This window comes from Pelobates fuscus, chromosome 1 (assembly GCF_036172605.1).
Source record: "Pelobates fuscus isolate aPelFus1 chromosome 1, aPelFus1.pri, whole genome shotgun sequence".
Taxonomy (NCBI): Eukaryota; Metazoa; Chordata; class Amphibia; order Anura; family Pelobatidae; genus Pelobates; species Pelobates fuscus.
The window spans coordinates 94,377,198-94,521,376 of NC_086317.1; the positions used below are offsets into that span (position 1 = coordinate 94,377,198).

The 144,179-nt window shown below is 43.0% G+C and overlaps 1 protein-coding gene across 1 annotated transcript; it reads right to left on the reverse strand.

Moving 5' to 3' along the window:
* Window positions 1-40,143: 40,143 nt before the first annotated feature.
* GDPD1 (glycerophosphodiester phosphodiesterase domain containing 1) lies at window positions 40,144-113,580 on the reverse strand. Its single transcript, XM_063450094.1, has 10 exons — window positions 111,995-113,580; window positions 75,891-75,933; window positions 63,891-64,026; window positions 56,121-56,166; window positions 54,830-54,951; window positions 46,681-46,770; window positions 45,239-45,372; window positions 44,042-44,101; window positions 43,738-43,789; window positions 40,144-42,738 (listed from the first exon to the last, which is right to left on the reverse strand). Exons 1-10 carry the CDS (start codon window positions 112,128-112,130, stop codon window positions 42,616-42,618), a joined length of 942 nt encoding a protein of 313 aa, XP_063306164.1. The 5' UTR covers window positions 112,131-113,580; the 3' UTR covers window positions 40,144-42,615.
* Window positions 113,581-144,179: the final 30,599 nt, after the last annotated feature.

Genomic DNA, 144,179 nt, shown 5'->3' on the forward strand with positions numbered 1-144,179 from the left:
CTGTACCTCTTCCAAACCATCCCCATCACGATCCCTCGCACGTTCTTCACCACACTCCGCACAGCTCTGAGTAGATACGTCTGGAATGGGAAACGACCGAGACTTAGACACACACTACTGACACAGCCGAAAGATAGAGGTGGCCTGGCACTGCCAGACTTCACCCTCTATTACAGAGCATGCCACCTCCTTCGGATAATAGAATGGACCAAACCAGGGGTCCAGAAACAATGGAAACAGGCAGAGGAACATGAAGCAGGTGCCCCAGTCTCAATACTACCTTGGCTGCCCCCAGGGATAAGGCGCGAGAACAAGAAATGCTCCCCGTACATAAAGGCTACTCTGCAGGAGTGGCACAGCTCAAAGGGGAAACACGACCTAGCACCGTACCCATCGCCCCTCCTCCCCCTGACACACAACCCGAGCTTCCCCCCTGGACTGGACCCTAGAGCGTTCAAATCCCTTATACCGGACCCACTACCTAGACTCAAACACGTCTACAAGACGAGCGGACTTAAAACACTAAGGGAACTAGGAGGGGAAGGGGAACACAACCTCTTGACGCGCCTCAAGTATAAACAGATCCAGACATACATCGCGACGCTCCCGCAGGGGCCCACCCTGACGAGAGCCCCCACATACTTCGAAGACCATTGTCTGACCCCAGACCCGCTGACCCACGGAGTCTCCCTCATGTACACCTCACTCCTGACACGAACACCGACCGCACAACCCAGCTTTATGGGAAAATGGGAGGCAGCACTGGGACGCACATTCAATAATGCGGAATGGGAAAAAATATGCTACTTGACGCACCACTGCTCCACTTTTAGTAAGACTCAAGAAACAGCGTATAAACTACTAACTCACTGGTACTGCACACCCGCCGCAATGAGCGTGCGTATCCCTGACTGCCCCCCAGAGTGCTGGAGATGCGGCACGGAAAGAGGCACACTCCTGCACATCTGGTGGGACTGTAGCAAGATAACCCCGTACTGGAAGACCATACACAAAATTATAGGACAATTCACAGATGACCCACCACCTTTCGGCCCAGCCGAAATGCTACTACACCACACTAAAACCACCCGGTCCGCATACAAAAGATCAATGACAATTCGTATCCTCAATGTAGCTAAAACAATCATCCCACAACACTGGAAAAAACAGATCACCCCCTCACTGGGGACGTGGTTCACCCAAATGGAGGAACTAAGGTCACTGGAAGAACTCCACGCCACCGCAAACAACACACACCAGACTTACCTCAACACATGGACGCACTGGCTGCTGAGAGCGACAACACCAAATTTCTGGGCGGAACGCGAACCCGGGGACAGGCAGGTACCAAGACGATCTGAGGACCCAGACGCAGACTGACCTAGACCCACCTGACACCCCTTCGCCATAACCCATAACCCTTAGCTAACCCACTAGCCACCCGCAACCTACGACACCCAAGTAGGGGTGAAGCCTAGCTAGGCTTACGAGACTGCTGACGACTGGGGTAGCCCGTACAACGACTCCCCGCCGTGCTGTTGCACACACGCAAGGGACCAGAGCCGTAAGTAGACTGCCTACCGGGACACAGACTAGACGGACCACATGGACGGACGAGACTGGTATAGCCCTGACCGCACACGACCAGGGGGGCGACGACCCTTTGAAGTAACACACAAGGACTAGGAGGGACCGGCGGGTCCACGTAGCACATGGGGCCTGAGAGCCCACACTCACTTAAGACTACGCAAAGTTACTGGCCACGACATCTGCTACTGACACCCTCTATTACGGCCCACACATCTAAAGGAACCAACCGCACAGGGGGCTTCGGAACCCAGATGGCGCTTTCTTACACATGACCCACACCCTATCTCTGTATAATCTCATGTTGCACCCAGGGGTACACACCGAATAGGCTTACGGAGACCTGCGCGTCTCACAGTTCAAAAGTTAACCTGATGTTATGTGCATGTGCATGTCTACACACTGAATATGCCAATGGAGATCTACGCATCTCACAGTTCAAAGCCAACCCGATGTAGTATGCATGTCTACACACTGTATTTGCCAATGGAGACCTGCGCGTCTCACAGATCACAGTTAATTTGATGTTGTATACTTGTAACACGTTAAAGGACCACTCTAGTGCCAGGAAAACATACTCGTTTTCCTGGCACTAGAGTGCCCTGAGGGTGCCCCCACCCTCAGGGACCCCCTCCCGCCGGGCTCTGGGGGGAGGAAGGGGTTAAACTTACCTCTTTCTCCAGCGCCGGGCGGGGAGCTCTACTCCTCCTCCTCTTCTTCCTCGCAACGTCATCGGCTGAATGTGCATGCGCGGCAGGAGCCGCGCTCGCATTCAGCCGGTCGCATAGGAAAGCATTCATAATGCTTTCCTATGGACGCTTGCGTGCTCTCACTGTGATTTTCACAGTGAGAAGCACGCAAGCGCCTCTAGCGGCTGTCAGTGAGACAGCCACTAGAGGCTCTGGAGGCTGGCTTAACCCTCAGAATAAACATAGCAGTTTCTCTGAAACTGCTATGTTTATTAAAAAAAGGGTAAAAGCTAGCTGGACCTGGCACCCAGACCACTTCATTAAGCTGAAGTGGTCTGGGTGCCTAGAGTGGTCCTTTAAGCGTGTCAATGGAGACCTGCGAGTCTACAGTTAATTTACAGTTAATTTGATGTGGTACGCATACCTTTACGAGAAAAATAAAAAAATATATATTTACAAAAAAAATCTTGGTTCCAGGGTGTGTTTCCGCACAAATTTCCTGACCAGGACCCAATCTCCGGGAAGCAGGCTGTGGGTACCCGTATCAGGATCGGGATCTGGAATTGAAGAGAAAACTTGGGCATGTATTTTGTTCAAAGCACTTGCAAGTTCAGTTACATAATCTACCAAAACATCAGTTTGAAGCTGAAGCTGTTGGGGGTAATAACAACCTAGTCTGGGTGCAGTCCCAAATAGAATCTCATATGGGGATAGTGAGTGCTTCCCTCTAGGTGTGTGTCTAACGCTGAATAAAGCTATTGACAAGCTTTCTGGCCAGGGCATCTTGGTTTCTTGTGACATCTTTAACATTCTAGCTTTTAGGGTACCATTCATGCGTTCCACTTTGCCACTGCTTTGTGGGTGGTAGGGGGTGTGGAAAGCTAGGGTCACCCCCAGAGCGGTCCAAATTTCTTTAGTCACTGTTGCTGTAAAAGCTGGGCCCTGGTCACTCTCAATAACTTCTGGGAGCCCAAATCTACATACAATATCTGCAAGTAGACGCTTTGCTGTTGTCTTGGCAGTGATATTGGCTACTGGATAGGCTTCTGGCCATCCTGAAAACATATCCACTATCACTAGTGCATATTCATGGGGACCACTCTTTGGCATTTGTATGTGGTCAATCTGAATTCTCTGGAATGGGTACATAGGCTTAGCCAGGTGTTTCAAGGGCACTTTGGTTGGTTTCCCTGGGTTGCACTTTGTGCAAATAACACAGGCCTTACAAAAGTGTAGTAATTCCAGTGTAGTAATTCCAGGTGCTTCATAATACTTCTGTATGAGGGCAGCCATTAGGTCTTTTGACAGATGTGCAGGTCCATGTGCCCATTGGACGACTGCTGGATATAAATTCTTAGGGAGGCAGAATCTAAGATTGTTGTAGTATACTCCATCTTTTAGGACTGCTCCTTTCTTCTTCCATTTCTGTATTTCCTCAGGGGCAATTGCAGCTTGCTGTTCCCGTAGGATTCTTAGGTCAGTAGGAAGAGTCTGCAAGGTAAAAATAGGAATTTCTTCGTGTCCGGACACTCCTTCATCCACTTCCTGCAATTCTCTTGCTGCTTGCTTAGCAGCCTGATCAGCTAAATGGTTGCCCTTTGCTTCATCTGTATCCAATTTCCCATGTGCCTTTACTTTCAAAATGGCCACTTCTTCTGGGAGTAGGAGGGCATCCATTAGTTCTTTGATTGCAGAACTGTGTTTGACTGGCATACCGGCAGTGGTAAGAAATCCTCTTGTTTTCCAAATTAATCCGAAGTCATGTGCCACGCCCAATGCATATCTTGAATCAGTGTAGATGTTGGCGCGCTTTCCTTCAGAGATCTTGCACGCTGAAGTCAGGGCCTGCAATTCGGCTTCTTGTGCAGACATTGTTGGTGGTAAAGATGATGACTTGATAATTTCATCTGTTGTGGTTACGGCATATCCTGTGTGGTATTTTCCTTCTTCATCAGCATACCTTGAACCGTCCACAAACAGAGTGAGATCAGGATCTACTAGTGGATCCTCATGCACGGTTGGTAGATGTGTTGTCTCCATTTTCATCTGTTCAAAACAGTCATGAGGTGTCTCTGGGTCATAGTCATTTACTATGACCAGATCTTGAAATTAATTTTCCAGGAAGTGGCGTGGCCATGCCTCTAGATGGTCAGTTGCTGGGTATTTGACAACGCCATATTCCTGTAGCTTTGATTCATTCATGGTGGCCCATAATTTTGCCATGGGCCCAAGATCATTCCATGATCTTGTCTTTAACTTGGTGACAGGGACATGTAGAATGGCAATGTCCCAATGACGATACAAATGTTTGAGTTCTGGAGGTAGATGAATCAAGACCATACTGTTGCCTTCAGAGTCACAGTAGAAGTCTTGTGAAGTAAGTTTCACCTCGACCAGATGATAGAGCTCATCTTCATAGCAGGGTTCAGGAGTGATGTTTGGCTTGTACCACATGGTACAGAAGGCATATCCTGCTCCATCACAGAGAGGTGTTTGTCCGTCATAGAAGGATAAATTGGGATGTATCTTCTTGATGGTGCCAGCAAGAAGGAAAATATAGGTTTCATCCATGATAAACCCATAGTATATACCCCCCTCAGGAAGTGGGAGAAGGGTGGACGGATTGAGAACCTGACATCTTTGAAGGGTGATGTTGTCAGGTAACAGGAGATGACATTGAAGACGGAGGTGTCTGGCAGGAGAGACATGCTTGAGTTGTACTTGGTTGATGATGGCAGAAATGTCATGGGGGGCCAAAACAACTAGAGGGTGGCCAAGGACCAGGTCTGCAGTTCTTTCAATTAGTTCTCTGGCTGCAAAAACAGCCCGAAGGCAAGAAGGGGTTCCCCTGGCCACAAGATCCAGTTGGCAGGAGAAAAATCCAATAGGCCTTTGTCGTCCTCTAGATTCATGTGCTTGGGTAAGAACTCCTGTAGCATGGCCCTGTCTTTCAGAGACAAATAACTTGAAGGGTTTGGTATAGTCTGGTAGGCCAAGGGCAGGAGCAGATGCAATAGCACATTTTAGAGTGCAGAAGTTGTCATGGGCTTCTATGGTCAAGCAGAATGGGTCTGATTTGAGGGTATCATAGAGTGGTTGCATGAGCAGAGAAGCTTCTGGGATCCAGGCACGGCAGTAAGAAATGAGGCCTAGAAAGGCATGTAGAGACTTTGAAGTCCTTGGAGGTGGAATATCCAGTACTGCTCTGACTCGGTCACGGGTGAGATGTCTAGTACCCTGAGATAGACAATGGCCAAGGAAGATAACAGTTGGTTGACAGAATTGAAGCTTGAGACGTGAAGCTTTACATCCTTGTTCTGCTAAATAGCAAAGGAGATTAATTGAGCATTCTTCTGTTGTGGGTATGTCATCTCCACAGAGCAGCAAATCATCCACATACTGAAGCAAGACAACCTCTGGATGGTCAGATTGCCATGGATCAAGAATAGAACACATGGCCTTTGCAAATTGACTTGGAGAATTTTGTGCCCCTTGGGGCATGACAGTCCATGTATACTGTTGTTTTTCATGTGTGAAGGCAAACAGGTATTGACAGACTGGATCCAGGGGTACACTGAAGAAGGCATTGGCCAGATCAATGACTGTGAAGTACTTTGCAGAAGGTGGAACTCCAGAGAGCAGAGTGTGTGGGTTTGGCACAATAGGGGTGTCCAGGACTGTTGCTTCATTCACTGCACGGAGATCCTGGACCATTCTGTACTTCTCTGGTTCTCCTTTGGGTGTCTTTTTCTTCACAGGAAACAACGGGGTGTTGCATGGTGATTCACATTTGACAAGAGCACCCTTCTCCAGGAGTGCTTGGATTTGAATTGTGATAGCTGCAGCTTGTGCTGGTTTCAAAGGGTACTGTGATTTCCTTGGTAACTTGCTCCTGGAATGAGTTTTACCATCACAGGTGGGACTTTTAAGTGACCTATGTCCTCTGGGCCTGAGGACCACAGTTTTGCAGGAACATATGTCTTTAGTGAATCAGGGAAATTAGATCTCAGTTCCTTTGCATCCCCACGGGGTTGTTCTAAATGGAGCATCAGAGGCAGGGAGCACAAGGCTGAGGTGTCAGAAACAGATAGAGGGGTAGATAATTCTACTTGTCCATCTGGAGTGAAGATGATAGATGCCTGCAGGCGTGAAAGAACATCAGCGCCTAACAGGTTAATGGGGCATGCGGAGGACACCACAAAACGAGCAAGCAAGCTAGGATAGTTGCCAACCGGTAAGGGAGTTGTTAAAGGACTTTGTCTTGGTAGGCCATCCACTCCTACACAAGAGACATCAATTTTTGACAGAAATGATGGGTCTGGCAGGTCTTGTTCTCGTAGAACACTTCGGGCTGCACCTGTGTCAACAAGAAATGTAGTAGGTTGTCCTTCAATGGGTAGAGTCACAGTGGCAAGTGGCCCCCCCTGACCCCCTGAAGACACTGCCATGATGACACAGGCTTGCCAATTTCCTAATCTTCTGGCTCCTCAACAAGTGGAATGGCTTTTGGGGTCTTGTGGACATGTGCAGACTTTGTCACTTTCTTGGGTTCAGGACATTCACCCCTGAAGTGACCTTTAGCACCACAATTAAAACAATTTCCATCCTTGGGCTTGGTGCCTCTTGGAACAGGTCCGGGGCGGGACACCATGAGAGGAGCTGAATTGGGCTTTCTTGGAGTCTGAGCAGATTCTAGTCCCCTAGCCACCTGGAGTAATGTATCCAGAGGAACAACTCTATATTCAGGGCGTGCAGCAATGATCCCCTTGCGTATAGAGTCTTTGATGCCTAGGACAAAGGCACCGGACAGCATTTGAGAATTAATCTTATTAGTAAGATCAAATCCCAAATCTGAGAACACTTGAAACAGTCTTGCATGGAACCTTTCCACTGATTCTCCTTTTTCCTGTACTATGTCAGTAAGGCCAGCAGCCTGATCTGCAAGTTTGTCCTTAGCCCAGTCCTTTAGCTGGTTGCAGAATGCTATTCCAGAAGAGTAATCAGTATCAGTCTCAAGCAAATTTGTGCTGAGGTGGTGGGCTATGCTAGGCCAGTATGCATCTCCGGCCTTAATGGCACAAATGCTTAGTAAATCACGCCATGCGGCGGAATAGGTCTTTTGAATCTGAACTATCCCTCGGTAAAAAGGCATTGGTTGCTTTTCTGGGCCAGGGAGTGATTTCATCAAAGCACTAGCCTGAGTGGGTTTAAAAGAGACATATTTAGGAGGAGCCTGCTCTCCCCGGCCCATATGTCCGAAAGGATCATCGAGGGAACAGCGAGGCTGAGGCTCTATGGCATCCGGTGAACCATGGTAACCATGAGAGCCAACCTCTTCAAATTCATCTTCGTATGTGACCTGGACCCCTCTGGAAAGCGGAGCCGCTTGAGGTGTCAGGACCGGGGGATATGAGGGGATCCCGGATGCCGGGGTGGCCAGTGGGTTATGAGCTCGGGGTGAGAAATCATTAGGAAGTACCGGCATTAGGGGTGCTGGATTACTGGGGGCCGCCATATTGGGGGCGTGAAAGGAAGCTGCGTTAGGGTCAAGAGAGGTAGTGGCGGCCATGTTGGATGTGGGCACATCCGGGGCAGACTGTATCGGGATGGGCGTGAACGGGGCCTGGGGTGTGGCTAGGGAAGGGAAGTAGGGATTGTTTTGATAGGACAGGGCCACGGGATAGGAGTAGGGGTATGGCCAGGCCATCTGGGCAAGGGCTAAGGCGGAACCTGGGGAGGGCGAGATAGCTGGGTAGGGATTAGGAAGGGAGGTGGGATATCCGGGGTAGGGATGTGAAGGTGGGGAGGCGGGAACTTGGGCTGCGGGAGGAGTAGGCAGAAGGGAGGACGGAGAGAGATTAGCAGAGGCAGGTGTAGTAGGAGGGACCGAAGCGGGTGTAGTAGGATGGGTAAAAGCAAGTGAGGAGGGATTAGTGGACTGGGTGGATGCAAGTGGGAGGGTAGGATTATTGACGGAGAGTGAGCGTAGAGAAGGAATGACGGATGGAATAGCTGGATTAGGCAGGGAAGATAGTGCAGGGATGGATGAGGGTGATGATAGTTGTAGGGATGATGGGGGGGAGAATAGAGATCCATCAGAATTCAGGACTGGGTAAACAGGGGCGATGACGGGATGGGTGATGGGCGGGTTAGGGGTGGGGAACATGGTCAGCTGAATGTCACTCATTGCTGACTGAACCTTGGGAATGGACATCCCCTGGGTGCAATTTTGGGGCGCTGGCTGAGGGAATCCCCCAGCAACATAATTATTATGATATACATACAGTTTCAAACCTTTGTGATCAATTTCTTCCTCAACCCAACCTTCCTGCTGAATAGCTCTTGCTACTCTGTACCAGGCTTCTGCTGTACGAAGCAAATCATTGTCTGTAAGCTTGCCTTTCTTCTCTGTCAGTAATCTGCACCAGCTCTCTGGCTGTAATCTACCACATGAAGGTACAGCAATTCTACACACTTTAGCAATCTTTTCAACTCCCTTAACCATCTCTTCACCCTCTCTGTCTTCAACTAGATCACACGCTAGAAATAAAATGATGGAGAATCTTGGATGATGTCCCCCAGAAGCAGGAAAAATCAGCAAGTGATGATAAAAAAATATTACATTTATTGTAAATAAAAGTTTAAAAGTAACTGTGCAGGTCCCATATGGTGACACTGTGATTTTGTGTGTCACCATATGGGACCTGCACAGTTACTTTTAAACTTTTATTTACAATAAATGTAATATTTTTTTATCATCACTTGCTGCTTTTTCCTGCTTCTGGGGGACATCATCCAAGATTCTCCATATAGCCTTCTAAGGCACCCTTGGGCACTATATACAGAGCCTGGCACGGCTCTGGAATTCGTGAGTGTATTCTATCAATTTCATATATTTCTTTTTGTATATACAGTCTATACTATGTATCTTTTGTCTTTATAGGATTTTACTACATGGAACATCTCCCATATGTACCTGTATATATATAAGTATCATTATTTCTTATTTTATACACAGGGAGTGGTGTGTGTATTTGGCACTTGTTGCTTTCAATACTCTATTTTATTACTTAGATCACACGCTAACCAGCCCTTACTGGGCTTATCTAACCCCTGTCCCATTCCCCCTATAAAAGGCGTCCCAGATATAGAGGAAGAAAATGAAACAGAGTGTCTACAATGCTCGACTGCCACGTAAGGGTGGGTCCCTACGTGCGTCTTCCCAAAACGTAGACTAGTCACTTATTCCGCCTACCCGAGGTAGCCACGGATTAGAGCGAGGTGAGAAGTGTGTGACCAATCACTTCTCTCACAAAGAGAAATAGGAGGGGAAAGTGTAAATAACACAGGAAGTAGAGTAAAAGTAAAAAGTGAAAGTAGAGATAGACACAGGAGTTTGAATGACTCCCAATTAAGACAACATTTCAATTGAAATACAGTGCATGCATCACAGTTCAAATAAATTCAACAGTAATCCCTTTCCTTTACTCATGTGGCCAAAGCCACCTCCCTCAACCTCGTAGTGTCCCCGCTCGGAGAACGACTTTCGTAAGTCTCACTACCAGCGGCCACAGGAAACAGCAACCATCTCCGACTTGAATCCTGTGTAGCCTCCCTTGTTACAGTGGCCCGGTACCCGTGACCACCACTTCCCTCACTCCCGTAGTGCCCCTACGGACCCACCCGTAAGTCCCACTACCACGTGGTGCTGGAGACAGCAATGCCTGCTTGAATCCACCCGCCACAAATAAAATTGGAATGCCACCAGCCTCAGCGCTCGAGGCTGGAGGGTACCACCTCTCTGCAAGCAGAGCAATGTGCACAATGAGGCTAGCTAGGCTATCAAAGTGACACCAAAGGAACCCCCAGGAAGCTATGAGTCTACACAAACCTCCACAGATCCCTCACCCCCCTTTTTCCTTACTGCCGCAGCTACCCGGCACCTAAAAGAGGTAAACAGGCAAAAGAAGACCCCCAGGAAAACTTCCACAGGTCCACCCCCCTTTTTCCTTACAGCCACAGCCACGTGGCTCCTAAAAGGGGTAAATAGGCAACAGAGGACCCCCAGGAAAACTTCCACAGGTCCACCCCCCTTTTCCCTAAAAGGGGTAAACAGGCAAACACTCTACCCGGGCACTTAAGCTAAAGACAGACAAATACAAACACACCCGGACAACAGATAGGCAAAATGCAGGTAAACAGGTGGGTAACAATAAGGCCCCGGGCAAGTTATTCCCTGACTTTGATGTCCTCCCGGCAGCAGTCGCAGACACTGGGACGGGTCAATCAAAGGGGCTGGAACATACCGGCTAGGCTCTGCAGCAGTCTCTACCGTGTACTGGGAGATGATCAGTCTCCTTTCCTTCCCCCAGGATTCCTCCGTCCAGCGTCTTCTAGGACGGCTGACCGGCCAAAGTCCATAACCCGGAGCCCCACGTTGGATGCGCCAAATTGATATAGATTCTTTTAAGCAAACAAATAAGTTTGAATGTCTATCTGTTCCTGTCCAAATTTGAGATGATTAAATTGCATATACGCAGAAGTAAATTCACACTGACACACGGAGTTCAGGTTAAAAGAACTTCGAGAAAATTTAATGGCATCTGGTTAAAAAGCGGGCTCGCAGACCCTTATAAGAGCAATATTACATCATCATAGAATATCAAGATAACAACAAATAAACATAATTAATTGGGTTAGGTGTTAAGTGGCTATGTCAATACCCACCCATCAATATTATTAATTGGCTTAAGTACTAAGTGGCCGGCTAAATGTCCTCCCACCGAGAGGTGGCGTCATCTTGGACACGGGAGTGGACACGATGGCTCAGACGCCATCTTGCTAGCACAAGGCTTCACTCGATGGGAGGGGGGCTTTAGGCGCCATTTTGAGTAGTTAGTGCTGTTAGATTCGAGGTCAGGTTCAAGGCTTTTTAGTGAATGGACATTTCATTAGTACAGTTCTCATGATCTAACTATGGCATACAATGTTTCATATTACAGGAACTTGACAATTCCGGTGTTACTCATATCCTTCTAGAAAATACATGCTCTTCCTAATATTCTAAATGCTGTTAGGAAAATCTGTCATATAATGAAGTTAATGGAGTTAATGGGAAATTTAATAAAGGTTTTAATAATTCTATAACAATACAAAAGGCAGATGTGTACTGGTGTACTGGTAAGGAAGAGGTTTAGCACCATGTAAACCAGAGTTTGAAACCCAGCAGAGTCAGTTCCTCACATTACCCCCACCTCTACAGGCGCAGCCTCTGAATGCTCTATTTCCTGGTTTAGCAGGAAAGACTGAAGAAAATCAGGAGCGTGAATATGGTCCACTGGTTCCCATGATCTATCCTCCTCACCATAGCCTTTCCAATGAACCAAATATTGAAGCTTGTTGCGGAAGATCCTGGAGTCAAGAATTTTTTCCACCTCGTATTCATCTTCACCATCCATGAGGACTGGTGGTGGGGCAGGCAGGGCTTGACCAGGGAAAGTATTTTCATGAAAAGGTTTAAGCAGTGCCATGTGAAACACTTTTATTATCACCATATTGCAAAGTGATAGGCACCACCAAATGAGGATGTTGAGTCATCATACCCTCTTCACCCTGAGCCAGAGAAAACAAGGGTTGTGTGACAGAATCCAGTTGGTCTGAAATCTGGGATTGGTGTTGAATCTGTGCACCCTCAGCAGTCATAGCTATTGTTCTTTTAGACTTGCTAGAGCAATTGATGGCATAATGCCCTGCACTACCACAATACAGGCATAAATTGTAAGTGCGTCGCCACTGTTTTTCTTCATTGGATAATGGTCCTCTTATTAGATCTACCTGCATAGCCTCAGGTTCAGAGTCTGTAGGTGTTTGTGGGGTCGGAGTAGAAATTCTTGAATAGAAAGTAGGAGTAGCACTTGGTTTAAAAGAGCCCTGTCTTTCCAATCTTCTTTCTGAAAGTCTCCGATCAATACGGATAGCCAACCGCACAAATGCATCAAACTCAACAGGGCTAGCTCATCTTTTATAGCTTCTGAGAGACCCCTTCTGAAGTGGAACCTCTGGGCTGATTGGTTCCAAGTAGTATCAGTAACCCACTGTCTGAATTCAGCAGCATATTCAGCCACAGAGCGCCTCCCTTGATGTAAATGAAGGAGAGTGGCTTCTGCTGTAGCACAGCGATTGGGGTCATCAAAAACTAGGCACATGGCCTCAAGAAAGTCTTTTAAATTTCCCAAGACTGGACTGTCCTGTTCCAGAAAAGGGGAGCCCCAGGCCAGGGCTTCATCTTTGAATAGGGAGAAAATAAATCCCACCTTCTCTCTTTCAGATGGAAAACGGTTAGGTAACATCATGTTATGCAAACGGCATTGATTTAGGAAACCCCTACATTTTTTGAGGTCTCCTCCAAATTTTTCTGGTAGAGGCAAGCGGGCATTTTGTGCAGGTGTAACAGTAGTAATAGCAGCAGCCGCAACATCATGTGCCCTGTAGCTGGTAAGCTCACTATGCATTGATCGAGCTACCTGATCCTGCAGCACGTGAATGGTCTGTGCCTGGGTCTGCATAGTTCTCGCATTAAAAGCAACCTGCTGGGCCAATGCAGAATCTGATCCGACGGTCTCCATGAATGGGCCAGATTATTCTGTAATGATATTGATGTTACAAAGTTTTGGAGTCCAGTAGCCAGATCAGCAATGTTTTCTGCCAGAGGTAGCCACTCGTTACCCAGGTGGTTGAGCCCCTGAGCCTTGAGTGGCCTTCTAGTCTTAAGCAGAGATGGGAGACTGGAACAGAAAGATGCTAATCGTAGTTAGGCAAGCCGAGGTCAATGGGAAGGAGAAGCAGCAAAGTCAAAACAGCCCAAATTCAGCAACAGGTAGGAGAAACAGGAACAAGCTTGATTAGAGAGTACAGGAACCACAATAATCTGGCAAAGGTACAGAGACAGGAAGTGGCTTTTATCGGCCAAGAACCAGACACCTGCCAAGACACAGCTGAAGAGAGTTGTCACTGATAACCTTGACTCTACAAGCAATGGTATCAGATCTCAGGTAAATTTGCAAAAGGCAGGCTGGTATACTGGTAAGGAAGAGGTTTAGCACCATGTAAACCAGAGTTCGAAACCCAGCAGAGTCAGTTCTTCACAGATTGTGTTCATGTCAAACAAGAAATCTTCCCACTAATCCTTGAAGTATTCCAGCGTGAGGATTTTGCAGTTTTACAAAGTGTATGACAGAACCAGACCACTGTGACATCACAGTGACTATAGAACAGATAATATTATGACATATACGCTGTTGTCATGGATACCAGTTATGGGTGTGGTCTGATAAGCAGTTATAATAAATAGACAGTGACACAGTGCAATATTACCCATTGTACGGAATTTTGCATATTACCCATTGAACAGAATGTCGCATGTCTAAGTTACTCACTAATGTTACATTTTACTAGTCAGATAGGATTTATAACATTAGTGTATAAATGAAAGCCTTCAATTGCAAGTCGTAGGATTTAATCACTAAACTTTGAATTGTAGAGTTTGAAATCAAAATTGTAAAAGAGAGGCTAAAATAGCCAAACTAGGATTAGAGTTTTTTTTCCCAGCTCAGTTATTTTGTGTTAATTTTGCTAATAAACTATACAAATTATTTCATATTTCATATAATTTCATATTTTTGGAATCAATTTTAAATGACTTTTTCAAAATATTAAAATATAAAAAAATATATAATATATAAAAAAAATCAATATATCAAATATGTCAAATTATTACAATATTAAAATATGCTTAATATATAATTTTATAGGTTTATCTAAAATAAAATTTACATTATTTGAAAAGCTTATCTAACAATATTAAATTTAACCTTAATTAGTTAAAATGTAGAGTTTAATGACTAACCCTGCAAATAATCTCTAGTACAAGAGCATTAAATAAAATTACAAAGATTTGTAACAGGGTTGATGTTCCAGGAGGGATAAGCCAAATGGCAAATGATTTAGGTAAACTAGAAAAACGGTCAGAGTTGTGGCCAGGGCCGGACTGGCCCACCGGGATACCGGGAAATTTCCCGGTGGGCCGCGGCATCTGGGGGCTGCGCAAGTATGTGCCACCGGGTGGCCGGTCCGGTGGCACACTCAGAGGGGGGCCGGCGGCCGCGTTCCACACTGCAGCCTCGCCGGTCCGGCTGCACTCCTACTGCTGAGGGCTGAAGGGGGAGGGAGCATATCTCTACCATGCTCCCTCCCCCTTCAGCACTCAGCAGTAGGAGTGCAGCCGGACCGGCGAGGCTGCAGTGTGGAACGCGGCCGGCCCCCTGACTCCTCGACTCCTCTAAGGTGGGTAGGGGGGAGGTGAATAGAGAGAGATTGGGGGGGGGGTGAATAGAGAGAGATTGCGGGGGGGGTGGGTTAATAGAGAGAGATACAGAGGGGGGGTTAATAGAGAGAGATACAGGGGGGGTTAATAGAGAGAGATACAGAGGGGGGGGTTAATAGAGAGAGATACAGGGGGGGTTAATAGAGAGAAATACAGAGGGGGGGTTAATAGAGAGAGATACAGAGGGGGGTTAATAGAGAGAGAGATACAGAGGGGGGGTTAATAGAGAGAGATACAGGGGGGTTAATAGAGAGAGATACAGAGGGGGGTTAATAGAGAGAGATACAGAGGGGGGGTTAATAGAGAGAGATACAGAGGGGGGGTTAATAGAGAGAGATACAGAGGGGGGGTTAATAGAGAGAGATACAGAGGGGGGTTAATAGAGAGAGATACAGAGGGGGGTTAATAGAGAGAGATACAGAGGGGGTTAATAGAGAGAGATACAGAGGGGGGGTTAATAGAGAGAAATACAGAGGGGGGTTAATAGAGAGAGATACAGAGGGGGGGTTAATAGAGAGAGATACAGAGGGTGGGGGTTAATAGAGAGAGATACAGAGGGGGGTAATAGAGAGAGAGATACAGAGGGGGGGTTAATAGAGAGAGATACAGGGGGGGGTTAATAGAGAGATACAGAGGGGGGGTTAATAGAGAGAGATACAGGGGGGGTTAATAGAGAGAAATACAGAGGGGGGTTAATAGAGAGAAATACAGAGGGGGGTTAATAGAGAGAGATACAGGGGGGTTAATAGAGAGAGATGGGGGGGTTAATAGAGAGAGATACAGAGGGGGGGTTAATAGAGAGAGATACAGAGGGGGGTAAATAGAGAGAGATACAGAGGGGGGTGAATAGAGAGAGAGACAGAGGGAATGGGGGGGTGAATATAGAGAGATACAGAGGGGATACGGGGGGGGTGAATAGAGAGAGAGACAGAGGGGATGGGGGGTGAATAGAGAGAGAGACAGAGGGGATGGGGGGGTAAATAGAGAGAGAGACAGAGGGGTGTGAATAGAGAGAGAGACAGAGGGGGGAGTGCCACAGGGAGAGGGGGGAGAGTGAGACACAAGGGGAGAAAGAGGGGCGAATAGAGAGAGACAGAGGGGGAGGGAGAGTGCCACAGGGAAAGGAGGGAGAAAGAGACAGAGGGGGGAGGGTGAGACACAAGGGGAGAAAGAGGGGCGAATAGAGAGAGACAGAGGGGGAGGGAGAGTGCCACAGGGAAACTAGCCCTGGAGCTACGGGCTAGAGTTCACTCTCACCACTGCGACCACCAGGGATTCCTGGTGTTCCCAGTGGTGAGAGTGAACTCTAGCCCCATACAAACACTGCCCACACTCACACCATACACATTCACACACTGCCCCCCCATACACACACACAGACCCCCATACACACATTGCCCTACACACACACACACAGCCACCCATACACACATTGCCCCACACACCCTACACACTGAACCTTTCACACACATTGCACCCCTCACACATTGCACTACTGCTCCTATACCCTACTACAGCCCCATATCCCAACGGTTTGACTATTTACTCTGGGAGCGGGTCCCGGCACTCCTGGCACCATAACCACTACACAGAGCTGTAGTGGTTATTGTGCATGGATTATTTCTTTAAATAATCTATAAGTGCCCCTCCTGAGATCAGGCTCTGGATCCGCCACTGATTTTATATGTATATATATATATATATATATATATATATATATATATAATTATGCCTATAATATTTACACATATATTAATGTACATTTATATATGCATAATACACTAAGAAATGTCATTAATATGTACCATATGTAATGAGCAGATATTGGCCCAGTCTTGTTTCTAGGTGCATACTCCAGCACAATAACATATTTAAAGTGAAGAGCGCACCCACAGGACTTCAAAATAAACAAGATAACGTAATTTTTTACAGTTGTGCCCTACATGCATTCACTATTTCAGTCCCATTACCAAGCTTTCCTTAATATGTCATGGTAGTTGGACTGAAACATTGGTTATATGCAAAGGCACGTCTGCTTAAAATAAATCTGCACTCTTTTTTTTTAAGCCTATATGTGCTTTTTTTCACGTTGGAGTAATAATTTTAATTTTAAGTTATCTTTTCTAACTCTGTATCTGCACACTATGCTGGCGCGACGCATTCTGGGGCTGGTAAATAATTTTTTTCCAGGGCTGCTTTTAATTCCCAGTCCGGCCCTGGTTGTGGCAACTGACATTTAATGTGGATTAATGCAAGATAATGCATCTTGGGTGTAAAAACTCAAGGGCACAGTACAGAATATTTGATAGAGTCCTAACCTCAACATCTGAGGAGAGGGATTTAGGGGCAGGGCCAGATTAAGAGCCCAGTGGGCCTGGTGCTGACAATTATGATGGGCCTAATTACAGAATCATATTGACCAAAAACACTAAAACACTCCCAAGCGTCATGTATCTGATGGAGATGGGGGAAAGAAAACAGCAGCTATAAGAAAACACATACCCTATGCTAATCTCACTCTAATTTATGTTTTCATCTTTCAAGTAAATCCATAACCCCTAACAGCAGTGTCCAGTCAAGCAGGAAGTTAATGGGCACGGTAAAAGGGTGGTCCACTGACACAAATCACGTAACCTGCCAAAAGGGGCGAACATGCCCAAAAAGAGGACATGTCTGCCCAAAGAATTAAAAGGCCAGCCTGGCATGAATGCATGTCAGGCTGCCTGCCAATCATGCAGCTGGCCAACTAAGGGCATACTATGCAGACAGCAACCTGAGCTTGGCATAAATGCATCTAATGATGCGCTTGCTCAACGCTTTCTAAGGACTGTCCCCTAGCACTCGCTGGTCCACTTGTCTCCTTATCTTCTTACTGGCAGGCAGAAGCTCCTGGTATATAGTCTGGGACAGATAAAAGCTGTATGTAGTGAGTGTAGAAGAAAGTGAACATGCCACAGTGTTAGAGAGACCAAAGTCAGCATTACCTTAAAGGATCACTATAGGGTCAGGAATACAAACATGAATTCATGACCCTATAGTGTTAACACCACCATCTTGCCCCCCTGGGCCCTTCATGCCTCCATAAATATAGCAGAATCTTACTGTATTCAAGCCTGAAGCTGTAACTCTGCATGCTGTTAGACTCAGAAAAACAAGCTGTCTGCTGACATCATCAGAAGTGATACTGTGAGCCAATCACAATGCTTCCCCATAGGATTGGCTGAGACTGACAAAGAGGCAGATCAGTGGCAGAGCCAGCATGATTCAAACACAGCCCTGGCCAATCAGCATCTCCTCATAGAGATGAATTGAATCAATGAATCTCTATGAGGAAAGTTCAGTGTCAATGCAGAGGGAGGAGATACTGAATGTTTGGATACATTTTAGGCAACCATGACCCAGGAAGGATCTCTAACAGCCATCTAAGGAGTGACCAGTGAAGTTATCACTAGGCTGTAATGTAAACACTGCATTTTCTCTGAAAAGACAGTGTTTACAGCAAAAAGCCTGACGGTAATGATTCTACTCACCAGAACAAATTCAATAAGCTGTAGTTGTTCTGGTGACTATAGTGTCCCTTTAACCATATTCATTGTCAGCCAGTCCACACAAGTTTTGTTCCCATACATCCCTCTTAAGTTTCCATACTTAAGTAAGAGTATGTGAAAAGTAGTTAGGGTTGCCACCTTTCTTGGAAAAACATACTGGCCTTACTAATTTGCATCACATGATGTAAATCACAAGGAGTGACATCAGAGAAAATGCTGTAAAATCATCAAAAAAAACTACTTAGTTTGATTCTGCTGTATAGATGGATTCCTGTGTCCCCATGTGTCTGTGTCATAATGTCTCCCAGTGTCTCAGTGTATGTCTCCTTGCAGCCTTTCTCCCCATCCCTCACTTCCCTGAGCTGTAGGCTGTCTCTGCAGGGTGGGAGTTGCTGTCTGGACTCTCTGTAGCTGCTCCCCTGCAGATCAGTGAGTACAGACAGGAAGGGAGGGATATGCTGTAACTTCATATCCCTGCCTCTCTCCACACACAGCAACCCCTACTGGCCAGTGCTGGTATTGCATAGTAATCTCTTGTTTATACTGAGAAAAATACCAACATTTGTATTGCCAGTATCACTGCAATATTGGCACTGGCAAGGGCAGCCTCAAATACTGGCTGGGTCAATAAAATAAAAGCCAGGTGGAATCCCTAAGAGTAGTGTGTGGGGAAAAAAATTTTTAAAAACTTTTTTTTAATTTTTTTTTTTTAAATCAATGGGCCTATTCCATGGGCCTGGGCCTGGATCTGCAGCTCCATCAGCCCCTATGTTAATCAGATGACTTAAAGGTAGACAAACACTGTAATAGAGCAGCAGGACATGCTAGCAGATTGCTAGGTTGTATAGGGAGAGATATTAGCAGCAGAAAAAGGGAAGTGCTCATGCCATTGTACAGAACACTGGTGAGACCTCACTTGGAGTATTGTACGCAGTACTGGAGACCGTATCTCCAGAAGGATATTGATGTTTTAGAGAGAGTTCAGACAGGGGCTACTAGACTGGTTCATGGATTGCAGGATAAAACTTACCAGGAAAAGTTAAAGGATCTTAACATGTATAGCTTGGAGGAAAGACAAGACAGGAAGGATATGATAGAAACATTTAAATACATAAAGGGAATCAACACAATAAAGGAGGAGACCATATTTAAAAGAAGAAAAACTACCACAACAAGAGGACATAGTCTTAAAGGGACACTCCAGGCACCCAGACCACTTCTGCTCATTGGAGTGGTCTGGGTGCCAACTCCCACTACCCTTAACCCTGCAAGTGTAATTATTGCAGTTTTGTTTTAAACTGCAATAATTACCTTGCAGGGTTAAGTCCTCCCCTAGTGGCTGTCTATTAGACAGCCACTAGAGGGAACTTCCTGCTCTATAGCACAGGTTTTCTGTGCTAGAGCGTCGCTGGACGTCCTCACGCTGTGTGAGGACCTCCAGCGTCGCTCTATTCCCCATAGGGAAGCATTTAAATTCATTTTCAATGCTTTCCTATGGGGTGCGCTAATGCGCATGCGCGGCATTGCCGCGCATGCGCATTAGGTCTCCTCGGCCGGTGGGCGGGATCAGTCTCGCCCACCGGCCGACGTAAGCAGAAGGAGGAGCGGCAGGGGAGGAGGAAGCAGCGACGTGGGACATGTCGCTGCCTCTGGTAAGTGACTGAAGGGGTTTTTACCCCTTCAGCAACTGGGGATTGGGGGGGTGGGAGGGAGAGGGACCCTTCAGTGCCAGGAAAACGGATTGTTTTCCTGGCACTGGAGTTTCCCTTTAAATTAGAGGGGCAAAGGTTTAAAAATAATATCAGGAAGTATTACTTTACTGAGAGGGTAGTGGATGCATGGAATAGCCTTCCAGCGGAAGTGGTAGAGGTTAACACAGTAAAGGAGTTTAAGCATGCGTGGGATAGTCATAAGGCTATCCTAATCATAAGATAAGGCCAGGGACTAATGAAAGTATTTAGAAAATTGGGCCGACTAAATCAGTGGCGGATCCAGAGCCTGATCTCGGGAGGGGCACTTGTAGATTATTTAAATAAATAATCCAGACACAATAACCACTACAGCTCTGTGTAGTGGTTATGGTGCCAATAGTGCCGGGACCCCCTCCCAGAGTAAGTAGTCAAACCGTTTAAGAACAGTTTGACAACTTACCTGAGGTCTGCTGGGAATTGGGGCTGTCATAGGACATAGGAGCAATGGTGTGTGTGAGTGGTGCAATGTGTGAGGGGTGCAGTGTGTGTGTGAGGGGGACAGTGTGTGAAGGTTGCAGTGTGTGAGTGAGGGCGGCAGTGTATGTCAGGGGTGCAGTGTGTGTGTTAGGGGGGCAGTGTATGTGTTGGTCAGTATGTGTGTGTGACAGTTGCAGTGTATGTGTGTATAGGGGGGCAGTGTATGTGTAGGGCAATGTGTGTATGGGGGGCAGTGTATGTGTGTCTGGGGCAGTGTGTGTGTCTGGGGGGGCAGTGTGTGTGTATGGGGGGCAATGTATGTGTGTCTGGGGCAGTGTATGTGTGTATTGGGGCAGTGTGTGTGTATGGGGCAGTGTATGTGTGTATGGGGGCAGTGTGTGTGTGTGTATGGGGGCAGTGTATGTGTGTCTGGGGCAGTGTATGTGTGTATGGGGGCAGTGTGTGTGTATGGGGGACAGTGTGTGTGTCTGGGGCAGTGTATGTGTATGGGGGGCAGCAGGGCCGGCGCTACCTGTTAGGCGGACTAGGCAGCCGCCTAGGACGCCCCTTGGGAAGGGGCGCCACCAGGAGCGCCGGCCCCCCTCATGCTGCAGCCGCCTGAGCGCTCATGGACGCACCAGCCCGGGCGCAGCATGAGGAGAGGGGCTGACAGGAGGGAAGCGCTCAGTGCTCCCTTCTGTCACTCCCTCACTGTAGCGTGGCCGAGCGCTGTATGGTCCGCGGGTACAGGGAGCATCTGTCTCCTGTACCCGACCGGACTAACAGGAAGTGCACACTGAGTGTGCACTTCCTTTTAGTCCGGCCGGGTACAGGAAACAAAAGCTCCCTGTACCCGCGGACCATGCAGCGCTCGGCCACGCTACAATAGAGGTGGGGGGGAGAAAGAGAGTGGGGAGGACGGAGGGGGGAGAAAGAGAGTGCGGAGGAGAGAGGGGGGAGAAAGAGAGTGGGAAGGGAGGGGGGAGAAAGAGAGTGGGGAGGGAGGGAGGGGGGAGAAATAGAGTGGGGAGGGAGGGGGAGAATGCGAGTGGGGAGGAGGGAGGGGGGAGAAAGAGAGTGGGGTGAAAGAGAGTGGGGAGGGAGGGAGGGGGAGAAAGAGAGTGGGGAGGGAGGGAGGGAGGGAGGGGGGAAGGAGGGAGGGGGGAGAAAGAGAGTGAGGAGAAAGAGAGTGGGGAGGGGGAGAAAGAGAGTGGGGAGGGAGGGGGGAGAAAGAGAGTGGGGAGGGGGGAGAAAGAGAGTGGGGAGGGAGGGGGAGAAAGAGAGTGGGGAGGGGGCGATAGAGAGTGGGGAGGGGGAGAAAGAGAGTGGGGAGGGAGGGGGAGAAAGAGAGTGGGGAGGGAGGGGGAGAAAGAGGGTGGGGAGGGGGGAGAAAGAGAGTGGGGAGGGAGGGAGGGGGGAGAATGAGAGTGGGGAGGGAGGGAGGGGGAAAAAGGGAGTGACAAGGGAGGGAGGGGGGAAAAAGAGTGACAAGGGAGGGGGGAGAAAGAGAGTGACAAGAGAGGGAGGGGGAGAAAGAGAGTGACAAGGGAGAATGGGGGGCAGTGTGTGTATGCGGGGGCCAGTATATGTGGGGCAGTGTGTGTATGGGGGGGGGGCAGTAGATGTGTATGGGGGGCAGTGTATATGTATGGGGGGCAGTGTATGTGTGTCTGGGGCAGTGTGTGTGTATGGGGGGCAGTGTGTGTATGGGGGGCAGTATATGTGTATGGTGGCAGTATATGTGTATGTGGGGCAGTGTGTGTGTGGGGGGGGCAGTATATGTGGGGCAGTGTATGTGTATGGGGGGCAGTGTATGTGTATGGGGCAGTGTGTGTGTATGGGGCAGTGTGTGTGTATGGGGGGCAGTATATGTGCATGGGGCAGTGTGTGTATGGGGGGCAGTGTGTGTATGGGGGGGCAGTGTGTGTATGGGGGGGCAGTGTGGGTGTATGGGGGCAGTATATGTGTATGGGGGCAGTGTGTGTGTATGGGGGCAGTATATGTGTATGGGGGCAGTGTGTGTGTATGGAGGGCAGTATATGTGTATGGGGGGCAGTGTGTGTGTATGGGGGGGCAGTGTTTGTATGGGGGGCCAGCATATGTGTATGGGGGGCAGTGTATGTGTGTCTGGGGCAGTGTGTGTGTATGGGGGGCAGTATATGTGTATGGGGGGCAGTATATGTGTATGTGGGGCAGTATATGTGTATGGGGGCAGTGTGTGTGTATGGGGGGCAGTATATGTGTGTGAGGGGGGAGGGGCAATGTGTGTGTAGGCACGGCCATCTTTAAAGTGGGGCAAACGTGGCAGCTGCCTGGGGGGCCCAAAGCAGCTACCCAGTGGGCCCCGCTGTCCGCCAATTTTTATTTTTTTATTTGCCCCCTGGGCCTGCCGGTGCTGCGGCTGCACCGGGAGCCCACACACTAAAAGGGCCCGGTCGTGCGCTGTGGCCCTTTAACAGCGCGACCGGGCCCCCTTGTTTTACCGCAGCAGGCTGGGAGGAAGTGACTGCTGTGAGTCACTTCCTCCCAGATAGAACAAAGCCGCGCAGGATGGAAGAGGAGGAGGCCGTCAGGAGGGAGCTGGAGTGCAGGAGCCTCACACTTCCAACAACCTCAGCCTGCCACTGGACCCCAGGGAACCCATAAGGTAGGCTGGGGGGTGGCTTTATAAATGTAAACGTTGCATGTGTGTGTGTGTCTTACTATGTGTGTGAGTATGTCTGTCAGGGTGTCTGTGTGTGTGTCACCATTTCTGTGTGTGTCAGTGTGTCAGTATGTCTGTCAGTATGTCTGTCAGTGTGTCAGGGTGTCTGTGTTTGTCAGTATGTCTGTGTGTCGTAGTATGTGTGTATGTGTGTGAGTATGTCTGTCAGAGTGTCTGTGTGTGTTACCATTTCTGTGTGTGTGTGTGTCAGTATATTTGTGCGTGTCTTAGTATGTGTGTGAGTATGTCTGTCAGGGTGTCTGTATGTGTCAGTATGTGTGTCTTAGTATGTCTGTGTGTGTCAATATGTCTGTCATGGTGTCTGTGTGTGTGTCACTATGTCTGTGTGTCACTATGTCTGTGCGTGTGTCAGTATGTCTGTGCGTGTGTCAGTATGTCTGTCAGGGCCTTTGTGTGTGTCAGTATGTCTCTGTGTGTGTCAGGATGTCTGTCAGTGTGTAAAAATTTAAACCGTGCATGTGTGTCAGTATGTATGTGTTTGTGTGTGAGTATGTCTGTCAGGGTGTCTGTGTGTGTATCAGTATGTCTGTCAGTGTGTATCTCTGTTGTCAGTATGTATATCGGTGTATCTGTATTTAGTATATCTATGTTTCTCTATGTGGTCTGTGTGTATCTGCATGTGTGTCAGGTTGTGTATCTGCGTGTCTGTATGTGTGTCAGTGTGTGTATCTGTACGTTATCATTGTATGTATTTGTATGTTGTCAGTGTGTGTACCTGCGTGTGTATATCTGTGTGTGCATCTGTATATAGTCAGTGTTTTTATCTGTGTATGCATGTGTGTCAGTATATGCATCAGTGTGTCTGAGTATCTGTCACGTTTAAACATTTGGTATGAAGGAACACAACTGCAGATTTCTTATAGTTCGAATATTTATTAGAAAGTAATTGGTATTGACTTTAATTCCAAGTAGCATTAAGTAATAAACGATAACTGAAGTCCACAATTATATGCACTGTAGCTTTAAGGAGTTAACGATAACTGAAGCAGCAAGAGTCCTTTAGTAATATTAATTAATTAGATGATAAGAAGTTATAATAGCTGTTCCATAGACTTTAACTGAAGAAAGATAGATGCAGCTAACTGAGACAAGTATGAGTTGAAGTTAGCTGTAACGGATGGCTTTAACGAAGGACTTTGGAGACAGGAAATAATAGCTTTAGATGCAACGCTTATCAGAGAAGTTTTACTTAGCTTCCGGCTTAAAGAACACTGGTTCCCGAGATTCCTCAGAGGCAGATTATCCTGCATGGATAGAGTTCAGCTTTAGCCGTGGATGAGGAGAGGCGAAGGGAACTTGAAGTCTTCTATTCCGGTCCGGTAACAGCAGGCTTTCACAACGAAGTTGCAGCCGGTTCGTGAGTACAGAACGTAGTTCATTAATCCAGCGTCGATCAGCTGGTGCGGTCAGATTAAATAGGGAGACCGGGTCATGAAGAGGTGTGGCTAAGCTCCGTGGAACCAGGAAGTAAGGGGATATTATAGTTAAGGCATGACAGTATCCCCCCCTTAATGAGCAACCTCTGGGTGCTATTGACTTGGCTTAGAAGGGTAGCGTTTGTGAAACTGGGAAACTAATTTGTCAGCATGAACGTCAGAGGAGTTTTCCCATGTATCTTCATCAACTCCATATCCTTTCCATCTGATGAGATATTGTAAGGAGCCACGATGGAACCTTGAATCCAGTATACTTTGAATCTCGTATTCTTCTTCACCCTGGACCAGTATAGGGTCAGGAGAAGTAGTGACATTCCTTTGGAAAGGGTCAGGATGATGAGGCTTCAGCAAGGACACATGAAAAACAGGATGTAGCTTTAAAGTAGGTGGAAGTTTCAATTTAACAACATTACGGTTGATAATCGATAGTATTGGAAAAGGACCAAGGAAAAGAGAACTTAACTTCTTTGATGGACGGTTTGTAGAAATGTTCTTTGAGGAAAGCCAGACAAGATCACCGATTTGATAAGAAGGTGAAGGTTGTCGTTTTGTATCAAAAAACTTCTTTTGAGTGGATGAGGCCAATTCAAGATTGTCATGCAATTTTTTGAATAAAGAGGACATATGAGAGATTTGATTCGAATCGGAGAGATTAGATGAAGAACTTGTCTGAGCAGGAAATGAGGAAGGATGAAATCCATAATTGGATAGAAATGGAGTCATTTTACTGCTGGTATGAAAAGAGTTATTGTATGCGAATTCTGCCATAGGTAACCAAGTTATCCAATCGTCTTGTAAGTGAGAGCAATAACATCGTAGATATTGTTCTAAGCATTGGTTGACTCTTTCAGTTTGTCCATCTGTTTGAGGATGATATGCAGATGATAGTTTACGTTGGATATGAAGAGTGGCACATAAGGCAGTCCAGAATTTGGAGGTAAATTGAGTTCCTCGGTCTGAAATGATTTCGTCTGGAAGTCCGTGAAGTTTAACTATGTTGTCAAGAAATGTTTTCGAAAGTTCAGAGGACGAAGGTAACTTCTTTAAAGGAATGAAATGAGACATTTTCGTGAAGCGGTCTACCACCACTAAAATGGTAGTGTGATGATGAGAAGGAGGTAATTCTACCAAGAAATCCATAGAGATGGATTGCCAAGGTCGTTCAGGAATTGGTAATTTCAATAATTGACCAAATGGTTGATGATGGACATGTTTTGATCTTTGGCATACAGAACAAGATTTGACATAAGATTCAATAGTTTGGTCTTGACGAGGCCACCAATAGTATCTTTTGGACAATTCAAGGGTCTTCTTTATACCTGGATGACCTGCCAGAGGAGAATCATGAATAAATTCGAGTACTTTAATTCTGAAGGATGGAGGCACGTAAATCCGGTCTTTGAAATAGTAGAGACCGTTTTTCTTAGATAATTTAATTGATTTAGGAAGTTCGAGAGCATCTTCACTGAGATCTTTAATGTCATCAATAAGAGAAGATAAGATTCCAATGACTTTAGGCGAAGGAGGTTCAATTTGAGTGTCTTTATGGATCCTGGAAAGGGCATCAGCCTTTTTGTTTCTAGACCCAGGTCTAAAGACGATTTGGAAGTTGAACCGGGAAAAAAAGAGATTCCATCTTACTTGTCGAGCAGACAGTGTTTTATTGGAGTGAAGATATTCGAGATTTTTATGGTCAGTGTAAATGATTAAAGAGTTCCGAGCGCCTTCAAGAAGGTGTCTCCAGGTTTCTAAAGCCACTTTGATACTTAATAATTCTTTTTCTCCTGTAGGATAATTCTTTTCAGCAGGAGATAATGATCGTGAGAAGAAGGCGACAGGATGAAGAGGGTCTTGAGGAGTTTTGTGTTGAGAGAGGACAGCTCCAATTGCAAATTCCGAAGCATCCGTTTCAAGGACATAAAGATATGAAGGATTTGGAAGTTGAAGAATAGGAGCTGTTGTAAACTTTCTCTTTAATTCGGTGAAGGCAGTTTGAGCCTTCTCGTTCCAATTGAAGGGATAATTTTTTCTGTTAAGTTGATTGAGTGGGTGAACTATCTCAGAGTAGTTTTTAATAAATTTTCTGTAGAAATTGGCGAATCCTAGAAATCGCTGTAATTCTTTAACTGTAGAGGGAACAGGCCAGTTGATGATACAATCGACTTTTGCATTGTCCATACCTATTGAATGAGGGGAGATGACATAACCTAAGAAGGTTATTTCTTTGACATGAAAAAGACATTTTTCAGGTTTAGCGAATAATTTGTGAGTTCTGAGTCTTGATAACACCCATCTGACATGTTTTCTATGTTCCTCAGGAGTGTTGGAGTATATGAGAATATCATCTAAATAAATGATGACACAGACGTCCAATAGGTCTCTAAAGATATCATTTATGAAGTGTTGAAAAGTTGCAGGGGCGTTGCAAAGGCCGAAAGGCATTACCAGATATTCAAAGAGGCCATACCTTGTTCGGAAAGCAGTCTTCCATTCATCATTAGCCTTTATCCTGACGAGATTATATGCCCCGCGAAGGTCAAGCTTTGTATAGATGGTAGCAGTTTTCAATCGTTCAACCAGTTCATTGATGAGAGGAAGAGGATAACGATTTTTAACTGTTATTTTATTTAAAGCTCTGTAGTCAATGATAGGACGAATAGTCTGGTCTTTGTTTCTTACAAAAAACATACTTGAGGCAGCAGGTGAACTAGAGGGTCTAATAAACCCTTTCCGTAGATTTTCATCTAGATATTCCTTGAGAATTTGTAGTTCAGCCTCAGAGAGAGGGTAGATGTGCCCAAATGGTACTGGGGCACCAGGTATGAGGTCTATAGGACAATCGTAGGCACGATGAGGCGGGAGCGTTTCAGCTTCTTTTTTACTGAAGACATCTGAAAATTCTGAATAACAAGAGGGTATGGTTGGTTCTTTAGAGATTTGAAGAATAGGAATTTGTTGTAAACATGTTTCTTTACAATAATGTGAGTTAAAGGTGATAGAGAAAGGAGACCAAGAAATTTGAGGGTTGTGGTTCCTTAACCAGTTGATCCCTATTATAACGGGATAGAGAGGTGACGGAATAACATCGAATACTAGAAATTCAGTATGTATGTGATTTGTGGTTACCTTTAGAGGGATGGTTTCATGAAGAATCGGTCCCGAGGAGATAAAGGAGCCATCAATCACTTTAATAGGAACAGAGTTAGCTTTTTGAACACAAGGAATTCTATTCTTTGTTACGAAGGTTGAATCGATGAATACTCCAAGTGCACCAGAATCGATGAGAGCTTCAGTCACAATTCTCACCTTATCCCACTGTAAGACAAGGGATACAGTTAAGAACGGATTGGTTGATGTTGAAGGGAGTGCACTGAAGATAGCAGAGGTATAAGCTTGTCTACCGGCCTTTGTCCGTTTTAATAAGGGACAATCAGAAACCAGATGATCTTGAGAGGCACAATACATGCATAGGTTTAATTGACGTCTTCGGTTCTTCTCTGCAGGAGTAAGAGGACTTCGTATTACCCCTATTTCCATAGGTTCACTTGGTAAGGAAGTCTTTTCTGGAGCTTTTGAGGGAGTGAAAGGCTTACGGTCTTTAGAATGTAAAAGGGCTTTTTCTGCCTTTCTTTCTCTTAATCTTCTGTCAATGCTGATTGATAATTGAATTAGAGCGTTCAATGTACTAGGGAGTTCTGTTCTAGAGAGTTCATCTTTTACAGCTTCAGATAAACCAATTCGAAACTGGTTGCGCAATGTGATGTCATTCCATTGCGTTTCAACAGCCCATCTTTTGAATTCAGCAATATAATCTTCAACGGGTCTATTTCTTTGCTGTAGTGTTCTGATTGTTAAATCAGCTGTAGCTTGTTTGTTAGGATCTTCATAGAGAAGAGACATAGCTTCAAAAAATTTATCCAGTGAGCCTAAGATGGGGTCATCATTGTCCAAAAAGGTATGGGCCCAGAACATAGGTTCACCTCTTAGAAAGGAAATAACTGAAAAAACCTTAGATCTTTCTGTGGGATAAGCTCTAGGTTTTAAAGCAATCAATAGTTTGCAGGAATAAAAAAACTCCTTATATTTGGAACGATCACCATAGAATTTTTCAGGGTTACATACAGCAGGATCGCTAGCCGAGAGCAGAGTAGTATGAGGAGTACGAGTTTGTAATTCTCTGACATAAGTGAGAAGTCTCTCGTTAGTGACTTGCAGGTCTTGCACACCTTGGGTTAGTGTATCAACTCTTTGATTCAGAGTAGTTATAGTAGAATCGAAATCTGCTGGATCCATTACAATGGCTGGATTAATCTGTCACGTTTAAACATTTGGTATGAAGGAACACAACTGCAGATTTCTTATAGTTCGAATATTTATTAGAAAGTAATTGGTATTGACTTTAATTCCAAGTAGCATTAAGTAATAAACGATAACTGAAGTCCACAATTATATGCACTGTAGCTTTAAGGAGTTAACGATAACTGAAGCAGCAAGAGTCCTTTAGTAATATTAATTAATTAGATGATAAGAAGTTATAATAGCTGTTCCATAGACTTTAACTGAAGAAAGATAGATGCAGCTAACTGAGACAAGTATGAGTTGAAGTTAGCTGTAACGGATGGCTTTAACGAAGGACTTTGGAGACAGGAAATAATAGCTTTAGATGCAACGCTTATCAGAGAAGTTTTACTTAGCTTCCGGCTTAAAGAACACTGGTTCCCGAGATTCCTCAGAGGCAGATTATCCTGCATGGATAGAGTTCAGCTTTAGCCGTGGATGAGGAGAGGCGAAGGGAACTTGAAGTCTTCTATTCCGGTCCGGTAACAGCAGGCTTTCACAACGAAGTTGCAGCCGGTTCGTGAGTACAGAACGTAGTTCATTAATCCAGCGTCGATCAGCTGGTGCGGTCAGATTAAATAGGGAGACCGGGTCATGAAGAGGTGTGGCTAAGCTCCGTGGAACCAGGAAGTAAGGGGATATTATAGTTAAGGCATGACAGTATCCATATGTGTCACTGTTTGTATATATGTCTATGTATGTGTGCCAGGTTGTGTGTCTGTGTGTCTGTATGTGTTAGTGTGTGTATCTGTGTCAGTCTGTATCTGCATGTGTGTTAGTGTGAGTGTCAGTGTTTTTGTCTGTGTATCTGCATGTGTTTCAGTGTGTGGCCATCTCTGTGTACATGTGCATAAATCTCATCATTCAAATCGCCAACACTACACACAAGTGCACCCCTGCATTCAACCTTCAACACTACATACAAACACACTCCTGCATTGAAACGTCAACAATACATAAACACCAAAAATATATATAAACACACCCCAGCATTTAAAAAAACAAGCAAAAAAAACTACACATAGATGCATGCTTGCATTTAAACACCAACACCACATACAAACACACCCCTACATTTACACAAACATACTCCATACACAAACATGCATTCATTCAAACACACAAACACAACTCAGTGCTAAATACGACTCTGCAAGCATGGGAAAATGGTTCCGCTACTGCGTTGGGAAGTGGAGAGCGTGATTGCATGTCAGGGAGTGGGGGTCAAGGGGCCCCATCAAATTCTTGCCCAGGGCCAAATCAATTTTAAAGACGGCCCTGTGTGTAGGGTGTGAGAGTGTGTTATAAGGCATGGGGGTCTTTTTTTGTAATATGCTTTTTTTTTTTTTTTTTACATTTATTTAATTAAAATAAATATTAATTATGTCCCCCCTCCCTTCTTACCTTTACTGGGAGGAGGGGGGACATTTCCCTGGTGGTCCCAGTGGGATTCCCTGGTGGCCCAGTGGTAACAGTGAACTCTAGCCCGCGCTCCTGGGCTAGAGTTCACTCTCGCGAGATTTGGAGCATTGCCGTGGTAACCGCAGCAATGCTCCAAGCTCACGAGAGGAGGACCCGGAGGAGCTGCAGGCTGAGCTCCCGGGTCCTCTTTCCTCCCTCTCCCTCCCCCCGCCGGCTGCCAGCACAGTGCCTGCGGACGGGGAGGGAGATGCATGTGCTGGCAGGGAGAGGAAGAGGGAGACCGTCGGTTTTCATGGGGGGGGGGGGGCAACTAGTTTGACCTTTAATTTGAAGTGTACATGTTTCTTACAATTCTCACTTTCAATAATAACCTTGTGAGAATTTTTCCATTTCAGCGATTTGTGTACACTCTAATCTAAAATCTATCCATAATATAATTACTGTTCTTTTTTTAAAAAGTCAGTGATTCTTTCTTATATCTCCTCTCCATTCTACAAAAATAAACACAGTCTCCAGCCTATTAAGCTATTTCACATCCGACATATGATTGCTGTTTTACAAATAAAGGTTGTTATGCGCAGTTTATTCACTTACAATTTCAGGTCCCATAACTATGAATAAGGAAATATTTGGTTTATATCGACATGATACCTTCTCTTAGCAGTTTTAACACATTTTAAGCATTTTTTGTGACTTTAGAACAGATAATTTAACTGGGCACTGTTGCCATGGATACCAGTTATGGATGTGGTCTGACTATCAGTTGTGATAGGCTGTGAGACAGTGCCAATTTTCAGACATAATTATTCATATTGGCACTTTTAAACTGCTACTTTAGCATGTCTTAGGAACTTATTAATATGATGTCTTACTTCCCTGCAGAGCCTAAGGGACTTCTGACTTGGCAATGTTAACAAAAGTGGCAGAATATTGGCGCAGATTCTTAGGGAGCAACGGAGGGCAATCCAAATTCACCGTAATTAAACTTTCCTCTTTGTAGATCATCCCCCTTTCCAGCAAAAAAGTTTAGGTAAATTTCACAAGTATCATGCAGTTCTCTATATCATTCAGCAAATTGACTTGGCTGCTCTACTTGTAATTAAGATTCACTGATATTTGTGAGATAATGTTTTGAAAACATTGTCAGATGAAGCATGTACCTATCTAGATTTCCCTATATCTTGAAAGGTCCTGGGACCAGATGGCTTCCACCTCAACTATTACAAGAAATTTAGCACATGCTTGTTTCCCTTGCTGGTTTCCACATCAAATTCCTTGATAGATGGTATGGTAGGGCCTTTCACTTGGACTCTCTGCTCACATCACCATTCTCCCAAAGGATGGCAAGGATCCATAACAATGCGCTAGCTAAGGCCTATTCCATTGCTGAATGTGAACTTTAGAAAAATCTTCTTTCTGGTTAAGGTCAAAACCCTGAGAATGTTTAATATCCTACCATTAGCTCCAAGAGATGGTCAATCCTTGCTCTTCCTCTCTACGGATGCTGAATTGAGTGGACTGGTCTTTCATGATGGACATGTATCAATGTATGGGATTCGGGGTATGGATGAGACAGTGGGTAGGTTCATTGTACACCACCTCCAATGTGCGAGTCTCGGTGAACAGCTCTCTATCAGATCAGGAACAGCTAACTCCAATATTTATTTCACAAACTGGAGCCCTCTTGACGTTGATTTGAAGAAATGCCGACATCAGGGGTGTCAAACAGAATCCTGATAAGCATGAAGTGGCTTCATATGCAGAAAACATGCCTTTTATATCATCAAACAACCTTGTATCTTCTTTCCCAGTTTGATTACTGAGTGCAATACTTAGGCCTTTCTTTCAAATTTTAAACTGAACTCTGAAGAGCGATGTTTTAAATGTCACATTTCCTAAACTTGAAAATGAAGGATTAGCTACTCAATTTCCCTTTCAATTGTGTACCAACCAAATAAAGTACTTGAGAATTTGAGTGACCACAGATTTTTCCAAACTCTACCAGAGGAATCATAAGCCACTTTTGTATGCTATACAAACAGATTTTAATAAGTTGAACTATCCACATATATATTGGTTTGGACGTATAAATGTTCTTAAAAGTAACATTCTCCCACATTTACTTTATATTTCTCAAACAATACTCATTAAACTCCCACATGCCTTTTACTCCTCCCTTCCGAGTGTACTGCAGCATGTTTGGAGGTTTGGAGGTGCACTCGCCCTAGTTTGAACCACAAAACTCTTTATTTCCGTAAATTTGGTGAGGTCTTGTGCTCCCCAATTTTTTACACTATTACCATGCTGTGTGTCTGCTATGGGCGTATGAATGGCATGAGGGGACTACTTCTAAATTATGGCTAAAACTAGAAAGACTTGCTCGTGCTGTCACTCTCCGGGTAGTTGCCTTGTCTTGAATCAACTCCATTCCCAAACAAGTTCATCCATAAAGCCTGACTGCGGTGACATTACAAATATGGTTCCGACTCTAAAAGCATACCCAAATAGCACCTATGCATAGTCCTTTGATTCCGCTCACTAATAACTGAGTTAATTTCTTTCCTGGGCCCCAAGACAGTGATCCTGTTCTGGATGGTGTTGACTGGCTCTGGGTTGAGGAGACTGGAGAACTTACAGCCCCCAGATTTCTTACCCCTTTGGAGAGATTCTGAAAAATAAAGTGATTTGCGCACACAGAAAAGACAAGTGTGAGTTTTACCTCTTACACAGGGTATTCTTGTATGTTCACACTACACACAGTATGTATCACCTATGTACAGGTAAATAAAATACACATAGTGTAAACTGTAAAAAACAATTAATGTTTTAAAAGTGATGTATATCATCAAACTCACAATTTTCAGAGCCCATTTAAAGTTGGCTCCAGACTTATAGCGCTTTTCATCTCACTCTTGAGATATCCAGTATTGGAAAAATGTGTACATCCACAGGAACTTGGAACTGGTAGCTTGCAGTGATGCTCCAAAAAGTCCAAGGCAGGTATGTAGTTAAAAAGTGTTTTATTCCAAATATTATTTTAAAATACAAAATATATATATATACACAGTAATATATATATATATGAGCAGCACAACGCGTTTCAACCTTTCAGTAGGTCTTTCTCAAGTGCATCTGGTTTTACAATGGGCTCAAAAGTCCTAATATATACCAAACAATCAATTAATTACCTTAATGATACTACACATCTGTGAATATGTTCCCACCCATGTCCAAACATGGTCACAGCCGGAAGTGTTATGCCACACTCAATATGGCTACATTTCCGTCTGTGTACCTCTATCCCCAGCCCCCCCCAACATGTCCGATATTACATTTAGCTATATCAGTCCGTGTGACTCCAGTTAGTAATCTTTTCGGTCCTCTTTTCGCCGCGTCATTTCCTTTAGTGACGTCGTGATGCGGTCCGATACGTCACTTCCGGTTATAGTTTTTCCGGTCTATCGTGATCTTCCAATCAATTTCGGCGCATAAATGTCCATCATTAAGAAGGGCAAAATGTCAGTAGTTCATATTGCACATAAATAGGAGGACAAACGTTACAAGGAAGGGAAAAACAACATATTAGTGTTGGGAAAAGAAGGGAAGGTATTTATGTTGGACATTAGTGGAGCATTTTAAAAAATAAATAATAAACAATAGGATAAGTAAACATATCCCAAGAAGATTCTTAAAGGACCACTCTAGGCACCCAGACCACTTCAGCTTAATGAGGTGGTCTGGGTGCCAGGTCCTTCTAGGGTTAACCCATTTTTTCATAAACATAGCAGTTTCAGAGAAACTGCTATGTTTATGAATGGGTTAAGCCTTCCCCCTGTGTCCTCTAGTGGCTGTCTCATTGACAGCCGCTAGAGGCGCTTGCGTGCTTCTCACTGTGATTTTCACAGTGAGAGCACACCAGCGTCCATAGGAAAGCATTATGAATGCTTTCCTATGTGACCGGCTGAATGCGCGCGCAGCTCTTGCCGCGCGTGCGCATTCAGCCGACGGGGAGGAGAAGAGGCGGATCGGAGGAGGAGAGCAGGAGGAGATCTCTCCGCCCAGCGCTGGAAAAAGGTAAGATTTAACCCCTTTCCCCTTTCCAGAGCCGGGCGGGAGGGGGTCCCTGAGGGTGGGGGCACCCTCAGGGCACTCTAGTGCCAGGAAAACTAGTATGCTTTCCTGGCACTAGAGTGTTCCTTTAATATTAGGAAATGCCACCATTACAAGGATATTACCCCCTCTATCTAAAAGTGCCATTTTTAAGACAAGATATATATAAGAGATGTATATAAAATATATGTGTACATTTATTCCCTATCATAAAATGCTATTAATCTCAAAATTGATGTTGAGACCCAAAGGAGATAAGGTGCATATTTCAAAGATCCACTTTACTTCTTGGATACTTAATTTTTTAGGGAGATCCCCTCCTCTCCAGTGGGAGTTTATTTTGTCTATAGCAAAAAAGTTTAAAAAGCTAGGGTCTGAACTGTGTTTCTCTAAAAAGTGCTTAGATACGCTGTGGCTTATAAAACCTTTTTTAATATTTCTAACATGTTCACTTATCCGTACTTTTAGTGGCCTCGATGTTTTACCCACGTATTGAAGGCCACATGTGCAGTTTAGTAGATATATTACATTTTTTGAGTGACATGTGATCATAGGTTTAATTTTAAATTCTTTTTTAGTGCTAAAAGATTTAAAAGCCATTACATGTTTTTCTTTTTTATCTGTGCTCTTACACGCATTGCACATCCCACAGTGATAAAAACCTTGTTGCGTTTTTGACCAATTAGTTAAAAAATTACTATCATTTTGAGGTGTAGGTTCTAAAAAGCTTCTGGTTAAAATTTGCTTAAAATTCCTCGCTCCTCTAAAAATAAATCTGGGTTTTGGACCTAAGAAGTCATGTATTTCCTCATCCTGGCATAGGATGTTCCAGTTTTTGTTAATAATCTTTTTAATCATCCCAACATTGCTGGAGTAGTCGAAAATAAAAGGGATCTGTTCTCTCCTATCAGTTGGCACATCACGTTTTTCTTTATACTTCAGAAGGGGGGACCTATTTAATGCAGATATTTCTTGGATCTGAGTATCAAGAACTGTCTTATCATATCCTTTTTGTATAAATTGTCTCTTTAGCAGGCTGGCCTGGTTTGCAAAGTCTTGTTGCTTTGTGCAGTTCCTGCGTAGCCTGAGGAATTGTCCCCTAGGGACATTTGACAGCCAGGGTTTGTGGTGGCAGCTGTCAACCTCAATATAGCTGTTAATATCGACTTGTTTAAAAAAAGTGCGAGTGGCTAAAACACCGTCACAAACATAAATATTAAGATCTAAAAAGTCAATGCTTGTGTCACTCACACTTTTCGTTAAACGAATCCCCCAATCATTTTGATTGAGAGAATTAAAAAAAGTGCTAAAAAGGTCACCAGACCCCTTCCAAATTATAAAAATATCATCAATATATCTTTTGTATAGGACCAGGTTCGCACCAAAGCCATGCTCTTGGTAAATAAAAGTGCGTTCCCAAAAAGCCATAAAAAGGTTGGCATAGCTCATGCGAACCTGGTCCCCATGGCTGTGCCTCTAATTTGTAGAAAGAAATCACCTTTAAACCAAAAAAAAATTGTTGTTTAAAATCATCCGTATGCCATCTAAAATCAAATTGCGTTGGGTGACATTGTATTTTTTGCACTCCTGATGCACTTGAGAAAGACCTACTGAAAGGTTGAAACGCGTTGTGCTGCTCATATATATATATTTTACTGTGTATATATATATATTTTGTATTTTCAAAAAATATTTGGAATAAAACACTTTTTAACTACATACCTGCCTTGGACTTTTTGGAGCATCACTGCAAGCTACCAGTTCAAAGTTCCTGTGGATGTACACATTTTTCCAATACTGGATATCTCAAGAGTGAGATGAAAAGCGCTATAAGTCTGGAGCCAACTTTAAATGGGCTCTGAAAATTGTGAGTTTGATGATATACATCACTTTTAAAACATTAATTGTTTTTTACAGTTTACACTATGTGTATTTTATTTACCTGTACATAGGTGATACATACTGTGTGTAGTGTGAACATACAAGAATACCCTGTGTAAGAGGTAAAACTCACACTTGTCTTTTCTGTGTGCGCAAATCACTTTATTTTTCAGAATTTATCACATTTTAGTGTAAGTGGTGACATTACACTTCGGTGGTTTTGCTGCACCGGATCTTATTAGCTTAGCGCCATTTGTGTCCTTTCTCTGTTTTAGCCTTTGGAGAGATTGCCTTTTGCCCAGATCCAACAGTATTTTAATTATTTGCCAAACAAATCTGAAAGTAATAGAAATTTAGAGGGTTTTAACTAAAGTGCATTTCAAACTTAAGTCCAGAGTACCTGAACTGAATGCATAGTTGAAATACCAAAAAAAACAATGGTCAGAAATATACTAGACGGTTACTCTTCTTTACAATAAAATCTATGGAAATGATAATAGAAAGACATAAAGTGCAGAGCATCTTACTTGAATAAATATAAGTATTGTGTAAAAACATGTGTCTGGGGGTCCCAGAGCTTGCAGGGTCTCCAAGTACACAGTATGTTAATCTTGTACACTTAACAGGGAGAGACAACAGAGACAAGAATCCCAATGGCGCAATATTTATTTATTTATAAAATATTTTACCAGGAAAGATGCATTGAGATTTCTCTCATTTTCAAGTATGTCCTGGGATTATTCAATATGCACCTCTCTCCAGCTCTGATGCATGTCGGATGCTGTGTGGAGGGGCGGAAATCACATTAAATCACTGCTCCCTGTGTAGGACACCGCATGACTGGCACCTTAGTGATTTGGCTAGGCTGCAGGATTGGTACTATATTTTTTAAAGATGGGTTTATGAATGAGAGTCATAGATTCATCAGCTGACCACTCTCAGCCAATCAATGACACCCCTGATGTTGACAGAGTTTCCAGAAGTCGAGCAAGCGGAAGGACAGAGGGTCAGGGAGATCCGGTGCTGTAACACACACTTTGTAGTTAACTGTTCAATTTCTAAAGGTGAGCCAGCGCTAGGGACCTCCTGGCACCAAAACAACTTCATTTTGATGAAAGTGTTCCTTTAATTGTCTGCTTGTCTAAAGACAATACAGGATACAAAGAAAAACTTATGTGATACCTTGTATCACTGACATTATACTTATGTATCCTTTTAGAGCAATACATGCATTCGGACAGCAGATGGTAGTATGGTACCTTCATAACTAAATAGGGAGCTAACTATCAATGTTCTTAAACTCAATCTAGTCTGATACAACTCATTTTGTAAATGATTACTACACATGTTGGCTAATGGTTTTTATTTTGTCTTATTTTTCACATTATTCCTTCTTCTAGTGTTTTATGAGAGTAAAACAATAAAGACTATTTAGTTTGATTCGGGTAAAATCGCATTCAGGGGGAACCTAAACAGTCCCATCTCTATGACAACATTTTATTTACTGTCACTTTCCTGAACTCCACTGTTAAAATGTTTCCATAATCCACTGTTAAAATGTCCCAGTGATAGACTCTTCACTGCAGCCCTATCTGAAGGGACAGCAATTATGCCCCAAAATAACTTTTTTGCTGCTCATTCCCTTTAAATGAGGATGATGCTTGGCTGAGATTCTACAGTTTGGCCACACCTGATTCTAATCCTTGGTGCACATGTATCTTTGAAGTTTTTAAAGAAATCTCAATGTCATTGAGATTGTAAAAGGGTTGATTGAGTCTCTGGGGTGTTTAATGAGGAGTTTCAGGATGGCAACTGCGTTGTACCATTACAGGGCTGGCTCCAACCCGAACCACCTCCTTGGCTGATGCAATCAGAAGTGATGATCTCAGCCAGTCACAATGCTTTCCCATAGAAAAGCATTGTATTGGCTGAGATCATCAATTCTAATGATCTCAGTCAAGGAGGGAGCCAGGGGGGTGGAGCCAAACTCCATCCTGGGCAATGGAAACAACGCATTTCTATGAGTAAAGTTCAGTGTCTTCATGCAGAGGGGGTTAAGATGCTGAACGTCAGTGCGGCACACTGTGCAGCACTGCCCCAGGAGTGACCACTAGAGGTGTTCCTAGGCAGCAATGAAAACACTGCCTTTACATCTATCATGACCTTAAATTTGAAGTTCACATTGAATTCTTACTTACTTAGTCTCCTCTCCTTAATGCTGTAGCATCAAGGGCCAGTATTCCTGGACTGGACATATTGTTAATAAGGATGTGAGCATGTAGTGTGTGTGTGTGTGTGTGTGTGTGTGTGTGTGTGTGCCTGTCAGTGATTGTGTGTTTGTCAGTGTGTGTGCCTGTCAGTGAGTCTGTCTGTTTAGGTGACTGCCCCCCCCTTTCAATCACATGGGAAATGTGTTTTACTCTCCTCTTGGTGCAATGGGCCACTTGTCTGTATTTGCCCCCAGGCCTAAGGCTGCCAGCCCTCCCCTGCAAGTGAGAGATACAATTTTAGACAGCCACAGTACCAGTAACCCTGTTGCTGTGGCCTTTACTACACACATCCATTAAACAGTGCCCTCTCAATAGCCCTTTTATCACACACCCTTTTCTACACACATACAAACAATACATGGAATGGTTTAATACCTTGCACTTCATCAGGTGTACAAATTTGTAAATACAACTCAAAACACAATTTATATACAAATTGATTTTTATTATAGCATTTCTCATATGATTTTTATTACATTGAAATATACAGAGTAAAATGGGTTTGCAGTCCAGGGAAATAGATTGGGCTTGTTTCTGCTGTTTCTGTGTATTTATCATGGCTTATGGATTTCAGCAAACCAACCCTTCTACCCCCTGGTTCTATTTGACAAATAAATTAATTTAAAGATGCAGATTTACTACAGGGAACTAATAATTCTCATTGAATATATTAATTATCTAGCAAATAAAATATATCATGCTACTTATTATCACACTTTGTGAATCTATACTTTAGTAAGAGCTATGTATTGGAATGGACGGTTAAGGCTTATCCCTGTTTAGTGAATATGGGCCCATATCTGTTGTTTGTTTTAAGTTCTTATGTGTACACTGATATCAGAGAGCAGATATATTGTAACACAACATTGTCTTAAAGGACCACTATAGGTACCCAGACCACTTCAGCTTAATGAAGTGGTCTGGGTGCCTGGTCCAGCTAGGGTTAACCCTTTTTTTTTTATAAACATAGCTGTTTCAGAGAAACTGCTATGATTATACTGAGGGTTAATCCAGCCTCCAGAGCCTCTAGTGGCTGTCTCATTGACAGCCGCTAGAGGCACTTGCGTGCTTCTCACTGTGAAAATCACAGTGAGAAGATGCCAGCGTCCATAGGAAAGCATTGTAAATGCTTTCCTATGAGACCGGCTGAATGCGCTCGCGGCTCCTGCCGCGCATGCGCATTCAGCCGATGACGTCGCATGGTAGGAGGAGAGGAGGAGGAAAGCCCCCAGGGCACTATAGTGCCAGGAAAATTAGTATGTTTTCCTGGCACTATAGTGGTCCTTTACTGAGTCAGAGCAAGTTAGTTTTAAAGAGGAAATCAACATTGTCCCACACTTGCCATGTATACATTTTCATATAGGTATATCTTACTGCTGTTTAATACTTAGATTTTGAATATTTGAAACTTTATTGAAGAGAATACATGAGAAGCAGAAGTGTGAAGTAGACTTCATTAGATGTCGAACATCAGGACTACAGTTAGAAAGATGAATGATTATATGCAGTTCTTTACATTAAATTCTAAATTTAAGAAATTAAATAAACACTAGAGCATCTGCTTTTTATTTTATTTTATTTTTTTAAAAACATGATATCTTATTTCTCTGAAAAGTGCCAGGACAAAGGTTTTCTGGTCCTAGAAGTCACCTGTCCATTATATGGTGAATAGAACACAACATTAAAAAAGCAAGTGCAGGGTTTATTTACATTCTGATATTGACAATGGATCAGAGCAGAGCCACATATAACCACACCTGCTGAAGTTATTAACTCTTTAAATGAGACACTTGGACATTTGGTGACAGTCAATATATGGGGGATTCAGCCAAACGTTGTTTTTAACAGGGAGAATATTAAAATGTGTCTAAACATTGTGTTAGCATTATTTTAAAACAAATCTGTAATTCTTAAAGGAATACTATATTGTCAGGAATACAAACATGTATTTATTACACTATAGGGCATGTGTGGCTGTTTAGGTCACCAGCCCTCCTTAAATCGCTCTGAAAAGGTGATTTTGCTCATCTTTTCTTCAATGTCGCACTGAACATGCCACGGCTAGTCCCGCCTTGCTCCGCCTCCATGGCTGAGATCATAAAATTTGATGATCTCAGCCAATCCAATACTTTCTCATAGAAAAACATTGGGAGGCTATTACGCATGCGCGGTAAAATACCACGCTGTGCCAATCAGCATCTCCTTATGGAGATGCATTCACTCTCTATGCAGAACGTGGAGATGCTGAACACCAGTGATGCACACTAGGAAGCACCTCTAGTAGCCATCTTAGTGATTGCACCTATAGGTGTTCCTAGGCAGCCATGTGTAAACTACCATTTCTCTGAAAAGGCAGCACTTACATTGAAAAGCCTGCAGGGACAGACAATAGACACCAGAACCACTACATTAAGCTGTAGTTATTCTGGTGACTATCGTTTCCCTTTAAGATGTTTTTAGTAATATACATTAGCCAACCTGCTACAAAAAGTCTTTTAAAATCTCACCTAAACTAGGCAGGAGGTTGCAACAGTTATAAAATAAATTTCAAAAATGTAAAAAGATGCATAGGTTATTATACAAGGAGGTCCCCCATCACTGTGTCCCTGCACAGTGTCTAAAAGCTGCTTATGACTGCATTATAACTGCAATAACAGCTTCTGCTCTCAGCCCAATTCTTTATTGAGAGAGAGAGAGAGAGATCAAAGGAGAAAGCTTCTGCAAGTACTTGTACGGCCTGGGCTCACAGGGTTGGCTTGTGCTATTATTATTATTATTTATATAGCGCCAACAAATTCTGCAGCGCTGTACAATGCTATACAAGTCCCCACCGCATTGACAGCGTCTTTCACAGCTTATATGTTTGTGTCTACAGCTCCTTTGAGAAAATTTTGCAGCTGCTAACAGGCAACAATCCCATGCCTCCCGTCTGATAATGTAACATGATTCACTACTTCTGAATGCTGAACTGCATATTCAAGGGTAACAATGGGTAGGATAAGAATGGTTGGGGCACTGGGAATTTACATCAAACACAAGGAATTCATTTCTAATTACCTCACTCATTTAAATCTATTATGGGTGTCCACTCCAGCCTGTAGTTGTTTTTTGATTATTTGTTTGTACATTTTTCTCAGTTATCTCAAACAGCTAGTAAGGTCTAGTGAGCATAAAATAATTGTGTGCGGCTCTCCATATCATCAGTATACCAACAGGACGAACTGCCCTTTAGTATGCAATTGAGAGATATCTAATTGAGGGATAACTAAAATAATCAAGACTGATCTTTTGGAGATCTGATAACTCTATAATAAATAAACTGATTTTTTCCTCCCTGCAGTATAAGGATACTACATGCTACAAGGGTGTACTTTTCATTTGTTGCCCATCTTTATGTACAAGGGATACGTGCCAAGGAAAACATACAGCAGCCATATGTATAAAAAATGCATCATAGATTTCCCCCTTCCTTTCTTTCCTTTTCTGTTAACCCGTCAAGCAGTACCATGATTTCTCAGCTACTAGTAACACTAATATTTACTCAGTAACTGCTTTAATTATTATTGTATTAATTGACTGTTTTGATCTCACAAAAGGTAAATCAATATCGATGTTCTTTTTAGATTACCAGTGCAAATTAATTTAAAATGCATTTTTGTGTTCTTTGCAGGAATGAAATTGTTCCATTTAGGCATGATTTCTATACATCATCTCTGGTCACTATGGACCAAATGCAATGCATTATGAGCTATTTTTTTTGCATCTGGCAGAGTGAAGTTTCAGATATGAAAGCCGGCTTCCAGACAGGTACGGCATACAGTACATTCTATGTCAGAGTTCTGACAGTAATTTTACGTTCTTCAACATACAGTTTCTGAGGTTTCTCCTATTCTGCCTAATTTATTTACAAAATGTAAACTATGCAAGTTCCCCTTAAATACATATGTATAAGTAACTAGACAGTTATTACAGTTGTTGCGTATGAGGTATGATGACCCTAGTGTTCAGCAGGACATCAGCCAGATGAGAGGCGTAGCTCTATTCTTGCAGTGTTGAGCTTTAAAGGGAGTGAGTTTCCATGTACTCCTTCAGTCTAGTGGGATAGTCCGTCATTATACCAGTGGCACCCAAATCAAAAGCCCTTTTATATTCCTCTTCATTGTTTAGCACCCAAATGTACACCTGCAGAGAGAAAAATTATACAAGGACAAGCGAAAATCAGTAAACATAGTAAGCATACAGATTCTGAATACCTGTGTAATCTATCTGTTACTCAGAACCTATTTAACCCTTCTGGCTTCCACTAAATGAGTTTATTTTATGGAAGCTTTCTATTGGATTCCAACAGGATGTTTGTATGTAGAATTAATAAATCAATATATAATATTCAGAAACCTAAAAAATGAAGACTATAGAAATGGTCAAATACCTATAGTTTGACATCACAAAAAAGAAATCTTGTAGCGATTTCAATTGCTTTTTTTCAGCACAGTTCAAATCAGGAGGCATTTTCGGAGTTTAAAGTGACACTATAGTCACCTAAACAACTTTAGCTTAATGACGCAGTTTTGGTGTATAGAACATGCCCCTGCAGCCTCACTGCTCAATCCTCTGCCATTTAGGAGTTAAATCCCTTTGTTTATGAACCCTAGTCACACCTCCCTGCATGTCACTTGCACAGCCTTCCATAAACACTTCCTGTAAAGAGAGCCCTATTTAGGCTTTCTTTATTGCAAGTTCTGTTTAATTAAGATTTTCTTATCCCCTGCTATGTTAATAGCTTGCTAGACCCTGCAAGAGCCTCCTGTATGTGATTAAAGTTCAATTTAGAGATTGAGATACAATTATTGAAGGTAAATTACATCTGTTTGAAAGTGAAACCAGTTTTTTTTTCATGCAGGCTCTGTCAATCATAGCCAGGGGAGGTGTGGATAGGGCTGCATAAACAGAAACAACGTGATTTAACTCCTAAATGACAGTGAATTGAGCAGTGAAATTGCAGGGGAATGATCTATACACTAAAACGGCTTTATTTAGCTAAACTAATTTAGGTGACTATAGTGTTCCTTTAATAAATTAGTGTCTTTAATACTGGGATAACTCTGTTAAGAGCAGGTTTCACTATGAAAAAGTGGAGTAGTAATATTTAATATTTTATTCTGTGTCTGAAACATTATTTACCTGAATTCCTCTTGCTTTTAGATGATCAAACAAACATTTTCTCATGATTAATCTGAAACAGAAAAAAAACATGGGAATAATGTACAATTGACACAATGTAATTTACAATTCAAAGTGAATTTCAAATTTTAGGTTAAAAAAAGTAAATTAACAGAATATAAAAATACAACAACCTCAACAAAATTGTGTGGCTTAGACTGGCAGTGTCATAATATCTCCTATTATATATAATAACCCAGAATGCACCATTTAGTTTTACTAAGAAACAATGAAGGACTAAGAAACAATGAAGGAAGCTACTTACGCATCTGCAAGCCACACCACAAATTTGTGACTCCTGCTCATTTTTGAGGGATCTTTCAGCCTGCATGTAAAGGACACAAACAGAGATGGTTCTATTTAATTTCCAAGATGAAGAAAATGACAGAGTTTAATTCTCATGTTAGACACTACTCTACATGTGTATACTACCACTTAAAAGAGCACTGCCCTAAATGTAGTGGGGAAAAAAAAATGATTTTTTTTTTTTTTGCAGCGCCAAGGCACACTCCATGCAACCACCGGTGACGTTATCCCAAACGCAGTCTTTTTTTTGTGCTCTTGTTAAATCTAATACTTCTCATAGAGTACAATTGGGTAAAAGAAACGCATGTGCGGCAAGCATACACTCGTCCAATAAAATGCCTTACATAGGGAAGCAAGGAATCCAATGCTTCTTTATAATCAGCGTTCAAGGACGTTCAACGCCTGAGTCTGTTTTCGTATTGCAGCAGAAGCACCATCGAGTGGCTGTCTTCCTGAGTTGTGTTTAGCCCTGCCATCTATACTACACCGCGGTATCAACAAAACAGAAATGCTTTACATTGCAGGACTAAAACGACAGGACCACTGCACCCAGAACGCTTCATTGAGAAGGTGGTTTAGGTGCCTTTTGTGATCCTTTACCAAGTCTATGACGCCACACTCCTAAATCAGGCTCTTGTGGAGAGTGCAAGAACATCGAGCATATCAAGGACAGTTCACATGGAATCATATATGCTGGATATGGACCTTATTTGTATTTCTAAGGCTCCAGGCATTATCAGAACTCCAAATACTATAGTTTTACTTTATTTTTTATTTTTTTTATGCGGCATAACTGCAAACATCTGCACTCTGAACTACACTCATATAGGAATCAGCCAGTGCCAAACGGTCCAGAACCCAACCTTCAAAACCTCCACAGAGTTTATAGGTCCTCCAATATCCACAGAGGAAACAGAACCTGTAAGTGAAATCTTTATCCCATGTGACTGAATGGTAATGCTTCCGTTCATCATGCACTGACAAGTCCTTGAGCTCCCGGTCCCTCCGTGACTTTTAATACAGCACAAACCCACTAAACGTGTCAAGAAAAATATTCCCACAAAGCGCACCTAACAATCGGGCAACGATGAACTACAGCACACCCTTGTTCTAAGAACATTTAAAGTAGCAAAGGAGCCAGAGTCGTGTTGCTTACTTCATGATGATAGAGGGCATGGGAATCTCCAAGAACTGTTCCCGAATTGGTACAAAGGGTAGAAGTCCTGTATAAAATAAACCAACCAGGAGGAGAACCCGTTGAAAGCAGAAGAGCAGAGGGATGTCATTGTTCTACAAGGGAAAAGACCAATAATGTACTATTATTATTATTATGACATTTTATTAATACACAGGTAGGATATTTCAGGGTAATATAGCAAGTGTATGCAATAAATACTTGCTCATTTCGTACATTATATCAAATGGCGAAAACCTTAAATCCAAATAAGGCATCACTAAGAGGCTTTAACGGGGTTTGAGAAAAAAATAAAATAGTAAAGAAAGGGTTTACTCTTAGCATTAGTCTTATGTTTGCCTCTATGTGATATGATGTAAAATGGCAAATATTTAAATATCTAAAGCATGATCTAAACTACATAATACTTTTGTAACTTTTTATGCAGTATGGTATACTATAAAAAAGGTAGAGTATGTATAGTGAGTGCTCAATTTCAGGAGGTCTAGTGCTCTCTTTGAAACAAAAAATTTCACCCAAATGTCATAGTAAGAAAAACCTAAAGAGGAAATGAATTGTAAATTTGGAAATTATAGTATTCTCTTGAAGTAACAAGGTTCATAGAAGTCACTCTATCCTCTCCTGTTCTTATAATTTCAGTGATATTCGCAGTTCTAATATATCAACAAGCCTCTGCATTCATAATGAAAAAATAATAATACCTTTTTTCTGTATACAAGGAGCCAATCAATTAAAATTACAACAATATGGGGGATAAGGTATTTCGAAACAAATTAAGGGAACTTGGATGCTAACAGTTGATATGTTCTTTATATATGATTTCAGTGTGGATAGTGGAACAGAGATATCCAAAAGAAAATCAGCGGGGAGCTGATATGTCTCTGCTCAATAAATAATTGCGATTGTTTTTACTGGACTCACGGGTTCTCTGATGTTCCTTAGGCTACATCATGAGACAAATCTCTAGTAGCATGGTTGCATCCTGCCTTATTCCCTTATATTATAGGATTTTGGGAGCTCTCAATCATTTTCCTTATAATTTAAATATTTTCAGATAAGGATTTCAAATTATTTAATATTATGAAAAATATTTAACTGTTGTAATATTTAAATTATTTTAATATATTTTTTATATGATATATTTTTGATATTTTAATATTTAAAAATAAATAATTTAAAAGTTTTTTAAAAAAATAATAAATAATTTGAAAAGCTTATCCAACTATTTAAATTGAGCAAACAACAAAACTATCCAGTATCAAATTTGTACCAAATTGCCTTTTATAAACAATATAAATATTTTTCACCCAGTTTGTTTATTTTATAATGAGATCATAGTAAAACAGCCATTTGCAGTAAGTGACTTTAAATTGGTTACCTATGACGGGAAAAGGTGGGCTTACCTCCTTTTGACATTTCTGCACTATCTCGTAGTCTGCATTACCCCACACTGTCAGGTGCTCTCTCTTATATTCTCTTATCAATTCAGAGACCTGCAGAAACAGAAAAATAAGTCATTCAAAAATATATTTGTCCTACAGGATCCCCATATACAGTTGGAATCCCGCACAGTATCAGTATGGCTTTCACCTCAATGGCTATTTCTCCACTTGATCATTGCTAATTTAAAAATGTAATCTAATATTAAAAACAGTGGAGGGGGTTTTGTTGTTTTTTTTACAAGTGTTAATTCAGCATGAATTGAGTTGCTGACATGACTATATATTTACCCTTAGCAAATTTATTTGACCACCTTCGAAATGTGAACACAGAAGAGTCCGACAACATGACAAACAGTAGATGTTATAACATGCGGACACTGGCATACTCGGAGTCATGTACATGTAACATCAGGTGTAATTATGTTGGAATGCACAAGAAAGGATGTCACGCCGCATACCGGAAACAGTTGGAGATGCCAAGAGGAATGCAGGAATAAGGGCACCAACATCAATTTTCCAGACCGGGCATTTATAAGGGAGGAGGCTCAATGGAGCCAGTATGCACCATGAAGAAGACTTTCACACTCGAAACACGTTGTGTTATTGATAAACTTTTAATTTCAGGTTTTTGTGGTTTCTGATTGTGTTTGTCTTTTAACCTTCTTATTAAAGTTGAATTGCTCCCAGGGGTGCTCTGTCTGAGGGGCGCTGTGTGCGTGAGGGGCGCTGTGTGCGTGAGTGGTGCTCTGTCTGTGAGTGAGTGGTGCTCTGTATGTTTGTGAGGGGTGCGGTGTTTGTGTGTGTGAGGGGTGGTGTGTGTCTGAGGGGTGCTCAGTCTAAAGCGGTGCTATGTGTGTGAGGGCTGCTCTGTGTGTGTAGGTGAGGGGTGCTGTGTTTGGGTGTGAGGGGTGCTCTGTATGTGTGCTAGGAGTGCTGTTTGTGAGGGGTGCTCTTTGTGTGTGAGGGGTGCTGTTTTTGTGTGTGAGTGGTGCTGTCTGTGTGAGGGGTGCTCTGTATGTGTGTAGGAGTGATGTTTGTGTGGGGTTCTGTGTGTGTGTGTGTATGTGTGTGAGGGTGCTCTGCATGTGTTAGTGGTGCTGTGTTTGGAAGGGTGCTCTGTCTGTGTGTGTGATAGGGGTCGTGTATAAAATAAACCAACCAGGAGGAGAACTCGTTGAAAGCAGAAGAGCAGAGGGATGTCATTGTTCTACAAGTGAAAAGACCAATAATGTATTATTATTACATTTTATTAATGCTCTGTGTATGAGGGGTGCAGTGTTTGTGTATAAGGGGTGCAGTGTGTGTGTGAGGGGTGCTGTCTGTATGAAGGATGCTCTGTGTGTGTGTGAGGGGTGCTGTCTGTATGAAGGATGCTCTGTGTGTGTGTGTGAGGGGTGCTCTTGTGTGTGTGAGGGGTGCTCTGTGTATGTGTGTGAGGGGTGCTTTGTGTGTGTGTGAGGGTTGGTGTCTGTGTGAGGGTTGGTGCTCTTTGTGAAGGTTGGTGCTCTTTGTGCGGGGTGCTCTGTGTTTGTGAAGGGTGCTGTGTGTGTGTGTGAGTGAGGGGTGTTATGTGTGTTTGTGACGGGTGCAGTGTGTGGGTGAAGGGTAGTGTGTGTCTGTGTGGGCCTACATATGGGGGGGTCAGTAGGCCACACACCTATCACTCACACACTGCACCCCTCACAAACACACAGAGCACCCCTCACTCACACACACACAGCACCCTTCAAAAACACACAGAGCACCCTTCACTCACAAACACAGTACCCTTCACACAGACACACACACACACACACACACAGTACCCTTCACAAACACATTGCACCCCTTTAGAAAGAGCACCCCTCAGACACACACCACCCCTCACACACAAACACAGCAGAGCAGTAGTAAAAAAAACACATTTTTAAAAATTATTATTAAAAAAAAAAACACAAATAACCTGAGTCTGTGTGATTAGTCTTTTATTATTACTGTGTTTTCTAACATTCATGAAGCGGAGAGTGATAATCATGGCAGAGAGCCATTGGAGTTGTAGATTCCATTAATAAATAGTTACAACTACAAAAAATGTTCTGGTGACTGTAGGGGATCAATGTATAAGTTGGGAATTGGGAATAAATAAATGATTGCCTGGTAGCAGTAGGGTTCATTGACAGTTCATTTACATATACAGTGATGTTACTGATAGTAGTGCTTCCTATCACTGTCAGCCAGACCATTACATTACAGTAGATGATTCACTGTCTCACTTCCCTGTCTTCTGCCGAACTCCACATGTGGGAACTCATACAATGGGCCCATGTGAGGTCACGACATGGCGCTTTAGTGGCTGCCGACAAGAGTTTCCAGATGCAGAAGACAGCGTGTGGGGACTGGCAGAGGTGCGTACATTTCGATAATGTAGGCAAATTACAAGGTGGACACCGATACCTAAAGTATACTACGAATGCTGATAGAGAAGAAATAAATGCAAAATGGAGACAATGGGCAGGACATCGTCCTTGAAGTTACAACCATTGAGAGTCTCATAACAATGCTGCATGTTTAAAAGAAAATTGCAAGGGGGGCGTGGCCGGCAGAGCATTGAACCAGACATCTTTCTGTGGAGCTCCGGCAGAGACCCACAAAAAAGAGCGAAAAGCCACTAAAAATAGAGACAAAGAACCGCACAAGAACCACCAACCTCCAGATAACGAAATGGGGCGCAAAAACAAACAAAGACAGCGTCCTGAGCTCCCTCGCATGCAAGAATCAGGCTCTCCTTCAGCAGGCCTGCACCGCGGCCACAGTCTAAGATGGCGCCCAAGACTCATAGGGACCCCGAGGACTCCGAAGACTCTCAGGAGGGAGAGGAATCGATTCCCTCCTCCACACCTCGGAGTCGGAAGAAGACTCATCCCCATCCACTAAAGGGGATATCAAGAGGCTTCTAACGGACCTAAGGAGGGTCTGGAAGGCAGACCTGGCAGAGGGCAAAATTAAATGGGGGTTATACACCAAAAGGTGAGAGAGGTGGAGGCGAGATAAACCGCTAGAGACAGCCACATGCAAGAAAACAGTAGCCTCATAGAGGGTCTCACAGCACAAGTCCGCCAGCTGTGTAGGGCAGTGACCCTACTCGAAACAATGCACAGACAAAGGAACATCCGAATCAGGGGCAGGGCCGCCATCAGGGGGTGACAACCATGACGGTTGTCACGGGCCCGGCGGCCCTGGGGGGCCCGGACTGCTCTGGCAGTCCTGGGCCCCACTTTCCCTCCCTGCACACATAGATAGCGAATATCGCTATCTATGTGTGCAGCCACGGGCCCCCCGGCTTCCCGGTTACCGCAGAGGGGGCCCAGGCAGCACACTGCCTCTTCTCTTCGCTCTCCTCTAATAACTCTCGCGAGACCCGGTTGCCATGGCAACACTCCGCGGGTCTCGCGAGAGTTATTAGAGGAGAGCGAAGAGAAGAGGCAGTGTGCTGCCTGGGCCCCCTCTGCGGTAACCGGGAACCCGGGGGGCCCCACCATGCCACCGGACCACCAGGGATGGAATCTCCCCCCTCCCTAGACACAGGTAAGCAGGGAGGGGGGAGAAACAATTTAATTAAATGTATTTTTTTTTTATTATGTTAAAATGCCCCCCCTCCCCCTCACCCCAGATTGCACATTTACACACATACACTGACACAACACACACACTGCATACACTGACACAACACACACACTGCATACACTGACACAACACACACACACTATATACACTAACACAACACACACTATATACACTAACACAACACACACACACACTACATACACTGACACAACACACACACTACATACACTGACACAACACACACACTGCATACACTGACACAACACACACACACTACATACACTAACAACACACACACTACATACACTGACACAACACACACACACTATATACACTAACACAACACACACACTACATACACTGACACAACACACACACTGCATACACTGACACAACACACACACACTATATACACTAACACAACACACACACTACATACACTGACACAACACACACACTACATACACTGACACAACACACACACTGCATACACTAACACAACACACACACACACACACTACATACACTAACAACACACACACTACATACACTGACACAACACACACACTGCATACACTGACACAACACACACACACTATATACACTAACACAACACACACACTACATACACTGACACAACACACACACTACATACACTGACACAACACACACACTGCATACACTAACACAACACACACACACACACACTACATACACTAACAACACACACACTACATACACTGACACAACACACACACTACATACACTGACACAACACACATATTACATACACTGACACAACACAACACACTGCATACACTAACACCACACACACACTGCATACACTAACACAACACACACTCTGCATACACTGACACAACACACACTCTGCATACACTGACACAACACACACTCTGCAAACACTGACACAACACACACACTCTGCATACACTGACACAACACACACTGCATATACTAACACAACACACACTCTGCATACACTGACACAACACACACTCTGCATACACTGACACAACACACACTCTGCATACACTGACACAACACACACACTACATACACTGACACAACACACACTACATACACTGACACAACACACACTACATACACTGACACAACACACACTACATACACTGACACTACATACACTGACACAACACACACACTATATACACTAACACAACACACACACACACACACACACACTACATACACTAACACAACACACATATTACATACACTGACACAACACACACACGGCATACACTAACACAACACACACTCTGCATACACCAACACAACACACACTCTGCATACACCAACACAACACACACTCTGCATACACCAACACAACACACACTGCATACACTAACACCACACACACACTGCATACACTAACACAACACACACTCTGCATACACTGACACAACACACACACTCTGCATACACTGACACAACACACACTGCATATACTAACACAACACACACTGCATATACTAACACAACACACACTGCATATACTAACAACACACACTCTGCATACACTGACAACACACTCTGCATACACTGACACAACACACACTGCATACACTAATACAACACACACTGCATACACTACACACTAACCCACTCACTGCATCCACTATACTGACACACACTCTGCATTCACTACACTAGCACACACTCTGCATCCGCTACACACTAACACACTCTCTGCATTCACTACACATTAACACTCTGCATTCACTACACTAGCACACACTCTGCATCCGCTACACACTAACACACTCTCTGCATTCACTACACATTAACACACTCTCTGCGTTCACTACACTAACACACTCTCTGCGTTCACTACACTAACACACTTTCTGCATTCACTACACTAACACACTTTCTGCATTCACTACACTAACACACTTTCTGCATTCACTACACTAACACACTTTCTGCATTCACTACACTAACACACTCTCTGCATTCACTACACTAACACACTCTCTGCATTCACTACACATTAACACACTCTCTGCATTCACTACACATTAACACACTCTCTGCATTCACTACAAATTTACACACACACTACATTCATTACACTGACAAACTCTGCATTCACTACACCCTAATACACACTCTGCATTTATTACACACTAACACACACTCTGCATTCACTAAACTATGCACACACTCTGCATTCACTATACTAACATACACTCTGCATCAACTGTACACACAGCATCCACTACACAAACATCTTGTATTCACAGTACACACACTACATCCACCACACATTAAAACACTCTGCATTCACTATACACAGACACTGCGTCTAATACACACACTACATCCACTACAGACACTGCATCCACTAAACACATTTCATCTAGTACATACAAACACTACATCCACTACATAAATACACACTACATCACTGTACACACACTACATCCACTACTCAAACACTCTCTGCATTCACTACAAATTAACACTCTGCATTCACTACACTAACACACACTCTGCATCCGCTACACACTAACACACCCTCTGCATTCACTACACATTAACACACTGCATTCACTACACTAACACACACTCTGCATCCGCTACACACTAACACACCCTCTGCATTCACTACACATTAACACACTGCATCCGCTACACACTAACACACACTCTGCATCCGCTACACACTAACACACACTTTGCATTCACTACACATTTTCACACACTCTGCATTCACTGCACTAACACACACACACTACATTCATTACATTGACACACTCTGCATTCACTACACACTAACACACACTCTGCATTCATTACACACTAACACACACTCATCCACTACACAAACATCCTGTATTCACAGTACACACACTACATCCACCACAAATTGAAACACTCTGCATTCACTATACACAGACACTGCGTCTAATACACACACTGCATCCACTACAGACACTGCATCCACTAAACACATTTCATCTAGTACATACAAACATCACATCCACTACACAAACACACACTACATCACTGTACACACACTACATGCACTACTCAAACACTCTTTGCGTTCACTATACACACTGCATCCGCTACACAAACACACACTCTGCATTCACTGCACAAACAGTATCTAATACACACAAACACTACATCCATTACACACATTCTAATTCACTTCCACTATACACACCACATTCAGTCCCGCATCATTGTCAGCGGACTAGGTAGGGCGTGGGCTGGCCCGGGAGGGGGCAGAGGGGGGGGGGGGCCCAGACCTTGTGCTTTATCAGGGGCCCCACAATTTCTGATGGCAGCCCTGATCAGGGGCATCCCAGAGTTTGTAGAGGGGGAGCAGCTGTTGGAATTCACAAGAAATATGATCGCAGCCTTGGGAATTAAAAGTTGTGCAGCCTCTCCCACTATAAAGTCAGTATTAAGGGTGAAAAAATCTGCTGCAGCACCTAGCAATGCCCCAAGAGATACCATTGCACTCACGAGAGACATAGCGGCGCAAGCCGCGATCATGGCCAGATCCAGGGCACTGCAAACCATACACTACGAGGGCACTGTACTGGCGATATACAGTGATCTCCCTTTTGCAGTGTTGGCAGAAAAGAGGAAACTAGCACCCATAGCAAGGAGACTGAGAGACAACTCCGTGAAATACAGATGGGGAGTCGACGGTTTCCTCTCAGCAACGTCGGGAGCCGGACCCATCCTCCTCATCTCCTCTGAGGATCCAGAACCTTTCCTCCGAAGTGTAGGCATACTAGCCGAGGGGCAGGAGCACACACCATCTGTGTCTACACCCAAGAAGCAAACTGACACCAAGGGGCATGACAAAACGATCCTGACGACCCAGAGACACACCGCACAACGGCGGCGACTAGAGAATGCTGAAATAAAGACCCTTTCACTGCAAAAAACACAGAGCTTGAGGCTCACCACCTGAGCTGCTCCGGAGAGGATGCAACCCATGTCCACTGCATTTCAGGCCTCCCATCAGAGACATGAGACCGCAGACAAAGACACGATGCACTCAGCTACAGTTTATTCTATTTTTCTTTATCATTAATGCTTATAAGTTGTTTGTATTGTTTGAAATACATACCCATGCACAGCATTACTTGATGTCTATACTTTATAATACCCATATATTGGTCACGTTGTAAGATTTATATGCAAAAGCAAATAAAATACAAATAAAAAAATAAAATAAAAATTGCAAGCACCATAACCACTATAGCACGCTGCTGTGATCATGGTTTCATAAGTGCCCTGGCACCCTTCATTTGTCTTAAAATAAGATGGCTCAAGTAGAATTTGTAGATCTTGACAAAAGCCTACTGTGAGGCTAAAATGTGGTCATGCAAAAGTTGTGTAAGTTAAAAAAAGGAAAGCTCGGATTTAAGAAGTGCTGGACCATTATTTTATCTTATGAAACCCATTTAAGAATACCCACACCCAGAAAGCTGAATACCTTTTTAACAAGAATGTTGCTATTCACTTTGATGTCTATGTTGATTGGTGTCTCTGGAAAAGATTCAAACACCTCTTTCAGCAACGGGATACGTCTGTCTTCTCCTCCTTCACAGCAGCAGTCTGGAAAAAATGTACACCAGTTAGACACATGTTGATATTTGGCCTCGAAGACTGATCTCTGACCGTCAGTCACTGTTTATTGCTGAGTAGGCAAAATAAACCATACTTATAGATATCAAACATAGGATGTGCTGAAGACAAATCCATTTTCAAAATGTACTTTTAAAAAACAAGCACTGAAGTAGCTAATTTAATCCTCTGAAAGAAACACAGAAAAAATCCAGGTCTATTAACCAAAACCCAGATGATCGAACATTTGATGGAGACATTCCCATGATGGGCACTATCCCACTTAACAATCTATTAAACATTGTGTGTTATTGGTTTGTTCTCGGCCCCAAAGGTACCATTGTTCTACTGAAAAAAATAATAACCAACACTTAATGACATTCACTGATGACAGCTTAATAAATAATCAGCCACAAACCAAAGTCTTTAATAAATTACACAAAGCTATTAAGGCTGGTATCCAACTAATTATAAGGCAACTTTTGTAACAGCCGAGCTAGTATAACCTGCTGGGTAACATAATAAGCAAAACTATAAACAACTGTATAAATCTTCACTATCGCATATGGTCTATGCTTTCTACGAGACATTCTGTACTATAGCCACATATATACACAGCCATGAAAAAATTAAAGGGACACTATAGACACCAAGACCACTTCAGCTCATTGAAGTGGTGTGGGTGCAGTGTCCCTTTCTCCCTTAGTCAGTTTTTGAGAAACTGCAACGTTTACATTGCAGCACTAAGAAAGCCTCTAGTGGCTATCTACCAGTTTGCAGTCTGCAGTCTGCAATTGATTGTTAAAGGAACACTATAGTGTCAGGAATACAAACATGTATTCCTGACACTAGTGTTTAACTAACTATTTAGATTGTCCGTCCCACCTCAGATGGCATGGGATAGGTGATGCTTGGAGTGTCACTAGATAATATCTAAAACAATAGCTTGCATTATTATATATGCATCATATAATTACCCAGAACTGAACACTAAGAACGCAATAAATCACTAATGTGCAAAACAAGTGGTTTCTTGATTTGCCTTTTTCCATTCCTGGCAAGCAATGTTAAAGTCTGTTGTCCTTTGGAGCCTTTGTCAACATGAACCCTGTATTTAAGATAAATAAATACAAAACTCTTCAACACACAAGACTATTTACCTTTTTCAAATGTGACATCCAGCTGGCAAAGATATGAAGGGAGATTCTGCCAAGACAAACAAATTAAAAGATAAAACTTTCAACATAATAATAATAATAATATATCTGTAGAAATACAAAATGAAGAGAATGAAACATTTAATAAAATAATTCGTATAATACTGAATAATAGATCAAGGGAACTCAGCCATAGCTCCCCAGGATTCTACAGGGTCCCTATAGCAGTATGAACTCAATGTCATATTTAAATAGTGTACTCTGAATCATAACTCTGAACTGCCAAGTGCGACAACAGGCATTGGATATTGAAAGAACAGCGAAAATTGGTCAACACATATTGTCAGGGAACAAAGTGTAATGACACCACTAAGTTATTTGGCTTTAAAAGGGGGGAAGGCAGGGCGGGGCCTGTCGGAGGAGCTTTAGTTTGATTAAGCTAGAAAAGCTGATTTTAGGGGTACCTCGGCACCTAAAAGCTAACATCCCCTCTTACTACAACAGCTTGTGCCGATGCAAACTCAAAACTTGATGACCCTGAAGCTCTGGTGCGGCAACTGAGGCATGCAGCCTACCCGAACGAGGGGTGAGGTGGACACCCACTGCCTTACCCTCTCGCAGACTCCTGCGCATTGATTCCTCGATGGTACATCTGGCTGGTCCCGCTCCCCCTCCCCCTATGGACCAATGGGGGATATCCTGGTCCCCACTGCAGGGATCCACAACTGCTGAGTGGATGGAAGAAGGGTGACCCCAGCAAGCAGTATGCTGCATCCCAAATTCCAATATGGCCGCCGAACGGGCCTCTCCACCATTGATGATGCAGCTGGACCTGCACACCACACTGCTAACTTGGCTACAGGATGACCGAATATTCTCCCAGCTTACATCAGCTGATAACCTGCACAGGCGAGCAGAGTGCATACGACCACCTGCAACACGATCTCCGGAACCACTGCCGGACCTCTACAGACACTTTCCTGGGCCTCGAGCATGGCGGAGAAGATCTCCACATCAAAGTCCAACACCCAGACACCAACCTGGGACCCCGAAGCTGGTTCACAGAAGAGCCAGATCAGTTGGCGCAAGATGCAGGCTCGTACAGCGACCTAGGGCTGGTGGAGTGGAGGGTGTCGGACTTATGCAGAACTCTAAGCTCACTGTTTTTCAACAGGCATGGGGTTGGAGTAGGTTGAGGAGCCATAAGGGAGGGATGGAACTAGAGACATGCTCATCTACTTCTCCTTACCATGTAGTTTACCCTGTATTATAAATGGACCCAGTGGCTTACTAAGCATTGTGTTTCTTATCCTTTCTCTCCCAGCTCCCTACATGCTTATATGTTATACTTACTTATTGATTTCCATACAGCCAACATGCATGCGTAAGGGGAACCTAAATCTTTACATAAGCGTTTAAATTTGCAGCCACACACGTCACTGTGTTCTGCCATGCATGTTCATCCTGATTACTTAATCCAAAAATGTGCAGTGCTCTCAATGCCATAATGATGTTCTCCTGTGTGTATCGTTACGTTTGCTCCAGCTGTTGTGGCAAAGCAAGCCTGCTTGGTAATCATATGCACAAATAAAATAAAGAATAAAAAAAAGGAGGGAGGGGAGGGGGGGCTAATTGGCGGGCTAGTGAAGTGTAGTGCTCTTCTTTGCTTTCTAAATCCTTTTCACCTTTCCTTGATTAATGATAAGTGCAAACAATAAAATAATTGCACGCCTGCTCAGATACAAAAAGGTGATAGGAAGGGACAGCGCTATAAAAGATGGAATGTTTAAGATGAACACATTTTAAAATAATTAAATAAGTCTGGGGTAAATATTTTCTTTTTTGGTTCTACATATAAAATCTAAATGTTATGAGAATACTTATAAACTCAGTGTTACTTTATTAGGTACCCCTTTCTAATACTGTATATGGCCTCTTTCCCCCCAGAAAGTCCTGGATTCTTCCTGGCATGGATTGAGCAAGGTGCTGGAGACAATCTTTAGTGATTCTGCTCCATGCAGACATGATAGCATCACACAACTGCTGCAGCCAAAGACTCCTTCCACCAGAACCCCTACAATGAGCTGCAATGGCTATTGTGGTTACAGTGCCCTTGTAACATTATCTACTTTACTGTTTGAACCATTCTCTACCAACACTATGTATACAGGGCCTAGATATGTCTTGCACTGCATAGTCTGTAGTGTCCAGTGCTATTTTATTATCAGGTGTAAATACTTAGGTTTATGAGTGTTAATCATAGGTGACTGTCCTCATATTCAGAAAAGGTTAAATAAGCATGTAAGAATGTCAGACCAACATGAACTTACACCAGAGGTATGGTAAGCTATAATTTACTGTCATGTTATAACATGCAGTATAGAAATCCATAAACACGAATTATAGAAAAGCCCATGTCTATGCTTGTTTGTAGATACAGTACAAAACAGAGTATACTATAGCAATATGAAGAATCTTTTCTTAACACAGACAATTTCTCATTTCTCATAGTATTGTCACAAACAGCGAGGAAACAAAATGAACTTCTATGAACTTTCTTCCAGAAAATTCGTACAATTCTCGGCAATTATGATTTACTAAATGCAAGTAACATTACATAAAAAATGTAAACAATCTGCAAGACAAATATGAACTTACATTGCATAGCTTTATAGTTTACACAATGTATCCCCAGACTCACATACAATATACAAAGGAGAATAACTATGTAGATGGTTCTGACCATTTACATTTTTATAAGTGTTTGGTTTAAAGGGACACTATAGTCACCAGAACAACTACAGCTTAATGTAGTTGTTCTGGTGAGTATAATTATTATATGCAGGCATTTCATTGTAAGCACTGTCTTTTCAGAGAAAAGGCAGTGTTTACATTGCCCTTAGGGACACTGGAGGTGCTTTCTGGCTCAGTGCTGCACAGTAGGCATCAGTGATGTTCAGCGTCCCTGAATGTTCCTCATAGAGATGCATTGATTCAGTGCATCTCTATGAGGAGGTGCTGATGGCCCAAACTGTGTTTGGGCCTGTCCCCTTGCCGATATTAGCCAATTGGCTAAATAAGATTGGCAATTGGCAATTCTGATGATGTCACCAAGGGGGCGGGGACAGCTGAAAAAAGGGTGCGTTTTAACCCATTCTGAAGGGGGTAAGAGAGAGGGGGGAGAACAGACAGGAGAGCAGGTACTAAATATTTCAAGAAACTCTTGAAAATATAGGACAGACTAAAATAAATATCTTATACCCAAGCTATGTTTGCCCCACTCTGAATTCTGAGCAATATAATAACTTTCATGCAAATTAAAGTGCCCAACATTGCTACTCCTTGTGTACATATTACAAATAAATATTGTATTTGCCACGGTATTTAACAGTCAATGTCTTCTGGACAAAAATGAGTTTAACTTATTTTTTTTCTTTTTAACTTAAGAGTACAAGTCATTAACCAGAATTTTTTTACTAATATGTTGACTTATCAACCATATGGAACAAATATGTGATTTTGAAGTTTAAAAAAATTAAATTACATTTAGAAACTCACATTTCGCTATCTTGCACCTGACAGTCAGCAAAGAGAAGTCATACATAAATGAGGAAAAATTAAACAATGTTTCTTTTTTTCCTCCTTAGTTTAAACGTGTTTCTAAATATAAAAAGGGACACCATACTCACCGGAACCACTACAGCTTAATATAGTGGTTCTGGGGCATATAGTCGGATCTGATCTGGGGGGGTTCCCAAGTCACAGCACTTGGACACTGCACTAAGCACCACTCACGATGCACTGAGGGAATCCTCCCTTCTTCTGTTCACATTTTTGTTATGATTTTCTTCTAATTTTCGTTCTCTCAGAATTACTCTCTCTGGAGTTTAACTCCGTACGACAGGTTAACAGCATTTAGTTTAATGACCTAGTATAGAACACCCACGAAGGTGTTTATTAGCAGAAGCAAGTGAAATAGAAATAGTTTAGGGGACTATTTATTGTTATTTTCATGATATTTTGACTTGACGTCAGTCTCTACTTTGACTCAGCTGTCTCCCTTTGTCTATTTAGACACTTGCTACTTTGTCTATTGCTCTGCTATATCTAAGTTTCGGTCTAACATCCTTCAAGACTCTGTACTGTGTATATATCGAGTTTTTTATCTCGCAACTGATTTATTACACAGAGATTTTTGAAGGAAAAACGCTGTTTAGGGGACCTATAACCCACTTGGTAATCGCACTTAGAACAATGGATTCGCTTTTTATACCAAGGGTAAACATTATAGGTAATTAGAGGAACCAGAGAGCTTTCCTATTGATACACAGTTGCTACAGTATCTCTTTTTCTTTAATAGATTAATAAAGTCTGTATGTTTTTCAGTGGATTTAGAGATACTCCTTATGCACTGTATCTATCATGTTTAGCATCTCTCCGTTATTTATCCCCATTTCCCTGTCTACTGGGCTCTAGATTCTAAGATTTATGTGGTACAAAATCTATGTGCACTTATATTTGTATCTTTACCAGCGGGCTTGGTAGTTTCCCCCTCTTTTTTAAGGGGTAACATCCGAGCATTCTGTGTGTGTTTTTCTGGGGCATATAGCCTGGATATTCTGTTCCTGCAAGCTCAGCAGTATAAAAGGCAGCGTTTACATTGCTGTCTAAGTCCACTTTTGGTGGCTTCCTGAACGAGGTCCTGCAATCTTTGCTAGACCTATTTTTAGCATCTCCAAACTCTGCACGGAGACAATGCATGCTTTGACCCAATGCACTCTATGAGAAGATGCTGATTGGCGCAGTGCAGCAATATGCCACATATGCGCACTATCCTCCCTATGCTTCCCTATGGGGATGTATTGGATTCGCAGAGATCATCAAGATTAAGGCAGAGGGCGGACATCCAAATAGTTAGTAGAACACTCTAGCATTAGGAGAACATGTTTGCATTTCTAACGCCATAGTGTTTCTTTAATATAAATTTCAAAAAAGTGAGCATTGAACGAAACAAAAAATTAAAAGGCTTTTCAATGGTGGAATTTCCATGCATGTGGCTGACAGTTGCTATCATAGACACCAAGCAAGGTAAGTTAATCTACCTAATATTTATTTTATTTATTTATCAAATATTTTAGCAGGAAGGATACATTGAGATTTCCCTCGTTTTCAAGTATGTCCTATTCAAGAAAGCTGCCTGGGTGCTTAGAGGGAGCCTTTAAGAAATATAGCAAAGACCATACGTTACATTTGTAAAGACTGAAATTAAGTGATTATAAAGTTAATAAGGTCAAAGCTAGAGCCCAAGGATTATTGGAACAATAAATGACCTTTATCCTAGTTTAATTCTAAGAGAGAATGCTCCTTTAGAGAAATGGTCGCTCAGTCACTCAGCATTTGGAACTGTGGAATGTTAATCAGCTAAACATAGAGCACAGTTTCCTGACCTTAAAATAGTTTTCCGTTGAATGTACATTAATACAGTAACATGTCTGTCTAGTCCCTATGCTGCCTGTATTCGCTAACACCAATCTATAAGGAACATGTTACAGGGCCAGGCAGATAGATCCTGACAGTAGAGGTCCACTTTGTTTCCATATCTAAAATCACTGAAGAAGATGTGTGCTGCTCTCACACATACACAGACCACTCACAGCTGTATCTCTCCCACTTACAAACAAATAGAAAACAAAACTAAAAAAGTAACAAAGGGCAAGAATAGTTAATAGCATTTAATTCAAGATGTTAGATGCCACCAAGATAACTTCTGGTTTTGACAGAACCGACTCGTTGTTCTTTACTTGTCTTCATTGATGCTTATGTGAACAAGTAAACATTTAACATATAATTGCAATTTAAAAAAAATTATATAAAATTTAGAAACTCTCATTTCTCTATCTTGCAGCTGACAGTCAGCAAAGAGAAGTCATACATAAAGGAGGAAAAATTAAACAATGTTTCTTTTTTTCCTCCTTAGTTTAAACGTGTTTCTAAATATAAAAAGGGACACCATAGTCACCTAAACCACTACAGCCTGCATAGTCTGTGCCTGCAGACTGAGCATTGTAAACGCTGCCTTTTCAAAGAAAAAATGTTTACATTGCTGTCTAAGTCCACCCCTGGTGGCAGTCACTCAGACAGCTACTAGGGGGACTTCCTGGTTGATCTGGTTTATCTGGTTGACTCAGTAAAGCTGATGTTTTAGGTTGATGCTCTTTAACTCCCTAACTTCTCGTTAATATTGCATTTAATTCCAGACTTTAGATGCCAACAAAATACGACATCCCAGTTTCTATAGACAAGGCTCAATTTCAGGTCATAAGCTGCAAGCGAGACTTAAACGTTCCTCACCATTAGAAATGTCCTACTACATGACGTCTGTAAATGGACCAGAACACGTATCCTCCCTGACCCCAAAACAGTTGTGTAGTATGCGACAATTCCTGGCATGTGGAAGAATACAAGGCACAGCATGGACACATTGGGCGGCTGCCAATGGCCTCCATATTTGTAGTCTTTACAGCTACAGCAGTAAGATAGCACCAAATGCTATACATTTGGAAGCAATTTGGATAATCTGTAGATAAAATCATAATCATGTCGTGCCTGATATAAAAGTTAGTCACAGTGAGGTTAGGGACCAATGCATTATTAAACTCCAGGTAATTACAGCTCACATTTTGAAGTGAGAGAATTATAGGCAGAGGTCACATGTAAATTTCATATATGTAGATGTGCAAACATCCACATGGAGGAGATGGAAAATGAGAGAGATAATTACGTGTGGACTCTCCCTATAATTCTCTCAAACTGTCTGAGTGATATTGCAGAATTGAAGTACTGCCTGGCTATGACTTGACCTGGGAGAAGGCTGGTGGTTTTAAACTGTCAGAGCACTGCTCTACACCACTCATGACGGCAACAAATATTAGCCATCCACCACTGTTAAAATAAACAAATATTAGCCATGCAGGCACTGTTAAAACATCACTGAGAACCACACAAGGGGTGGGGGGTCCATGGGAAATCACAAAGTACAAATTTCCCACGACCTGAGATAGTTTTACACTCATCAATGGCTAGTGGCTAAGTGGAAACTTTGAGCCCTGCAAGATCTTTATTTTCACTTACCTACAAACACTTATTGCCCTCATTGTGACCATACCATCTGGAGTCAAACCATACTCCACCACAAATATTTTGGTTGTGTTACTTTTCTGACAAAAGCCTTAATTAGTGAAACCCAATGTTATCCTATCCGTAAGATAAGTCAGTCTTGATTCCGTTTTCCCAGTTTTGCTAGAATCCTAGCTTTGAAGTCCATATATCTACACCCTCCACCGCATCATCTACAAGGGCTACCACTTTTTGATGTATTTTTCATATATTATTTAGAACATACACATGTGAGAAAATGACATGTCTCATGTAACAGGTCATTTAATAGGTTAATAAAATATTACACAATACTTCAGTTTAATCCGTTCAGTTAATGAGGTCCTTTTCATGAAGTCTTAAGAACCACTCAGGAGTTAAGTCCTGACCTAAGTTATGTCAATAAACATAGACATGTACTGATATCTTCCAGCAATGATGACAGTATGTAGGCTGGTAGAGCATCATGGAAAATGTTTATCCATATGGAGTTTAATTTGTCATAGAACATTGTTGTTCTTCCCCTAAGTAAGAAAATCACAAACCTGATGTCTCATGCATCTCACAGGATGAAATAAACGTAACTCCTTCTTGAGGCCACGTAAAAATGTTACTTACACAGTATTTAAGGTCTGAAATGTTGACATTCACACCTGTGGATCTCTTCAGGTTCCCATCATGTGAAACAACAACTTGTTCGTCTTTTGTGAGGTGACAGTCCAGTTCCAGCATATCGGTCCCCAGGTTGATGGCACTGTAAGGTATGATGATAAGACATTATCAGGTGAGCATCTACAAAAGGGATCACTGGACTTGCAGAGTTCGATTTCGGTGAAATGGACACTAACTAGCACAGCCACTCAGTTCATTGTTGTAGGTATGGTTCAAGAAGTGCCTGGGTGCTTCCTTCTGTAATAATAGGTTCAAGCAGTGGAGGTGGGTTGTCCCAACGCTGCTAGTCTATCATTGGAATCCAAGGTTGGACGGATGTAAAACCTTTGTATTATTTATGCTGCAGCAGAAGGGGTAGACACCACCACAAAAACAGTGGGGGACAGTGCCTACAAACTCTTTATACCATAACAATTGCATTTAGCTGTAGTGGTATCACATTTCAAATATAATTTTATCCAAAAAGGCAGTGCATATTAAAGATAATATCTAACCTTACAGTTGTATGTGGCACAGGACAGAATGGCTAAATAGTGATTTCACTTTCCATATTCATAAAAAAAAAAAAAAGTTTAAGAGTCAAGCATCTTATAAGAGTGAACAGTATATACTGGAATGATAGGGTGACAACTCGACAATTTTAAGAATACAAGAACTGCCTACTGCAACAGGCAATATAAACAAAGTAAAGAAAAGTAAAAAAGAAAGAAATGGGGGGCAGAAGAGGGAGAGAGAAGGAATGCACATTAAACTTCAACCCATTTGAGGTTTCTCACACATTTTCATAAAAAAGAGGGAATTAGAAGTCTATTAGATAGACTCTTTGTAGTGCTCCAAGGGTTCCATACTTCGTTAAAAGAGGGGAGAGTATACCCGACGATAGCTGTTTATTTGTCCATTAGTTGGTTAGGTTCTATTGTGGTTATAACTACTGGCAACCTAAAGCTAGTGGGTTCTAGGGCTCACCTAGCAGTTAAGGTAATCTTTTTGTATGAATTTTGTGAGGTTGATTCCCTCAATGGATCTAGTTAATAGTAATGCCCAGGGTACCATAACCAAGGACCAGAGGAAGTATTTGTATTTCCTGTATTTATTGCCAAAAGATCTGTACTTTTGGGGCGAACATATGTGGATATACAAATATATCAATCTTTATCTAAAGCATCTGGGAGTTGGAAGGGGCACGTAAGGCCTGAGGATATATGTACGAGTAACGTTTTCTGGTTTGCCAGGGCAGCAAGACACCTGGACTTGGCAGGTTCCTTATGCAACTAAACAAATGGCAAATTTTCCATAGTTGTAAAAAACAAATTCTGCCAGCTTCAACCAAATGGTTATATATGTAGAACTTCAGGCATCATAACCACTAAAGCCCACAGCTGTTATGGTGTTGTAGTGTTCCTTTAATGGTGCAGATATAATTTAAGTATGGCAGTCTTTAAAGGGTTTATCAAACTGCTGTAGTGGGTATGATTAGAAGAGTACCCTAGTCCCATTATCCAGTAATAGGGTAGATCCTTTTGTAACATTTTGCCTATTGCTTGGGTCCAGGCTCCTGGTCTGCTGAAGGTAGGTTTAAGACATTCAGTTTCTGCGGAGCTGCAAAAGCCGGATGCCGATTGTGCCACTCTTAACTGCTCTCAGTCAATGTATGAGCATCTGACATATAGACGCATAGAATCCATATTAGTTAACTGGCTAATGATGCCCCAATAATGTTGCACTTGGTGGAGTAATACCTCCAGAAGTAGAGGTGTTAAACACCCAAAAACTTTCAAAGCAAAACGTTGCACATACAGACTCCAGGCACCATGGCCACTTCAAATATCTTTAATGATAATGAGTCCCTTAGCAAGCCTCTAGCTTGTTGCATTACAGATCAACTCCTTAAGCTATTCTTTTGACAATCGTGTTCATCCTTCCTTAACACATGTCATTCTCATGTGCCCTCTGCACTCTCAATGCTATATATATATATATATATATATATATATATATATATATATATATATATATATATACAGGTCGCTTGGCACTCACTTTCACATACAACAAAATAATAATAATACCCCGGTGCAAACCACGTAATAAAAATATAAAAAGAAAAATGAAGGTGCACTTAATGGAATTTTAAATAGTAGATATTTACTTAGGTGTCCTGATCAGGACAGTTTGTTCGTTATGTAAAGAAGACACCTAAGTAAATATCTACTATTTGAAATTCCCATGAGTGCACCTTCATTTTTCTTTATATATATATATATATATTCTAAATCTCTAAATATGTTCTGTCAGCCACAGCAGTACACACAGAGATGACATGTTGTTTCTCAGTAGCCTAAAAAGGCCATAAAGCAATAGTTCAGCTGCCTGGAGATAAAACTGTAAATTTTATTTGTAAATTCTTATCTTGTATTTGCCTGGCTACAGCTCTGGTTAGCACGTCAGACTTCGGTTACATGTTAAAAGCTGATGCAAATACAGACATGCTGGTTTTCATGACCATCTAGAATCTAGATACTAAGTGATTACATTGCATTTTTCAGTGCAATAAAGAAATGGCAAAGTGAAATTCTAAACATAATGGATCCACAGGGCCAAGTTTACTTTAAAAAAAAAAATAAATTAAAAAAAATTAAAAATCAATATGTCACTTGTTCAATTAAATAGCTTGATGTAAAAATAACTTGCTCCAGTAGCAGTTTTTACTCAGCCCACTTCCCTTACCTTCGCCAACAGCTGAAGATTCTAGCAGGTGTAATTTAGCACATTTATGATGTACAGTGGTTTTATTAAATAAATATTATTTACATTATTATGAATGCCCTGCTCTGGAATTTATATCTCCTTAAAGAGAGACTATAGGCACCATAACCATTTCATCTTATTGAATACGATATAGTGCTGTGTGTCCCGTGACACTGTTTAACCACTCCACCATTCACTCATTGCTATCGATTCACCATCTACCAGTCAGATATCCGAGACTGAGTGTTAGATCACAATCAGCTATTTAAATCTCCCCAGCATTAGAGCAATGCTTCCTAACAATTCCAATCACTACACTGGCAAACAGCATCCTTGAAGATAGTACTACTGTAAGTCTAACATTAGCATCTGAGAGACAAAACGGATTCCTTTCCCAATATTTTCTAAACCCGATGAACAATCAATCCATTCAATCCAATTTTGAAAGTTGTTGCAGCTTCCCTTTTATTCAACTCTTCCTGACATTTTCTTTATCCGAGACATACCTGTATACCAAGGACTGTTTTTAACCCCTTAAGGACACATGACATGTGTGACATGTCACGATTTTATTCCAGAATTGGGTCCTTAAGGGGTTAAAACATATGGCTTCAAAAATATTTTTTTCCCTTTATTTCTAGTTAAAACCTATTTTTGTGCATGCTTCCTCTCCAGTATCACATAATAAGAGGACCTACTTTATTAAAAACTGAGCACAACTTTACAAACGTTTCCACGTCTTATTTTGTACTGCTACAAATTGCATCAGGGGGGGCACCAACAACGATCTGCTTGATTTAACTGAAAGATGCTGGTAAAAATTGTTCATTGCTATGTTTCCAAGCATTACTAAAATATTTAGGGGACTTTTAGCCAACCTTAAAGGGACACACCAGACCCCCAATACACTTTAGCCTGCTGAAACGCTTTATGTGTGAAGAGTGTGTCCTGTTTTTTTATTTTACAAAAAGTGCAGATTTAAAAAGAAATAGGCACTATTATCAATTAACCTTGTTATCCTGGCTTTCAAGCAGACAATACATCCTGTTAATTCATGGTTTGGTTAGCTCAGTGGAGCTAAACTCTAGAGGCAGCAATTGCCCAGAGCACCTGCCTTGCAAAAACTCCTCATTGAGCTGCATTGGGAAGTCTGTGATTGGACAGCCACATAAAGTCTGGGCTGGGTTAGAAGGGGAGGTCTTGCAAAAGCTGCAGATAAGAGATCTGCAAGTTTTACAAGCTGTTTTCATGAATAACCCAATGAAAAAAAATTCATAATTACAGGTATGCATGTTTTCATTGGGGTGTATCTACTAAACAGTGATTTCTAGTTTGTGTTTTATTTAGACAGTGGAGTGTACCTTTAACCTTAAATCTGAAATTAACTTATAACTCTCACTTTAATAAATAACCCTATAAATAGACACATGATGCAGGGGTTTTACTGTCCCTTTGACGTTGAGTCTATTAAACAGAAGCTTTGCTTCTCCATGCCTGTAGAAGTACTTGTAGGGTGTGCTAGGCTAATGGTTCCAAACCTATTCCCCCAGTCCGGAGCCACTGACTAGGAAGAGGTTTAGCCGATATCCTCAGCCCACCACTGGAAACGAAGTAAGGGCCAGAATTGACCAAGCGATTCCAGGCACTTTCTGCTCCAGGAAGAGAACAGATATTGCAAATCCTGGCAACACAGGAACTTCGTCTTCTTCATTTTTTCTACATAATTGTTGTTGGTTATTTTGCAATACTAATAGATTATTTATTATATATATATATATATATATATATATATATATATATATATCATTGCAAATGAGGGGTCACCCCTAGGCAAGAGTTTACTTTCATTAAAAAAATGTATTATTCCAAACTGCCAAAGTGTCACTTGGAATAAAAACCTTTACTTTATTTACCTTTTTCCTCACAGGACTGGTCTCTAGTGTGCTACTCTGTCTCCTTAGTTATCATCGAGAACGATGATCTCAGCCATCCCAATGCTTTCCCATAGGTAAAACTATATGAGACAATCTGATTGAAATAGAGGAGTTCTACCCCACTATATCAGTGGAAGCACCTCTAGTGGCTTTCAGTATGACAACAACTAGAGGCAGGTTAATCATGCAATGAAAACATTGCTGTTAATGATGAACAGCAATGTTTTCAGCTGCAGGGTTAAAATGGAAGTGACATGACACCCTTTGATAGCAAGTGGCCTGGTCGGGGTGTGACACCAACACAGACTTTTATGACATCACATTCTAAATACATAGACATTAATATGTAGTTGGTACTCACTTTGCAGCTATAACAGCTCCCACTCTTTTGGGATGGCTTTACACAAGATTTTGTGTTTCTGTGGGGATTTTTACCCATTTGTCCAGTAGAGCATTTATGAGGTCAGGCACTGATGCTGGACAGCGTGGCTCGCAATCTCTGTTTCAGTTCACCTCAAGGGTGTTCAATGGGTTTGGGGTCAAGGCTCTGTGCGGGCCAGTCAAGTTTTCTACACTAAACTCATCAAACCATGTCTTTATGGACCTTGCTATACGCACTGGGGCACAGTCATGCTGTAACAGAAAAGGGTCATCCCCAAACTGTTCCCACAAAGATGGAAGCACAGCAATGTCCAAAATGTCTTGGTATGCTGAAGTATTAACGGGGCACTATCGTCACCAGAACAACTACAGCTTAATGTAGTTGTTCTGGTGAGAATAGTCAGTCCCTGCAGGCTTTTTGCAGAGAAAAAGCAGTGTTTAATGTACAGCCTAGGGACACCTCCAGTGGCCACTCCTTAGAGATGCTTCCTGGGGCAGTGTTCCACCCTCTGCATGCATACACTTTCCTAATAGAGATGCATTGATTCAACACATCTCTATGAGGAGATGCTGAATAGCCAGGGTGGTGTTTGGCTCAGCCTCCTGCCCCACCTACTTGGCAATCTAAGCCTATGGGAAAGCATTGTTCTCCTGATGATGTCAGTCAAGGAAGCAGATTAGGAGCAGAGCCATCACCAGCAGACTGGAATAAAGGTAAGATTTTACTATATTTAAGGGTGGAAGAGGGGATTGGGGGTAGGCTAGATGGTGTTTTTAACACTATAGAATCAGAAATACATGTTTGTGTACCTGACCCAATAGTGTTCCTTTAAGATTTTCCTTTACTGGAAGAATAGGACTAGCCCTACTCTGAAAAGCAGCCCCATATCATTATTTGATTTCTTCAGATTAACCCAATTTGTAAATGCAGACTACATGGCTAGGTGCTTGATTTGTTACACCTATGGCAATGGGTCTGACTAAAACACCTGAATTCAATAATTAAAAATTACTCCCTGGCAAGCTCAACCATAAGGAAGTTAAACACCTACTGGGCCACCAGGCACAGAGATCACCTGCATGCAGGAGGGTGAAAAACACACAAAAACATATTACACACACACACTACATCCCCACAGCCAGCACATACCACATCCACACACATTACACCAATTTTTTGCAGATAAGGTTTTTGCCTTGTTTATTTCATTTGGATTTAATCTAAAAATTCAGCGTTTTGTAAAGCAATGTCCAATGCTCCAGGCAGGTGTCCCAAACTAAACTTGCTTTGTGTTTCAGGACAAGTAGATTGTACTACTGCTTTAGTGTATTAGACAAGTATATTCTATTTTTAATTTCCACATCCCTAAAAGTATTATTCCAAGATGTTAATGCAAAAGCAAACAACAGCTCATGAACTTTGACCCCCAAGCTGAGTCATGTCTTTATAGCAGACTGTGGATATAGTAGATACATGTGACATGTAAGTGATGCATGTAATGACATTTTTCATGTGATTTCTCTGTAAAAATGAAACTCCTTATCCAAGGCATTATTCAACATTTTCACTACATGCATTGATGACATCAATTCCTCTTATCTCTACCCCTAATCTGTTCCCTCTGTATTCCTCACCAGTAGTTTTACCTTTCCCTTATAAACAATTGTCTTTCCCACTTTTATATGTTTTATGTATACATATATTTTATTCATATATTAATACTGGAACATAGTCATCTGATGAAAGATAAACAAAACGTCATGAAAGAAACCTCGAACAACACATGCCGAAGTACGAGGCAGCCCAATATAATCATGTATGTACAAAAAATGAGCAGGAGGGGAATGTGGGAATATAAACATGTCTCATTATCTTTGGAGGGGGACAGTGCCAAGAACCCAACTTCAGTGTAAAATACCAGTCATCAATGGATATGCCTTTTATGAGCAGAGGGGTGCAGCCTGGACAAAAGGCAAGGCAAATGTTTTGTTTGATTAGTCATCGAAAATGGTCTGGAAACTAGTGAATTCTAAGTAATTGTTCCAATGAACCCATTGGATGGCTGTCAGTAATCTTTGTTCCCTGGCAAGCAAGCTTGTAAAGACATCTTCTTAAAACCACCACTAACTCTCTTTGATTTAAATATTCTGCAGGTTCTCCCGCTGCTTATTCTTACCTAGAAATGTGCACATATTTTATCAAGGGCCATGAGCGTCACTAGAGTGTTCCTACATTCCTGACTCATCTACAGTACAAATGGCAACTATCTTGTATGTACAACACTGTATACTCTAGGATGTTCCTAAGTGCACTGTATGATCTGGATTTTCACAGTGGTGGAAACTGGGACAACCCCGGTTGGTCGGCCCGGGGTGGGGGAGAGGACCTACAGCTAGGCTAGCTAGACCTTTAAACTCTGGAGACTGGACTGAGGAACAGACAGAACGTAAGTACTGATATAGGCTTAAACTATGCCCAAAAGTTTCCTTCATCAATTAGTTATCTGCCAATGTCAGGATTTGGCAAAAATACAGCAAATTTCATCAACATAGCTTGAACTCATGAGGAACTCTTACTACCTACGTCCATCCAGCATGGGGATTTTGGTAAAGTACATGAACATGGCTGAAGGGAAGGTGCTCAGGTCCACACCACAAACTGAATGGACTGACAGGGTTTTACCAGGATGCAAATAGAACCTACAACACCTGACTGTCAGAGGGATTCTGGGTAAAACAGCAGAGAATGTTTAATCAAATAACAGAACAGTAATATCCACCTTTCTCATTAACCAGCCATCTTTCAATTTCTATATGCTCGTCTCTGTCCGTCTAATCCTCCATCTTTATTCTTTGTTTCTCTTTACCTCCTTTATTTGTTTATCTCTCTCTCAAGCCTCTTACCAGCTCAAAAAATCATTTTTTAAACTCTTGGTTCTGTTCCCCCTGTGCTTGACATTATCTCCAGAATAATTAGGAATACAAGATTTGAGGAGTCACTCCCTTTATCTAGCGTGAAACGCTTCCATAAATTATATTCTTATAGTGAACACCTTGGGACTTTTAGTCCAGAGCAGTTGGAGTGGCTGAGATTGCCTAACTCAGAAAGACACACCTAATACTGATTAATGTCTGAGAACAGAGAGAGGGCAGCCGTTTATTTTTACAATCCTGTTTATATGGGAGTTGATAATGATTGCAAAACTTTTTGCAGTGCACCTGCAATGCCAATGTCACATGAAATGTTTAGCTAATCACAAATTACTCCTACATTGTGCAAACCAAATTGCTCAATACATAAACTAGTCAGTAGTTGCAGCAAACTTCTCCAGCAATGCATTCTGCAGTATCTAAATACCATCACTATATCAGGGCTCCCAACAGTACCGCTTTCAGGGTCTTGTCCCGCTGTCCCAATTTAGTTCCTTGATGTCCTGCATCCAGGGACATCAGGGAAGTGTCCTCAGGCAGCACAGAGCGAGTGCGCGTGTGTACCATGCAGAGCTGCACTAGTACCATGTAGAGCTGCACTAGTACCATGCAGAGCTGCACTAGTACCATGCAGAGCTGCACTAGTACCATGCAGAGCTGCACTAGTACCATGCAAAGGTGGCCCTCTCCCTGGTCCTGATGGAACAGACCGGCCAAGAGGATGGTGTGCTTGACGCCAGGCTGTTGTGTACCCTTCAGTTACATCACTAATAATGCCGACCAATCCCGATTACCCACCTCTCAGTGTTGGGAGGTATGAATATATTACTTGGAATTATGGGAAGCCTGTAGAAGTCCAATCAATCCCCCGCACTCCAGAGGATACATATTTCAGATAATATTTAATAGCAATTTTGATTTGCATAATGAGATTGAATTTTACCACTTGCATAAAATGACTTCAATGCTTGTTGTGCACTTTTCATGAGCAATGACAGACACAATTTATAGATTGAACATTTTATATTGCAGAAAATGTATATAAGGCATTAATGTTGGCAATCTGCATGCTAAACATCTATAATCTAAGACTATGGGTTTAAGCACACCCACAATGCATCAATCTTGATCCCATGCACTAGTGTAAAAATATAAATTCTATGTATATATCTGATTGCAATCTGGGCAGAGCACAAAGCTGACCTTATATAAAATTAATTACATCATTTTTACCCATACAGGTTCGTTACACCAATGTGACGATGTGTAATCTATTGGGCTAGACAGTATCTGTGTATTCCCACAGTATTTACCAATAACAGCGAATGCAAGATTCTTACCGTATTTATCCATACTAAGGCCATAGATTAGAAAAAAATGTGACTAGGGAAAAATTATGCATTAAATGTATATGTTTTTTAAAACCATTTTTAAAAGAAAATTAGCATTTGTCTGTGGTGAGTTATTTTTAAAAAAACATTTTTCATTTGATACAACCTAAGGGTTCTTGGTCTGTCTTATTAATGCTAACTAGGGATTTTAATAGGAATTTAAATGATAACTTACTCTTTGCCATTGAGAATAAAAAGAAGGCTCTAAGCATGCTGCTCTCAAACTGTCTGACTCCCCCATTTAATATTATAGAGTAGAACAGAGTTGAGAAATGTGTGTTGTTCTATATGTAGTGGAACTACACTGTTCATTGTAAGTATATTAGTGACTGGGTCGCAAGTACACTTTCACTATATTACCCCCCTAAGGACCAAGGCTTTAAAGTGCACCCATACATATTATATATAATTGTTAAAGGAAAAGTGTTGTTTTTTTATACCATATATATATATACATATACAAAAGTATATATTTGTAGAAAGTACACCCCCCAAAGCTATGGAAATAAGAGCATTTTTACACATTTCATTTAATCATTTTATCATGAACCGTGGGCAAAATATTTATACCTTTGTGTTTTTTTTTGTTTTTTTTTTACACATGATTTATTTTAAAGTAATTCACAGACCACACATTACCAAATACTGTAAACACCCCATTCTGCTACTGTTCTTGAGCACACCGATACCTTTTTCCCTAATCTTGCCCATTATCCAACCTGTAATCCGACCCATAATCCTAAACCGTAATAGTTGAATGCATGCTCACTTACATACCATTACTCATCTGTCATTTTAAGGGACACTAATTGTGACCCCAGCTGACAGAGGAGGGCCTCAGGTATCCAATGATACCTTGGTCTCCTAGATATCAGCAGAGAGTTAACCCTGCTCGTATGTTTAATGCATGACGGTCAATGGCATCAACAGGCGTTAAAGCCCTGCACTGCATGACGGCACATAGACCGCCATGTGATTGTTAAGCGGTTAAGGGATTTAATTATATTTTTAATAACTAAAAAGATGAAAATATATTTTAAAATATGAACTGCATGATCTGAAGTTACAGGATGCAGAATACCGTTTTGTAAGCTTAACTTCACACAAATAAAAATCCATCACAACAAATCAGTCTTTGAAAATTCTGATATCACAATGGAATGTTTCACTGATTTCAAGGAGGGGTTTGATTGAGCTTCAAATGCGATATAAGCTGGACATTCCAGTTGGTATATAGGGATCAGACTTTGATGCTGACATTTAAATTAAAAGAAGAAAATAGTTCTGGTGCTTAAAGTTAAATGCCATGGGTAAAAAATAAGCAACTACTAATCTGAAGATATAACCTATTTCTTTCTGAGTAGACGGCACCTTTCTCCGGTACTGAATTGGTTAAAAGTTAAAGAAGTAGACCTGACCCAATGCAGGTACTGACTTTTCCAGCAAGGGACAGAACATATTAACTAGGAAAAACTAGGGTAAAGAATTACCATTACTATTAGTCTACATTATTGTGATGTGAGACTACACTGGCTTATAGTCTGATTGCCACTACTCAGTCCAATGTGGCTTCTATCCTCTCTTATAGTCCTTACAGTACATGATAATCCCTCTATCAGTAGAATGTAGCTGGTCTCTCCTATAGCCTGATGTCTCTATCTAATATGATGTGACTGCTAGTCTATAGGATGATGGAGGCAATATCTTCTCTTACCATCTGTTGTGGCCGCTTGTTTTTTTTTACAATCAGGTGTAACTACTAGTCTGTTCTACAGTTTGATGTAGCTCTTTGTTTAGCATGGCTGATTGTCTAGTGAAGATCCTAGTCTGTCCTGTGTTGATGTGGAAGATCTACCGTATTTACTTGAATGTATCGAATCCAATGCGCACATCTATTTTTTTAATCCTGAATGCGCATTTCTACAAGAAGGCACTGTACATTGAAACCACGTCTTGCATCCCTGTCACAGAGATGCAAATGTGAATTTTGTTCGCCCCCAACGACTTTCGCCCCTATGAATTCACGTTGTATGCCCGTCGTATCTCTGAGCGGTCGTGATCAGAGTAAGTTGTAAAGTGAGGAGCAACTAGGTGAGCAAGTAGAGAGTAGTACGTGAGCGCAGTTTGTCTTTATTGCACCGTGCTTTCCTTTTTATTAGTACTGAAATTATACTCTAATATAACTGAGTAAATACGGTGTATTATTGTCACGTATAACTAATTAAAATTCTACAGTTTACTGTTAATATTTAAAAGCTTACTAGTGATGATGTAGCAGAAATCAATCACATACCAATGACTACTAACCTAGAGCCTCTCCTCACAATGCAAGAACAATGGCAACCGCCACTCGATTTAGAACAAGTTCAAGACGGTTAAAATGACACAAAATGTTAGCAAACAAACCCTTTACTCCATTGAGATGTGCATAGGGCTCTGTTGACAGAACCGAGCAATCCTATAAAAAATCATGTAAAAATGGCCCTGGATATTTATTTTTCACACAGTGAAAAATACTGACAAAACAGAAATATCTAAATTTCAGGAATTTGCATACTCACTGTCGGAAAGCTGTCATTGTATTTTCTAAGTTTTCTCCAGCACCTTGAGTAAAGAAAACAGATAACATATGGGTTTATTCAAGCAAAATAAAGAAATATATACATATGTAATATATATAACTTACCACAAAAACAGTACTAATTCTGTATGTAAAAAATATTTACTTTTATGCTAATGATTCAGATTTTGTATGTAATATACTACACTATAAGGTTTACCCGTCTAATTTCTAACACGTATCTCCTCAATATTCATCAAATCATCCATATTCCATATTTACAAAAGATGTCTGTTCATGAAAATCCCAAGGAAAACGAAATTGTGTAAATTTGCAATCTCTAAAAATATATATTTATACTGTTGGGTATCTGTGAACAGCGATCTATGCAAGTCCCATACTTAGAATTAATATTATTATTTTTTAAACAAAAACAAAATAAAAAAACAAAAACAGTAGTGAAGCATTTTAACATGTAATGTCTCATGTTGCTGGCTCTTGCATTTCATTTTTGAAGACTAACTCTTCATCTCTGTATCACTGTCTTTCTCTTGTGACTAATACCTTTGCTCTGACAAAGCTCTAAACAGAGATAAACTAATAAATTACTTTGTGTATTGTGTTGATCTGATAAAAGTGCTACTTTTCCATGTTAAAAAAGGAAATATCATTGAGCTTTCAGTAGACTGAGCAAAATAGGAAAACCGAATAGAACTGCAGAATGTGGCCAAATTATAAAGATTATTAGACAAGACAATTGTGGCTGTCTAAATCACAAAATTGTGATGCTAATAGGGTTATTCACTACAGTGAGAATTCAAAGTGAATTTAAAATTTAAGGTCAAATAGCCAAACTGGAACAATTCTCTACACATGTTACCGTCACAAATGTATGTTTTTGTTTGCTGCAATTAAAATTTTATACAAATATTTCAACTCAGAAAACACCTCATAAGGATAGGTTGAGTGTGAGTTGAGATATTGTAAACTGCTTATTATTATGAAAGGGTCCCTTACATATTAGAGAAGTGGTTTTAAATTGTGTATTTTTTTGTGTATTTTTAATTGTTGCATAAATCTTGCTTACACAAACCTCACAGGGAACCATTGTCAATTACACATATTTCCCACATAGGAACCCCCACAGTCTGTAAATCCCCGGATAGCCTGGATCTGAGCGCCCAACATATCCAAAAAGCGCACAGATCCCACAAACAGAGCCAAAACGCCACAGTGTGTAAGTTCTGACCGGCCACACACATGGTCCTATGCCCAAAACAGTTCCAGGGCGTTTTATGCTTTTGGCCAGTCAACTTTGGGAGTTCCATGTGAAAGAAATACCGAACGCACACTCTGGCTTCTTGGTAGCATTTGTTCGTATGAACCATACGAACAAACCTACCGAATGGCGCTCTCCTAACGTGTGTGGGGAAGGAGCAGGCGTTTGTCCAAGTTAAGCAGTGTTCAGGCGTTTCAGTGTCCAATTTTAGTTCCGTGTGATCGACGCCCAAACACCGCTGCCTGCAAGATGGCCGCCTCGTGCATACGAACGGCAGCCACCCAGCCGCACAATTAGAATCCACACTGATAGAACTGATAGGAGAGGTTAACAAGGGTGAATAAGCTCAGAGATGGTCCGCAGGTCGTGCGTTGTTTCGGTTCTCAAGCAGTCCAAGGGAATCCCACGAACCCAGTCTTTCAATAGCCTTTTAGCATGGCCCATAGTCCTGAGCCAGGAGGCTAGCAAGCAGGCTCCTCCAGGAGCTCCTGGCGAAGGGAAAGTTCGCCACAGTCGCTTTTGGTCTAAAGTAGTCCATCCTCTAAATCTGGCTAGTAGTGCTGCAGCATAATAGCAGTACGTGTTGGGGAGGCCCAAAACATGATATGCTAGGCTTGGATGTTTATTATTCCAAATAAATTAAGTGAAGGTTTTTTTAAGTCTTGTGAAAAAGAGTCATGGAAGGGAGATAGGTGATGTCTCAAACAGATGCAGGACTTTTGGCAGCATCATCATTTCAATTATGCTGATGTGGACAAACGTAGAATTTAGGTAAATTACATTTAGCGAAGTCAGACTTGATTTGCGCTGATAGGGCATGTAGGTAGCTTTAACTAGACCTTCAATTGAGGGTGTGAGATGAACCCCTAATTGCCCAGTGGAACCCAGAGGAGTGAGAAAATTGTCTCTTTCTCTGTCATGAAGGTCTTCAAAAACTGCAATGTTAAGGAGGACAAGAACACTCCACTCCAGCCACTTCAGTGAGATTAAGTGGTCTGGGTGCCTATAGTGTCCCATTAAGAGGTTGATTGATACAGTTCTTCTGTTTAGGTATACAATATGTACCAGGATTATTGCCTTTCATTTCCCCATGAACCCGTATCCCCATCTTGCAAACACCAGAGAGCCTCCCCTACCAAAACTGTTACTAGCATATAAACCTTTCATATAAAACTCTATGGTGTGTTCTTGGCTCTTAACACATTTGTGTCTCTAATAATTATGTACGCCTTTCTCATAAATTCTACAAATATTTGCTAATAGGAATATTTTCCACATCAGGTTGTGACATGAATTCAAAAGAGAACGTGTTCTTAATACCAAGATGTAAATTAACCCCTTAAGGACAGATGACGGATATATTCCGTCATGATTCCCTTTTATTCCAGAAGTTGTGTCATTAAGGGGTTAAGCACTGCTATCGCTACCTGAATTGTGAGTCTACTAATCCACTCTCGGTTATCAGTTTCAGAGAAGGTATGACAAAATCAAACCTCCAAGGACTTCCTATTTAGGAGGGACAGTCCCTATTTTAAGCCCAAATTCCTCTTCTCTGTCCCAATGTCCCATTTTTGAGGAGCTCCATATTGTTGGAGTGTGTAACAGAGCTTCACAGCAATAATACTCACAGTAATGTGTCTTTAAATGTGCTTAGAAATCAGCCTGTGTAAATGAGATACATTGTTCTTGTTATAAATTACATTTTGGGTGCATAAATTGTCACCGCCAGTCCTACCTCTAACATTAAGGTGACCCTCTTTGTCCATTTTAAATGTTTGGAGATATGAAATATAGGAATTAGGCATGTGCATGGGAAAATATTCAGTTCGGTTGGGCATTCCGAAATTCGTCACTTCAGCACTTCGGAACTTCGGAAATTTGGCAACTTCGGCACTTCAAAACTTTGGAATTTCGGCACTTCGGGACTTCTCTTGCAGCCACTTAGTAGATAACTCCCTAATTCCCACGGTATTAGGGAGTTATCTACCAAAAGGCTGAAAGACCTAAATTGGTCTTTCAGACAAATTTACTAATACTAAGTAAAAATTACTTAGTATTAGTCAATTTTGCCCCTACTCACCTATACCGCGAGTAGGGGCATGTCTACACAGGCTGCTCACTGTTAACTAGGAGTTTGGGGATCCCTAGTCACCTGGGGGGGTAACATTTTTATTTCAGGGCCCCCACCCGCCGCTCAGGGGTGGGGTCCGGGGGGAGGACAATAGGTCCCCCCATTGGTATTTAGGGCCCCCACCCGCCGCTCAGGGATGGGGGCCAGGGGGAGGACATTAGGTCTCCCCCATTCCAATTTAGGGGCCCCACCCGCCGCTCAGTGGTGGGGGCCAGGGGGGAGGACATTAGGTCCCCCCCTTATTAGTATTTAAGGCCCCCACCCGCCACTCAGGGGTGGGGGCCAGGAGGGAGGACATTAGGTCCCCCCTTATTCCAATTTGGGTCCCCACCAACCGCTCAGGGATAGTGGCCAGGGGGGATGACATTAGGTCACCCCCCTTATTAGTATTTAGGGCTCCCTCCCGCCGCTCAGGGGTTGGGGGCCAGGGGGGAGGACATTAGGTTCCCCCCACCTTATTAGTATTTAGGGCCCCCACCCACCGCTCAGGGGTGGGGGCCAGCGGGGAGGACATTAGGTCCCCCCTTATTAGTATTTAGGGCCCCAACCCGCCATTCAGGGGTGGGGGCCGGGGGGGGCAATAGGTCCCCCCCTTCAGGTTAGAAGCCCCCACTCGCGCAGCACGGGTGGGGGCTCGGGAGGGTGGGGAGCAGCCATAGGCTGTTTAATAGACATGCCCCTACTCGCAGTATAGCGAGTAGGGGCATCATTTACTAATACTAAGTAACCTTTACTTAGTATTAGTAAATTTGGCTGAAAGACCAATTTAGGTCTTTCAGCCTTTTAGTAGATAGCTCCCTAATACCGTGGGAATTAGGGAGTTATCTACTTATTCATTCCTGTCATTACACTGACTGGCTAAGTAACTTACATTTGATATGAATGTATGTTACTTGATTGTTGTAAGTGTTGCAAATGCTTACAGCTGAATCCTGGCTATGTCTGTATAGTTTTTATTTAAAATTGTATACAGTGTAACATTCTTCATTCTTTCACTGGGTAAGTATATTAGTTCTTAGAGTATACTGTGCTTTCAGCACTTCGACACTTCGGAACTTTGGCACTTCCGAAATTCGGTAATTTCGGAACTTCGGACATTCGGATGTACCCCAATGTCCGAATTGCCCAAAATTTGTCCGAATTCATATTCGGACCGAAACGAATTGCACATGTCTAATAGGAATGGGTTTTAAAGTTGGACAGATTTCTTCAGATGCTTTCATAACAAGAAAGTCTCAAACTTTCTTTGTTACACTGCAGTTACAACCATAAGGGAATTGTGGGCTAATAGTATCTACAATAATATAAAATTTGCAGTTTTGCAACATTTTTGCATCAGTTGTGCCGCTATAGGTTGGCCATAGATTGCAGAGGTCATAGTGCAACATTATCTGTAGGACTATGGATTGACTAGCCTTGTGATACAGAATACAAACGGAAATCTGTTTACTTTCCAAGTGTTATTTTAAGGTGTTTCCTGTGTTCTATATGAATTGTGCAACCAAATGAGTCATTTAAGGATTCTCTGATCATCCTCCAATTTGAAACATTGCAGTCATAAATAAATACTTTTCAGAGAAAGAATACAGCTTTGCATTACTGTTTAAAGGAACAATTCAGGCACTACAACCACTATATGTTATTGTAATAGTTAAAGTACTAAGAACGTGTCCCCTAAAAATTTTACTTGTAAATTCTCACTATTTTTATCCTAAGTCAGAGTTGCCCAGACTCCACCTCCTTCCCACAATCGTCATATAAGTAAGAGTAACCTCCCCAAACAATAGAAATATTGTTTCTCTTATAGGCTAGCTAGCCAATGATCTCAACCCTACCTTTAGTATATGGCATAAAAAAATGGCTTCGAGGAACGTTAAACCAGGCAACTGGTGATAGACTAAGAACATCACCTGCCTGTCACTGGCTACCCATTAAGACAGTGTGTGAAAACTGTCACTTAGTCTGTGGTCTTCCCTGTTTTTGATCAGGGAGTGAAGCAGGAAAGACGATAGGTCAGTTTTCAAAGGTGCGTTTATGCCTGAAGTATCCTGTCACATACTAAAGGTAGGGATGAGTTTTTCTAATTTTAAATTTACATATGCTTCATTTAAAAAAAAAAAAAAAATCTACTTCCTTACAAAACATGATGAAAGGATTGTTATAAATAGTTTTGGACATGGAGGCTTCTTGGGCTAGTCCCAGGGGCCTGAATTATCTATTCTGGATACCCCATACACAAAGGAAGGTGCACCAGGATGTACCACCCACCACACGACTCTTATTTAACCCCTTAAGGACCAAACTTCTGGAATAAAAGGGAATCATGACATGTCACACATGCCATGTGTCCTTAAGGGGTTAAGATATGGGACACTTTCAGGTCACAATGGGGAGACACCACAAAGTGGGCACGAGCGACCCCCTTGTACAGTCTGCATTTAGCGAACCCCACCTTTGATTATCGCCCGTGGATAAAACAGGGATGCACAACAATCAGTCAGCTGTACGACAAAGAAAAACTGTCCGACTTCCCAGTCCTACAACGCAGATATGCACTACCACACAACACCATTTTCCAATACCTCGAGGCTCAAGGTAAAATCCATGATCCAAGGATCTAAAAATTACACTGACACAGCCACTGCCAAACGCATCGCACAACTATGTGCCGCAAAACAGCCCAGGAGGCTAATGTCCACCCTATACAACTTGTTAATCCAACAGTCTGCAAGTACCCTAGACAAATATAGGACTGCATGGCAAACAGACATAGGGAAAACATATACTGAACAACAATGGGGAAAAGCATTTTTGGCACACAAAAGGAGGACAAATTGCGCGTCCCACTTAGAGCAGATGCGCAAACTGCAGTACCGCTGGTACAGGGTGCCCGAGAGGTTGGCAAAAATCTACCCAAACACTTCCAACATATGCTGGAGATGCAGAGAAGAGACGGGATCGATGTACCACATAAGGTGGAAGTGTTCAAGCATAGCCAAGTACTGGGAGGGGGTGGAGGAAATAGCGACAAAAGCACTAGGGAAAGAGCTCACGATAACACCAGAGTGTGGACTCTTGTTCATGGGTTTAGAAGAACACAATACGACAAACTCACGGTTACTGTTTCATATTCTTGCAGCAGCCAACACTCTAATAGCGAGGGCGTGGAAACAAACGCAAGCACCCACTAGGGAGGCCCTACACAAATACGCTATCTTAGCCCACACAAAGTGGGTAACAGCGATGGGAGTGGAGAAGGAGTAGGAAAGAAAAAAAAAAGGGACTAGTTCTTTGGGACAAAATATATATAGACGTACCCCCTCCACAGGGAAAGGGGAAAGGGCACTACACAAGTTAGAGAAAGAGGAGACAGACGCCCGCACCTGGCTTGTTCGCCCACATGTACGTAGTTTTACCGTTTTTAGTTTTAGTTTTATTGACACAAACAGAGGTGCACCTCTACGCAGGTTCACGACCAAACGGAATAGTAGGAGGGGTCACGAAAGCTAAGTAATAGACCACAAGGGAAAGGTCCCCGGAAGACTTTGGAGCAGTTAGATCCCAACAAGAACAGAAAATGAAAACAGGTCGAACAGGATGCTCTGATTATTGTCACAATTGGGACAAATAAAAAAAAAAAAAACCCTTGCCACTATAGCTATTTTACCACCTTTGTTAATTTTCTAAATTCTGCAATTCCAAATTACATTTCCTGACAATACCTGTTTTAGCAGAAAAAAATGAAAATATTTTCAGTTGTAAGTAAAATGTACAGCATTAAATATTAAAGGGGCACGTATGGTACAGTGAATCTTTGGGTGTCACCCTTCCATTTTCAAATGTTCTGACAAAAGTGGGCCTCATCCAGCACCCAGCGCAGGCCACCTCCTCACCTGCCGCTCAGAAAAACTAAAAGTTTCACTTCCTCATTGTCTGTCCAAAGTCTCTCAACCTTGGACAGTAATGATTGGCTGTGAGGATTGAGCTAACCCTCCCCTCCCCCAGTTCTTGCAGCCTATCATTGCTATCAAAGTTGGATGGAAAATGTGGAAGTGAAGCTTCCACATTATGTGGGCATCAGGGAAGAAACCATGTTTAGGATGTCAGGTATTTGCTAAACCTCTCAAAAACAGTTAGGCTGCAAATGGGAAATCACACAAAGAAGCTCCTCCCCCTGCAGAAAAGCGACAGTCTTTATGGTGCATAAAATGCCCATGCAAAAAACTGTAAAGACAGTGAAACTGTATGGAAGGTTCAAGTATTCATATAGTGATCACAGTCAAGAAACAGAGCTGATTAGATTGGTTTTTTCAATTACCGTTTTTTCCATTAGACTAGAGCATTGGGTAGGTGTTCATGTGTCGTGATTAATAATTTGGATGTAAAGGGAGCAGCCGTCTTTGAACATAAGTCATTCAGACACGAAGCATCAAATATCACAGCTAATATGTCACCTTATGCAAAGGAGGAAATTAAAATCCCCTGCATATTGAGAAGCTGCAAATAATTCATCATAATCTCTAAGCAGTAAGCGGTCAAGTCAGCCGAGGAAAGCAAGAAAAATGAGAGCAACTCCTAAACACTTGTGCTGTTCCCTCTCCCTATTCACATGACAGTTCTGCGAGTCTCTGCTATACGGCCATAAATCACAAACCCGCAGCCTGAGCTGGCAAATCGCTGGTAGCACTGCAGGGAATTGGGTTCATAAATATAAATACAAAAACTGTGGTAAGACTACATTTAGCATTTTGCTTCTAGGAAACGGTAAAGTGGACAAGCAAAAGAAAGTTATACTCGCAAATAATGTTATGTACACCTACACTTATAATAAAGGTCGGTGGTCTGCTGCCACAGGCCTTTTTATATGTGTGATTTGAGGCTTGGCTCTCAGGCATTTGCAAGCTGGGGGGTACCGGTTCGTGGGAATATTAAAAGTAATAGTCCTGGTATATCTGTTAAACCCAAGCAGAAGTATCTTAAAGAGGAACTGTCACTTCTCCAGAATTTACACCACTGAATACAACTGTGAAAATCACCAATAACTTACATTAAGCATTAATTTGTGAGATGTAAAGTTTTCTTTTTAAATTGATATTAAAGGGACACTATAATCAATCAAACAACTTAAGCAGTTTTGGTGTATAGATCATGCCCCTGCAGTATCACTGCTTAATTCTCTGCCATTTAGAAGTTAAATCACTTTGTTTATGCAGCCCAGCCACACTTCCCTGCATGTGACTTACACAGCTTTCCTAAACACTTCCTGTAAATAGTCATCGAATGTTTACACTTCCTCTTTTTGCAAATTCTCTTTATTTTAGAATTTCTTATCTCCTGCTCTGTTAATAGCTTGCAAGACCTTGCAGGAGCCTTCTTTATGTAATTGAAGTTTGCCCTGGCTTTGCCTTGTCTGAACAGGACATACTTGAAAACAAAAGAAATCTCAACGTATCCTTCCTGGTAAAATAGTTTATAAATAAATACATTTACAGAGCAGGAGATAAAAACTTTTAAAGTAACACCTGATTGAAAGTGAAACCATTTTGTTTTCATGCAGGTAGTGTCAGTCACAGCTAGACCTTGCAAGAGTTTCCTATATGTAATTCAAAGTTTTTACCTCCTGCTCTGTAAATTTAACTTTAAAGTAAGTTCATGCATACTGTGTCAGTAACAGCCAGGTGAGGTGTGGCTAGGACTGCATAAACAGAAACAAAAGGGATTTAACTCATATTTGGCAGAGAATTGAGCAGTGAGGCTGCAAGGGTATGATCTATACACCAAAACTGCTTCATTGAGCTGATATTGTTTTGTTTTGGTGACTATAGTGTCCCTTTAAGCATTGATCATATTACATCATAATCCAGTTCAGACAAGGCACAGCCAGGGCAAACTTTGCAAATGAAAAACAGTAACATTGTTTTAATGACTGAGAGGGAGCTAAGATGGAGGCACCCAGTTAAAAAAATAAAGAGGTGTGGATTCCTATGTGTGATTTTAATTTTAACAATTCACAAATTCCTATCTGTTATATATAGGGATAAGTAAATATAATATTAAAGGCTCCACGAGAATCTCTCTGTCATAGCCAACCCTGGTGTTGCACTACAGGGCTTAGGTCAGGAGAGCTAACGGTGGCCCTAGCTCTACTGTAGCAGTAGAGGAGATGAAGAGCATTGCCTGGCATACCCCATGTGGAGCATTGTCCGGCAGACCCCATGTAGAGCATTGCCCGGCAGACTCCAGGTGAGAAGTCAAACAATTCTAAAACAATGTATAATAGTGGGAGGGGGTGCAAGGGCACTCTTGGCACCATAACCACTACAGCACATGGTAGCAGTTATTGTGTCCGGAGCATTGGTGTGGATTAATTACACTGCTCAATTGTAATGTTTTACTAATGCTGTAAAAAGTGACTTACCATTATCAAAATTGGTATTCCATGACAGCAGGATGTCTACTACTACTACTGTATAATCTGTAAATGTCACCAATAAATATGATACTGCTCTATTCTAAAACAATATATTTCAGCACATCATTTGTGTTGCAACAAATAAATACAGTAGCAACTTCACCAGGCTATTCGCAGTCTAGAGACAATACATAAAACAATTTATTGAGGAATCTGCCTGAGCCCTGATGAATACGATGTGCTGTGCAATCCACTCTTAAAGGGACACTATAGTCACCTGAACAACTTTAGCTTAATGAAGCAGTTTTGATGTATAGAACATGCCCCTGCAGCCTCACTGCTCGATCCTCTGCCATTTAGGAGTTAAATCCCTTTGTTTATGAACCCTAGTCACACCTCCCTGCATGTGACTTGCACAGCCTTCCATAAACACTTCCTGTAAAGAGAGCCCTATTTAGGCTTTCTTTATTGCAAGTTATGTTTAATTAAGATTTTCTTATCCCCTGCTATGTTAATAGCTTGCTAGACCCTGCAAGAGCCTCCTGTATGTGATTAAAGTTCAATTTAGAGATTGAGATACAATTATTTAAGGTAAATTACATCTGTTTGAAAGTGAAACCAGTTTTTTTTTCATGCAGGCTCTGTCAATCATAGCCAGGGGAGGTGTGGCTGGGGCTGCATAAACAGAAACAAAGTGATTTAACTCCTAAATGACAGTGAATTGAGCAGTGAAATTACAGGGGAATGATCTATACACTAAAACTGCTTTATTTGGCTTAAGTAATTTAGGTGACTATAGTGTTCCTTTAACCCTCTAAATTTGCGTGAGATCACAGTTTTGATTCACTCTTCAAAGTCAATTAAAGGATCACAATAGTGTCAGGAAAACAAAGTGGATTTCATGACACTATAGTGCCCTAAGGGTGCCCCCACCCTCAGGATCCCCCTCCCGTGGCGCTGAAGCCGTTAACACCCCTTCAGCAGCTTACCTTTATCCAGAGCCGGGCTCCCTCGGCGCTGGTGACCTCTCCTCCCCCTGCCGACGTCAGCTCCCGCGTGGAGCGGAGAGCGCACGCGCGGCAAATGCCGCGCGCATTCAAACAGTCCATAGGAAAGCATTTCTCAATGCTTTCCTATGGACGCTCTGCGCGATGGATGCAAAATTTGCATCCAGCGTCGCAGGTGCGCCTCTAGCAGCTGTCAGGAAGACAGCCACTAGAGGCTGGATTAACCCCTAATGTAAACATAGCAGTTTCTCTGAAACTTCTATGTTTACATCTGAAGGGTTAAAACCTAAAGGGGCCTGGCACCCAGACCACTTCATTGAGCTGAAGTGGTCTGGGTGACTATAGTGTATCTTTAAATGTGTTCATATTGGTGTATTTGCTAAACCTGGGACATGTGACAAAGGAATTGGAAGCTTTAGGACTAAATGGCCAAGCTGCAAAAGTAGCTTAGCTGCATATTTTTTCTCAAATTGACTGTGTTGGTTGAAAATTTTACATTCCCTTGTCAGTCCTTTGAAATTCCCTGTTTAGTGATTACCTCATTCACACAGAAAAAGGAATCCTATTTGAAAGCAGTCTGCCTCATTATTGTTTGATAGTTCAGGAGAAAAGATACACCTTCTGTAAGCCTGACCTTTAAAATAAGATAAGACAGCTTATTTAGCAGTCTCGTGACAAGAGCTGTTTGTGCATCATTTGTATTTCTTGCACAAACCACACATGCCCTGAATTTCTGCTTTGTAAGGGTGTATGAACTTAGAGCTACAAGCTGCAATGCAGTCCTTTTCTTTGAGCTATTTTTCATCTATACTTAACATCCAACGATCCGCACAAGAACAGTTCTTGCACCAGCCTGCTGCTACGGGCTACACCAGGAGTAGGCAACCTTCGGCACTCCAGTTGTTGTGGACTACATCTCTTCTGTGCCATAGTTATAGCAGTAAGAGCATTATGAGAGGTGTAGTGCACATCTGAAATGCAGAAGGTTGCCTAGTCCTGGTCTACACTATGGTTCCTGGCACCCCAGGCAAACCACAGCATTGGCGTCCCAGTATAGAGAATACATAGCCAACTGAATGTTAGGTATTTTATACATTTAAAATAATACTATGGGGGGAGGGTGCATATGCAAATCAAGACAGTTTAAAAAAAAAAAAACAAGAAGAGACTTTATACATTATAAACGTATGACTGGTATTCTATTAAAATGGTACTTTCCTATTATCAACTCAAACCTGTATTCCGAACACTATAGTTCCCTCTGCTTCTCCCCTCCCTTGCGCCCTGGCCAATAAAGGGTTAAAAACCCTTGAAGCACTTACCGGATTCCAGCGCCAATGTCCCTCGGTGCTGGGTCGGCACTCCGCTTCCTCCGTCATCATCTGATGGGGGGGGGAGGGATAATGCGCATGTGTGAAGAGCGCTGCAAGCACATTAGGCCCTCCCCATAGGAAAGCATTGAATCAATGCTTTCCTACGGGGATTTAATTAATGCTGGATGTCCTCAGACAGAGCGTGAGGATGTCTAGTGTCACTTAAGAGACATAAAGTCTGGTAAGCTCCAGGAAGGGCCTCTAGTGGCTGTCTGGTAGATAGCCACTAGAGACTGTGTTGGTGCAATGTACACAGGGTAATAGGGACACTGCACTGAGACCGCTTCAATGAGCTGAAGTGGTCTTGGTGCCTATAGTGTACCATTTAACTTTAAACTATTTGTCCAGGCACACACAGGATATACCCCAAGTTGCGGACTTTGTAGGAGTGGAATGACAACATTTCAGATCCCACAAAAGCTTTTCTCAAGCTTGTGTGAAAGCCGAAAGCTCAACCTGCGGTTTGAGAAATGCTGATGTGGGAGCCGAAACATTGTCATTCCACTCCAATATAGCCTGCAAATTGGGAAATATCCCATGTGTGCCAGGACATTTTATTTCCTTCAAATGATATGTTTTAAGGGATTGGTGTTATCCATGGTTAGTGAGGCACCTCGGTGTAGAACCTTTCTCTCAAGTGTATGCGGCTCTTGCTAAGTCAGTCCGTATCAGAGACCACATAATTTATGTTGGGTTTAGACAGAGACAGGGTATATAAACTGATGGAAGTTAATAATTATAACAATAATAAACAATCACGACAGACAACCAGCCTCCGACAACTAGCAACCTACATATCTTTCATTATGGCTTTCTATACGGATAAACTTGATCTATTTGATCAGTGATGTCAATCGCACCATAATATATATTACAGCAAAGTTATAGTTCATAGAATCTAGTCTGTCAAGATACTCCAGTTCCTACCTGTATATACGTACACGCTAGTCGTTCGTACACATTATACAGCTGTTCTATACTATCTACATAGAGATAGATACCAACCGCACAGGGTCAAAATGATTATCTACATATGACATCCTTGTAGATTGCAGCATAGCTTCTATTAGTAACTTAGTAACAGTTGCTTGATACATTACAGGATAGTTACTAATCATTATACAGATAAAATGTTGTTTGTCCTTTTCATGTTAGAAGTTAGAACACCACTTTAATCCCTGATCATTTATGCCGACTCCCAATTTCTCTTCTCATAATGTCCCTGCTCTCCCATATCTTCTATCCTCTCTCTTTTCATTTCAACCCTTCCTATGTTAGCTCCCCTTCTTTACCCCATTGTTATATCTTGCTGCCTAAACTTGCATTCCCACCCCTGATGTATGCTGTCTACCTTCCTCTATCTCATGTCCCTTACCCATTGCCCATTCTCCTTTAGTTACTGAAACACACCTTACGTTCCTATTTACTGACCTAGTCCCTTTCTTCCTTATGTCACTTACCAGCTTTCTTTTTCCAAATTACATCTCCCATGTGACTTGATTCCCTCAATCTCAAGTATATTTACACCCCTCCTACCCCAAACATTATTTCCCACTCCCCTTCCTCTGAAGTCACTTGTCCACCCACATGTCATGTACCTCTTTCAAACCCTTCCTTGTACGGTACCCACTTAGCTTTTCCATTTCCACTGCCCTTCCCATATTACTTGTTATTTATTTATATTTTATTATATGTTTTTTAATCCAAATCTACATGCATCTATTAATGCATGCCTGTTATACAATTGATTAACAAAAATACACAATTGCATATTTTTACCTAACACACTTTTTGCTTGTTTTGGTAAATAGGAAACAGATTAAGATCCAAATCGGCAGAACAAAAAAACTGGTGTGCATTATAAATGAGAGAAGACTGTGATGGAGACTGGGTCAAATATCAGTTACTATACACCTTTGTCTAAATTATTTTATACCTTGAAGGACACACCAACGAAAAGGAATCCATGTTTAACAATACTGTGATTTATCTGCTGTGAATAGTGGAGTCTCTTCCTGATCTACAAACGGTATGCCGCGGCCTAGGCCTGCAGTGTGATAGCAAAGGTATCAGGAATTTGAAGGTAAGTATCTTTCACGTTTGTAATGCTTACAGACGGGGGCGGGGCCTGACCAGCGAGGCTAACAGACGTGCTACTGCAGAGCTCCTCAAACAATAGGGTAAAATTCCACTTTATAGCCCTAAAAACTTATGAAAAGGCAGCCCAAACAGCTTCATTCGACCTCAGAAGGGGCACTAAACCGACCTCGCAGCCTGCGATCATTCTGACACCGGCTGACAGACCGACTTGCGCCATGAGGCCTGGCGACCGTAGAGCGGGAGAGGCGGCCGATCCCCCGGTCCGGCGCCACGAGAGGCCGACACAACGCAAGAAGGAACCCCGTTACCCCCCCCCCTGGACCGTCGGGGGTGATCGCGGTCCACAACCGAGTGAGAAATCGAGACCGGAGCGGGAGCAGAGGGGGAAAGCATGGGGAAGTATGCAACTCAATACCGCACCCAACATGGCGGACGCCTCATGTTCCCCCGAGCCCACAGACCCACAGCATGAGACCCAGCAAAGATTAGAAGCTATCTTCAACGACTTCTGGCGTAAGCTGGAGGCCAAACTGAAACCGACAGCCTCACAACGACTAAGCAAGGGCTATAAAAGCAACAAGCATGGCGCCACTGGGAGGGCTACCGAGACACATCCCAAACTGAGCAATGCAGGCCTACCAGCACGAGAGCAGGAGGAAACCTGTAAGCCTACAGCAACACCCAAACCAGCACCACACATCAAAAAGGTGTACAAAGCTGCCGCCCTGACTACCCGACGTCCTTCTGGGCTGGGAGCCCATCGGGGGCTTACCCCATGCCGTCCATACACCCGTGGAGATGCCCGGGACAGGGAGAACCCACGGGCCCCCGAGCCAACCTCCATGCCAGGGAGGCTCCATGGACTCAAGGCGAGGGCTCTCGCTAAGGCCCGGAGCCAGAGCGCTGGGAAGCAGAGTCGCAGTGGGAACACCCGAACGGAACGGAGAGACCACCACCACACGCCAAGCCCCCCCTCTTCCAGAGGACATCGAACTCAGACCCCAGCCGGGAGAAGCACTACTGACATGTGGACACTATCTCTGAGCACCGCCTATATCTCACTGGTAGACGCCATGAGAATGCCGACTAAGGGAGAAGGCTGACTTTCGGTAACACACTGGGGGCTAGTTTGCTGCCCTACCACCATGCCCATACAAAGTTTCGGTGGTGCACTTTTATATTTTTATATTTTTATGTTTTGAGATCAGCATCCAACATCGAACTTTTCAGAGTTCTTCACTGTTTATTCATTACTGTATGGCTTTGTATTTTTCAGAATATTCTTTGCACAATACTAAATGTCTCATTACGCCTACTAGACACACGCCTGTATAGCCTGTCCCCTGCTAACTCCGGGTTGACAAGCCAGATTACCTGGCGATCTAACTGTTGGCCTTTCCTTATTCACTTTAAGGCTCCCTACCGGGCCTCATGCATCAAGGCAACCCCCATAGCAACACTTGCTTTGTTACTGTTACTCTCTTCACTTTAATCGATTGATTTAATCGCATACAATATGTGCGGTGGCTTAATCACTTATCCACACTGGCACTGACGACCTAATAACTCACTCGGGCTTACTAAGCCTTTAGTTTAGCCATTGCTGCATTGACATATTTAATGTACTTTAGCTAGATTCGCATCATAAAAATGCCACTCCGGATAATGCTAAGATGTCTTATATGCATATCTTATCCAACTAAACATTGTTTGCCTGTAATAACCTATTTTTAAGCGAGTTGATAACATAGGATGTTTCACAATTCAAACATGTCGAACCAATCGTGACCCAACAAAATAGAAAAGTGTCACAAACGAGCACTTACCGTACTCTTTAGTTTAACATTGTTCCTAGTGCGTTATGTCTACTTATAAAAATAAAATAAAATGTGCTGTATATCTATGCCATGACCATATATGTCGCTGGAATGCCTGTAACTGCTGTTGTGGCGTTACAGAATACTGTTTTGTAAAACATTGCACAAGGAAAATAAAGAATTAAAAAAAAAAAAAAAAAAATTAAAAAAAATAAATAAATAAAACAAAGAGACTGCACTAAAGGAGCCAATACAGCCAATAGACAAGGCAAGACCGATCAAGCCACATCAGCGTCACTTAACTGATAGAGCCGCAAGGCTAACACTACATTTGGCTGAGATATATACTGTTGACCGAGCTTGTATGACTGTGCATTGTATTGATGTAAAATTGATCAGTTGTTAAAGATACCACCAACCCCAACCCTCTTTCCTTCTGTATCCCTCGAAAATCTCAAAAATAAAAATTGTCAAATTGTAATGCTTACAGACAAGAACATAACTGGTGGTAGTAAGCATACATAAAACAAATAAATGAATAAAATTGTTGCCAGTCAGATCTTATTTAAACACCACGTGAGACAGCATGAGAGCACATGAAGAGTCTGCAAACATTAAAAGCTTCATCCTGGAGGGCATAGCAATCAATGAACATGTGACATAAACCTGAGAATCAATCCACAAAGCAATGGAGAAATCCCATTAGCTCACGTTGGAAAGGGTGTAGTTACCTATACAACATTTTTAAAAGACATTTTGTGAAAATCTGGATAGAGATGGTAACGTATGAAGAAAAAACTGCTTTAAATTATACACAAGCTAGAATTTTACGTGTGACAATATTCATATTGGAAAAAAATCAGCACTGTAAGGGCTTTATTAGGAAAGCAACCAGGCTGTCTCTGGAAATATTAAAAGGAACTCTATAGCATTAAGAATACAAACCTGAATTCCTAAAGCTGTAGCGTCCCTGTCCAAAGATCTATATAGGTGCAATAAAAATTTAAAAAGACTAAAGTTTATTGTACCCTTTTCCAGTGTCGAGGCTCCCTCAGTGCTCCTTGACTCCCACAACATCACGGAGGGGTAATAAAGCAGCATGTGGGAGCTAATGCGCATGCACAGCAAGTGCCCAACGCGCTTTCAAACTTTCCCATAGAAAAGAATTGTATACAGTGCTTTCCTATTGCCCTGTCCCTCGTTTTACAAGATCAGTATAGAGGATGCTCCTCTAGTGGCTGTCAGTATGACAGCACTCAAAACCCTGTACTCATTGCTGTTTCTAAAATAAATCAGCAATGTTTTACATTACAGGGTTAAAAGAACAGGGCCACTGCATCCAAACCACTTCATTGAGATGAAGTGGTCTGGAGCATATGGGTGATTATAATGCCCCTTTAAATGGGCACTTTAAGAACCATAACAAAAGTTTCTTATAATAATTATCTAGAAGTATTTGAGTGCAGTCAGTTCATTTATCAAACATTTTGTGAGAAGAAAAAAATCCTAGTCCCTCAGCAGCCATTGAGATAAAGCAGGAGTTTCACTTTTGTATTACGCGTATAAATCTGTTAATATATAGATGGCAATGTAGCCTGTGCAAAGTGCTCCAGATCTAACAAAAACATCAAGTAAAGACTCATAGCATCATAACAATATGATCAACTGCAGTAATGACGCTGCCCAAGTATGAAAGGAAAAATGAATTATAGAATAAGATTATAATTTCAAAAATATATCGAAAATGGGTGTAACGGCCCACTTTAGCAGCTGTTAACTTTTGTCGTATTGAGTTGCTTAGAAAGCCACAATGGCTTCCCCTGACCTACATAGATAATTAGAAGACATTACCATTTTTATCAGCAGTACTGATCCGTGAGGCTGCTCTGCAGCAATTCACAATGCAACGTCTGTTTTCCAGGCACCCAGCAGCAAGCAGTTGGGACAAAGTCTTTATTAATTTATTATGAATAACTTTTTGTGATTGGTTTGATTCCTAAACTTGTATATATATATATATATATATGAACCGCCATAAGGAATAGGCCATGCAGATGCATTGTACAAGCACACCATGGTACTAGACATAAGGCTGCATTAAGCCTGATTTAATAGGGTTGGATCAGCGGTGGGTAACATTTGGCCCTCCAGATTCTGTGGACTACGATCCTAATCATTCCTGTCCAGCAGATTGACTATGCCATCAAACTATGACATCAGACTGCATGGATACAAGTTAAATATCTACTGCGACACAAACATCAGCTGTATGGCTTCAGTGTGTTGCCCAGCAGTGGAACAAAGCCGAACTGATCATTTAACCTTCGCTATGGAAAAGGGTCATTTGTCATTTCTCTAGACTCTAACATTACCGGTCTGTGCTTCACAACACTACATTGTGTGTTCTCCTATTCATGTATTATTCATGTCTCTTGTGTGATACTGTATCATGAAGATACGGTGACCACATTTAATATGGTGTTGTGTTAGTGCTGTGCAAGCAATGTATATTAAACCTTGTTGTTCTTTAGTAAATTTTAATGTATGCTTTCTATCACGTAAGACATAAGCTACGGCACAGTGTGTTACAAAATCAATATGCTTGTGTCTTGCACAGACCTAGAAGCTTAGCGGAAATTAAACAGATCTGAATACCAAACATACTCCTTAGACTTGTAAGGCTATGGTGGGGTGGGTAACGTTTCAGATTAGTGTATTGTATTATAATAAAAGTCATTGCTGAATTGTGATATTACATCTTCTCTTCAATGTAGTTACAGGCACTGGAAAATTTCAATTGTTTACAGCGTAGCCCTTAGCCTTTTTCTTCTAGAAGGACTTAAATTATGTACATAGCATTACATTGGCAAGTAATTTTCTTCCAACATGTAGACACATATTGTGCATTAAGTCTTTCTTTACTTCCCATAGCAGCAAAGCAAAAACATTGGCCACTTCTATTTGGGCTATCTTCCCAGGGCCCCCACAATACAGGGCCCTGCAATGCTTGAAGATCAGCTATCCGTGCATGGTCGTTTCTTACGAGGACCTCGCTTTGCTGGATCCGGAGATCAGAGAAGAGTTGCATTGGGGGTTACTCAACACAGAGGCCTAGAATGGCTGGGCTACCTTTGGGATGTAGCCGGAATTTTCCATAGAATCAAGCCACCATGTCTGGGGTGCTTATTACTCATCCATTTAAACAGGCGGTCCTTCCTTTATTGACCCTATTGTTGAGAGACCTGGACGGTCTCTTCTAGCGTTGCTGATTCTGAGTAGCCTGGAGATCACTAGAGTTTCTGACTCAACTCGGGGACTTTTGGCAGGATCATAACTAGAAAGTCTAACCGCTAGGCCTGACATGTTTGGACTGGTTGGTGCCTGGAGAGGAACATGGATTCCTTTTTCTGTCCCAGTGACGGAAATGTGCGTTTCTGGATAAGCCTGCCCAATGCCTTGTTGCCTGCCTCCAGGAATACGAGCTTTACACTGGATCTCTACGTCAGCATTTGGCGTTTCACTGGTGTTATATTGTCTTCCTTGTGTTCGCAAAAAAAGAGTGAGTTTCTCTGTGTTAATGGGATTTCATGGTCTAAGATCAAGGGGAGGGGTATGTGGGTAAAGTTGTTTTCTTCTCTATTTGTCAATGTTTTTCTTTGCTGCTATGGGAATAGTGAATGCACAATACTCGCCTACATGTCTGTCAGGCCTCCACTCTGCTGGGCACTCACCTCCCACTCCCACGCCGAATGTCCCCTCACTCCCTGGGATGCACTAAGCACTGGAGTGCCAACCCAATCACACCTCCCTGTGCAGAATGTTCCTAAGGTGGCCGGAAGCATACACATGACATCCAGCAGGGTGCCTTATCTCCTAATCCGGGCAGGCCGGCTTCCAATGCTGGAGGCTACGGCCTGGTCTTCACACTGCCACACTCCTTAGGCGTGCGTGTACCAGACCATCTTTGCCTTAAAGGGTGAGTGGATGCCACTAACAGGGAGGTGTATTGGTAAGGCAGGCAGGGCAAGTGTGTATGCCCCATTTCCAATAAATTGCTTGTTCTCCCTAACCTTCACTGTTCAGTTATGCTGTACTCCTGGTTTCTCAAGTTGTATCCAGTTGTACTTCTTCCCTTATACATTTTCTACCTGGTATTTGACCTTTGGCCTGAACTCTGTGTATATGAAGAGTCTAGCTTCAGAATACTTTGCATGCTGATGCAATAACTGAAGCTATTTTAGATTGGAACTCTTTGCTGCTGTTTCTCTGACAGCCCATTGTATTTGTGTAAACTGTAAAATATAAGCAGTGCCATTCATCAGAAACTGCACTGTTTTTACAGTTAAGCTTGCAGGGGTAGCACAAGTATCCTAAAATCACTTAATTGAGATGAAGTGATTTTGGTATTTAGACTGTTTCCTTAAGGGATGTTGCTCGCAGCCTGTCTGATCATATATGCTTGTCCCAATCAGTAGAGACCAAGTTTCGCACAATCATGGGTTTACAAAAACACATCCATTGTGCATATGACTCATCGGTCAGTCTTATAAGAGAGCAACCAAAGACGTCATTTTGCATGCGACACACATTTCACAATGCACTGAGACTGTGACATATCATATTAGCTAAAGCATGAAGGGAACATCACAGCTGTTCTACTCAAGAGGAAGATCGGGGAAACAAAGCAGGTGTTGGCAAGCCTACAAAATTAGACAAGCTTTCAGATGGATATGCACATACAAGCATTCTAAAACTTGTATGATGAACTAAATTAAATAAATCTGACAGTCCAAAGATAAATGAAAGTGAAATTGTGACAACAAAGACTCATTGTTAAGTTAAATATGGAGTAAAAGGTGCAATCGCCCCAGGCCAGCCAACAAAGTTGGCGATTGCCCACTAATGCTAGCCTGGAGCTAATTTGGTCAAAGGGACCTGGAGATCCAGTTAAATAAATGAAAGTGACATTTAATGCATCAGATCTAAGCATATTACTTCGTTGGAAATTATAACATTAAGTAAAAAAAAAAAAAAAATGAAAATAATGTGACTTGTATTAAAGGGACACTTTAGACACCCAGACCACTTCAGCTCATTGAAGCGGTCTGGGTGCAATGTCCCATGTCACTTAACCCTACAGTGGTAATTATAGCAGTTTCTTCTAGTTGCTGACTTTTGGTCATCTAAACGACACTGGACGTCCTCACGCTATGTATGAGGACTTCCAGCATTACCGGAATCCCCATAGGAAAGCATTGAATAATGCTTTCCTATGGGGAAACCTAATGCGAGCACAGCCATTGCTGAGCATGCGCATTAGGTCTCCCCCGCTTGCTGACGTCGGGAGGGGAGGAGCGTTGGCGCAGCCTGACCCAGCGCCGAGGGACATCTGAGCTGGATTCAGGTAAGTGAAAGGGGGCAGGAGGGAGAGGGGCACCACAGGATTCTAGCAGGTCAAGAAAACAGGTTTGTTTACCTCGCCCTAGAGAACCCCTTCGTAATTTTTTTTAAAGTGATGCTACATTTCCTTTTGAATGTAATATTTAGCAAATGACATCACAATCCAGTTTAGTCCAATTACAGCCAGGGTAAACAATGCAATCGAAGAAGAGACACAAAAGTATTAGGAGGTATATGTAAAACGTGGCATTGAGGCATTCACACAACAATTATGTGCCAAATTTTTCCTACGCCTGTGCCACATTTTTTGGGTTTGCACCCCTTTTGACACTTTTGTCCTACTCATTTTTCACATTTTAGGTGGTGGTGCTTTCAATGTATATAAAAAGAGGTGCAAGAGTTTCAAATTTTTTTTTTCCTGACAAAATTTATTACCCCAGTCAGAGAATTGGATTTTCCTAAAATAATTCTAAAAATTCTGAATGTAATTAATTGAAATATAATCAGAAAAAGTAAAACATGCAAAAGGGGCCTAGAAAGTGCCAGAAAGACAGATGATAGAGCAATGTGGATTTCTATGTTTAATTTTATTTATTCAGACCTCATAAACATATGTGTTCAATTACGTATAGGCACTGTTATAAACAAACAATGTAAAACACAAAACACAGGGGTTTCCTCATTAAACAGGGAGTTGTAGTGACCTTAAAACTAAACTGTGAAATGTCATCCAAAATCTCAGATTAAAAAAAAAAACGCTTTAGCTCAGCAATATTCACAGCTTGGCTATTTTAGCCATTATTTTGGAGTTTGCGCGGTTATTCACCAGATAACAAATATTAGTGAATTAAATCCGAATGGCAAAACTGAGGCAAAAATTCTGTAAGTCAACTTAAAGGAACATTCCAGACCCCTAAAGCACTTTAGCTTGCTAAAAAGCTTTATGTGTGAAGAGTGTGTCCTATTTTGTTCATTTTTGAAAAAGTACAGATTTCAATTGAAATTTACACTTTTAAAAATTAAGCTGGTTACTCCCCCTTGGATTTTCAAGCAGACAACAGGTCCAGTTACTTCCCGGTTTGGTTAGCTTAGTTGCATTGAATTAAAGATGCAGCAATTGGCCGGAGTACCTGCCTTGCAAAGACTTCTCATTGAGCTAAATTGGGCAGTTGGTGATTGAACAGTCACATAAAGGCTGGGAGGGATTAGAATGGGAGGGCTTGCAAAGGCAGCAGACAAGAGAATTTCAAGCTGATAAGAGAGTTTGTGCAAGCTGTTTTAGATATAACCCCAATGAAAATAATGAATAATTAAATGCATGCAAGTTTTTATTTGGGGTATATCTACTAAATAGTGATTTTTTAAATATGGGTAGTGTAGTGCTTATTTATGTGTATGTGGATTGTTTATTATATTTTTGTTTGTGTGTGTATGTGGACTGCCAGATGTGTATATTGTATATGTTTTGTGTGTAGTTGCTTGTTTAAATTTGTGTGTAATGGGCACTGTCTATGGTGTTGTGTGTGATTGTGCACGGATTGTGGCACTGCGTGTCTGTATGATGCCTGCCTGTTGTTTTATATATGTGTCGGGAGGTTTGTATGTGTGTTTACTGAATGTTGATTGCTTATGGTAGTTGTGCGTGTGGTCGGCAGCTGTGGTATTGTGTATTTGGGTTATTTAAGGTACTGTGTATGTACGTGGGCTGTCTGTGATGTGAAGTGTGTGCATGTGGGCTACTTATATATGAGTGTGTGGTAGGGACTTTCTGTGGTTCTTTGTGTGCTGTGGGGGTTGTCTGTGATGTGTGTGTATATATGTGTGTTGTCTGGTGTTTTGTGTGTGTAATGGGGCTGTTGTAATGTTGTAATGGCGATGTTGTGTGTGTGTATGTTGTGTGTGGGAATGTTAGCAGGAGTGTTGTGGGGGGGACGCTTTAAAGAAAATGATTTATTTGTACACATGCCAGGCTGTTGACCCCTGCTTTAGTAATGTATCTGCTTTGTTTCATTTAAGTGTTTTTTCTGTCTGGAGTCCTCGAACCGTCCTTTCATTAGTTGTTAAGCTGGTTTTTAAATGGTCTAACGCTCATCATGAGTGTCCAGGTATCCTGTCCCCTATGTACTAACTGCTCTCAGCCTATCACATCTGCTCATTGGTGGAATGAATTGGTATGGCTAAGAAAGAGTATAATCTCTGCCATAGTGGTGGTACCACCTTTAGTGGTGGCAGGCTGTGGGCTGCCAGTGACCTGTTCCAAAATGGTATAACACTGAATGGAAGGACAGTGATAGGGAACTGCAGGCTCTATAACCAATTCAATGAGGTAAAATTGTTGTAGCGCTTAGTGTGTCCCTTTATTGTATGTTACAATTGCTGAGTGTATGCAGTCCTTATGGCGTAAACGAAGCAGCAAACCCATGCCTATAGAGTACCTCTTCACTTACATCAACACTGATGTTAAAAAAACAAAGTGATTGCTCCCAGGGGGCACTGGGCGCCCAACATTAAAGCGGCACTGTCATGTTGAACATACCTTTCCCCAATCAATTCCTCTTCATCTCCCTCTGTCAGGATCTGTTCTTCATTTCTTCCTGTCTGCTTTAAAACATAAGACAAAGTAGGGACTATTTGTCTTATGGAGGTTTCCTACACCTCATCATCTATAACCAGCAGAGGAGCAAAGTGTGCTCCTTTTCCTGTGGTCAGAGAAAATTTCCCACAATTCTTACCTTTCCTCCGTGATCTTGTGAATCTTCCTGTCAGAATTTCTGAAACGTCCTGTCATTTTAGACAAAACACCGGCAAAACTACCAAATTTCAAACAGAACGAGAACAGTTTCTCCATTTGTGCTAGGACGCAATTCGGGACTTTGTTCGGATCGAAATTTCATTTGAATTAATGAAATTCCAATCTATTCGTGCCGCGGCTGCATCTTGTATATCCAGTATATAGCTCCCTAATTCCCACGGTATTATGAAGCTATCTACCAAAAGGCTGAAAGATCTAAATTGTAATTTACTAAATTACAAATTTACTAATAGTAGTAGACATGCCCTTACTACTATACCGCGAGTAGGGGCATGTCTACTAAACAGTGAGCAAACAGTGCCCCCCTCTAACAAATGACCCCATGTTGACATGAGCGGTGGGTGGGAGCCCTAAAAGACAGTGGGGGGACCCATAATTCCCATTGCAACTGTTAAAATAAGAGAAAACCAGAGCGCAAAAAAAAAAAAAAACTACAACCTGACGCTAAAAAAGCATTACATCTTCAGCCAGCGAGGGGACTGAGCTCTCATGCTGTGTAGTTTGACTCATAACACTGATTGGTTGGATTTCAAGCCAACCAATCAGAGCGCTGTGACAGGTAAATGTAGAGACTTATTTGGCTTGGAAACAACCAATCAGAGTGCTCTAAATCAAATTGCAGGGCGTGTGAATCCTTTATAAGCCTTTCCCTGCCCTGCGGAGCTCAGTCTGCGCGGTGCCCTCGCTCCTTGAAGATGGATTACATTTTTGGAGTCAGGTTTTTTTTTCGGGTTTGTTTCTCGCACTCAGGTTTTTTCATATTTTAACAGTTGCGATGGGTATTATGGATTTTTATTTGGCCTTTTTTGGGGCTGAAAAAAGAAGATTTTATAAAAAAGAAGACATCAAATGGTAAGTTATTTTTTATTTACAGGTATTTAGTTTTCTTGTCCCCCCCTCACTATTTTTAGGGTAGGTAGGGGTTTATTTAATTTCTTTTGGGTGGGGGGGTGACTAGGAGCTTGGGGACCCTTAGTCACCTGGGGGGATACATTTAGCCCCCACCTGCAGCTCATGGGTGGGGGCCGGGGGGAGGACAATAGGTTCCTCCACATTGTCATTTAGGGCCCCCACCCACCGCTCATGGGTGGGGGTGGGGGGACAATAAGTCCCCCACATTGTCTTTTAGAGCCCCCACCCGCCGCTCATGGATGGGGGACAAGTTACATAGCCCCCACTCGCAGGGCATGGGTGAGAGCTTGGGGGACACTATGTCTTCCCCGCTAATTAATAGATGCCCCACAATGGGGCCATTTATTGGGGGGGGGTTACAACAGTGAGCAGTCACTGGCTGCTCACTGTTTAGTAGACATGCCCCTACTCGCGGCATAGCAAGTAGGGGAATTCGGGAGATTTTAATCTCCCTTATTCTATTATGGGGGTCATATTGACCCCCATAGAGTGAGGGAGGACATGGGGGAGCTTAGGAAGTGGCAGGGAGCACAGCTCCCTGCCGCTTCTATTTTTACATATTACAAGGAGGGAGCTGCGCGCCAGTAGCTCCCTCCTTGTAATAAATCAAACGAACGAACAAAGATATTTAGTGTTTAACTGGGCACGTGCGGGGATTTCACAGCACTATCTAGTGTGGGCAGATGCAGTGGCGTATTACGGTGGGGGTGGGGGGGGGCAGTCCGCCCTGGGTACCATCAGGTAGGGGGGTGCCACCAGGGCTGGCCAGGCTTGGAGTTCAGTGAGCTGTGTGGCTGCACCGTGTGCCATAGCAGCAGGGGCGCTGGGCAGCCGACACAGCTCACACGCAGGGGCTGGGAGCAGGAGCAGGAAACCTGCACGGAGGTTTGGGGCCGGAGCCAGGTCGGCCGCGGGGGTGGAGTCATGCCGGATGTGGGGGCGGGGCTAAATGCAGCCTCATACTGCTGCACACAAAGAGAGGGGAAGCAGGAAGGAGTCCCTGCTTCCCCAACTACAGCACAGGAGGGACTGGATTCACTCCTTCTCCAGCCCAAGCTTACTGTAAGTGAGAGAGTGTGCTGTGTGTAACTGTGATTGTGACTGTCTTTGACTGTGTGTGTGATTCTCTGCCTGTGATTGTCTGTGTGACTGTGTGTGTGATAGTCTGCCTGTGATTGTCTGTGTGACTCTGTGTGTGTGACTGCCTGTGATTGTCTGTGTGACTGTGTGTGTGATTGTCTGCCTGACTCTGTGTGTGTGATTGTCTGCCTGTGATTGTCTGCCTGACTCTGTGTGTGTGATTGTCTGCCTGTAATTGTCTGTGTGACTGTGTGTGTGATTGTCTACCTGTGATTGTCTGGGTGACTCTGTGTGTGTGAGTGTCTGCCTGTGATTGTCTGTGTGACTCTGTGTGTGTGATTGTCTGCCTGTGTGTGTGTGACTGCCTGTGATTGTCCGTGTGACTGCCTGTGATTGTCCGTGTGACTGTGTGTGTGATTGTCTGCCTGTGATTGTCTGTGTCTGTGTGTGTGTGACTGTCTGCCTGTGATTGTGGGTGGGTGTGTGAGTGTCTGTCTCTGACTGTGTGTGTGTGTGTTTGTGACTGTCTGACTGATTGTGTGTGTGTGTGTGTGTGACTGTCTGCCTCTGATTGTGTGTGTGTGACTGTGATTGTGTTGTGTGTATGTGTAACTGCCTGTGACTGTGTGTGTGTGTGTGTGTGTGTGTGACTGCCTGTGATTGTCTGTGTGACTCTGTGTGTGACTGTCTGCCTGTGATTGTGGGTGTGTGTGTGAGTGACTGTGTGTGTGTGACTGTCTGCCTGTGATTGTGTGTGTGTGTGTGTGTGTGTGACTGTCTCTGACTGTGTTGTGTGACTGTCTGCCTGTGATTGTGTGTGTGACTGTCTGTGAATCGGTGTGTGTATGTGTGACTGTCTGCCTGTGTGATTGCCTGCGTGTTTGACTGTCTGCCTGTAACTGTATGTGAGTGTGTGTGGGACTGTGTGCATCTGACTGTGTCTGACGGTCTTCGCCCTGCAGTGAGCCGGAAGCCAGGATGTGATGTCATCGCGGCCTCTGCGTCATTACAGGGCGTGCGATGGACCTGTGCAGAAAGAGCACAGAGATCCCAGCAGCAACCACTGACCACCAGGGACTGAGGATCCACTCCAGCCCTTCTAGAGCAAGGTAGGGAGGCTGGGTGGACCTCTTAATTATTAAATGTGTGTATGTATGTAATGTTTGTGTGTGTGTATGTGATTGTGTGTCTGTGATTGTATGTGTGTGGGTTAGTGATTGTGTTTGTGTATATCTGTGATTATGTGTGTGATTGTGTGTATCTCTGCGTATGTGTTTAGTAGATAGCTCCCTTATTTCCTGTCCTTAAATATTGCAATCCCACATAAGGATAACAAATAAGGGATTTATCTACTAAACAACTGAAAATAAGAAAAGGGCGTTTTTTTTAAATCCTTTAGCTGTTTAGTAGATCATTCCCTGAATTGCTGCCCTTATGTGAGATATCCATATTTAAAGATGCCAAATGAGGATGCTGTTTAGCAGATAGCACCTTATTTGGTGTCCTTAAATATGTATATGTATCTGCATGTGTGTATGTCCGTGTATGTGTATATGTGCAGACATCTAAAAATCTCGCCAACACTACACACAAATACACTCATGCATTTCAACGTCAACACTACATACAAACCCCACCATTACATATAACCATACCACTGCATTCAAATACTACACAACACACAAATGCATACTTGCAATCAAACGCCAACACTACATACAAACACACCGCTACATTCACTCACATATACTCCATACAAAAACATGCATACATTCAAACACACAAACACTGCTTAGTGCTAAATACATAAAACATTTTTTGGTTGCTTTTATATTTAAAGTTGAGGGGGGGGGCCAAAAATAGGACCCGCCCCGGGTGGCGGCGCCCTGGACCTAGCACAAAATAAAGATGCAAAAATAGGTAAGATAGGGGGCTTAGGGGCACTTGGGGTGACTAGGGGGACAATTAGATGTAGTGGAGTCGGGAGGGGTGCTAAAAAAAACAAAACAGGATTCGGCCATGACAGTGCCGCTTTAATTGTTGACATACTTGCTAAGTTTTATTTTATAAACCAAAGCATTATTCTGTGCTCTCCATTATCCTTGGAGATTTTAACCATTTGTCCTTCTATCGCATAAACCCTCTACAATCTCAAGTACCCTATATAAGCAGTGTCCCTGGGCCAGCCATCCATAGACCGTACTGGCTCTAGGCAGCACTCTGACAGGGGCGGCAATTTGCCGCCACTCTCATAATCTGAAACAGGATTTCCCAACCCTTGGCGGTCGTGCAGCAGCACCGCATGGGTTGGGAACCTGTGTGAGGGCCCATCGAGTGTCCCATGCCCTTAGGGACACTCGATGGACATGTGCAATGAGGGACCCGATCGTTTGCTGCGGCGCTTTAACAGCGTTACCGGGCCCCTTCTTAACCGCATGGAGAGCTGGGAGGAAGTGACAGCATATCACTGTCACTTCTTCCCAGCTCACACAGAGCCAGCCGCGCTGGAGGAGGAGAAGGGAGCAGCGAGGATGGGGCCGGATCGGCAGAGCAGGTCCCCAGCTCCCATCAGTCATAGCCAGCAGAAGGTAAGAACCTGCTGGGTGGCTTAATTTTTTTTTAAGGTGTGTGCGTATCTGTTTGTATATGTGTATCTGTATGTAGTGTGGGTATTTGTGTGTTTGTATGTGTGTATGTGTAGTGTGTGTATCTGAATGTAGTGTGGGTATCTGTGTGTTTGTATGTGTGTAGTGTGTGTATCTGTGTATGTGTATATCTTTGTATGAGTGTAATGAGTGTGTATCTGTGTGTGTGTAGTGTGTAATGTGTGTATCTGTGTGTAGTGTGTGTGTGTAGTGTGTATCTGTATTTAGTGTGGGTATCTGTGTGTTTGTATGTGTGTAATGTTTGTAGTGTGTGTTTGTATGTGTGTCTCTGTGTATGTGTTTGTGCGTGTGTTTGTCTCTATGTGTGTAGTGTATAGTTTGTGTATACTGTATGTGTGTAATGTGTACCTGTGTGTGCAGTGTGTGTATCTGTATGTCTGTGTATCTGCATGTGTGGCAGTGTGTGTTTGTGTGTATGTCTGTATAAACAGAAAAGAATGACAACATCTGAATTGAAATTGCATTCTTCCATTGACTGTCTGACCATTTGCCCAGCCTCCTCCGCACCTGCTTGAACTCATTTCCTCGCACCTTACTCAATCTCTCTCATCTGCACCATCTTCTGGTGTTTTCCCCTCATCTTTCAACTTTATTTTAACTCTGACGCATTACCTAGCTATCATCCTATCTCTCTCCTTCCCTTTACCTCCAAGCTTCCCTAAAGACTTTTTCATACTCGACTTACAGACTCAATTGAACTCCAGTTCCTTACTTGACGCACTACAGTTTGGCTTCTACTCCCAAGCCTCCCAACATTTCACTGAAACTGCCCTGGCTGATTGACTCGTGACTTAGTGACAGCCAAAAGCTATTACCTACTACTTAATCTTCTTGATATTTCTGCCACTTTCGATACTGTAGAACACACACCTCTCCTCACCCTTCCCAGCCATGTCCTCAGTGACACTGCTCTTTCTGACCCTCTTTCTACTTCTCTGACCACTCCTTCAGTGTCTCCTTCTTTAAATTCTCCTTCTCTCTTCTGTACCTCTCTCAGTTGGAGTTCCTCAAAGTATGGACTGGGACCTCTTCTTTTCTCAATTTACGCTGCAGCTCTTGGTAACCTTATATCATCCTATGGCTTTCAATATCACTTGTACGCTGATGATACAAATTTTTTCTCCCCCGTCTGCTGGATTGTGACACCAACTGTCTCTCCTCTATCTCTGAATGGATGACTCTGAATTGTCCAACTCAACCTCCAAGTCTTTCCTCACACTAAAGCTACATCTGTCCCTGTTTCAGTTAAGGTCAACGGATCGATCATAACCGTATTCTGCAGCCTTGGTGTGCTCTTTGACTTAAACATTTCCTTCACTTCTTACATAAAATCTATCACCATATCCTGCTGCTTTCACATTGAAAACATATCTCACATTAGCTCCCTTCTCACTCACTCAACTAAAACCCTTGTCCATGCGCTTGTTGTTTCCCGCGTTGATTATTGTAACCCTATGCTTGCCAGACTGATTGCATTCCTACAGTCCGTAATGAACACCTTGGTGTGAAGGATTTTCCATGTACTTGCCTGTGGGCCCTCAGTTAAACCCTCTCCCTGCTGTTTTAATACCTGTATCTGTTCGGTTTAAAATGTGTATTCGTTTACCGAACAGAGACCACACACCCTGGGTAGCAATCAGCATTAGAACACAGAGAAACCGCAACTTAACTGCTCCCTGATGCTACTGACCTGGAACCAGATATCACCCGCCTGATCACCATCGAATGGGAGCTAGAACAGGATTACCATCAACTGTTCGACTTCGCCCAACCACTGTCCCTCAGGCCAGAGGATCACCTGGACACCGTACCCCCTTCTGTCCGACCAGCCCCAGAGGTGAGCGACCTTATAGAGCGGTCCTGGGGAGACCCACAGATGGCAGGTGGAGATGGGACCGAGATCTCTCCACCGGCCCTACAGGGATGCTGGGTACCCGGCCCAGATCCCCAGCGGCAGTGCATCTCACAGGGAGAGGAGACACCCGGTCTCTCTTCCCAGCGGCGGCCTGAGTTCCAGGGGGAGGTGATGGCAGATCCCTCCACCTTACAGCAACCAGCGTCCTGGGGTGTGGGGCCAGCCGGGCCCCCTCTCCCACCGCAGCAGGAGATACCGGGTGAGGGGGAAAACAACCCTAACTACACTGGCACAGATGGGACCGCGGTCTCTGTGCCAGTACTACAGGGATGCGGGACAGGCGGTCCACATCCCCAACCAACCCCGCAGGGATGCCAGGAGGAGGAGGTAAGCGAAACTTCCCCTCCCCAGCTACATCCCAACTGGGTCTTAGAGGCAGTGGATGAGCCTACGATACCCACTGACCCCCTCCCAGCAGCAGAGCTGGCATCTGGACAGAGCGTTGTTAGCCTCTGCCCTCCCTTTGCCCCGGGTCAAGAGCCTGGCTTACCACGGGGTACCCCAGCGGAAGAGCTGGCATCAGGGCAGAGCGCCGCTGGCCTCTGCCCCTCAAGCAGCACCAGCAGTTTACCTAGCTGCACCAGGGAGACCGAGGGTATTGAGCTGTCCCACTACAAACTTGAACCTACAGGCCAGTACTGGTTGTTGTGGGGGGGCTACTCTGCTAATTTTTATTTGTGGGTGGGCTGCCTGACTAACCGGGGTACTGACAGACGGAAGGTCAGGGGTCTGCACGCCTGGAGAGGACTACTCGACGGCCTCTTGCCATGGGATTATGGACCCGGGAAGGTCTGGCCCTTTGAATGCTGTATGAGGGCTGGCCCGCCAAACAGACTTATTCTGGGACTAATGACTGGCAGTCCCGTCAGCCCCACTGGACCCGGAAAGGTCCAGTCATGTCTGCCGGAGCAGGGAGAAAAAGGGGGGCCATTGTGAAGGATTTTCCATGTACTTGCCTGTGGGCCCTCAGTTAAACCCTCTCCCTGCTGTTTTAATACCTGTATCTGTTCAGTTTAAAATGTGTAAAAGAACTGTATTCGTTTACCGAACAGAGACCACACACCCTGGGTAGCAATCAGCATTAGAACACAGAGAAACCGCAACTTAACTGCTACTAGGTGGCCGCCATTCGGCATACGAACACGTGGCGAGAACAAAGGATGGCGGCCATCTTAGAACTCACGAACGCGGTCAGCGGGACTTATGCAGGGATTGCCTGAAACTAATTTCGGCACGGCAACCATGCGAACGCCCGGTCCCCACGGAAGTCCTGGATGAATACGTTCCCCTCCACGAATCAAACTGGCGTTCGGTAGATAGAATCTACCAAATGAGGGGAACATTCACAGGTAACCAGCTATACCATACGAACGGTGGTTTTCGTGTAGTTAGATGCGAACGGAGACCGGCTCTTGCTACTGATTCTATGGAACTCTAGATCGGATACCTCCACATGGCAAGTCGGTCAAACTTCCACACGATGCAACACGGAAACTACCGAACGGAACGTCGTGAAATTTGGATATATGACCACCAGTATCCTCAGCTACCTAGGGATGTTGAAATTATGTTTGTATGTTGTATGAAAAGTACTTTTCTGAAATTGTTAAAAACTGTAAATGTTCTGGCCAGCAGATAATTGAGCTATGTGTATTGTAAGAACTCAATTATCTAGCCTGGCCCAGAGGAGGAGTTATGTGTTGCATAAATTGTGAGTTCTGTGTGCCAGTAAATCAGTCTTGTTCCAGCATTAAGCTTTGGCTCATGTGTGGATTATTTGGCGAGACCAGCAAGTTATTACTCTGTGGATTACTTGGTGATTTTATTTCATGGGAAGAAGGGAATGCTTGACGGAGTAACGGATTGTACCGTCACACTTGGCTAGACTCATCTACTTTACGTCCAGTAATTCTCAGCCCTCTGTTATCCTCTACACAGGCCTTCTGCCAAGTTTGCCTTGAATCTAGAAGCCAGCTAAACAAGTTAGGAGCCAGGTTTTGCCATTTTGCACATTTCTTCACTCACTTTGCACAGTTGACTTTTTTTAGGAATCTTGGCTATTAGGGGGAGGTACAGTGATGGAAGTATTCTTATAAACTAATCTGAGGAGGGAGCATTGGCTGGTACGATCAGGAAACTTATAGGCATAGCTGCAGTACCATCTAGCAAATCTGTAGGCAGGTCTGTAACTATGCAGTAGCTTTAGTATTACCAAGCGCTTTCTATCCATTTCATGTTTCGATTTAGCTGCAGTAATTGTATCGCATAGCGGTATCTTGTTACAGACTTAGCTACAGTACTATTTGACAATTTAGAGGTAGGCTGGTTAATTTAGCATTTCACTAATGCTGTATTCTAGTTGTATGGTATATATGTACCGTTGGGAATATATTCCCAGTTGATTTATAGGTGGTCTTCCTTATTGCTTTGTTCTCTACTTACTTACAAGAGTATATATTAACTCCATACGGCTGTACTTTATGACTGTTATTCAGAGCAGCTTTATTTTATACTCTCTATATACCAATTAAGTTACCAGCAAACTTTACCTCTCAGTTTAACTCTTCCTCACTCCTCTGCTCCTATTACGTGTACAGCATGACAAGGCTTTATAATGAGCTTTAGTATCTTTTCCTTTTTTCTTTATTCTGTCCCTTTGTATACATCAATAAAATTGTAGAGGTTCTTTTGTCTATACACTGTACCTGCAGTTTTTTCAATGTAAACACTGCCTTTCCTGAGAAAGTTACTTTGCTGCCTCATAAGACCTCTAGTGACAGTCGCTCATACAGCCACTAAAGGTGCTTACTAGTACAGTGCTGAACAGTGTGCAGCACCTACATACAGTGTCTCCATACACTCCATGGAGGCTCTTAATGTTCCCCATAGGGATGCATTAATTCAATGCGTTTCTATTAGAAGATGCTGATCGATGCAGTGTGGTGTTCTGCCTTACATACGCAATAGCCTACAGATGCTTCCTATGGGAAAGCATTGGATTGGCTGAGATCATCAATATTGATCTCAGCCATGGAGGTGAGGCCAGCTGCAGCGAGACCAGCACTGCGTCGGAAAAAAGGTTAGTAAAAACACCTTTCCTATGTGATCGGAGGGGAGTCAGTCACCTAAACAGATCAACTCACTGACAAACAGACAGACAGACTCATTGATAGACACAGACTCACTAACAGACAGAGGCTTCTCTAATAATTTCCAAGGTCTTCCTGTTGTATAGTGCTGCAGAATATTTTGGTTCTATTTAAAAAATTGCAATGGGCCAACAGTCATAGATTATTCTCATATTTGCATAGTGCATATTGGGGTTTATTTACTTAACAGAGAATTGTAATGAATTAAAAACTAAATTGCTAAGTTTAGGCAAAAAGTTATAACTAAAGCGGATTTGAATAATGTGTCCAAATCAGTTTTCCCCCCTAAATGTTGCAATCCATTTTTTAACTAAGTATTACGTAGTGAATAAACCTCATGAGCACTTTTTACACCTGTTTTTAACCTAATTTTTACCAACAAATGCCAGGAGCCCGGAGTTCCTTTATAAGTTACCTAAATGACACCTAACTTTTTGGGTATTATACAGACTTATAATATATACTTCTGCCAAGGCTTTTAAATATTATCTTACTAACTCTCATGTTGTACAAACATTTATCAAGCCCTGCCTTTGGTACAACTGATGGGTCTGGTGATGTTGTCCCTTTAAACGTCATGCCGCGTAGATTAGGAAAATGTCTAATGATGTGTTGGGGCTCCATTCTAGGCAAGTTACAGAGCTAATGATGACATGTTTTAATGAGTATTAATTAGCCACCTGCCTCTGTTTGTTTACTAGTTACAACTAAAAGCAGTCTCCAGTGTTGTGTATTTTATGGGATGCTTGGTCATGTAATTTTTATTAGATTACTTCTTCTGGGAAATATTATTCTGCAGGCATCCAACACACAAGGATTCCCTATAGTTCAACTGAAAAGAAGACTAGTTATTGTTTCTGAGAATGGTATAACGCTTGTCCAAATATATTCATCCCGTGAAGAGCACTAACTGGTGCAATATTAACACTTTGAATGTATGAATTATCTTTTGAATATTCTGCTGCCAATTTAAATGTTTACAGACCAAATAATAGACCTAACAGGCCTGACACATGAAGTGCTTGTACAGAAACTGTAGAAGATACTTGGAATGGCCTTCTAATTGAATTTGTAAGGCTATAGCAGGGGTGCCCGAGAGGTAGATCCCCAGATGTTGTAGAACTACAACGCCCATGATGCTTTGCATGCCTATAAAATGACAAAGCATCATGGAAGCTGTAGTTTTAAAATATGGGATCTACCTTTTGGGAACCCCTGGAATACAGTGTAAAGCAGGGTTCACCAGAACTGGCACCTCCAGATATTGCTGGAGTACAACTCCCATGATTCTTTGAATGAAATAGATAGCCAGAGAATCATGGGAGTTGTAGTTCCGCAACATCTAGAGGGCCAGATTTTGGAGAACCCTTATATAAAGAAATTAGAAAAAAAAATATCTGAGAATGTGCATAGAGTAAAACCTGTCTGTCTATATAGCCAGACTACATTGGCTAGTCATGGTTTCTCTATTATCACAATATTTACTAAACCACTAATAAACAGGAAAGCAGTGTGTTTATGTTATTTTTTAAGCACATTGTTGGACCTAACAGTTCGGTTTTATACTAATATTGTGCCAAAAAAGTAGACATTTCATTTTTATTCCCTACTGTGCTCGCTGTCAGGAATTCAAAATTAATTTCAAAATTTAATTCAAAATAGATGAGATGAAAAAATGTCGACTTAAAAATACAATTCACTTTGAAATTCAGACTTTTGTAAATATATGTCATATTTTCTGTTCACGCCTTACTGTTTTGCAGTTATATTTGCTATACTGGTTTTTGTTGGTTAGCGCACCAATAAAATATAAATGTTTGCAAGCCATTCATTTTTCAGAGTTTCTTTCTTCACTTTTTTCACTGTTTAGTACATGCTAATATGTAACAATTTGCTCCATTGATGGACATAGATTTATACAAAACACTATATATGTTTTTCATCCATAAATAAAACAAACTAATAATATGATTTCAATGGCAGTACTCCCCCCACCCACCTATATTAACACTCCCCCCCTTTGATATAACTGAGACACCCCCTCCTTCTTACCTCCTCTGTGGGAGATGTGTCTGCAGCGGAATTTCTGATGCTTCTTCCTGTGCAGCAGGGTAGGGTATTTAAGGAGCAGGACTGATGTGAGCACATAACCCCCCAGGGTGGTCAGCAGGTAGTATCCTGCTGACATGCTGATGTGTGCTTCAGCAACCACAGCAGGTACTAAGGTAACCAAGGATGAAGATAGGATGGATGCTCTCCTCCCCAGCAGGTGTACTTGGTGCACTGACACTGGGTTCTGATGGCTCTGGGTAGCCTAGTACTGGTAACCTCTGGATCCAAATCAAATTTGTTGCCCTGGGGTAATCAGAATTCTGATGTATCTGGATGCCCTCTAGTTGTAACTGGTGCGCAGGCACTGGGTGTTGATATGACAAAGTGCTTACTGGTTTAAGGTGTTAATGGTGCTGACAGGACAGGGTGCCCTCTGGTTGCAGGTGGTAATGGTGCACTGGTGCTGATGGGACTGGGTTCCCTCTGGCTGCAGATGGTAATGGTGCCCTGGTGCTGATGAGACAGGGTGCCCTCTGGTTGCAAGTGGTAATGGTGCCCTGGTGCTGATGCGACAGGGTTCCTTCTGGTTGCAGGTAGTAATGGTGCCCTGGTGCTGGTGGGACAGGCTGCCCTCTGGTTGCAGGTGGTCCTGGTGCTGATGGGACAGGTTGCCCTCTGGTTGCAGGTGCTAATGGTGCTTTGGTGCTGATGGGACAGGCTGCCCTCTGGTTGCAGGTGCTAATGGTGCCTTGGTGCTGATGGGACAGGCTGCCCTCTGGTTGCAGGTGCTAATGGTGCCCTGGTGCTGGTGGGACTGGCTGCCCTCTGGTTGCAGGTGGTCCTGGTGCTGATGGGACAGGTTGCCCTCTGGTTGCAGGTGCTAATGGTGCCTTGGTGCTGATGGGACAGGCTGCCCTCTGGTTGCAGGTGCTAATGGTGCCTTGGTGCTGATGGGACAGGCTGCCCTCTGGTTGCAAGTGTAACTGGCGCCCTTGCACTGGCTCGCTGTCTCCAAATGTGCCCTGCTTGCAGGTATTTGATGGCCCTGGTACCTATTCCACTGGGTTTCACAGTCAGATCTGGTCGCCTGCTGGCAGTTAACCCAGGCTGTGACCAATGGGTGTTGCTGCGGCTGTTTCCTGTGACCCAGGCATTGCAGGTGGGTAATGGCAGAGCTGGGGGTCCCTCCTCTCTGGCTACCCCTGATGGTAGAGATGGCAGAGTCTGGCACCCCTAGGGATGCTCATACAGGACTCTGTCCGGGCTCTGCCAGTGGCAGCTATAGGTGGGCACCGTCAGAATGATGGAGAGTGGCTGCTGGCAGGCTTGGGGGTGAAGACCATCTGTCCTATGGTCCTATGTCTCCTCTGCAAGCCGTAGCGCTGAATGTATGACCTTTTGGAGGACTGGCTGCAGCTAATGGCTCTCTGTGCAGTCCTGGTTCCTTTATTGCCGTGTAAGCAGGTCTGTAGCTCCTCCTCGCTGTGTGCTGAGTAGACACCTCTCGGGTGCAGCAGTGGTGCCCTGTGCTCCGGCCGGCAGGCTAAGTGCACTGCAGCAGCTCCTTCTTCCTCCAGCCGGTCAGGTTGAGCTACACTTGTCATTGCATGAGCACTGCGCATGCGCAGATCCTCAGCCCGTACAACAAAGAGCCGCTTTGCGCATGCGTCTCTTGCGGTTACTCGGGCTTCTTACTAGCGCTTCAAGCGCGCTCTGTGCTCTGTGCGGCTAGAGCTGGGGGCGCACTCGCTGTGTGTCCCTGAATAAAGACTGTGCGTTTCCGTATGATTATTGCAATGCAATGCAGAGGGTCTGCATACCTCGAGGTTATTTTGAGATTATTCACTAAATTGGGACATAGTCTCTAAATTCTGCATTGTAGTACTGGAACCAAATGGCAATATTTCAGCAAACAGCTGATTTAGCAAAATTCTCCAACTTTCTATTTTCACCTGAATGTTGCAGTAAGTATATTAATTCATTAAATGCAGAATTCGAAGTTTAGTGCATAAACACCAAAATGAATTAAAAGCGTCACTATCACTGTCTGGGGATTTTGTATATTTTGCATGACATCCCCTCTGGGGGTCTGGTGGCTGGGGGGACAGGCAAAGGTGAGTTTAACTTCTGCATGCACCGGAGTACAGCATTAAAATCTAAGGAGGATACCTGAGATCATGCAAAGATCGAGCCAATTCCTTGCAGCCATCACTGGTGACGACTGGGCGGATTGACACGTCGTAACGGCAGTAGCTCTGTCCAGTGTCAAAAAGTGTCCAGCATACTTTTTCTCAATATATACTTCTTTGAAATTCCAACACAGTCAGTATGAATATTTCATGAAGATTATATCTTATTCAATTACTCTTATGGTTCGGGAGGGTGCTTACAATTGGACCTTTTGTTTTAATGTGTATGCTTAAAGGGACACTCCAGTGCCAGGAAAACAATCCGTTTTCCTGGCACTGCAGGTCCCCTCTCCCTCCCACCCCCCATCCCCGGTTGCGCACGTGCACGCGCATTAGAGAATTATAGAATGTAAGCTCGATTAAGCAGGGTCCTCTTTAACCTATTGTTCCCGTAAGTTTTTTTTGTAATTGTCCTATTTATAGTTAAATCCCCCTCTCATAATATTGTAAAGCGCTACGGAATCTGTTTGCGCTATATAAATGGCAATAATAATAATAATAATAATAATAGAGCTCTCCATAGGAAAGCATTGAAAATGCTTTCAATGCTTTCCTATGGGGAATTGAGCGACGCTGGAGGTCCTCACACAGCGTGAGGACGTCCAGCGATGCTCTAGCACAGAAAACCTGTGCTATTGTAGACTAGGGGAGGACTTAACCCTGCAAGGTAATTATTGCCGTTCATAAAAAACTGCAATAATTACACTTGCAGGGTTAAGGGTAGTGGGAGTTGGCACCCAGACCACTCCAATGGGCAGAAGTGGTCTGGGTGCCTACAGTGTCCCTTTAACTCGATCCTTTATGTTTTTCCTCACTCACTCTATGTGCATAAACCATATACTTAGCTCATGGAACCTCTAAGAAATGTATGTCTAGATATGCCAGTTTACCGTGACGTTATCACCATATTATAAAATAGTGCCTGTTTATTCTTGCCCACAATGTTACACCTTTGAGTACTAAAATACCAGTAATTCGCTGATGTGGCATGATGTATTTGTATGTTAATGTATGCACTGCAAAAATAAAGAATAAAAAAAAAAGATTATATCTTAATATAATCATTTTGTAGGAAGAGTGGTTTACAGTGCCGCTTCAAAGGGATATTTCGGCACCATAACCACTTCATCTTAATGAAGTGGTTATGATACTGGAGTCTCTTGGTGCCATTTTTGGAATGGTTTAACAAAGAATAAGTGTCCCATGGCACCCGTCGCAGTACCTCTCGTCTGCTACTTGGCTAATGATAGTGATGAGCTAAGAGCGTCACTTGTGTCACTGTCGCGATTTCATACCTCCTAGTGTTGAGAGGTATGCTAAAGTTGGAAAGTATTGGCTAAAATACTTAGTCAATTTCCCACAATCTCAAATTTGCTGCTTTATTGTTTTCTTAGGGTTGAGTTAAGAAGTCAGCCTGCTACATCTCAAAATCAGATCAAATAAGTTTTGGCTGAATGTAATCTGAAAAGTCATATATTTGGTGCAGAAATCTGTGCTTGCATAATCACAATAACCAATTCACAATCAACAGTAACATGTCCACTACGTGATCACTCTAAACACTTCAAATCCTTTGCATCTTTGCAAATCCCTCTAGCTCCCTGACTTCAGATAAGGAAGATTGACTTCCTCCTTGGCAGTCTAAGATCGTCCAACTTGGGCATAATAATAAACAAAACACTTACCAGAATCAGTGGTTCCTGACTGGTGGAGCCTATTCTTGGTCTGGGAAGGGCCAGCTAGTTCAATACTTGGCTTTGCAAGTTTTGCAATTTAAAGACTTTCAAGGGATTTTTTACAATGTAATATTTGGACTTTTTTAATGCATATTTTTAATGCATTATATATAACACACATTATACACAGGAGTGACGGCCTACCTAATGTATCCCTCGAATGAAACTGCATTGTATTCATTTCATCAGCTTGGATATGAGTAAGAAACTAAGGTAATTTTGGCAACCATAGTCATTGTGATATAAATTTACTTCCTGTAGTTACACAAATAATCAGGTTCACTGTTTTCTTTTAAAAATGTTGCAACAAATGTTTAACACTTTGATTAGCAGTTATGCATATCTCAAGGGGTAGGCTTTCTTTTTTTAAAGGTCTAGGCACAAAAACCAGTACATAAAAACTAACCATTTCATCTCAGAATGTAGCATGGACGTTTCTGAGAGATTCCTATTCTAAAACAGTTTAATTACAATAACAATCGTTTTTTGTTTTTTTTCATATTTAAATTTTTTTTATTTTCAAGAAAAGGTAAATTGGGATACAGAAAGGAAGAAGGGAGGGGGGGAGGACATGACATATATATATATATATATATATATATATATATATATATATATATATATATATATATATATATATATATATATGGTAGATACACAGCATTATATAACAACATTCTTTAGTCGTGCAACATTAGAAGCCAGGCTTGATGGGTCTTAAGATCAGATAACAATGATACATTGAAGGTATTTATAGCAGTTTAGTCATTCGATAAACTGTAAACATTTGAAACGAGCAAATTTTTTGGTAGAGTAGAAACATCGAGCCCATCTAAGGATTCTAGGGAACCTATGGACTCCCAGGACTTAGTCCTGCTTGGTGGAGTGTTGAGTGACAATTTCTATCCCCTGTAACTTGGGAAGGTGAGGTGGCTATGATTAAATAGGTTTGGGCCAGAATGGCAGTAACTACTAGTGTCCTTAGTTTGCTGTTGTCGTCTTGCGACTTATCCGGTGGATAACTGTATGTGGGCTATAAGCGCTAGGCGGGACCAAGGTGAGATGTGAGGGAGGGGGAGCGGGGGGGTATTAGGTTGAGACATTGTGTGGGGTATGAGTGTGTGGCATTTCGACTGTGTCACTATCGGTTTGTAATACTGTCGTTCTCAGCCATTACCAGGTCGGTTTGCTCAGAGTGGAGTGTTCTCCCTTATCCTGTTTTCATTTCTCCATATGGGGCATCGGTCCTCGGTTCATCAGCCTGTCTCTTAAGACTTTGGGTGACCCATAAGAGCAAGCCATGGTTTCCACAGCAGTTCTGTTTTTTTCGTTTTCTCGTATGAGTCCGAGGAGAGCACTTCATACCTGTAGTATTGGTAAATCTTATCTACCAGTTCTTTGTTTGAGGGACAGTAGGTGCTTTGCCAGTGGAATGCCAAGAGGTTTCTCGCTTCTAGTATGATAAGTGAGTCTAGTATTTTGGTTTCTATCTTCCATGTGGTTGGGAATAGCAACAGGAGTCCCACTGTCGGTGTGAGAGGTTGTGTGTTAGTGCTTTATTCAGTATTGCTTGTGCATACGTCTACAAGGGTTTAATCTCGCTGCACTCCCACCAAATGTGGGTTAAAGTGCCTTCTTGAGATCCACATCTGCAGCACTTAGGGTTAACAGCAGGGTAGATTTGATGTGGCCTTTGTGGGGTAAGATATTATCTGTAGATTACCTTCTTGTGAGCTTCTAGGTGTGAGAAGCAGGATGTGATGCCTTTAAGAACATTGAGTGACCGAAGCCACTGGTCATCCGTGAGTTTGGGCATGCCTTCCTTTTCCCATTGGGCCACGTATTTAAAGGAACGGGGCGGTGTGTGATCCAAGAGAGTTTTGTAGCAAAGTTTGTCTATTTTCACCTGAATGTTGCAGTAAGGATTTTAATTCATTTAGTAGGGGCAGAGTGACACCTCTCAATGAGTGACAGTGCGGTTTCCGCTTGTGCGGTTGGTATTTGCGTTGGTAAGGTCACTTTAGTGTGTATGATGCTTTTTAGTTGTAGGTACTGAAAAATAAGAGAGTTTGGTAATTGGTATTTTCTGTGTAAATCTGGGAAGGCTAAAATCCTTGATCGGGAGCATAAGTTTCTTATGCGGTTGATGCCATGGGTTATCCAAGGTTTCAGCGACAACCATGGTGACAGTCCTTCTAATGCCCCCAGGGGAGTCTGTATGCAAACGTTTCCTATCTCAGACATGGTGGCTTGTAGTTTGTCCCAAATTTTAATCGTTAGGGTAGTGGTGGGGTATAGCAAGAGTATGTGCATTCGAGATATTTTTGGTGACCACATTGTGTTCATCAGGGAGTGTGGAGGGTCTTTGTTCGGCTCCATGTCGACCCATTGGAAAGTATTTCGAGGTGTGTGAAGGTGGATAGCAGATTAGAGAATGGCAGCCTCGTAATAGGTGACCACTTTTGGGAGGCCTAGACCACCCGCTGTCGGAGCATGTTGGAGTATGGAGAGAGGTAGGCAAGGTTTTGAACAATCGTTTTTTTTTAGGACTATAGCTTCCCTTCTGTTTAATCCCTTGTTTGTCCACCCCCCTTTGCTAGTAAAAACATTTAGTTAAATAAAGATGACTTACCTCATATCCCGTGCTGAGATTCCTCCACTGCAGCCTTTGGCTCTGCTTCCATCAATGTGAGCATCCAAGCTGACGTCACTCATGGTAGATTTAGAGAAGCATTAGATTGGAGAACACATGCGCGGCAAAATGCCACACTACGAGGGGGCGGAGCCTAGCCGTCAAGCTGGATAGACGCACTGAGCCACAGCTCCTGCTCACAAGCACCGAAAATCGGGGGTATTTACCCCAAAAATCCACAGGAACACCAGCGAGAGGGCAGGCACAAAACCAGGGATACCCGGAGACATCCACAGACACCCGACTCACGCTTTATAATGCCCGGGAACCCGAGCAAGCAGATGGGGCCTACTCACGGTCGAGCCGAGGAGAGGCGGCCGCTCTCTAGTATGCCGAAACCTGGAGTGGGCACCTCAGCGAACCCCCTGTATATCCCCCCCCCCCTTGGACCGGTGGGGGTTATCCCGGTCCACACTGGACATCTGGGGCACCCGACCACAATATCCCCGGCGGTCCAACTCCACGTGGCTCAGGCAATATGGCGACTGGCGGCACCACGCTCACCCAGCACAGGGCTCAGAAACCACTGGGCCTACCAGACCTATCTCAGCGACTAGATGCCATCTTCGCTAAGTTCTGGGACAAGCTGCAGAGACGGCAACAGAGATCCCGCCCCGAGCCGACCCTACCACAGCCGGTCAGAGAGCGGAACCGCGGGTCACGGGAGGCGAGGGGGAAGCCCTCGGGCGCACGACCGCCGCACAAGCTACTTCACCCACACCCTGGCCCACCCGGGCGGCAGACCACAGGGCCGAGAGCCCAGAGGCATCGCCCACACGGACGGAGGACCAAACCTACTAAGCGACAAGCATCTATCAAACCCTCCGTTCCTCCCACAAGTGGAGACTACTCGAACCCAAGGGGCAACCGAGTAAGTGGCCGAGAGATGCCGGTCTGCACGCAAGCCCGGGGCTGGAGGGACACCCTCCCTCGCACCTACAACGCGGTAACCTGCGGACTCCCACTGATGAACCCAAGCTGCATCCTGAGAGAAGGCGTCGGATAATGGAAACACCAACCGACACATCCTGACGGTGCCGGGAACCGGGCACTACACAGCATAGACTTTGCCACGCCATTTACCAAGCACATGGACTGTACCGGGCAGCTGGACACTTGAACGAACCCCGGATGACAGTGTCTACTTATTCTGTGGCTTAGCTAAGGTTTACTAACTCCTAAATAACATATTGTCTTTTACACATGTTAGCTAGTCTCTACCCAGACTGTCTACGTAGCCTGTAAGAATTGACTATACGCCGTTTATTGTGTCAGCATGTGCCTATTATGTGAGTTAAACCTAGGCGACAGGGAAATCTTGAACCTGCTTACTTAATCTTGAACCTGCTTACTTATACTTTATTTTTCACAAAGCTTGCACACTTGAAAAGAGTGTATTTTATACATGTAACCTTGCCTGTTCTTATTATGCTAAAAAAAAAAAAAAAATGCCCACTAGTCTGACCCTGGCATTTAAAGGGGATTATCCCCCATTCACTTGGTCTCCAGCTTGTAACTATCCGTACCCTTGTATGGGTACTGGGAATGCTTGTTTGAAGCCCGTAATTACATGCATAGTTTAGGAACACTGCGATGCTTGGAACGCCTATAAATCGCTTATAATTAATCGAAATGTTTTAAAGAGTTACGATCGCAGTTTTTCCTAAATGTGAAACACGAACCAGCTTGCCAGCATTAATGTATGTTAAAACGATACCTGCTAAACTTCACTCTTATACCTTAACTAATGATGTTTTATTTTGTGACGCTTAACCTAACTTGAAACGCTGTGATTATTCATGTTTTACAAAAAAAAAAATATGGCAGGCTCTCTTGGGAGTGTAATGTGAACCATCTTGTTACCATTCACATGTGTTATCCCTATGTACCTCCCCTTTCTGTTTTGTACCCCATAACACATATGCCATAATAAAACAAAGATTGACAAAAAAAAAATAAAAAAAATAAAAAAAAAAAAAATTCCACACTACTCCAATAAAATGCTATTATCAGAAGCCTTTGATTCTAGGACAGAGTTTCACTAAGGTAGACAGTCACTAGAGGTGCATTTCTACAAAACAGCAGTTTTTTACATGGAATGTTTAAAATGACAGGACAACTTCACCCAGACCACTTAATTGAGATGCCCATGGATAACACATATGAAGAAATTGACTCATGGAATTGAAAAAAGAAATATGACTACATGTCCTTGATTTAATTTTTTCTTCTTCTTCTGTTTTACCTAAGGTTTCTAATAACAAAATTGTGTTTGCGTGCATGGAATTTCAAGGTTATATTAGCGAATACCAAAACACAATCGACAACATGTTTCCACCGAAAATTGAATGATCAAGCCAAAATATTATGTATAAAATAAGGGACTAAAGACATTTTGCCGAGACCTACCCAGGGAGAGCCCGTGGCGCCGCAGTGGCAGAGGGACCCAGGGCAGCCGGTCCCACCGAAATACCCGAACACTAGCCTTAACACAAAGGCACTAGCCACCACCTGATGTGAAGCACACACACCTTAAATAAGGGGAAGCCCACTACCACCAGAGTGACCCCCCATGGCACGGCTGCTGCCGCAGAGAAAACTAACGCCCATCACATGTTGTATTATTTTTTTCGTATGTTTTCTGTTTCCTCCCTTTCTCCCCTTTTACTCTGGGCACATTAGAGCTTAGGCTCTCACCGACCACAGAGGCCGACAATACTTACCCAACACCCTCACAGACCGGTCGAGACTTACATATAGCGCTTTCTCGCACGGACAGTAGAGAGCCCACGGCCATAGCGGCTCCCAACCCCCCGCCTCTGCATTATATGCAGCGGCGTAACACATAAGGTCAATAGCCCGACCTCTAAACCCTCACAGACATAAAGTGCGGACCTTAGATTGTGGCCTACTCGCTAGCCCACAAGTCAGCCCACACCACATGACAACCACAAAATAGAATGGCACCACCGAGATAGTCTCAAGAGACACATCAGACCTTAACTGGCTCCACGGCCTTCGCTCTGGAGCATCTCCCCACTTACTCAGGTGAACATGCCCGCAGGCAGAGCATACTCACAGCGAGAATTGCTCCCTCACCGACATATACCACATGAGCCGTGGACCACAATTAGACCTGAGCACATATACCAGACGTTAGCGATTTCTCTTATACACAAAACCCCCAACTCACCAGTTTTCCAGTTGTATTACACCTAGTTGGAAGGACTAATGTCAGACTATGCTTGTTTTTTATACAATGTTTGTACCGCAATAATATGCCCTTCTCGGACTCACGAGTAAAGGGAATAAATAAAGAATTAAAAAAAAAAAAAAAAATAAGGGACTAAAGATCTCTGTATGTGTGAGCACTGGGAGATCAGAATAAGACATTTTTAAAAGTAAGCGGCTAGTTATATTCATATTGACAGAAATTTGAAAATTCAGTCCTGCATTTTTTTTTATTTTGCATGAAAAATAAAATTGCTTTTAACAAATGTTTTAACATCAGAGGTTTTCAATGGCAACATATAAATCTACATCGATATAAAATTTGAGGGAGAAATATGATCTTATCTTGAGATGCCGTAAGATGTCTTTTTTGTAAACATTTCACTATTGGAGTTTGGTTATTTGAACATAGTCGAGGTTGTTGTTTATTAAACATTGAATTATAGTGAACTGAAAGCAGAATTGCTAAATTTACAGGCATTCTATAGTGTTAGAAATAAAATCTGCTCCCTCCCCCTCATTGGCAGATAAAAGGTTAAAAAAAAATCTCTGCGCTTGGTCGGCTCTCTGTCTACTCAAGGGGTAGTCAACCTTTTTCTACCTACCGCCCACTAATGCATCTTTCTTGATGGAAAAATTTCCTTACCACCCACCAGCTTTCGCGCAAGTGCGGAATGTTTTTTAGAAAGGAGGGTGTTTTTAAAAATAAATGTACGTACATTTTGATTTCTACTTTATCCATGTTTATAATGTTTTTAACTTTATAAAGTTTAATGAGAAAACAATAAAGTAACTTGAAATTACCTTTACTAGTGATTAATGAGGTCCTTGAGGTTGATGCTGCGAGACTAAATATTATCTGATTCGATTTTTGTAAGGTGAATGGGGGGGCTGTGAGGTGGGTAGGTGTTCTGTAAGCTGGGTAGGGGGGCTGTATGGTGGGTAGGGGTTCTGTATGGTGGGTAGGGGGACGGTGAGTTGGTATGGGGGCTGTGAGGTGGGTAGGGGGGCCGTATAGTGTGTAGATGGGCTTTAAGGTGGGTATGGGGACTGTGAGGTAGGTAGGGGGACTGTGAGGTGGATAGGGAGGCTGTATAGTGGGTAGAAAGACTGTGAGGTGAATAGGGGGCTGTATAGTGGGTAGGGGGACTGTGAGGTGGATAGGGGGGGGGCAGTATATTGGGTAGGGGAGCTGTGAGGTGGGTAGGGGGGCTGTAAAGTGGGTAGGGGCGCTGTATAGTGGGTAGGGAGCTCTATAGTGGGTAGGGGGCTGTGAGGTGGGTAGGGGGGCAGTATAGTGGGTAGGGGGCAGTATAGTGGGGTAGGGGAGGCTGTGAGGTGGGTAGGGGCAGTATAGTGGGTAGGGGAGCTGTGAGGTAGGTAGGGGGGCAGTATAGTGGGTAGGGGGGCAGTATAGTGGGTAGGGGAGCTGTATAGTGGGTAGGGGGACTGTGAGGTGGATAGGGGGACTGTGAGCTGGATAGGGGGACTGTGAGGTGGATAGGGGGACTGTGAGGTGGATAGGGGTAGGGGGACTGTGAGGTGAATAGGGGGGCTGTATAGTGGGGACTATGAGGTGGGTAGGGGGGCAGTATAGTGGGTAGGGGAGCTGTGAGGTGGGTATGGGGGCTGTATAGTGGGTAGGGGGGCTCTATAGTGGGTAGGGGGCTGTGAGGTGGGTATGGGGGCTGTGAGGTGGGTAGGGGGGCTGTATAGTGGGTAGGGGAGGCTGTGAGGTGGGTAGGGGGCAGTATAGTGGGTAGGGGAGCTGTGAGGTAGGTAGGGGGGCAGTATAGTGGGTAGGGGGGCAGTATAGTGGGTAGGGGAGCTGTGAGGTGGGTATGGGGGCTGTATAGTGGGTAGGGGGCTCTATAGTGGGTAGGGGGCTGTGAGGTGGGTATGGGGGCTGTGAGGTGGGTAGGGGGGCTGTATAGTGGGTAGGGGAGCTGTATAGTGGGTAGGGGAGCTGTGAGGTGGGTAGGGGGTGTGGTGTATCACCAGATTAATATATATATATTACACAAGGTTCGTCTACATTAAATGGTATTTATTTAGAAGGCAACAACACAATACTATAAATGTATCACAAACACACAGCCCAGACCCACGGAGCAACAACCCTTTTAAATCTATCTATCTATCTATATAGTAATCCCCTTCCCCACACGTTTGATCTCACCCACGGTTAGGCCTTCACATCTTGTAATGGCTCACTGCTGCAAGTTCGACATCACATCCACCAAGGAAGAAAAGGAAGCAACAGAGTATAACATGGTTCACCATGATAGCACATGGCGTCTGCACATCTGCTCAGTAGCACAGCCAAGAAGGAACAGAGAGAGATGAGGATAGTGGGGGGAGTGGTTATCTCTTTCCTGACTTGTAAATTACCATATCAATTACCATATCAAAGTAAAGCTTATCCCCCTGTAAGAAAGATCTACATGAACTTGATCACATGACCCCTGGTCACCATGCTAGTTTGATGACAGAATGTCACCACATTCCCTCACTTTTTCTTCTCTTATGTTGAGCACATTTAAAAATAATAATATATCCCTCTTATCTATCTAAACTATGAGATCTCAAGTAGGAAAGGGGAGCACAGGAATTATAGTAAGTGAGATGAGTAAGGTAAAAGAAAACAGTCAAATAGGGGTTGCATCACCCCACAGGGGGGCTCTATAGTGGGTAGGGGTACAGTGAGGTGAATAGGGGGGCTTTATAGTGGTTAGGGGGGCAGTATAGTGGGTAGGGGAGCTGTATAGTGGGTAGGGGGGCTCTATAGTGGGTAGGGGGCTGTGAGGTAGGTAGGGGGGCAGTATAGTGGGTAGAGGGACTGTCTGTGAGGTGGGGGGCGTTTGAATGGTGGGTAGGGGGCTGTAAAAAGGTAAATACCTTTCAGTGTCCTCTTGGTCCGGTGGCAGCTTTCCAGAAACGTGTGTGAGGGGTGGAGCTTGTTTGCGGGAGACGGAGCTTCTGTTAGGAGGCGGGGCATGCGGCCGAAATGATTTTAGACTGTGCAGGGAGACTGACAGGTCTCCCTGCAGCTGCTGGCCGCCACACCAGCTTCCAGCTCCTCCCTCCCCTCGGACTGACAGGCTGGCACAGTCCGAGGGGAGGATTAATCAAAATGATCATTAGGGCTGTCAGCCCAGCCCCAGCCACACCAGCCCAGCCACCCACTCTCTCAAACAGAGGATTTAGCAGCCGAAATCCCTACCGCCCACCTGGAATCCTGAAACGCCCATTAGTGGGTGTTAGGGACCAGGTTGACGACCCATGGTCTACTCCAAATACTTTCCAATGGTGGAACCTGATGCACATGCTCAGTGAGTTCTGCGAGCTCCTTAGGTCCCTATGGGGATTTCACTGATGCTGAATGTCTTCAAGCAGAGCGTGAGGCTGTCTAGCGTAGTTTAACCCCTTAAGGACCAAACTTCTGGAATAAAAGGGAATCATGACATGTCACACATGTCATGTGTCCTTAAGGGGTTTAAGGACTCAGAGTACCTTAGAATCATGGAAGCGACCCTAGTGGCTGTTTGATAGACAGTTACTAGAGGCGGTCTTAGTCCTGCAAAGTAATCATTGCAGGACTAAGTGGGACAGGGACACTGAACCCAGACCACTTCAATTAACTAAAGTGGTCTGGGTGTCTATAGTATCCCTTTAAGCTAAAATAACTAAACTGGTAAAATTCTCTAACTCGGTGATAGTCACAGGCTGGCTACTTTACAGTAGGTCCTCCCCTTTTAAAGGCCTCCACCTGCAGCCCATGCAGAATTCTTTTTTTATTTTGCAACAGTGAGCAGCCTTGTTGTTTAGTAGACATGCCCCTACTCGCGACCTAGTGAGTAGGGGCAGAAAGTCTATCTTATATACTAATACTAAGTCATCTTTACTTAATATTAGTAAAGTTGGCTGAAAGACAAAATATTTTATTAAATATTTTATAAATATATTTTATAAATAAAGTAACTAAACTTACTTTATCTGCTGTTTTTATTTTATTTTTTGACGGGTGAGCGGAGCACGGGGCGCCTTAGAATTCTGTACCTACCAGCCCCTGGCCTATAAATCCAGCCCTGGTTGCAGATCAGTGTTATTACTAGGGATATGTTTGTATTGATAATAGGAGAGCTGTAAAGTGAATCTAAAATTGCACAGCTGTAGAATATGTTTGTGTTTTATAAATAATATAATTCGCCTGCAGGGAAGAAATGATTAGAGATGCGTTGGAAGGCAGGAATGATTGCAGATGAGCTGCAGAGGGATGCTGTTGATTTGCACATTGAAATTGATCAGGGACAAGGTGCAGAGATAATATCAAGATTGAAAGAGAGCCCTCAGTGGAAATCAACATATACAAGGGACATACACCAAGCAAAGGTTTGTGCTTGGGGCTGTAGAGTTCATGCAGGGCCAAAGGGAAAGTTTCTTTATATCAAAGTATGTGCAGGGTCAATGGGCCTCACAGTGAATATGATGTAAACCAAAAATTGGCAACAAAACAACATGTTAGGTATAAAACACAAGGTATTGTACAAAGACCATGTAGACACACACTCAAAGCAAAGTTTAATGTAAAACTAACACTAAAAATATAAGGGTTTATTTACAAAACAGCAAATTATTGCGAATTGCTGTGATCACACTGAACGATAACTGTTTGACCAATAACTTGACCAATAGAACTATATCTATAACACTAAACTCATTCCCCCATGAAAAATTAGTGTGACGGTGGTCACCATCAGTAGGAGCAGAAGGACACTTTACAAAGGTTCCCAAATTGCTCCAATGTCTAAGTCACCCTGTGCCCATTATAGGTGCAGTGTGTTTATAATGTGTTTGTTTACTGTTAACTGTTTTGTGTGCTCCCCTGTTCTGCTGATGCTTGTTACCAACTAAGTTATTTGGCTATGGAGCCTATATAGCACCCTCTGTTGGTAGCAACAGCAGTATGCACTATCTGAATAGCAAGGCTTGGTAATTTGCATATTCAGGTAGATTTGCATATTGCTAATTCTGCAGGCAGGTGAGATATTTTGTGTTAAATATTGTCTTCCCCACCCCGTTATAAATATGTTATTATGTTATTATAATTCCCTGTATGTTTTCTGACATGTTTTGGTTATTTGTATTTTATTAGGTTTGTCACAATGATTATGTCATAAAGATAGAATCTTTATGAAATACCCATTTTGACTGTGTTGGAATTTCCCTGACTTTCCAACCCAGTCAAGAGAGATACTGAGACAATGTAGTGACTACTTTGTCTCTGTATTTCTCCTCTGCCTCACTTTCTTAAACTCAGGGCAGAGTCTAAGTATCAATTCCGACAGCCATCACCAGTGACGACTGCAGGGAATTGTCTCTGTCAAATCCTCCATAGACCTCAACGCTGCCTGTACTCTCGCGTATGCGCAAAATACAGCAGTGATGCCAGCCCTGAAGCTGGCCCGCCGGTCAAGATGGTTGCACACGTGAGGGACAGGTTCAGATAAGTTAATCTTACCTTTACCTGACCCCTTGTGCCACCGGACACCCAGCAGTGATGTCACTGTCGGGGGCCTTGCAAATTTAGCAAAGTTCCCTGACAGTGACAGTGCCACTTTAAGCCTCTCCTGAAATGTCATTTTTTTTAAACCCCCTGGAGAAGAGCAAAGATCCCTTCTGAAGTGTAACTAATCATAGACAAACCTATAAATGGAGACATACCACCATAAATATATGAATATATATCACGGCATGTCTGCAATTTTATGCTACTATTTATAACGTTGACATATCTTAAAGGAACACTATAGACACCAAAACAACTTCAGAGAAAAGGAAATGTTTATATTGTTGTCTAGGGACACCTCAAGGGGCTGTCACTCAGATGGCCACTAGAGGTGCTTCCTGGGTCACTGCTGCACAACATAGAGACACCTTCAGGTGGCTACTAAAGGTGCTTCCTCCAGCAGTGAATGGACATGCTGAACTTTCCTCATTAAGATGCATTAAATCAATGCATCTCAAGAGGAGATGGTGATTGGCTCTGCCCCCTTGGCTGAGATAATCAGAATTGACTATCTCAGCCAATCCAATGCTTTCCGCAATTTCCGTAAACTATGATGATCTCAGCCAAGGAGGCCGATTGAGGGTGGTGCCAGCGATGAAATAAAGGTGAGTTTTACAGATTTTGAAGGCGAGCTGGCCACCTAAATAGTGGTTTTAACACTACAGGGTCAGGAATACACATTTGTGTTCCTGACCCTATTGTGTTCCTTTAAGGCACTCTCCACGTCCTTTGTCAATGTAAGAATGGGTGAATCATGCCTAAATATAGAAAAATATTACCTCTATTGCAGTCTACTGCAAGTTTGAGGTGACAGAGCCACTTTAATACACAATATGGGTTCTGATAGGAAAGAGAAGAAAAGTTCCAGGGTCATACAGCATTTTACAGTATGTCTGATCTCCATGTTCAAAAACAATTCAGAAGCCTGAAAATAACTCTCTGACTCTGTGCTTTTTCCAAAATCAGAGACTTATTTCATGTCTTTTGCTACCCTAACCCTTCAACCTCCCTTCACGTGCCTACTGATTGTGAGCTGCTTGGTTTGTTGGTTCCCTGGTTTCTGTCTTTTGTAAACACCATACAACTGTCCAAAGAAAGTGTAATATGAGTGCATTATATGACACACTTGCCAAACACTGCATCCAATAGGACCACAAGCTGGACATCGAGTGGACAACGTTATTGACAATTATGAATGTTCTTCAGGTGGGCCCCTCCCCCTTTCTGAGCGTGTCTGATCTTTGCATGGTGCCAGCAGGGCCCAGGGTGTATTTACCGCGAGGCTGACAAGGCAGGTGATGCCGGAGCTGGAATATGACGTCACTCCAGCCCCGGCATCACTACGCGGTGCGCAAGGGAGCTGAACAGGAGGATCAGTGCTCCCTCACCGACTGCAGTGACAGGCCGGTCGCCCAGCATCTTCACTGGACCCCAGGCTGGGGGGATTGAATAAAAAATATATATTTTTTAAATGTGAGTGTCTGTTAGTGTGTGTCTGTTAGTGTGTGTCTGTTAGTGTGTGACTATGTGTGTGTATGTTAGTTTGTGTATGACGGAGTGGAAGAGATCCACTCGGCGGAGAGCATGAGGGCACTCCTCATGGGACAGAGCAAGAAGCATGTCGAACGGTGGGGGCCGTGGTTGGGGTACGTCGCCGGGGTGGGGGCGGGGAGGCGGGGGCGGCAGGCTCCCCGGTCCGGCAAGTGGAGGGGGAGAGACGTGAGACGCACACAACTGACACAGACGTAACTTCCAGAATGCAGTCAGACACTTAGCCGACAGGGGACAGAGAGTAAAGCCCAATACACAGGCCACAGGAATCGATCGAGAATGGCTAACTGTCCCAAGATCGGACGCACGGGGAGACGGGGGGATACTGAGGACGACGGAACCACAGCATAATGCCTCTGAGACACAACGGGGGATGGGGGGAAACCGAGGGGGCGCACTCACAAAGGAGATACACACATCAAAATGAACCCAATAGGGCATAGAGTCACTCCAGGAATGGCAACTAACCCTAGAACAGAGCAAAACTCGCGCACCACTAGACCGTGGCCGCCTCGGAGGCCCCACATCCCGCCGGACACATATATTATAACCACAGATAAGCGATCAACAGAGAAAGCATACTCCCCCCCCCTTCCGGGCATCCTGACGGCTCGACCCCAGAAACATAGATATATGTGAATGACTAATAGGCAACTACCGCCTAAATTGCGACCTACATTGACACTGATCGACCGACAAACCATACCAACAACAAAATATTAAGTACAACCATACAAAGCACACAGACGAAGGTGTAGCTGACATCATATCGACCTCACAACACAGACAAGTACATCGATGCAGGGCAGAGCGCTAGGCTCACAAGTACATGCCCACACTACTCGAACAACAAATTCTGACCGCGGCATCGGACAGATGACGCCGCACAGAATACAACTGGATAGGCCTGGTCAAAAGAGAGACCCACGCGACCTTTAGAGCTATACAAAAAGTTTCCATGTTTCCATGTTATCTGTTTACTATCCAGGTTACATAGAGACCTGCGCGTCTCACCTACATCCTATATTGTTATCTTGGAGATCTGCGCATCTCATGAGACCAATTGTTATAACCCACGAGTTATTGATTACCTCCTTATTTGAAGTGTTGTACAACATGTGAAAACTCTTTATTCTTCAATAAAAAGAGATTTATAAAAAAAAAAAAATACGCATCGGATCACACCGTGCTTAAAAAAATGTTTGTTTAGGTTAAAGTAAACTGTATATATTTCAAAGTTATTTAGGTAACTGAAATTGAACAGGTTAAGTTAGTAAAACCAAGAATTCTGGACAATTGCCAGGGGAATGAAAACTATAAGCCAAAATAGCACCAATATGCTATGTTCGATAATGACCAACAATGACGCATCTTGGAAGGACCTGTGTGTCCCATAATTTAGACAACAAATGTTTAATTACAGTACAACGAATATAGCGACCTGAGTGCAACAAAGTATTGTTAGGCGAAGGCAAAAATACACGGTTTACAATGTAATCGAAAAATAACTATATGCTGAAAGAGACCTGCGAGTCCATCGCTAAAGTGGGCCTGTGAGCCCGAATGACTGTTCGTCTTCTAAACACTTTTTCGCACATGTTGTGCTTTGGTTATTGTACCCAAAATGCTCATGGAGACCTGCGAGTCTCAATGTGATTCACTTTCGATAATGCAAACCTAAATAAAAATCATATTTACAAAAAAAAAGGTAAGGATAGTATTAGACTAATAACAGTTGCAAGAGAGGAATCATTCGGGAGCTAGTAACAGTTTAATTGATACGCTTTTATGAAGAAGTGGGTTTTTAATGATTTTTTGAAAGCGTGGAGACTGGGTGAACATCTAACGGAAGAGGGAAGCGAGTTCCAGAGGAACGGTGCAGCCCTCTAGAAGTCTTGAAGGCGAGCATCAGAGGTGGGAGTAGGGACAGAAGATAGACGTAAGTCTTCAGCAGAGCTTAAGGGCCTAGACGGGACATACTTGTGTATTAGGTAGGATAGATAGGTGGGAGCAGCATTATATAGAGATTTGAAAGCAAGAACCAGAATTTTAAATTAAGCCCTATATTTTACAGGAAGCCAATGTAGGGACTGACAGAAGGGTGAGGTCTGGGCGGTGCTGGCGGACAGAAAGATGAGCCTCGCCACCGCATTTATTATGGACTGTAACGGCGCAAGTTGGGAGCACGTAAGACCAATGAGAAGCGGATTACAGTAGTCAAGGCGAGAAAGGACAATGGAATGGATCAGCACCTTAGTCGCATCTGGCGTTAAGTAGGGTCGGATGTGCGCAATGTTTTTGAGATGGAAACAACAGAATTTAGTGGTAGACTGAACATGAGGCATGAAGGAGAGGTCGGAGTCAAAGAGAACACCTAGGCAGTGAGCCTGCGTGGTGGAGCTGATGTTAGCGCCATTGACTTGGAGGGAGACAAATCATGTATACAAAGCACAAAAAAGAGAAGGACACCTAAAGGGACACTCCAGATCCCTAAAGCTATTTATTTTGCTGGAAAGCTTTAAAGACAACTTCCTGGATTGGTTTGATTAGTGGAGCTAAACTCAAGCGGCAGCAATTGCTTAGAGCACCTGCCTTGCAAAGACTTTGGATTGAGCTGCATTGGCAAGTCTGCGATTGGACAGCCACAGACAGTCTGGGAGGAGTTAGAAGGGGAGGGCTGGCAAAGGCAGCAGACAAGATAACTGTGGTTTTTGCAAGATGTTTTACCCCGGATTTTAAAAAAAAAAATGCATATTTGAATGCATGCAAGTTTTAATTTGGGGTATATCTACTAAAAAGTGATTTGCGTTTATTTTGTATTTGTGCAATGGAATGTTCCTTTAACAGCGTTGTTGACTAAACCGTGATTTGCTAGGATTTGACCATGGAATTGTACGCGATAATTCTCCAACTAAGCTACTATTTGTAGCTGACCTATTTTAGCCTATATGTCCAATTCCCATGTCAATTCCCAGCATAATGAAATCTACTGCATAGTACGTAATCTCCATATGGGAAGATTAAAAGTATAAATGTTGGTTGTATAAAAATATGAGCAAAACTATCCTGTAAATCAACTGTTTACTTTTATATCATTATTATTTTTATTTATTTTCATCTTGTTAAGGGGTTCTTACAAATAGCAAGTACCGTATGTTTCAGTGTATTTTGTTTAGTCTAAAATTAGGTGTTTTATACATTATAGCTATGCTGAAAAAAATATTTTTAAATCATTTCTATAGTTTAAACATATTAGTATTTTAAAGGGTAAAGGACATTATAATCATATCTGTTTGAAATCCAGTTCTTCCAACCAGTTACTATTTGAATCAAAAGTAGTATGACCTGCTGCAGCCAATCAAGACATGACATTCAGGCAAATCAAATCCTCTGCCCAGCTACCTACCTCATATCCCTAGCAACAGCAATACGGCAGAATGGAGAAATTTACATTGGAATGAAAAATGGCCACACTACATTTTGTGTATATAATGTCCTTAAGGCATAGAATAATAATGTCTTTGTTATTTGATGAAAGTAAAATGTGTTTATTTTTACATAGGTCCCTGCTTGTTGTTTGTATGGAGCATCTATCTATAGAACCCTGGACTTTGGCTGCGGATACAAACTATTTATCCATCTATCCAATCCATTATGACCCATTGTTTGTTTGCCTGGGTGGCTTTATACCAATCCCAAACATTTTTCTTTACTATAAGGTATTACAGGTAGCTAGCTGACACCCTTCCTGTAAACGTGTTTTTGCTTTCTCCCTCACCTCACGTAGATCTAAGCTGAAGCCCATATAAAAAGGTTGTATTTTTATTTATATTTTCTGCTAATGACTGGTAATGTGACTGTCACGAACACACCCTGCTTTAAGAGTGTGCGTGACATAGTTGTGGTGGTGAAAGGGTTAAAGTCCCCTATTTGTCTGCACTAAACCGTAAATAATGATAAAGATCCCACTTAAAGGGACACTATAGTCACCTGAACAACTTTAGCTTAATGAAGCAGTTTTGGTGTATAGAACATGCCCCTGCAGCCTCACTGCTCAATCCTCTGCCATTTAGGAGTTAAATCCCTTTGTTTATTTTTTTATTTTTTATTTTTTTAAATCTGTCTTTTATTGAGGCATTAGTTAATTGGGGTACAGAATAAAAGAGGGGGTGTACAGTTTCATACAGCTTGGGGTTACGTCAATACAGTACATCATCTCTCATGAGAAACTGCCTCATTTGATATTTTTAAGCATTCAATAAAATTACGAACACGAGGAAAGCATTTATAATAAAGTGGAGAGCCTTAAGCAGGTCACCAAAGCCTCTCTATGAGGTCAAAACAAAGGTTATATACGCAACTTGGATAGGTCGTGTAAAACAGGCTAAACATTGTTAAAGATAAGGTTGCTTTGGTGATAGTCAAGAGTAGGGTGCATGCTGGACATGGTTCAACTGCGAATACCTATGTGGTATCTGTTTAGGTATATGCTAGGTATTATGCAGTTGGCCCCGTGGAAATGCTAGTCGCTTACATAGGAGGTACACATGTTTTTAGGATTGGCCCTGGGAGTCTGGCCTGTAGTTAAGTATACGTAAAATATATATCATGCTATGCAGAGGCCAATGAGTGAGTGGTTGGGAGGCAAGGAAGACATACCAAGGGGAGCAAACAGGCATCCTACGCTAGTACGAGTTGCTGAATACATGTTTAAATACAAGCTAGATATGGGGGCTAGATAACCTGGCTCCTTAGACTCGTACAGCCTCACATGTGTGTCGTTGGTAGGGCAGGGAAGCTAAGACCGGCACCTTGTGTCCGGTACAGGTGAAACTTCGTTAGATTTCGCCCAGCGTCAAAGGTTATGAGGGGGCCAACAGGGTAAGCAAAAATGATAGTCTCGTCTTTTGGTATGGGCAAAGAAATTATACATGGTAAAGTCCCGCTTGGTGCTGCAGGCTGCCCAGTGTTGCATGCCCATATGTCCCGATGAGCGAAGTTCCCGCCTGCTGCGTCCCAAGGTATGTGCGGCATGTCTAGCGGTCGGACCAAGGCAATGTGCAGTGATATTGCGTCCGGCTGTTCCGGAGATTTAGGCCCAAGTCCAGGTTACGTGGTATTACCCCCCCCCCCTGCTCGTCTGCACGCTCCACCGGGTACGTTGTTGTGTTTCGAGGTGGATTCCGTCCGTCTTCCATTTTCCCATGTGTTGTGGTAGCACTACGTCCGGACGCCACTAGCCTTCAGCCTGAGGCCTTTGTAGGCGCTCGCGCCCTTATGCCATTGATCCCATCAGCAGGATCGTGGGCCCTGGGTGTCGATCCTCATCTTCTCCCAGGGTGTATGGCAGGCAGTAGAGGGGTTCCTCTCGTTGAGCGCCCAGCTCAGAAGAAGGGCGAGCGGCCTCGTGGGCAGCCCCATCCATGTGAGCTGTGCATCGAGCAGGGTCTGCGGGGCTTTGCGCCCGGTGAGTCTCTGGGCTTGGGTACCTCGTTGTGGTGTGAGTTGCAGCCTCGTGTGCCATGTCAGGATGTGTCTGCTCTCTGGCTCGGGCTCAGCAGGTTATTCCTCGCCCATGTGGTCTCCGCCATCTTGGCCTTGGGCCTGCACGGTGGTCTGGTAGTGCCTCCGATCTCAGTTTGGGGCATGGACCGGGATCACCCCCCCGGTCCGGTGGGGGGGGTACAGGGCCGGAACCGCCGTTATGTTTCATGTATGACATGCTCCGTTGGGCGGGATAGTGGAGCGGCGGCCGTCCACTCCACTCACCGCCAGGCTGGATCCCGTGAAATGCTTCAGGGAAACCCCCTCCGGGGGACTAGAGCTCCGGGAGCAAGCCTCTCCCCGGCTCCGGTAGCTTGTCTGTGTTGCTGGTCACAGTTGTTGGTCGCCTGGGTCCGTGAGAATCACGATTTATAGCGTGGGGAAGCCATACTATGCAGGAGCTGCTCTTCCCTGCGACCGCTCAGCTCGGCGGTCCGGCCCCGCCCCCCCCAAATCCCTTTGTTTATGAACCCTAGTCACACCTCCCTGCATGTCACTTGCACAGCCTTCCATAAACACTTCCTGTAAAGAGAGCCCTATTTAGGCTTTCTTTATTGCAAGTTCTGTTTAATTAAGATTTTCTTATCCCCTGCCATGTTAATAGCTTGCAAGAGCCTCCTGTATGTGATTAAAGTTCAATTTAGAGATTGAGATACAATTATTTAAGGTAAATTACATCTGTTTGAAAGTGAAACCAGTTTTTTTTTTCATGCAGGCTCTGTCAATCATAGCCAGGGGAGGTGTGGATAGGGCTGCATAAACAGAAACAAAGTGATTTAACTCCTAAATGACAGTGAATTGAGCAGTGAAATTGCAGGGGAATGATCTATACACTAAAACTGCTTTATTTAGCTAAAGTAATTTAGATGACTATAGTGTTCCTTTAACCATAATAATATAAATATTACTATTTTAACGCTGCCACCACCAAGACAATTTATAAATGTGGTGCCTTGGTTCCCCAGGTTACTTAATAAATAAAAAAAAAACACTAAATATAACTAAGCACAATATCTATGTAATTGCAAAATACTAATTAGTCTCTTCAAGTAACACAATTCTTAACCAGACAAAGGCAAAACTTAATAAAGGAAAATTTATTATGAGCAAAAAATAGTCACAGTGCATACAAAAAAAAGATGATAAACAAATTATTTACACCAACAACAGATAAAAGCAAAAAGGATAAAAGAACAGTCCTAATCACTTACTCAGGTTTTCAAAGTAAAACTTCTGTCCAGGGAGTCTCTGGCAAGGAAGATGGTGACTCACCCAAAATCAGATTTTGGCCCCAAGCAAGTACAAACACAATTCATAATCATTACATATATAACCTGTGAATTACCAAGCCTGGCCTAGAGGTGGAGATAAGGCGGACCTATGGAGACAATAATTGTTCCAGACCAACATCAATCCAAATTTAAACTTTTTCTTCTATCTCCTCTTTTGTACTTGCCACATAAATAATAAATGCACCTATGAATGTGTTACCATTTTTCGATTCCATAGAAATGTTACACTCCTTACTTGTGACCCAATATAGTGGACATCACAAAAACTTGTCATATGGTTAAGTTACGCAAATCATCTTTAGGCTTGATTGGAAGATTATGCTTGTCCCATTCTAAATATAATGAAAAAAGGCTTAATTATTATTCTGTGGGTAAGTATTAATGTTTCTTCTGGATATGATACTTGAACACACAAAGCTAATGGTCATTAACATATCAAAGAAATTAACTAATCAATTAAGAGGTACAGGCCATAAGGTTGAAGTCAGTAAGTGTACATTGGACCTAGACATCCAGGCATCCCCAGTGTAAAATTTCACAGCCTTTGATTAATCAAAAGATCAATCCATGTTATAAACCATAATCAAGGGATTAATCCATGTTGTAAACCTACCCCTTCGGTCATCTGGCCTCTACCAAGTGGCCAATTCATATATGCACTGCACAAATTACACTAAATGGCAATATTCTATTGTGCAACAATGAATCATGTACCCTTGGTGTGACAGTGACTATGCACTAATATTTTACAGACTATTTACTGGTACCCCTATTTATAGATATAGATTAGTCTTCTGTATTTAAGTTGTATGTTTTTTGTATGAATGGTTATAGTGCCTATAGTATACCTTTAAGCTGTGGTCCATTTAAAGTGATCATTAATATGATTCGGGCACATTATCACCCTCCTTGCACCCAGAACCGCCACACAACCAGGGGCCAGGAAGTCCTCTGTACTGTGGAAAATACATATAGCTGAAGGAAGGGGAGCTGAAAGTGAATGAGAAGGGTCTGAAATAAAAACAAAATGCTTTATAGATTATTATATAAAATTAATCCAGCTTCCATTTTAAGGTTTTTCTTTAAATCACCTTGTTTGAAATTTAATCCAGCCTTAGAAAAGAATTGAGCTTTTTTGCCTCTGTTGGAATGCAACAGTGAATAAAAGAAGATAAAATGAAATATGCAACCCACCCTCACAACATGCATCCACATTACTTTGTGCAAATCCCAGTCAATTTCACATAACGCCTAGGAAATCAATGCCGTTCATAAGAGCATTGTTTCCCAAGTTTCTATATATTATGTTTTAGAGTTTGCTGATCATGGATTAAGCAGAGCCTTAAGAAATGGGGAATGAAAGACAAAAGCGAGAGATTTTCTAAATATCCAGAAGGGTAGTTATTCACTATGTTCTTTGAAATATATAAAGATTCTGTGCTTAGAGCTGACTGATAATGTGTAACCTGTTGTGTCTGTAGGCACAGCTCTGCATCATAATATATCAAAAAAATAAAGCACACCAAAGATAAAAAGTTAAAAAAAAGGGCAATATTTATTATGTTATTATCAATACATCCCAATAAATATATTGGAGCAAAATAGAAACATATATGCAAGTCAGGACAGATATAACATTATGATAAAATCTTCACAAAGTGCATATTAGTATGGAAATGTGTTTCACACCCCGAATGTTTTGTTATTAGGTCTTGCAGGTTGTAAAGTGTACAAGTGTAAAAAGAAGTGAAAGTAAATTAAAAAAGTGTGTTTGATAGTGAAAGTGATAAACCAGTGATGTTGCATTATCATAGCAACCATCAATAATCACTAATATACCCTTCTGACCACACAATTCTGTGAGCTATGCTCAATGTCGAATGCCCAATCCATGAAGAATCATACTCCATGCCTATCTCAAGAAATTTATATTTGGATACCAATATAGATATACTTCTGCATTATACTGGTGTTGCATTGCCATGACAGAGGGCATCAACAGGGCTGCCATCAGAAAGAGTGAGGCCTTTTAGCATACATTCCTAGATATGGACACAGATACAAACTCGCAGACACACATTCTACAGCATAAACACTGTGACAAACTCCCCATTTTAAGGGAGTTTGCCATGAGTTTTTAGAGGGGTCTGCTTGCCTGCCTCCTGCCCTGTGATTATGGCCCCTGGGATGTATTACCCTTTAAAAGCTTTATTTGGGCATATTGGATTTTAAAACACCTTTTCTGCCCCTTTAAAGGGAAACTCCAGTGCCAGGAAAACAATCCGTTTTCCTGGCACTGGAGGGTCCCTCTCCCTCCCACCCCCCAATCCCCAGTTGCTGAAGGGGTGAAAACCCCTTCAGTCACTTACCAGGGGCAGCGACAGGTCCCACGTCGCTGCTTCCTCCTCCCCCGCCGCTCCTCCTTCTGGTTACGTCGGCCGGTGGGCGAGACTGATCTCGCCCGCCGGCCGAGGAGACCTAATGCGCATGCGCGGCAATGCCGCGCATGCGCATTAGCGCACCCCATAGGAAAGCATTGAAAATGAATTTCAATGCTTCCCTATGGGGAATAGAGCGACGCTGGAGGTCCTCACACAGCGTGAGGACGTCCAGCGACGCTCTAGCACAGAAAACCTGTGCTATGAAGCAGGAAGTGTCCTCTAGTGGCTGTCTAATAGACAGCCACTAGGGGAGGACTTAACCCTGCAAGGTAAATATTGCAGTTTTAAAAAAACTGCAATAATTACACTTGCAGGGTTAAGGGTAGTGGGAGTTGGCACCCAGACCACTCCAATGAGCTGAAGTGGTCTGGGTGCCTGGAGTGTCCCTTTAAATCCATGGGAAAATGTGCCTCTTTCCCTCCCCCTTTTTCCTGTCCTATTGTTTCTCCAGCAGGGCGTTGTCCCAGGCACACTGCCAGACCAGTTTAAACTGGCTGCTTTGTCCCTTCTTAATCTCCCATCAACCCTTGCTATTTTCTGACCCCACCCTTCCTTGTACTATAGGGGACTTTTAACATTGGATATTTTGAGCGCTCAGATCCAAGCTATCTGGGGATATGTTGGACATATAAGTTTTTTTTTTTTTTGTAAATTCTTTATTGTGATGTTCAAGTGAGTACTGTAACACATGCTTATCCCACTACATCATATATGCGTTGTAAAAAAAGTTGAACAATGGCATCAATAGTGTAAACAGTAGGCATTATCGTTTTTGAGCAATCTCACATGTGTCAAGCATCGTAAAAGCTGTCAATCAATAGACTATAAACAAGTGTAATAAGTTTAGACGGGTGCTTGTCTCATAGCTAGAGCAGTTTCAATAACAGTAACAATAACTGGTTAAATGCAAGACATATAAGTTAAACATTGTAGAGTTATGTATTTTTATGTGGTTTTTGTAACAGTTTCTGACTTAAAGATATTTCCTGTACCTGGACATAATTAAGTTACCACAGCCACTTAAGCCAATTATCTCCAGGATAGAGAAGATAGACCGGCCGCACAGCCTAAATCTGTGGAACTGTTTTGGGCATGAAAGCCATGCTTGCGGTCGGTCAAAAGTGACTTCCATAAAATTTTTGAGCCCCTGCTCTGATCTGGGTGATTTTTGGATATGTTGTTCACCCAGATCAGTGCTATCCAGGGATATATTTGTGGGGGGTATCTGGTGTTTTGGGTAAAAATGTATGTTTTCTGCCAGTGGTAATTGAGTTAGTCCATTGTGTTTGTTAATTGTATCACAGGCAGAGGGGAGGGTTTGTGTATAGTAACTGGGAGTGTTCAAATGTAAAGCTCTGTTTTGTATTAGTTTGTGAGTTTCATGTCCTGTGCCCCACAAGGTCCACGTGGGCAGTAACCTTGTGGGGAAATACTGGTATTGGGGAAATACTGGTATTATATTGGTCAATATATATATTTGTTTTTTCTAATATAATATATTCCTTTCAGAGTCAAACATTTAATTATACAGTAAGCATACTCACATGCAGAGACAGACAATCTCACTGACATATGCAAGCTCATTGATACACAGCGTCATAGACAAACAATCTCACTGATATATAAGCTCATTGACATAAATGCACAAGTTTACAGATGCACACAAATAGGTTCACTGACAATCTCACTGACATGCACAGACAAGCTTATTGGCATACACACACACAAATGTTGTACAGACAAACTGACACGCACAAGCTTACTACAGACAAGCTCGCACACACACATACACAAGCTCACTCACTAGAATGCACACACACACACACACAAGCTCACTCACTAGCAGGCACACACACAAGCTCTCTCACTAGCAGACATATACACAAAGACAAGCTCACTCATTAGCAGGCACACACACACACACAAACACACAAGCTCTCTCACTAGCAGGCACACACACACACAAGCTCTCTCACTAGCAGGCACACACACAGACAAGCTCACTCACTAGCCGGCACACACACACACACACAGACAGGGCTGGCGCCACTGTTGAACTAGGCATTCCCAGAAGAGCCCTGTTCCAGTATGGCAGAGCAGGCACCTTCTTACCTTGATGACAGGTGCCTGCTCTGCCATAAAATCCCGGTGACCGGAGGAGAGGGGGGAAGGAGAAGGCGGTAAGGGAGGCTGTTCTTGCAGCCTCTCACTCCTCCCTCACGCGCCCTCTGTGATGCCGTGAGCCGGAATATGACGTCATTCCGGCCCCGGCATACTAAACGGCGGTTGGGAGGAGTGAGGAGCTGCCCCACACTGGATCCTAGGGAGGTGAGTGTTTGTGTTTTTCAGTGAGTGTGTGTGTGACACTGAGTGTCTGCCTGTGTGTGTGTCTGTGTGTGTCTGTCAGTGAGTGAGTGTATGTCTGTCACTGAGTGTCTGTCTGTCTGTCTCTGTGAGTGAGTATATGTCTGTCAGTGAGTGTGTGTGTGTGTGTCTCAGTGAGTGAGTATATGTCTGTGTCAGGATCGGGACAGGGATCCAACACGCAGAGTACAAAGAGTGGAAAGGTACGTATACCGGGCCTTAGAATGGCCGGACTAACGTACCGAGAGTAATAGAGAATAGTCAGAGACAAGCCGAGGTCGAGGGAACGGGAAGACAGATAAGCGAGAGACAAGCCGGGTCAAGGGAGAACAGAGAAGCAGGGAAGTACAACAAGCCGAGTCAAAACCAAATAGAGCAAACTAGAATACCAGAGCACTGAGTGACTAGACAAGCTAGAACCACGACAGGGCAATGAGCTGAAGAGAGAAGTAAGCTTAAATACCCTGGCTCCGGATGGTAAGCACGCCTCTGACAAGTGCCGATTGGATATCGGACACTTGAGTGACAGGTCGCTCGTGATAGCGTCATGACGTCACGTATTGAGCGTCCTGCTAGAAAAGGACGTGGATTCCTCGCGGCCGGTGTTTAAGTGGCTGGATGAACCGCGAGGAACGGAGGAAACAGCTCGCCTGGACGGATAAACCACCAAGTCTCTACCTCCCTTAGAGGTAGAGGCCTCAGGTACCCTGACAGTACCCCCCCTCTCAGATACGCCCACCGGGCGGAAGGAACCGGGGCGAGATGGGAAGCGGAGGTGAAATGCTCTGCGAAGGCGAGAAGCATGAACGTCCTCCTGAGGTACCCAACTCCTCTCCTCAGGACCATATCCCCTCCAGTTGACCAGATATTGCAATTTTCCCCTTGAAATTCTGGAATCAACGATGGAGCTGACCTCGTACTCCTCCCGACCCTCCACCTGAACAGGACGAGGCGAGGAGACCTTAGAGGAGAATTTGTTGCAAATAAGAGGTTTCAACAAGGAGACATGAAAAGAGTTAGGAATGCGTAAGGCAGGTGGCAGAGCAAGGCGATACGCAACCGGATTGATACGAGTGAGAACCCTGTAAGGACCTATGTAGCGAGGAGCAAATTTCATAGATGGAACTTTTAGTCGAATATTCTTAGTACTTAACCATACCCTATCCCCAGGAACAAAAACAGGAGCCGCTCTTCTATGCTTGTCAGCGTGTTTCTTGAACAACGAGGAACTATGTAACAGAATTTGCCGAGTCTGATCCCATAATTTCTTCAGGTTGGCGACATGATCATCAACCGACGGTATCCCCTGAGAAGAGGAAACCGAAGGAAAAATCGAAGGATGAAAGCCATAGTTCATGAAGAAAGGGCTAGAGCGAGTTGAATCGCAAACAAGGTTATTGTGTGCGAACTCCGCCCAAGGAATCAGACCGACCCAATCGTCCTGGTGTTCGGAAACAAAGCAACGCAGATACTGTTCGATCTTTTGATTGGTACGTTCAGCAGCTCCGTTAGACTGAGGGTGATAGGCCGAGGAGAAGTTCAATTTGATGCCCATTTGAGAACAAAAGGATCTCCAGAAACGTGAGACAAATTGAGAGCCTCTATCAGAAACAATCTCCGAAGGAATCCCATGTAGGCGAAAAACCTCTCTTGCAAAAATCTCCGCCAATTCAGGAGAAGTCGGAAGTTTAGGTAATGGCACGAAATGGGCCATCTTAGTAAATCTATCCACCACCGTGAGAATAACAGACTGTCTCTTGGAAGCAGGCAAATCAACGATAAAGTCTATGGACAAACAGGACCAAGGTTTCTCAGGAATGTCCAAGGGGTGCAACAGGCCACATGGAGATGCATGAGGTAGTTTAGTCTTGGCACAAGTTTCACAAGCTGCGACGAACTCCTCAATATCTTTTCGAAGTGAAGACCACCAGAAATCCTTGGATATCAAAGAGTATGTCTTGCGAATACCAGGATGACCAGCTATTTTACTTACGTGAAAACATTGTAAGAGCTCCAGTTGAAGTTCAGGAGGAACAAAGTTTCTTCCCTCAGGAGTGTTTCCGGGAGCTAGATGTTGTGACTTCAAGATCTGGTCAAGTAGCGGAGAATGAATTTTGAGACTGGTATTAGCAATAATATTGCATTTGGGTACAATGGAGGACATAAGTGGTTCAACTGAAGCAGAGGGCTCATATTGGCGAGATAGCGCATCGGCTTTAGAATTCTTTGACCCAGGTCTGTAAGTCAGAACGTAATTGAAATGGGTAAGAAACAACGACCAACGAGCCTGCCTGGAGGACAACCGCTTAGCCTCTCCGATATAAGACAAATTTTTGTGGTCAGTTAGAATGGTAACAGGATGTAATGTACCTTCCAATAAATGTCTCCACTCTTTCAAAGCCTTGATAACCGCTAGTAATTCTCTGTCACCAATGTCATATCTGCTTTCAGTACCGGTCAATTTTTTAGAGAAAAATCCACATGGATGTAATGGTTTATCAACCCCCAACCTTTGAGATAGGACAGCACCTAAACCAGTCTCTGATGCGTCTACCTCAAGTAGAAAAGGCAGAGAAGTGTCGGGGTGAACTAAAATTGGAGCGGAAGCGAAAAGCTCCTTGAGAGTTTTGAACGCAAGGAGAGCTTCAGTAGTCCAATTCTTAGTATCAGCCCCCTGTTTGGTCATATTAGTGATAGGTGCGATAATGGAAGAATAGCCCTTAATAAAGCGCCTATAATAATTAGAAAAACCAATAAATCTCTGTACGGCTTTAAGACCTTTGGGTAAAGGCCACTCTAGAATGGATTGGAGCTTATCCGGATCCATCTTAAATCCCTCCCCAGAGATCACATAGCCGAGAAAGGTTACCTGGGTTTGATCAAAGCTACATTTCTCCAACTTGCAGTACAAGCCATGCTGGAGAAGCTTGTGCAAAACCCTCCTGACTTGCTTGTGATGAGTCTCAATCTCACTAGAATGAATGAGTATATCATCTAGGTATACAATGACGCAATCTTGCTGAAATTCCCTAAGAACCTCATTTATCAGATCCTGGAATACAGCTGGCGCATTGCATAACCCAAAAGGCATAACAGTATATTCATAGTGACCATATCGAGTATTGAATGCCGTCATCCACTCATGTCCCTGCTGGATTCTCACCAAGTTATATGCCCCTCTGAGGTCTAACTTGGTGAAAATTGTAGAGCCCTTCAAACGATCGAAGAGTTCGGTGATCAAGGGAATCGGGTAGGCATTTTTAATGGTTATCTTATTCAAGCCTCGATAATCAATACAAGGTCTCAAAGAACCATCTTTCTTTTTAACAAAAAAAAATCCAGCCCCGGCAGGGGAGGAGGACCTCCTGATGAATCCCTTGTCTAAATTCTCGTGAATATACTCCTCTAGAACTGAGTTCTCTTTAGTAGATAATGGGTATACATGACCTCTGGGAGGCATGGTACCAGGGAGTAGGTTAATTTTGCAATCAAAGGACCTGTGTGGGGGTAAGGTATCGGCTTTCTTTTTGTCAAATACTGCCTTTAAATCTAGATACTGAGGCGGAATTTGTGTCT

Coding starts and splice junctions, on each gene's coding strand:
- GDPD1 (XM_063450094.1), bottom strand. CDS start 112,130: ATGTCAGCAGGATACTACCTGCTGACCACCCTGGGGGGTTATGTGCTC. Junction 54,952..56,120: donor GGATGTCACATTTGAAAAAG/GTAAATAGTCTT, acceptor CATTTTTTCCAG/ACTGCTGCTGTGAAGGAGGA. Junction 42,739..43,737: donor TAAAAGCAAGAGGAATTCAG/GTAAATAATGTT, acceptor TTCTCTCTGCAG/GTGTACATTTGGGTGCTAAA.